Source organism: Chiloscyllium plagiosum, unplaced genomic scaffold (assembly GCF_037043375.1).
Source record: "Chiloscyllium plagiosum isolate Xiang-an unplaced genomic scaffold, Cpla_swu_hap1 HiC_scaffold_26, whole genome shotgun sequence".
NCBI lineage: Eukaryota > Metazoa > Chordata > Chondrichthyes > Orectolobiformes > Hemiscylliidae > Chiloscyllium > Chiloscyllium plagiosum.
This window is the reverse complement of record NW_028270164.1, coordinates 55549967-55671633: the sequence shown is the minus strand read 5'-3', so window position 1 is coordinate 55671633 and position 121667 is coordinate 55549967. Positions and strand designations below refer to the sequence as shown.

Sequence of the window (121667 nt, the reverse complement as noted above, 5' to 3'; positions counted from 1 at the left end):
ATTCCTTGACAGAAAACACATGTTAAAGCACTGTGGTGCTTGAGATATACTGGAGGTGTTCAGTTGGTTGAACTCAAGGAGGTAAGAAAGTTACTCCATCTGATCTCCAAGAACAACTGCTGCATAGCCGAAAAGAAAAGACATTAGCAGAACCAGCCTTAGCTGCGCAGGTGACTGGCCAAACAACCTTCCAAAACTCAGACTAAACTCACAGGTGAAACACAGTCACACGCACAAATTGCACTTGTGCAGAAGTCACAGGAAACGGGGAGGTGGGGAGGTGGGGAGGTGGGGGGGGGGGGCAAATAAGAAGAAAATTAAACAGACCAAAGAAATGAGAAAAATAACTAAAGAAACAAAGTATCCTGAAACAAAGTTTTCTGGTTTTTCTCAAGCTATCACACTAACCTGAAAAATAACAGAAACTCTAATGCCCTGCAAATATTTTGTTGAGTTTCATATAAATGATGTTTTCAGTCACAATACATTAATAGTTGCTAAGGGAAAGTGACAGAGTCAAGAAGTCAAAAATTGGCAGTGACAGAATACCATTGCTTAAAGTGTGAGACAGAAAACCTCAGCCATGACCCTCATCTCCACACAGATTCAAACACAGGGGAAAGTACTTGCAGCTGATTAGAGATATGTGAGTGTTACGGCCCTTTGAGTGGATCACCTGACTCATTAAAAGTATTTATTTCTGAAAAACACAAACACAGTTTTGAAACATGTTGGAAAATATAATAGTAGAGGAGGATCACTAAGAAATCTCATTATTTTGGCAAAAAGGTCTATTGTAAAGATCTATGGTAAAGATCTATTATAAAGGTCTATTACAAAGGTCTTTATAAAGGTCTAGTATAAAGGTTTATTGTAAAGGTCTATTATAAAGGTATATTGTAAAGGTCTATTATAAAGGTATATTGTAAAGGTCTATTATAAAGGTCTAGTATAAAGGTCTATTGTAAAGGTCTATTATGAAGGTATATTGTAAAGGTCTACTGTAAAGGTCCTTTGTAAAGGTGTATTATAAGGGTCTATTGTAAAGGTCTATTGTAAAGGTCTATTATAAAGAACGCATTACGGAATTGGAGCTGGAGTTGGATGAACTGAGGATTATTCGAGAGGCTGAGAGGGTGATTGATAGAAGCTACAGGGACATAGTTACGCCAGAGAACAGAGGTAGCTGGGTAACAGTTAGAGGTGGGAAGGGGAGGAAGCAGGCAGTGCAGGGACCCCTGTGGTCATTCCCCTAAACAATAAGTATACCGCTTTGGATACTGTTGGGGGGGACGGCCTAGCAGGGGTAAGCTGCAGTGACCGGGTCTGTGGCGCGAGGTCTGGCTCTGAGACTCAGAAGGGAAAGGGGGAGAGGAGGAGAGCGCTAATTATAGGATACTCTCTAGTTAGAGGGACGGCAGGCGGTTCTGTGGACCTGGGCGAGACTCTCGGATGGTTTGTTGCCTCCCGGGTGCCAGGGTCCGAGAAGTCTCGGACCGTGTCTTCAGAATCCTTAAGGGGGAGGGTGTGCAGCCAGAAGTCGTGGTGCACGTTGGCACCAACAACATAGGTAGGAAGAGGGGTGGGGAGGTCACTCAGGAGCTCAGGGAGTTAGGCTGGAAGCTAAAAGCTAGGACGGACAGAGTCGTCATCTCTGGGATGTTGCCGGTGCCACGTGACAGTGAGGCAAGGAATAGGGAGAGAGTGCAGTTGAACACGTGGCTGCAAGGATGGTGTAGGAGGGAGGGCTTCAGATATTTGGACAATTGGACTGCATTCTGGGGAAGGTGGGACCTGTACAAGCAGGATGGGTTGCACCTGAACCAGAGGGGCACCAATATCCTGGGGGGTAGGTTTGCTAGCACTCTTCGGGGGGGTTTTAACTAATTTGGCAGGGGGATGGGATCCGGACGTGTAGTCCAGCAAGTAGGCTAGCTGTTTGTCAGGATGTCCAAGAATGTAGGGAGGCTGTAGAGAAGGTAGCACTGACAGGGAATACTTGTGGACACAGAGATGGGTTCAAGTTCGTATACTTCAACGCAAGGAGTATCAGAAATAAGGTGGGTGAACTTAAGGCGTAGATCGGTACTTGGGACTACGATGTTGTGGCCATCACGGAAACGTGGATAGAAGAGGGACAGGAATAGTTGTTGGAGGTTTTTGGTTACAGATGTTTCAGTAAGATTAGGGAGGGTGGTAAAAAAGGAGGGGGGGGAGGTTGCTAATTAAAAATGGTATAACGGCTGCAGAAAGGCAGTTTGAGGGGGATCTGCCTTTGGAGGTAGTATGGGCTGAAGTCAGAAATAGGAAAGGTGCAGTCACCTTGTTGGGTGTTTACTATAGGCCCCCCAATAGCAGCAGAGATGTGGAGAAACAGATTGGGAAACAGATTTTGGAAAGGTGCAGAAGCCACAGGGTAGTAGTCATGGGCGATTTCAACTTCCCAAATATTGATTGGAAGCTCTTTAGATCAAGTAGATTGGATGGGGCGGTGTTTGTGCAGTGTGTCCAGGAAGCTTTTCTAACTCAGTATGTAGATTGTCCGACCAGAGGGGAGGTCATATTGGATTTGGTACTCGGTAACGAATCAGGACAAGTGATGGGCTTGTTAGTGGGTGAACATTTTGGTGATGGTGACCACAATTCTGTGACTTTCACCTTGGTTATGGAGATAGATAGGTGCGTGCTACAGGGTAGGTTTTACAATTGGGGGAAGGGTAATTACCATGCTGTAAGACAGGATCTGAGGAGCATAAATTGGGAGCATAGGCTGCCAGGGAAGGATGTCGTGGAAATGTGGAACTTTTTCAAGGAACAGATCCGACGTGTCCTTGATATGAATGTACCTGTCAGGCAGGAAAGAGATGGTCGTGTGAGGGAACCTTGGTTGACGAGGGAGGTTGAATGTCTTGTAAAGAGGAAGAAGGAGGCTTACATAAGATTGAGGAAACAAGGTTCAGACAGAGCATTGGAGGGATACAGGATAGCCAGGAGGGAGCTGAAGAAAGGGATAAGGAGAGCTAAGAGAGGGCATGAAAAATCTTTGGCGGATAGGATCAAGGATAACCTCAAGGCATTTTATGCATATGTGAGAAACATGAGAATGACGAGAACGAGGGTAGGTCCGATCAAGGACAGTAGTGGGAGACTGTGTATTGAGTCGGAAGAGATAGGAGAGGTCTTGAATGAGTACTTTTCTTCAGTATTTACAAATGAGAGGGACCGTATTGTTGAAGAGGAGAGTGTGAAATGGACTGGTAAGCTAGAGGAGATACTTGTTAGGAAGGAAGATGTGTTGGGCATTTTGAACAACTTGAGGATAGACAAGTCCCCCGGGCCTGACGGGATATATCCTAGGATTATGTGGGAAGCAAGAGAGGAAATTGCAGAGCCATTGGCAATGATCTTTTCGTCTTCACTGTCAACGGGGGTGGTACCAGGGGACTGGAGAGTGGCAAATGTTGTGCCCCTGTTCAAAAAAGGGAATAGGGATAATCCCGGGAATTACAGGCCAGTTAGTCTTACTTCGGTGGTAGGCAAAGTAATGGAAAGGGTACTGAGGGATAGGATTTATGAGTATCTGGAAAGACACTGCTTGATTAGGGACAGCCAGCATGGATTTGTGAAGGGTAGGTCTTGCCTTACAAGTCTTATTGAATTCTTTGAGGAGGTGACCAAGCATGTGGATGAGGGTAGAGCAGTGGATGTAGTGTACATGGATTTTAGTAAGGCATTTGATAAGGTTCCCCATGGTAGGCTTATGCGGAAAGTCAGGAGTCATGGGATAGAGGGAAATTTGGCCAGTTGGATAGAGAACTGGCTAACCGGTCGAAGTCAGAGAGTGGTGGTAGATGGTAAATATTCAGCCTGGAGCCCAGTTACAAGTGGAGTTCCGCAGGGATCAGTTCTGGGTCCTCTGCTGTTTGTAATTTTTATTAATGACTTGGAAGAGGGAGTCGAAGGGTGGGTCAGTAAATTTGCAGATGATACGAAGATTGCTGGAGTTGTGGATAGTGAGGAGGGCTGTTGTCGGCTGCAAAGAGACTTAGATATGATGCAGAGCTGGGCTGAGGAGTGGCAGATGGAGTTCAACCCTGTCAAGTGTGAGGTTATCCATTTTGGAAAGACAAATAAGAATGCGGAATACAGGGTTAACGGTAGGGTTCTTAGTAAGGTTGAGGAGCAGAGGGATCTTGGGGTCTATGTTCATAGATCTTTGAAAGTTGCCATTCAAGTGGATAGAGCTTGTAAGAAGGCCTATGGTGTATTAGCGTTCATTAGCAGAGGGATTGAATTCAAGAGTCGTGAAGTGATGTTGCAGCTGTACAGGACCTTGGTTAGGCCACATTTGGAGTACTGTGTGCAGTTCTGGTCGCCTCACTTTAGGAAAGATGTGGAAGCTTTGGAGAGGGTGCAGAGAAGATTTACCAGGATGTTGCCTGGAATGGAGAATAGGTCGTACGAGGATAGGTTGAGAGTGCTAGGCCTTTTCTCATTGGAACGGCGAAGGATAAGGGGTGACTTGATAGAGGTTTATAAGAATATCAGAGGAATAGATAGAGTAGACAGTCAGAAACTTTTTCCCCGGGTACAACAGAGTGTTACAAGGGGACATAAATTTAAGGTGAAGGGTGGAAGGTATAGGGGGGATATCAGGGGTAGGTTCTTTACCCAGAGAGTGGTGGGGACATGGAATGCGCTGCCTGTGGGAGTGACAGAGTCAGAATCATTGGTGACCTTTAAGCGGCAATTAGATAGGTACATGGATGGGTGCGTAAGCTAGGAGCTGAAAATGTGTTGCTGGAAAAGCGCAGCAGGTCAGGCAGCATCCAAGGAACAGGAGAATCGACGTTTCGGGCATAAGCCCTTCTTCAGGAATGAGGAAAGTGTGTCCAGCAGGCTAAGATAAAAGGTAGGGAGGAGGAACTTGGGGGAGGGGTGTTGGAAATGCAATAGGTGGAAGGAGGTCAAGGTGAGGGTGATAGGCCAGAGTGGGGTGGGGCGGAGAGGTCAGGAAGAAGATTGCAGGTTAGGAAGGCGGTGCTGAGTTCGAGGGATTTGACTGAGACAAGGTGGGGGGAGGTGAAATGAGGAAACTGGAGAAATCTGAGTTCATCCCTTGTGGTTGAAGGGTTCCTAGGCGGAAGATGAGGCGCTCTTCCTCCAATCGTTGTGTTGCCATGGTCTGGCGATGGAGGAGTCCAAGGACCTGCATGTCCTTGGTGGAGTGGGAGGGGGAGTTGAAGTGTTGAGCCACGGGGTGGTTGGGTTGGTTGGTCCGGGTGTCCCAGAGGTGTTCTCTGAACCGTTCCGCAAGAAGGCGGCCTGTCTCCCCAATATAGAGGAGGACACATCGGGTGCAGCGGATGCAATAGATGATGTGTGTGGAGGTGCAGGTGAATTTGTGGCGGATATGGAAGTATCCTTATCCACCACAAATTCACCTGCACCTCCACACACATCAGGAGACCCAGGTTCAATTCCCGCTTCAGGCGACTGACTGTGTGGAGTTTGCACATTCTCCCCGTTTCTGCGTGGGTTTCCTCCGGGTGCTCCGGTTTCCTCCCACAGTCCAAAGATGTGCGGGTCAGGTGAATTGGCCATGCTAAATTACCCGTAGTGTTAGGTAAGGGGTACATGTAGGGGTATGGGTGGGTTGCGCTTCGGCGGGTCGGTGTGGACTTGTTAGGCCGAAGGGCCTGTTTCCACACTGTAAGTAATCTAATCTAATCTAAAAAGGTCTATTATAACGATGTATTGTAAAGGTCTATTATGAAGGTATATTGTCAAGGTCTATTATAAAGGTCTACTGTAAAGGGATGTTATATATGCCCATTATAAAGGTCTGCTGTAAAGGTATATTGTAGAGGTCTGTTATAAAGATCTATTGTAAAGGTCTATTATAAAGGTCTATTATAAAGATGTATTGTAAAGGTCCACTGTAAAGGTATATTATAAAGGTGCATTGTAAAGGTCTATTTTAAAGGTGCATTGTAAAGGCATACTGTAAAGGTATATTGTAGAGGTCTGTTATAAAGGTCTATTATAAACATTTATTGTAAAGGTCTATTGTAAAGGCATACTGTAAAGGAATATTGTAAAGGTATATTGTAGAGGTCTGTTATAAAGGTCTGTTATAAAGATCTATTGTAAAGGTATATTGTAAAGGTATATTGTAAAGGTCTATTATCAAGGTCAATTGTAAAGGTATGTTATAACAGTCTATTATAAAGATGTATTGTAAAGGTCTATTATAAGGGTCTATTATAAAGGTGTATTGTAAAGGCCTATTGTAAAGGTCTATTGGAGAGGTCTATTATAATGGTTTACTGTAAAGGTCAATTGTAAAGGCTGATTGTGAAGGTCTGTTTTAAAGGTCTACTATAAAGGTCTATTGTATAGGCATATTGTAAATGTCTATTGTAAAGGTGCATTGTAAAGACCTATTGTAAAGGTCTATTATAAAGATGTATTGTAAAGGTATATTGTAAATGTCTATTGTAAAGGTCTACTCGAAACGTATATTGTAAAGGTATACTATAAAGTCTATTGTAAAGGTCTATTTTAAAGGCCTATTGTAAAGGACTGTTATACTGGTCTATTATAATGGTATATTTTAAAGTCTATTATAAAGGTCTATTGTAAAGGTGCATTGTAAAGGCCTATTGTAAAGATCTATTGTGAAGGCCTATTATAAAGATGTATTGTAAAAGTGTATTGTAAAGGTCTATTATAAAGGTATATTGTAAAGGTGCTGAAAATGTGTTGCTGGAAAAGCGCAGCAGGTCAGGCAGCATCCAGGGAACAGGAGAATCGATGTTTCGGGCATAAGCCCTTCTTCAGGAATAGGTCTGTTATAAAGATCTATTGTAAAGGTCTATTATAAAGGTCTATTTAAAGGTCTATTGTAAAGGTGCATTGTAAAGGCCTATTTCGGGCTTATGCCCAAAACGTCGATTCTCCTGTTCCCTGGATGCTGCCTGACCTGCTGCGCTTTTCCAGCAACACATTTTCAGCTCTGATCTCCAGCATCTGCAGACCTCACTTTCTCCCCTATATTGTAAAGGTCTATTGTAAAGGTCTATTGTAAAGGTGCATTGTAAAGGCCTATTGTAAAGGTCAATTGCAAAGATATATTGTAAAGGTCTATTATATAGGTCGATTGTAAATGTCTATTATAAAGGTATATTGTAAAGGTCCTTTGTAAAGGTCTGTTATAAAAGTCTCTGGTAAAGGTCAATTGTAAAGGTGCATTGTTAAGACCTATTGTAAAAGTATGTTGTAAAGGTCAACTATAAAGGTCTACTGTCACGGTATATTGTCAAGGTATATTGTAAATGCCAATATAAAGGTTTATTGTAAAGGTATATTGTGAAGGATTGTTATACAGGTCTATTGTAAAGGTCTATTGTAAAGGCCTATTGTAAAGGTCTATTATAAAGGTCTATTTTAAAGGTCTATTGTAAAGATCTATTGTAAAAGTGCAGTGTAAAGGCCTTTTGTAAATGTCTATTATAAAGATGTACTGTAAAGGTATATGTTAAAGGTCTATTATAAAGGTCTACTGTAAATGTATATTGTAAAAGTGTATTATAAAGATGTATTATAAATGTCTATTGTAAAGGTCCATTGTAAAGGTCTATCATCAAGGTCTGTTGTAAGGTCTGCTATAAAGGTCTACAGTAAAGGTCTATTATAAAGGTATATTGTAAAGGTCTATTTTAAACATCTATTATAAAGGTGTATTATAAAGGTCTATTGTAAAGATCTATTATAAAAGTCTATTATAAAAGTATATTATAAAGGTTTATTGTAAAGGTCTATTATAAGGGTCTATTGCAAAGGTCTATTGTAAAGGTCTATTTTCAACATGTATTATGAAGCTTTATTGTAAAGGTCTATTTTAAACATCTATTGTAAAGATGTCTTATAAAGATCTATTGTAAAGATCTATTATAAAGATCTATTATGAAGGTATATTGTAAGGGTCCTTCGTAAAGGTCTATTGTAAACGTCTATTGTAAACGTCTATTGTAAAGGTCTATTGTAAAGGTTTATTATAAATGTCTATTATAAAGGCCCATTGTAAAGGTCTATTGTAAATGTGTATTATAAAGGTGTATTACAAAGATTTATTATGAAGTATTTAATGTTTCATCAATTATGAAACTGAAGTCAATGACACTGCAAGATATAGACAGTGGTATTCCAGATGTTGTCTTTGACAAAATGATGAACCATTCAGAGTATTAACAAACATTAGGAAAGAAGTATACAAGTAGAACATGATCTGTCAGGATTTTAAGAGTGACAATAAGGATGTAGAGAATATAAATCATATAAAATAATAAATATTATTAAATTAGAGTCAAGCTATAGTGGTGCCTCGGACTCTGACTTCAATTCGTTCCAGGAGGCTGTTCTGATTGCAAAAAGTTCGGATTCCGAAACTATTTTCCCCGTAAGAAATAATGGAAAGTGAATTCATCTGTTTCTGGACCCAAAAAAAAAATTTTCAAGACACTTTTAACTGCAAATCTCACGGACTTCCTCTTCCTCTTATTTGCTTCACCGCTCTTCTTGGGTGCCATGGTGAATGCACAAGGGTGATCATTTAAAAAAAACAGCACAAATCAAGGTGAAAACACGAGGTAAGCTAGTGATGGACACACGAGAGATGCTTTCACGGGACGAACTGAACCATCAGTGTGCTACCTGAATGATTTGTGGTGTTTGGATTATGAAAATGTGTTCGGATTTTAGGGAAAAAATTTCTCAAAATAATTGGTCGGCTTCCAATTTATTCGAACAATAGGTCATTTGGATTCCAGGGTCAGCACTGTAAGTAAAGTGAGCTGGAGAAGTATCGGAGATATTAGCCCCATAAAGCAGAGACCACACAAAGCAGATCGGGTGAATTTGACAAGCTGTTTATTACACGCAATATCGCTGGAAGAGAAATTGACGAGACTGTCACAGAACTGACAGTCTGCACAGGTAGACCATGGGTTCTCTTCTTGGAGCTGAGGATGAAGCCAGGTTTTATAGGAATCTTGTACAATGAGATTAATTAAAATGGGGAAAGATACAACATGTTTGGAAATTGAGTTACAATGATGATAATTGAAAAACAGTTATCGGAGGAATGTCCTGATTCTCGGTACAGTGCAACATCCCAACAGAATCAATGAGTTTTAATGGGATCAGGAGATTCCAGTTCTCTTTGCAGGTAGATGAGAATGCCTGTTTTGTAACAGTAAGGTGTTTCCATTGTTCCTGTCCTGGGAGCAAGGTCCTTGGTGGTGCCTCTCCGTCTGACCTGTTCTTTGTGTGGCTTTGGTATTGCTGTGTTATGAGACTGCCCCTGGGGCTTTGGGACAGTTGTGTTGACTGGGTATTGTTAGTGTGTTTTGGGAAATGTATTCCCTTGTCTGCGGGTGCTGTCTGGTTTCACTTGTTCAGCCTGTTTGGTCACTGCTGAAGCATTCTGGGTGTTTCTGGTATAGTTTGGCCAAGTTTGCTTTTCTATGTTCTGTGTGGGTCTACTACAGGGTAGCAGATCTTTTCCCACAAGAAGCAATTTTTTTTGTCAACATTTCCAATGGCCTGAAAAATGTAAATCTGTGTCTCTTCTCAGAGATGCTGCATCCTGCTGAACATTTCCAGCATTTTCTATTTGTATTTCAGGTTTTTCAGCTTCTCCAGTGTTTTGCTCCAGTTTGCGGCAAACAATTACTCTCTGTATTAGCGCTCTATGATCCAGCACCAACACAATACTTCAACAGGCCTTACTTTATTTTATTGAGTCACAGAGTTTTATAATATGAGAAAAGATCCTTTGGCCTACTGTGTCATGCTGATCATCAAGCATCTGTCATTTACTCTAATCCCATTTTCCATCAGATTTCCCGTGGCCTTTAATGCTATGGCTTTTCAAGAGGCCACCTAAGTACTTCTTCAATGCCATGGGGCATTCTGCATCCATCACCTTTTCAGACAGTACATGCCAGATACCAACACTCTCTTGGTTGACAAAATCTCCTTGAATTCATTCTAAAGCCCTTACTTGAAATGTATGCCCCTGGCTATTGATCCTTCTATCAATGACGCTCAACATTTTGTACACCTCAATCAGATCCCCTTCAGGCTTCTGCACTCAAAGGAAAACATTCCCAGCCTATCTCATCTTTCTTCAGAGCTGAATCACACTGGCCAAGGGTACATTCTGGTGAATCTCCTCTTCAACCTCTCCAGTACAATCACATCCTTCCTATAGTGGGACAACCAGAACTGCACAACTACTCTAATGTTAGATACAGCTCCATGTACTCTCTGCACTCTTGTATTCAATGCCTTGACAAATATCTCCTATGCCTTCATAACCATCCTATCCGCTTGACCTGCTGACTTCAAGGGCCTATCGACGTGCACACTAAGGTCCGTCTGAAACACTGTGCTTCCTAGGGTCCCACCAGTAAACCTGTACTCCCTTTCCTGTTAGTCCTCACAAATGCATCATTCATAATCCACCTGCAAGAACACACAAGTCCCTCTGAAGAGAAACATTTGCCAGCCTTGCAACATGCCCCATGGGCTGTAACCTCAGAGAAGGCAGCCCACCATCACCTCCTCAAGGCCAATTAGTCAAAGGAAGTAAGTTCCAGACTAGTCAGCAACACCCACATCCAGAGAATGAAACAATATTCTCCTTAATTTTTCCCACTAAAATGGTCACCACCATATTGTAGTCTATCCATCTGGTTCTGGGCTCCTCACCTAACCTCACAGAACCATAAAGCTGTACAGCCTCTTTGTATGCTCCCCATCTATTTTCCCACCTGACTCTCCATCCTCAAGAAACATGTTCAATTTCATTAAGCCTCGTCATAACGTCAGTTGTAAATAGCTGAGACTTAAGTTCCCATTTTTTGTGACATCGCTATAGTAACTTGAAAATGAGCTGTTTGCTCCTATTCTTTATTTTCTGTCCATTAACCAATCCTCAATCGATGTCACCAAATTCCCTGTAATCCCATCTGCCCCAATGTCATTTGCCCAGAGAAGATAATGCAATTTTTCCACATAACCTCTTGTGTGGCACCTTATCAAATATCTTTTTGAAAATGCAAATACTCTACATCCACAGGATCCCTCTTATCCATTCTGTTAGTTACATCCTCAAAAAAACTGTAACAAATGAATCAAACATTATTTCTAATTTGCAAATTTATATTGACTCTGTTTCAATTTTGTAGTGATTGTAACAAGGCAGGCAGACTTTAAAAATTATGAGTTCCTTGATTGGGGCTGATAATCCGGTCCAATCAGGAAGCCCTGGCTGACAGATATAAACAGGAGTGTCAGACATCCCTTCCACTCTGAGAGGTGGCTCTGAGGGAGCTGATTCAGTGTCGAAGACTCTCCATGTGTAAATAGGGTGACATGGTGACGGGATACTGGCCTCTGGAGTTATCTCAGTTGGCAGTAAGCAAAACCAGTACGCTCCTGAAGAAATTCACTCACAACAGTCATCTTTGAGTTGAAGTAAACATTTCTGTCATCATGCCGTTATTTGGGAAACTTGACTCAATCAATTCTGCCATCAAATTCTGGGCCCAGCATGTGGGAAGAATGTGGGTTTTTTTCTGGGCAAAGGACACTGGGGCAGATGAAAAGCAATGAGTAATTCTCCTGACAGCTTGTGGATCTGTAGCTTGTTTGGTTATTGGAAGCCTAACTTTCCCTGAGACACTAGACACTAAAAACCTTTGAACAATTGATGGATTTAGGTCAGGAATATTAAGGCCCCAAGCCTCCTCTAATTCTGAGACACTGTTGGTTTTCTTCAGCGATTCGAGAACCTGGGGATTCCATCTTGGGATTTTTGACTCGGTTAAGATGACTGCCTGTGGCATGTCACTTTGGTTTATCCCTGAGTGAGATTCTGAGAGACTGTTTGGGTTTAATGATGTCAGCATGCCTATTAGCTGAAGCCCAACTAGGCACTACGGCTGGCTTTATCATTAGAAAATGCAGCAAGTGGAACATATGAGTTGCGGGATATTCTGATAGAATGGACACCCTCGCTCAGCTGACTGAGCGGGGGGGGGGGATACCACTTGAGTAAAGGCAATTCCATCGCCTCACTCAGGACATATCCTGAACTGAGGGACTCTAGGTCAGCCCACAACGAATCCCCAAAACAAACCCAAGCCGTGGCCAAACGGTTAAATTTTTCTTCAGGATCCAGGCTGCCATTGTTTTGCTGTGGGCTGACCTAGAGTCCCTCAGTTCAGGATATGTCCTGAGTGAGGCGATGGAATTACTTTCACTCAAGTGCTATCCCCCAAGGTCAGTCAGCTTGGCAAGGGTGTCCACTTCTGTCAGAATATCCCGCAATCCATATGCTCCACTTGCTGAACTTTTAAATGATAAAGCCAGCTGCAATGCCTGCTTGAAGCCTAGTTGGGCTTCAGCTAATAGGCATGTTTACATCATTAATCCCACATACCAAACAGTCTCTCAGAATCTCATCAAGGGTTAAACCAAACTCATGTGCCACTGGCAGTCTGTTGCTGAGAGCTCAAGAGAGCAAATGAGTCCCATTAGACCTAAGTGGAATAAGAGAAAGCCTAGGCCAGTATCCAGGAGAGTGCACACCCTGGAAAGACCACTATTAACTGGTTTGGGACAGCTACATTGCTTAGCAACATCCAAATCAAAAGCAATCAAGATAAATGTCTGGTTAAATGATCACCCGGTTCTAATTATGGTCAATACTAGTTTGGCCGTTTCAGTGATCACAGAACTAGTTTTTACCAAAATTTGTTCTGGGCTACAAGCCTTGAGATCACACAAGACGTTGGCTGCTTTGAGAACTATGCCAGGGAATCTTTACAGATTAAGGGTATGACTTCAGTTCTGGGATTATATAAGAAGCAGTTGGTTCAGTTACCACTGACTGTAGTAAAAGACGGGGGCCCAAGCTGGATGGGGTGAAATTGGTTGAGAAAAATTCACCAAGACTGGCTCAATAGTTTTTGATTTGAAAATGGCTGCCTTAGTGAAGTCCTAACTCAATACCCGGAGGCTTTTCATGAAGGTCGAGGGATTATCGCAGGAGGCACGGCTACCTTAAATGTTAACCAGGAAGCAATTCCATGATTCTGAAAGGGCCACCCAATACCACTTGCCTTATGGGCAAAAATAGAGGCAGAAATCAGGAATTTAAATATCCCTTATTGTCACTTTCATTCATTACAGCGGAAAGGGTGTACCGTCACATGCACATAAGAGCCATTCATAAAATAAAAAATGATAACTTAAAGAGAGTCCAACCTTTCTGTCACAACTGCTGCACCATACTGCCACCAGAGTCTCATTCTGTGCTGTCCAGCCCATGCCATGCTGCTATCAGAGACACCTTCCAGGCTTTCCAGTCCAAGTTATGCCACCACAGAGAGTGTCCTGCTCTGTGCTCTGCAGCCCATGCCATGCCACCAAGAGACTGACCACTTCAGGCTACACCAGCCCACACCATCCCCCAGAGAGAGTGTCCCACTCCGGGCTACACCAGCCCATACTATCCCCCAGAGAGAGTGTCCCACTCCGGGCTACACCAGCCCATACTATCCCCCAGAGAGAGTGTCCCACTCCGGGCTACACCAGCCCATACTATCCCCCAGAGAGAGTGTCCCACTCCGGGCTACACCAGCTGTGCAGCCACACTGCGTCTGCGAACCCTGCTGCTGCTGCTCTGGGAGCCATCAAAATTGTCTCCTGCTGAAGAGCTCTCTCTTTCAGGTACGTTTTAGAGAAAAGAATCAAGGGGTCGATGGAGAAATAAAACATGCAAAATGCAGACGAGGAGGGGAACTAGGGTTAAAATCAAATAGGTAAAAACAAGATGCGCTTGACCTGCTGTGCTTTTCCAGCACCACTCTAATCTAGATTCTGGTTTCCAGCATCTGCAGTCCTTGTTTTTACCTATTTGATTTTAACCCTACTGCGAATCCTCTTGCAAGGATGTCTGCCTTGAAGTTTTCCTCCTCTCTCTACAAGAATCTCAGTGAGTCTCTCTCTCACTGCAATCCCCAGGTCGTCATCTCTCCTCTGTAGCTCTTCAACCTTGTCCTGTCCTACCTGCATATCTTCCTTTCCACCTATCCACTCCACCCTCCTCTCTGACCTATCACCTCCATCCCCACCCCCACTCACCTATTGTACTCTATGCTACTTTCTCCCCACCCCCCTCTCATTTATCTCTCCACCCTGCAGGTATCCTGCCTCTATTCCTGATAAAGAGCTTTTGCCCGAAACGTCAATTTTTCTGCTCCTCGGATGCTCATAGAATATGGGCCGGGTGCTGACAAGTGGGACTAGATTGGGTTGGGATATCTGGTCGGCATGGACAAGTTGGACCGAAGGGTCTGCTTCCGTGCTGTACATCTGTATGTCTCTATGACTCTTATATGAGTTCCCTGATTGGGCCTGCTAATCTGGTTCAATCAGGGAGCCTTGGCTGACAGATATAAATAGGAGTGTCAGGGGTCCTGCTCACTCTGTGAGGTGGCTCTGAGGGAGCTGGATCAGAGTCAAGGCTTCTCGCTGGGTAAATAGAGGATGACTTGGTGACAGGATACCAGCCTCTGTGGTGTTATTTCAATTATGTTATTACTTTCCAAAGTGCTCTATTGTCATGCCCCTCGTATAGATTCTAGTATTTTGCTGGACATGGATCTCAAGCTAATTGCTTTTATTCTTTCCTCTCTTCCTCTTTTCTTAAATCATGGTATATATCTATGCAATTGTTCTAGAGTGTCAGGTATTCTTGAAGCTGAAAACCAATGTATCCACTGTTTCTGCGACTTTCTCTTTTCAAATCCTCAATGGGGGTTGTCAGATCGCCAGAGATTTTGTTGTCACTTAGTACTGGAGAAATTAATAGGATTTAATCCGTCACTAGGAATAATTTTCTAAAATTCCTCATTTTTGTTTGACTGTTCATTCCCCATTATTTATGCCAATAGCTACAATAATCCCCACAATTTCTGCTTGCCCTGATTTGTGCCTGATGGTCCATTTCCCATGATTTTCTCCATTTATCTATTGCCACTACTGCTTCCAACAGTGAGTCGGAGGTAGGTTTGGACGTATAACGGGACTCACATAAAACAGACAATTTATATGGCAAAAAAAAGTTTATTTACTTAGAATGAAGGGCCTATTGTTTAAAGAGTATATCCAACAAACGGTCTACACAGTTTATTTGAAAATAATCTCCAGTGCAGAAACGTGTGACGGACAATCCAGGAAATACTCTTTTTAAAAGCATAGTGATACCTCCAATGAATTGCAATGGATAAAGAATAGTTACAAAATATCAATTACAAGCATAAAAGTTTACAGCACTGATTGATGAGCAAATGATCAAGTCATTTCCATTCTGGTCAGGAATAGTGGCGTGTCCATTGGCAGCATCTAAGACGTCTGTACAGAATACATTGGATAGAGAAACAAAGACCAAAGAAAAAGTTGTTTCAGGACTGGATTGATCATTGATCTCCAAACGTTTGAGCTCCTATCTGTAACACTTTCTGCCTTACTTGTATTAATAATTGAAGACAGTTATTTAAATTTGTGATTATCATTGTATTGTCTTCTCAAATTGATCTAACATGTCAATGAGGTGGCTCAAACTTATTCTGAAACCATATTTCAATACTAAAGCCCTATTGGGACATTAAAATGTGCACACACAGTCTTTGGAAGCATAGCATTAACATTTTTAATATTAATGGGATGTAACCGGCTTTGTGGTCACATTATGTCAGCAATCAATTACACACTCCCAAGGCAATATGGAATCACGGCTCAACTCTTCTTAATAATCTGCAGTATTATAGTTATGGTAGATCTTAAAGCCTCGATTTACTTGGCATAATTTACACTTACAAAGCAAGCACAGTCAAAGATGAGAAAAGGTCATTCAGCCCCTTAAAATAAATCCTTCTAGTGCTGAGCATCAATTACATTATGACATTGGAAACATGTAGTTGCCTGGGAAGTAACATCCTGGCCCTTCCCATTCTATTGACTCTCAGTTATTTAATTTTCACTGCTGCAGGACATACCATAGTTGGAGCTGTATGCTTCAGTACCTCCTAGTGGTGACTAAATGTGTCACTTTCCCTCTTCTTATATTGCACTATGAGATATTCAGCCAATGAGAATTATTTTCAACATGTCACTATTAATGACTGAGTTGAATTGAGTCTGAAGGATCAGCAAATGTGAACCCAATATTTGTATAAGTAAGTGCAAGGCAGTCCAGAGGGAAGTGGCAGATTCTTACACTTTCAAGGTGTCTAGAAGAGAGTTGCCAACTCTGGTGAGCTGTATTTCTGACCCTCCACTGGTTCCAAATTCCTAGAATTCCCTAAGGATATTATGGGTCTACCTGGACTGCAGCGGTTCAAGAAGGCAGCTCACCCCCACCTTCTAGGGACAGGCAATAAACGCTGGCTCACCCATGTCCATTCACGTCCCCTGAAATTCCAATTGCACATCTCATCAACCAGCCCTTTCTCCACCTCCAAGATTTTAGTAACTCTTTATGTGAAACATTCAGAGACATTAAATGGTTGTGTGATTTGTCTCCTGGGATTCAAGGAGATCAATCTTTCAGTCCAGGAATGCTAGGAGAGTCCTTCATGTTTTTTCATGCAGTCTACAGCTGGTCCAGTTTGAGCCAGTGTCCTGCACAGGCTATGAAGAAGACACTGCCAGGGCATGTGTGCACAAGTGGATATGTACAAAGAGCTTGCACACATCCCAAATACAATGCCATTGGTACGAAAGCAATCAGTGACAACTGACCTCCCGATTGAAGGACAGCAGAAATTCATCTTAAGATTCTCACCTCCACAGGTACTCCCAGAGCACCCACAGCCAATGAGCTCCTTCAGAAGGTGATGTAACCATTGGCAAATGTAGTAGCCAGTTGGTGATACCATTCATTCTCTTTGTTCATTGTCTGTTTTGCCCAAAATAATAATTTTCATTTTCAAGACGGTCATGTGGTGATTCGTGTGTGGTCCAGAGCCAAGAGTGGGCCCAGAAAAGTCCAAATGATAATGAGTACATCACTCCAATATCAGGGGTACAAACCACCAGGTAGGGTTGGTAAATTTCAATTCAACATCAAGGAGCAAGAGATCATCCATTTTGATAAGAACCTTATGATCTAACGATAATAAACATTTAAATAAGGGAGGGACTACAAAAATCATTAAAAGTAGTGAGACAAGTTAATAAATATGCAAATCAAACACAGAGATCCAGTACTGGCAGATTGGAAAACAAATTACATTAAGCTTGTATAAAACTGTAGTTGGATCACATTCCGTGTGATGAGAACAGTTCAGGTCTCCACATGATCCAAAGGATGAGATTATTTGGAGAAGGTGGAATAAAAAATTGCATCAATGATATCAGAACTGAGAGGTTCTGATCAGGAAGTATTGATTAGGCTGGGGTTCTATTCTTTAGAAAAGAAAGATTGAGGGATGGGCGACTACAGTGGTTAAGGTGATGGAAGGATTTAGGAGGACAGGCATAGAGAAAATGTTTCCGCTTGTGGGTAAGACTGGACGAGGAGTTATAGTCAACTATAAATTCAAAACAGAACTTGGGCAAAACACCTTCACTGGCATGAATGCTTAGAATTTGGAACTTGCTCCCTCAAGTTGTGGGTGAAGAGCATGAATGGATTATAAGAAATATGTCATGACATAAGTGCAAAAGGAATAGCGTTAGATTTAGGGGAGAGGGAGGAGGCTTACATGGGACATAAATACTGACCTGCTGGTCTGCTCAGTTCTAATGGCTTGTTACCATAAGGAATATCCTGTGTAATTCTGCATACTGTTATGCTTTTGGATTGATAGACATAAGAGCCAAGACAGAGAGACTCTGCCCATTACCCTGAGAGAGAGTGAGATGCAGGATGATTAAACCCCAAAGTTTCCCAACAAACAGAATGATAAGGCAAAGGTTGACACTTTGCAGAGGTGCCACTGAAGTCCAAAAGGAGAGCCATGAGAGGAACTGTAGATGTACCAGGGGTGAGGCGTTGGCAACTTAGATTGATCCAGTTTATACAGTTAAAACTCATACCATCTAGTAATAGACAGCAACAAGAAATTAGCAAAGTCCCAGTCTTCAGAAGAACAGAACCTACGATTGCAGATACATTTATAATTCCACAGGATGGGTTTTCCTCTTCCAGATCTATGGAATCAGGTCAATTTTCATAGGACTTGTAGTTGTTACAGATCTGGCAATATATGGTCATGGCAAATGACATTCCGAGTACCTGGAGGCAGTAAAAGCTAAATGTCAGTATTTTCCATTCCCTGGTCACAGAAAGCACACCTCAGACACTAACCTTCATCAGAGGTCACCACCCTTTCAATTGCCAGATTTTGTCCTGTTCACTTTCACTTTCCGTCCCACACCACCCCCCTATCTTAAAGGTATAGTCCTCATTGGGAATCAGTCCTTAAGATTGTCCTACTATGCAGTTAGTTCACAACTGATCTGTGCAACTGATCTGTGCACCTGTACCTATCTGCCATTCTCTAGGTACTTACTGAACCTACCAGCTGATAGATTGTGATTCACGTACAGGGACACCCACCTTTGTCTGTCCGTCTGCATTCTGCAGTCTCTCTCTCTTTCTCTTTCTATTTGAATAATATTTTGATATTCTATGCTTCCTGCTAAAATGGAGAAACTCACATATTCCCACAATGTACTCCATCTGCCAAATTTTGGCCTACTCACCTAACTTATTGATATATTTCTTTGCACCATCCTAGCAACTTATTTTCCCACCTACATTTGTATCGTCAGAAAATTTGGCTACAATACTGTAATTTCAGGTCATTAACATAGATTATAAACTGATGAGGTGCCAGCATTGATCTCTGTGACATACCATTATTGACAGTTTGCCAAGTTTAAACTGACACATTTGGCCTAACTCTGTGCTTTCTGTTTGCCAGCTAGACCTCTATCCACCTCCCGAAAAACATATGTTCTTATCTTGAATTTTTTTTTAATGTGGAACCTTTTTGACATGCTTTTGGAGATCAAGATGCACCACATCTATCGGTTCCACTTTGTCTACCCTGCTAGATATAATCTCAAAAGAATTATAATTATTTTGTCAAACATCATTTCCCTTTCACAAAACCATGCTGATTGTCCAATGATGTTTGAAAATTGAAATTTCCCAATGACAGACATGAGGATGAGCAGCACAGTGGCTTGGTGGTTAGCACTGCTGCCTCACTGTGTCAGGGACCCAGTTTCGATTCCAGCCTCAAGCAAATGACTGTGTGGAGCTTGCACTTTCTCCCCGTGTCTGTGTGGGTTTCCTCCGGGTGCTCCAGTTTCCTCCCACAATCCAAAGATTTGCAGGTCAGGTGAATTGGCCATGCTAAAATGCCTATAGTGTGTAGGTTAGCTGCATTGGTCAGAGTAAATGTAGGGGAATAGGTTTGGGTGGGATGCTCTTCGGAGGGTTGGGATGGACTTGTTGGACCGAAGGGCCGGGATGGACTTGTTGGGCCGAAGGGCCTGTTTCCATGATGTAGGGATTCTAGGATAACCAACTGTTAGTTTCCAGCTTTCAGTCTTCCTCCTTTCTTGAATAATTTCACATTTTTCCAATTCACTGGGACTTTTCATAAATATAGGGCATTTGGAAGCCACTGTTTCTGTAGCTAATTCCTTTAAGACTTTAGGATTAAGACCATCAAGTCCAGGGGCCTTTTCACTGTTTACTCCCATTAGCTGGCCAAGTACTTCTCCCTTGATGGAGACTTTTTAATTTCCTTTCTCCCTTTTACCACCTCTCTTGAGATGTTTTCTGTGTCTCCCAGGGTGAGATAAGTCACAAAATATTTGTTCTGGCTTTTAACCTGTTCACCCAGTCCACTTAGCCAACTTGCTTCATACCCCTGTGATTGTGTCGGGGCATAAGGCACTAGTTATGGACCTACACCTCTCATTGTGAAGCTGAATGTTTGATCACCCTTCCCAGAAGAATCCTTTAATGTGAAGTCTTTAATTAATTCTGTCTCATTATGCATTACAGGGTTTAAAATAACCTGCTTCTTGGTGCATCAAAGGATCTATTAGTCGAATAAACGGTCCCAAATAGCCACAAAATCATCCTCCAAGCAAATTTGATTTGTTTAAACAATGTAAAGGTTAAGTCACTCTGCAATGTTTCAGCAAGCCACCAATATCTCTCAATGTACAGCTTGTCCCACTGGGTGGCACCTATAATCCATTTCCACCAATGACTTCTTTCCTCTGCTAGTTCTCATCTCTACCCAAGTGGATTCCACAACCAGACCTACAAAATCAAGATCACCATTGTACTGATCGAAACCATTGGAAATCCCGCCTGCTTTTCCTTTCCTGCTACCCTTCCAAAATATCAAATACCCTTGAATCTTCAGGTCCCACCCCTGGTCACCTTGCAGCCCTGACTCTGTATTTACTTTCATACCATACTCAAATGTTAAAATCACTGCTATCAATTCATTTATCTTGTAGATATCATAGAACCCCTACAGTGTGGAAACAGGCCATTTGGCCCAACAAGTCCACACTGACCCTCTGATGTATATCTCACCCAGACCCATTCCCCTACCCTATTACTCTACATTTCACCTGACTAATGCACCTAGCCTACATCTCCCTGAACACTATGGGCAATTATCTTGGCCAATTCATCTAGCCTGCAAATCTTTGGACCGTGGGAGGAAACCGGAGCACCCAGCGGAAACTCATGCAGAATCCACACAGACAGTCACTCGAGATTGGAATCGAATGTGATTCTTGGTGCTGGGAGGCAGCAGTGCTAACCACTGAGCCACCATGCTGCCCTAAATGAAGGCGCCCAACGTGGATCACCATCGTATTATGCATGGCAAGAGCATTTGGATAAAAGCCTTTAATCCTGTCTTTTTTTTTAACCCATTTCCCTATCTGATCTAATTTACTGGTGCGCTGCTCATTGTGTCCCTTCCTAACATATTCTAGCTACCAGTGCCTGTATCACTATCCTGCCCTATTACCTTGTACATTCTCCTTAACTTTACACATCGCCCCTCACATGAACCTTCTCTCCACCCCACACAATTTTGTTGAAAGCCGTCACTCTAGCAATAGTTACATTACTGAAGGATAGGAAGGGTTCGGAGAAATTAATTTTAACACAGAGAGGCATTCGGAACTCAAATGTTCAACTTAGAATCCTTGAGAGGATTCTTTAAAAAGGAAAGTAGCATACGAAAGTTATCTGTGGCATTCCTTCAGAATGGTCTCAGAGTGATGCTTTCACTGTTGGAATGTTAGAATGCAACAATGTCTGATGAATTTATGCAAAGTACTGACCTGGATAATTGAAACACAGATGGTGGCAATTCCAATAAATAAAAAGTTATTATCAAACCATTTTCGGACCAAGCTGTAGCAACCCTGGAAAGCATACACACACAAATTTCAGAAGCTGTTTCTCAGTAAAGCAAGTGAAAACCCTGCAGAATGCATGGGATTCTGCAATAAGCACATCGAGACACACATACCAACTGACAGACACCAACAGACAGACACCAACAGACAGACACCAACAGACAGACACCAACAGACAGACACCAACAGACAGGCACCAACAGACAGGCACCAACAGACAGACACCAACAGACAGACACCAACAGACAGACACCAACAGACAGATACCAACAGACAGATACCAACAGACAGACACCAACACACAGATACCAACACACAGATACCAACAGACAGACATAAACAGACAGACACCAACAGACAGATACCAACAGACAGATACCAACAGACAGGCACCAACAGACAGGCACCAACAGACAGATACCAACAGACAGATACCAACAGACAGACATCAATAGACAGATACCAACAGACAGATACAAACAGACAGACATCAACAGACAGACACCAACAGACAGACACCAACAGACAGATACCAAAAGATTGACACCAACAGACAGATACCAACAGATAGACATCAACAGACACAGACATCAACAGACATCAATAGACATCAACAGACAAACACCAACAGACAGACACCAACAGACTGATACCAACAGACAGACATCAACAGACAGACACCAACAGACAGACATCAACAGACAGACATCAACAGACAGATACCAACAGACAGATACCAACAGACAGATACTAACACACAGACACCAACAGACAAGCACCAACAGACAGAAATCAACATACAGACATCAACAGACAGACACCAACAGACAGACATCAACAGACAGACATCAACAGACAGATACCAACAGACAGATACCAACAGACACATACCAACAGACAGACATCAACTGACAGGCACCAACAGACAGACACCAACAGACTGATATCAACAAACAGACATCAACAGACAGATACCAAAAGACTGATAGCAACAGACAGACATCAACAGACAGACATCAATAGACAGACACTAACAGACTGATACAAACAGACAGATATCAACAGACAGACACCAACAGACAGGCACCAACAGACAGACACCAACTGACAGACACGAACAGACAGGCACCAACAGACAGACACCAACAGACAGACATCAACAGACACAGACATCAACAGACATCAATAGACATCAAAAGACAGACACCAACAGACAGACACCAACAGACTGATACCAACAGACAGACATCAACAGGCAGACACCAACAGACAGACATCAACAGGCAGACACCAACAGACACATACCAACAGACAGACACCAACAGACAGACACCAACGGACAGATACCAACAGACAGATACCAACAGACAGACACCAACAGACAGACATCAACAGACAAATACCAACAGACAGACATCAACAGACAGACACCAACAGACAGACACCAACAGACAGATACCAACAGACAGCTACCAACAGACAGACACCAACAGACAGACACCAACAGACAGGCACCAACAGACAGGCACCAACAGACAGGCACCAACAGACAGGCACCAACAGACAGATACCAACAGACAGATACCAACAGACAGATACCAACAGACAGACATCAATAGACAGATACCAACAGACAGATACCAACAGACAGACATCAACAGACAGACACCAACAGACAGACACCAACAGACAGACACCAACAGACAGATACCAAAAGATTGACACCAACAGACAGATACCAACAGATAGACATCAACAGACACAGACATCAACAGACATCAATAGACATCAACAGACAAACACCAACAGACAGACACCAACAGACTGATACCAACAGACAGACATCAACAGACAGATACCAACAGACTGATAGCAACAGACAGACATCAACAGACAGACATCAACAGACAGACATCAATAGACAGACACTAACAGACTGATACAAACAGACAGATATCAACAGACAGACACAAACAGACAGGCACCAACAGACAGACACCAACTGACAGGCACGAACAGACAGGCACCAACAGACAGACACCAACAGACAGACATCAACAGACACAGACATCAACAGACATCAATAGACATCAAAAGACAGACACCAACAGACAGACACCAACAGACAGACACCAACAGGCAGACACCAACAGACAGACACCAACAGACAGACACCAACAGACAGACACCAACAGACAAATACCAACAGACAAATACCAACAGACAAATACCAACAGACAGACATCAACAGACAGACACCAACAGACAGACACCAACAGACAGACACCAACAGAGAGACACCAACAGACAAATAGCAACAGACAGACACCAACAGACAGACACCAACAGACAGACACCAACAGACAGACACCAACAGACAGATACCAACAGATAGACACTAACAGACAGACACCAACAGACAGACACCAACAGACAGACACCAACAGACAGACACCAACAGACAGATACCAAAAGATTGACACCAACAGACAGATACCAACAGATAGACATCAACAGACACAGACATCAACAGACATCAATAGACATCAACAGACAGACACCAACAGTCAGACACCAACAGACTGATACCAACAGACAGACATCAACAGACAGACACCAACAGACAGACATCAACAGACAGACATCAACAGACAGACACCAACAGACAAGCACCAACAGACAAGCACCAACAGACAGACACCAACAGACAGACACCAACAGACAGACACCAACAGACAAATACCAACAGACAGACATCAACAGACAGACACCAACAGACAGACACCAACAGACAGACACCAACAGACAGACACCAACAGACAAATAGCAACAGACAGACACCAACAGACAGACACCAACAGACAGACACCAACAGACAGATACCAACAGATAGACACTAACAGACAGACACCAACAGACAGACACCAACAGACAGACACCAACAGACAGACACCAACAGACAGACACCAACAGACAGACACCAACAGACAGATACCAAAAGATTGACACCAACAGACAGATACCAACAGATAGACATCAACAGACACAGACATCAACAGACATCAATAGACATCAACAGACAGACACCAACAGTCAGACACCAACAGACTGATACCAACAGACAGACATCAACAGACAGACACCAACAGACAGACATCAACAGACAGACATCAATAGACAGACATCAACAGACAGACACCAACAGACAGACACCAACAGACAGAAATCAACAGACAGAAATCAACAGACAGACACCAACAGACAAATACCAACAGACAGATATCAACAGACAGATACCAACAGACAGATACCAACAGACAGATACCTACAGACAGACACCTACAGACAGACACCAACAGACAGATACCAACAGACAGATACCAACAGACAGGCACCAACAGACAGGCACCAACAGACAGATACCAACAGACAGATACCAACAGACAGACATCAATAGACAGATACCAACAGACAGATACCAACAGACAGACATCAACAGACAGACACCAACAGACAGACACCAACAGACAGACACCAAAAGACAGATACCAAAAGATTGACACCAACAGACAGATACCAACGGATAGACATCAACAGACACAGACATCAACAGACATCAATAGACATCAACAAACAGACACCAACAGACAGACACCAACAGACTGATACCAACAGACAGACATCAACAGACAGACACCAACAGACAGACATCAACAGACAGACATCAACAGACAGATACCAACAGACAGATACCAACAGACAGATACCAACAGACACCAACAGACAGACATCAACTGACAGGCACCAACAGACAGACATCAACAGACAGACATCAACAGACAGACATCAACAGACAGACATCAACAGACAGACATCAACAGACAGACACCAACAGACAGACATCAACAGACAGACACCAACAGACAAGCTCCAACAGACAGAAATCAACAGACAGACACCAACAGACAGACACCAACAGACAAATACCAACAGACAGATACCAACAGACAGATACCAACACACAGACACCAACACACAGATACCAACAGACAGATACCAACAGACAGACATCAACAGACAGACATCAACAGACAGACACCAACAGACAGACACCAACAGACTGATATCAACAGACAGACACCAACAGACAGATACCAACAGACTGATAGCAACAGACAGACATCAACAGACAGACATCAACAGACAGACATCAACAGACAGACTCCAACAGACACATACCAATAGACAGACATCAACAGACAGACACCCACAGACAGACAGATACCAACACACAGACACCAACAGACAGACACCAACAGACAGACACCAACAGACAAATACCAACAGACAGCACACCAACAGACAGCACACCAACAGACAGCACACCAACAGACAGCACACCAACAGACAGCACACCAACAGACAGACACCAACAGACAGACACCAACAGACAGGCACCAACAGACAGGCACCAACAGACAGATACCAACAGACAGACACCAACAGACAGGCACCAACAGACAGATACCAACAGACAGATACCAACAGACAGATACCAACAGACAGACATCAACAGACAGACATCAACAGACAGACATCAATAGACAGACACCAACAGACTGATAGAAACAGACAGACACCAACAGACAGGCACCAACAGACAGACATCAACAGACAGACACCAACAGGCAGACATCAACAGACAAACACCAACGGACACATACCAACAGACAGATACCAACAGACAGACACCAACAGACAGACACCAACAGACTGATACCAACAGACAGACATCAACAGACAGACATCAACAGACAGACATCAACAGACAGACATCAACAGACAGACATCAATAGACAGACATCAATAGACAGACACCAACAGACTGATACAAACAGACAGATATCAACAGACAGACACCAACAGACAGGCACCAACAGACAGACATCAACAGACAGATACCAACAGACAGACATCAACAGACAGACATCAACAGACAGACACCAACAGACACATACCAACAGACAGACACCAACTGACAGACACCAACAGACTGATACCAACAGACTGATACCAACAGACAGATATCAACAGACAGACATAAACAGACGGACACCAACAGACAGACATCAACAGACAGACACCAACAGACAGACACCAACAGACAGACACCAACAGACAGACACCAACAGACAGACATCAACAGACAGACACCAACAGACAGACACCAACAGACAGACACCAACAGACAGACACCAACAGACAGACACCAACAGACAGACATCAACAGTCACATACCAACAGACAGACACCAACAGACACCAACAGACAGACACCAACAGACAGACACCAACAGACAGACATCAACAGACAGACATCAACAGACAGACATCAACAGACAGACACCAACACTCAGACACCAACAGACAGATACCAACAGACAGATACCAACAGAGAGAAATCAACAGACAGATACCAACAGACAGACACCAACAGACAGATACCAACAGACAGATACCAACAGACAGATACCAACAGACAGACATAAACAGACAGACACCAACAGACAGACACCAACAGACAGACATCAACAGACACATACCAACAGACAGACACCAACAGACAGACACCAACAGACACATACCAACAGACAGACATCAACAGACAGACACCTACAGACAGACATCAACAGACCGACACCAACAGACAGATACCAACAGACAAATACTAACAGACTGATACCAACAGACAGACATCAACAGACAGACACCAACAGACGGACACCAACAGACACATACCAACAGACAATTACCAACAGACAGACATCAACAGACAGATACCAACAGACAGATACCCATAGACAGACACGAACAGACAGACATCAACAGACACATACCAACAGACTGATACCAACAGACAGACATCAACAGACAGATACCAACAGACAGATACCAACAGACAGACACCAACAGACAGACACCAACAGACAGACACCAACAGACAGACACCAACAGACAGATACCAACAGACTGATACCAGCAGACAGACATCAACAGACAGATACCAACAGACTGATACCAACAGACAGACATCAACAGACAAATACCAACAGACAAATATCAACAGACAGATACCAACAGACAGATACCAACAGACAGATACCAACAGACAGACATCGACAGACAGACACCAACAGACAGACATCAACAGAGAGACACCAACAGACAGACACCAACAGACAGACATCAACAGACAGACACCAATAGACAGACAGATATAAACACAAGAAAAGACATACAAACACATCAACCCACATACATAAACACACCAATAGGCAGACACTCACATGCACAACAAACAGACACACTAACAGACAGACAGAACACAAATACAATGACCGATAGGACAACGAATACACCAACAGACAGACACAGACACAGAAATACATCAAGACAAACACACAAATAGACACACACAAACACGCCGACATGCAGACAGTGATTGCTGGGCCTCTTGCTGAGATATTTGTATCGTCGATATTCACAGATGAGGTACCGGAAGAATGGAGGTTGGCTAATGTCGTGCCACTGTTTAAGAAGGGCGGTAAAGACAAGCCAGGGAACTGTGGACCAGTGAGTCTGACCTGAGTGGTGGGCAAGTTGATGGAGGGAATCCTGAGGGACAGGATGTACATGTATTTGGAAAGGCAAGGACTGATTGGGGATAGTCAACATGGCTTTGTGCGTGGGAAATCATGTCTCACAAACTTGATTCAGTTTTTTGATGAAGTAACAAAGAGGATTGATGAGGGCAGAGCTGTAGATGTGATCTATATGGACTTCAGTAAGGCGTTCAACAAGGTTCCCCATGGGAGACTGGTTAGCAAGGTTAGATCTCATGGAATACAGGGAGATCTAGCCATTTGGATACAGAACTGGCTCAAAGGTAGAAGGGGGTAGTGGAGGGTTGTTTTTCAGACTGGAGGCCTGTGACCAGTGGAGTGCCACAAGGATCGGTGCTGGGCCCTCTACTTTTTGTCATTTACATAAATGATTTGGATGTGAGCATAAGAGGTACAGTTAGTAAGTTTGCAGATGACACCAAAATTGGAGGTGTAGTGGACAGCGAAGAGGGTTACCTCAGATTATAACAGTATCTTGACCAGATGGGCCAATGGGCTGAGAAGTGGCAGATGGAGTTTGATTCAGATAAATGCGAGGTGCTGCATTTTGGGAAAGTAAATCTTAGCAGGACTTATACACTTAATGGTAAGGTCCTAGGGAGTGTTGATGAACAAAGAGACCTTGGAGTGCAGGTTCATAGCTCCTTGAAAGTGGAGTTGCAGGTAGATAGGATAGTGAAGAAGGCGTTTGGTATGCTTTCCTTTATTGGTCAGAGTATTGAGTACAGGAGTTGGGAGGTCATGTTGTGGCTGTACAGGACATTGGTTAGGCCACTGTTGGAATATTGCATGCAATTCTGATCTCCTTCCTATCGGAAAGATGTTGTGAAACTTGAAAGGGTTCAGAAAAGATTTACAAGGATGTTGCCAGGGTTGGAAGATTTGAGCTATAGGGAGAGGTGAACAGGTTGGGGCTGTTTTCCCTGGAGCATCGGAGGCTGAGGGGTGACCTTATAGAGGTTTACAAAATTGTGAGGGGCATGGATAGGGTAAATAGACAAAGTCTTTTCCCTAGTGTAGGGAAGTCCAGAACTAGAGGGTATAGGTTTAGGGTGAGAGGGGAAAGATATAAAAGAGACCTACAGGGCAGAGGGTGGTACGTGTATGGAATGAGCTGCTGGAGGAAGTGGTGGAGGCTGATACAATTGCAACATTAAAGAGGCATTTGGATGGGTATATGAATAGGAAGGGTTTGGAGGGATATGGGCCGGATGCTAGCAGGTGGGACTAGATTGGGTTGGGATATCTGGTCGGCATGGACGGGTTGGACTGAGGGGTCTGTTTCCATGCTGTACATCTCTATGACTCTATACAAACACACCAACACAAAGGCGCACACACACACACAAACATACATCAGGTAGATAGACACACACACAAACACACCAACACAAAGATGCATGCACAGATACGTTTACAAACACATGTACACACAAATACAGATACATATACTCAGACATATATCCACATATAGTTATGTAGACAGATACATACGTATACAGTAAACACAGATATGCACACACAGATACACCTGCACACAGACACATACACACGCATACAGATACATGTGCGCACACATGTACAGTTACACACAGATAACCCAAATGCAGACAATTTTGTGCATTTGTTCTCCTCACCTTTAAGAAATAGTCTTGAGACTTGCAATGATTCAATTTCTCACAGCATGAATCAGGGACAGAGTTTCCCCAGTCGGTATAGTTAGCAACACCACAGCAATGCAACTAAAATGAAACAAAGAAAGAACAATGTTACCACATTACAATGAGCATCAAGTTTCTCAGAATAGGAGAACCAGTTACCATTCCAGGTCAATAACTCTCTTTCTTTCCCCACAGATGCTGCCAGACCTGCTGAGCTTTTCCAGTAATTTCTGTTTTTGCTTCTGATTTCCAGCATTCATAGTTCTTTTGGTTTTGACAATGATTGACATAGTGACTGCCTTCCCATGACCAATTGGAGGAAAACCAGGGTTTCATTATTGATTAGATGATGTGTGACTGTCTACTCGAATATCCTTCTTATTTCAACTCTAGTTTTTTTTAAAAATAACAGACATTTCCCAAACAAAAATGAATAAATCATACTAGGAGCTTTTAGCACTTGGAAAATTTTGTTCTGGATCACTCGTAGCAGTGAAGGAAGTAAGGACTGCAGATGCTGGAGATCAGAGTCGGAGCAGTATCTGGTGAGATTTCACTCTTGTTTCTGAAAAGCCCTGGACCAGTCTGGAAGGTTCCCCTGAGAAGGCATTGATTTGATTTTTAAAAAAATATATTTGATTTATTATTGTCACATGTACCTAGGTAGAGTGAAACGTTTTGTTTTGCTTGCAGTACAGGCAGACCATACTTTACAAAGTGCACTAGAGAAAGAGAACAGAGCGACGGATACAATCTTAGGGCTGCAGAGAAGGTGCACAAACGGCGAGGTCAACATTAAATTTAAAATTTGCGGAGCCCTTTCAGAAGTTTAATAACAGTGAGGAAGAAGCTGTCCTTGTATCTGTTGGTCTGTGTGTTTAAGATTTTGTATCTTCAGCCCAATAGAAAAGCTTGAAAGAGACTATAACCAGGTTGGGAGGGGTCTTTGATGATGTTGGCTGCCTTCCTGAAGTGTAGATGCAGTCAGTGGATGGAAGATGGGCTTGCGTAATGGCCTGGGCTGTGTTCACAACTCTCTGTAGTTTCTTATGGCCCTGGGCTGAGCAGTTGCCAAACCAAGCTGTGATGCATCCAGAGAGATTGGTTCAATGATGACTTCGGTGAAAATGATGGGCTGGGATTGGCCACATCAAGAATGAATGATGTTTGTGAGTGGATGTTGTGAAACATGAAAGGGTTCAGAAAAGATTTACAATGGTGTTGCCAGGGTTGGAAGATTTGACCTACAGGGAGAGGCTGAATAGGCTGGGGCTGTTTTCCCTGGAGTGCTGAGGGGTGACCTTATAGAGGTTTTAAAATTATGAGGGTAAATAGATACGGTCTTTTCCCTGGGGTGGGGGGAGTCCAGAACTGGAGGGCATAGGTTTAGGATGAGAGGGAAAAGTTTAAAAGGGACCCAAGGGGCAACTTCTTCACACAGAGGGTGGTACGTGTATGGAATGAGCTGCCAGAGGAAGTGGTGGAGGCTGGTACAATTACAACATTTAAGAGGCATCTAGATGGGTATATGGATAGAAAGGGGTTGAGAGGGATATGGGCCAAATGCTGGCAAATCAGACTAGATTAATTCAGGATATCTGGTCTACATGGACACATTAGATCGAAGGTTCTGTTTCTGTGCTGTACATTTCTATGACTCTATGACTCTTGTTACCTCAATGTATGTGAAGAGTGTCCTGGTGAGTAAGAAATGAAGGGCTTATGCCTGAAACATCGACTCTCCTGCTCCTGGAATGCTGTCTAACCTGCTGTACTTTCCCAGCACCACACTTTTCAACTCTGACTCTCCAGGATCTGCAGTCCTCACTCGCCCCCTGTCAAATTACAATGCTTTTTTTCTTGCTACGCGAAGACTGTCCAGAACTGCTCTTGTACCTGTGATTGTAAATAAAGATTTTTTTTATGTGGAGAAGGTATATTTTCGCAATTTGAAAAAATAAAGATGTTTTCAAGGAACTGGAGTCCCAAACAGGCCTGGAAGGTGATGGCAGATTTCCTTCACTAATGGCCGAAGTCAGAGACCATCTGAAGGTTTTGTGGTGACTACACAACATTCCTAACAATAGCACTGCATACTTTGAGTCACCACCTTTGCCATGTTTCCCCAAAATAGTAGAAGCAGTCACATTGATGGCAGCAAAGAACAAGGAACATCACAGCACAAGAGTAGGCCTTTTGGCCCACCCAGCCTATGGCAAACCTCAAGGATGAACATCTTCCCGGATTCCCCAAGGTTTTCTGCTCTGACTTGAGAGAAAACCCTAAATCGACTCTTCTGCTAAATAACTGCACAGAGAAAAGTATCCCATCACCACGTCACCCTTTATTCACATGTGCACAACACATGGGCTCTGCCCGGCCAGCTCAGAGCCAGTCCTTAGAATCAGGAGACTGTCTGAATCTTCTGTTTTTCTCGGTCAGACAGGTCTCCCTGATTGACCCAGGTTAACAACCACAATCAAGGATCCCACAGTCAATAAGATCCATCTGACCCTGGTTCCGATCACTACACCTGCCCCCCTTCATTGTGTGTTTGGAGTTGACTAGGGCAGCTACTGAGCACCGCAGTGCTTTCCTGCTCAACTGCCAACTGCTACCCTTTAGTGAGTAATTGGTGTTCAGTTCAATGGGCCTCACCCAGATGTTGTCACACCTAGAGCTTGACAAGAAACCTGTGAGAAGGCCAGTTGCTGTCAGTGGACAGGGTCCCTCATCAGATGTCAGTGCCTGACTGAGGACCACAGCTTGGGGTAAGAGGGGAACAGCTGTGAGCCACACCCACACTGTTGTGGCTGACACCTCCCAATATCTCTCACCGCCTCAAACCCATCCACTCTGCAGAAACACTCCCATCATGGCTGGCCAGGCTTTGGGCCTCCAGTGGCTGTCATTCCAGCAGCAGCCACTGCCCTCCCAGTTGTGCTGCTGAGTAAACAATCCATAGGCCTCAGTTCTCAGTGAAGACTCACCCTCCTGGGGGAAAGCCTGCCATTGGCCTCCCAACTGCATGAATGGCCCTTGATTCAGTCGGCCGTCCGCAAAGACCTCCAATGCTTAATCTTGTGCTGTGTGAGGCAAGGAACTGGCAGCCATTTTCTTCAATTCCAAATCACTGAATCTCTACAGTGTGGAAGCAGGCCAATCAGCCCATAGAATCCACATTGACCCTCAGAAGAGCATCCCACCTAGACTCACTCCATCTCTATAGCCTTGCATTTCCCATGGCAAATGCACACATCCCTGGACACCATGGGCGAATTAGTTTGGCAATTAATCCACCTGACCTGCACATCTTTGGATTGTGGGAGGAAATCCACACAGACATAGGGAGAATGTGCAAACTCTGCACAGACAGTCACCTGAGGGTGGAATTGAACCCTGGTGCCTGGCGCTGTGAGGCAGCAGTTAACCACTGAGCCACTATGCCACCACAGCAACATGTTCAGAGCAGTCACCGGTGTTTCCAAGAATATAAAGGGCAGATTCATGGCACCTAGAAGTTACCTTTTTCTGGATTTGATTCCAAGCTTCCACAATCCCAGTGTTATTTTCTTTCTTCAGGGCCTCTTTCATGTCATTTTCGATGTAAGTGTTTATCTGCAAGTCAAACACAGAAACACAGTGAAGAGGCTGGGGCTTTCCCTCTCTCTATGATCATGTCTGGGTTAATTGGTCTGGACCGGGAATGGTTACCTGTCGCCAGGCAGATCTCCTGAAAAATATATCACTAATAACTCCCCTGAGACTTGATCCTTTGTATTTTTTTCACCGATTAACCAGCCCCACCTATTAATCACCTGTGATCTCCAACTGATTAATTTGCATACAGAACCCATTAAGGTCAATACAGACCCATACATCCCCACAAAAGGAGTGTGGGGGAGGCAGAGGGAGAGGGAGAGAGAAGGAGAGGGGGAGGAGAGGGGTAGGGAGAGGTGAACATAGAAAGGGAGGGGGAAGGAGAAGGGGAGGGAAAGGGTGAGGGAGGGTGAGGAGGTAGAGGGAGAGGGGAGAGAAAGAGGAAGACTATATCTTTCAAAGAACTCCTGAAAATCACTCTTGTTGCTCCACATCTGCCTCCAAATAGTTAACATCACTTCACACTGACCACAGCCACTCAATGCAAGGTTACACTCTTCCCAAATTTCTGTTCTTTCCTCTTGGCTCTTCCCTAATACCCTTCATTAAAAAGCTATTACCATCTTCATTATTTTTCGTTAGCACCCAATGTAATGTATGTTTTTGCTTGGTCCATTTGTGTGTGCTGTTTGGCTTTCACTGGTAATTTGAGCCAATCGTTTTCCATTTGCTCTCTTCACATCTTTTCATTTTGCCCTCCCTCTCAGATCCCTCTCTCCGATCTTTATGCCTCAGTCAGTTCTCCACTCCTGCCAGTACTCTCTCTCCTGCCACTGGCCCGGGCTGGATTTTCCTATCCGATCAGCTCACAGCTTCCCTCTGTGCCCTCCCCTCGTCCTGCCTTTCAGACAGGGAAATATTGGGCCTTGGTACTGCTCCTGGGCTAAGTGCTCAGTCTCATCCCTTCCCTGACCCAGAGCATGTGCAGCCCTGTCAACCCAACACCAAATCCCAAACCCAATGGGGCTGTGTCCAAGGCCTGAATTATTGTGGACTGATGTACTCTGTGTGTCAGACCAAGGTGGTGGTCGGGCGGAGGGGGAAACAGCACTTGGGGAGAGTCATTACTGACCAGAAACATGGTTAAGACTCCAACACCCAATATATAAGGCCATTCGATGGAGGACAGAAATTAGGCCATTCAGCCCATCAAGTCTGCTCCACCATTCAATCATGGTTGACAAGTTTCTCAACCCCATTCTCCCACTTTCTCCTAATAACACTTGATCCGCTTGACAATCAAGAACCTATCGATGTCAGTCTTAAATATACTCGATGACCTGGCCTCTACAGCCTTCTGTGGCAGTGAATTCCACAGATTCCCCACTCTCTGGCTGTAGACGTTTCTCCTTATTTCCGTTCTGAAAGGTCTTTCCTTTACTTAAAGGTTGTGCCCTTGGGTCATAGTCTCTCCTGCCAATGGAAACACTTTAGCGAGTTTTGAGAAGATTTGTAGCTCAGGTTGAGGTTTGCTCCATGAGCTGGAAGGTTCATTTTCAGACATTTCGGCACCATCCTAGGTAACATCTTCAGTGAGCCTCAGGTGAAGCGCTGCTGAAATTTTGCCTTCCTAACTACCGACCCAACCTGAAAGTTTACCTGAAAAGAATCCAGGACTAGAACTCCCTTCATACCAAAGTGCATGACCTCACACTTTCCCACGTTGTACTCCATCTGCCACTTCTTTGCCCACTCTCCTAACCTGCCCAAATCCTTCTGTAGCCTCCCTGCTTTCTCAATACTACCTATCTTTGTACCATTTACAAACTTATCCAGAATACCCTCAGTTCCTACATCTAGGTCAGTAATGTATAAACTGAAAAGCTGTGGTCCCAACACTGACCCTTGTGGAACACCACTTGTCACCAGCTGTCACCCTGAAAAGGACCCTTCATCCCCACTCTCTGCTTTCTGTCAGACAGCCAAGCTTCTATACATTATAGCACCTTGCCTCTGATACCATCGGCCCTTATTTTACTCAGTGCCTCCTGTGTGGCAACTTGTCAAAGACCATCTTGAAGTCCAGGTAGATAGCATCTATTGGCTGTCCTTAGTCTAACCTGCTCATTACTTCCTCAAAGAACTCTCGCAGATTTGCTAAGCACGGCCACCCCTTGGTGAAACCATGCTGACGTTGCCCTATTTTACCATACACTTCTAAGTATTTCGAAATCTCATCCTTCTTGATGAATTCCAGGATCTTACCTACGACTGAGGTTAGGCTAATTGATCCATAATTTTCTGTCTTCTGCTTTAGTCCCTTTTTAAACAGGCGTGTCACGTTAGTGATTTTCCAGTTCTCTGGGACCCTCTCTGGTTCTACTGATACCTGAAAGATTATCACTAACACCTCCACGGTCTCCTCAAGACCTGATGAAGGGTTACACCTGAAACGTTGATTTCTCCACCTCCTAATGCTGTGTTCCTCCAGCCTCCTCCTTGTCTACCCTGGATTCCAGCATCTGCAGATTTTTTGTCTCCATAATCTCCTCAGCTATCTCCCTTAGAACTCTGGGATGTAGCCCATCTGGTCCAGGTGATTTATCAACATTCAGGCCATTCAGTTTTCCTCACTCATTCTCCTTGGTGATGGCCACCATTATCAGCTCTACCCTCTCACTCTCTTGAATTTTTGGGATACTACTCGTGTCTTCCACTGTGAAGTCTGAGACAAAGCAATTATTCAGTTCCTCAGCCATTTCTCGCATCTTTGTCAAGTGACCCAAAGTCCACTTCTGTCTCTCTTCTGCCCTTTATATATCTAAAGAAACTCTTACAGTCTTCCTTTATACTACTGGCTAGCTTACCCTCATGTGTAATCTTCTCTCTCCTTATTTCTTTTCTTGTTGCTCTCTGTTGGTCTTTGTAAGCTTCCCAATCCTCACATTTCCCACTGCCCTTTGCCACATTATGTGCTTTCTCTTTTGCTTTTTGCTGTCCCTGTCCTCCTGAATCAGCCATGGCTGCCTCACCCTCCCAGTACCAGGGTTCATTTCCCTCGGGATGAAGCTCTGCTGTGTCTCCTGCCATTGCTGGTCCACTGTCTTTCCTGTTAGGCTGCTCTCCCAGTCAATTCTACCCAGCACCTCCCTCATGCCTCTGTAGTTACTTTCATTCAGCTGTAATACCGTTATCTCTGATCCTACCTTCTTCCTCTCAAATTGATTATATTGAGGAAATTCGATCATATTATGATCCCTGCTTCCTAAGGGTTCCTTCACCTTAAGCTCCCTTATCAAGTCTGCCCCATTGTACAACACTAAATCCAGTACCACCTGCTCCCTAGTGGGCTCCACCACAAGCTGCTCCAAAAAGCCATCTCATAGACTCTCCAAAAATTCCTTTTCTTACAAACTACTACGTATCTGACTTTCCCAGTCCCCCTGGATATGGAAATCCCCCATGATCACCGTAACTTTGCCTTTCCTACACAACTTTTCTATCTCCTGGTGTATTTTGTGCCCCATATCCACCCCCATTTGGAGGCCTACACATAACACCAGCTATGGTTTTATTACCTTTGTGGCTCCTCATCCTACCCACACAGATTCTACACCATCTGACCCTACTGGGCTTCTTACAATTAATGTAATTTCATTTCTTACTATTAAGGCGACCCCACCCCCTCTGCCCACCTGCCTATGTTTTCGATCGGACGTATATCCTTGGATATCCAGCTCCCAATCCTGATCCCCTTGCAGCCACATCTCCGTGATGTCCATCATGTCACACCTGCCAATTTCAATCTGTGCCATAAGCTGATTGACCTTATTCCTTTACTGCGTGCATTCAGATACAACACCTTCAGCTCTCCATCTCTCTTCTCATTGTCATTCATTTGTCCAGTGTGTTTGTAGTTTGATTGCTAACCCTTTCCGTACACTCTGTCCTACTTGTGTCTGTTCTGGAGATTTTAATAACCTCTTACCTTCTCCTTTAATTCAGATTTTCTAATTTCCCCTCGAAGTGACCCCTTCCACTTGCCCCCCCATCCCCCATTTAGTTTACAGCCCTGTCTACAGCACTCGTTATGTGATGGGCCAGGACTCTGGTCCAAGTACGGTTCAGATGAAGACCATCCCATCAGAACAGGTCCCTTCTTCCCCAGTACTGGTGTCAATGTCCCACTAATTCAAACCCATTTCTCCCACACCAATCTTTGAGATCCACATTTATCTGCTCAATCTTATTGACCCTGTGCCAATTAGGGGAGAAAGTGAGGTCTGCAGATGCTGGAGATCAGAGATGGAAATGTGTTGCTGGAAAAGCGCAGCAGGTCAGGCAGCATCTAGGGAACAGGAGAATCGACGTTTCGGGCACCTTCCTGCAGAAGGGCTAATGCCCGAAACGTCGATTCTCCTGTTCCCTAGATGCTGCCTGACCTGCTGCGCTTTTCCAGCAACACATTTCCATCCCTGTGCCAATTAGCTCATGGCTCAGGTCGTAATCTAGACATTATTACCTTTGTAGTTCTGATTTTTAATTTAGCTCCTAGCTGTTCATATTCCCTTGGTCAACAGGCAGGAGGCTGGAAGAACACAGCAAGGCAGGCAGCATCAGGAGGTGGAGAGATCGATGTTTTGGGTGTGTCTCTTCTTCGGGACTGGGGGTGGGTGTTAAGGGGGGAAGCTGCAGATAAAGGGGGAGGTGGGGCTAGGGTGGTGAAGTGGGAATAGGTGAAGACAGGGAGAGGGAATGACCTGGTTGTTTAAAGGGAGGAATGAATCTGGTTGGTGTCTGGGAGCAGTGGAAGGGAGGGGGAGAGGATGGGGAGGGAGGTTATTTGAAATTGGAGAACTCAATTTTGAGTCTTCCAGGCTGTAGGCTGCCCAGGCGGAAGCTGAGGTCATTGTTCCTCCAATTTTTGGTTGGATTTGTTGTGGCATTGGAAGAGGCCAAGGATGGGTCATGTTGGAAAGGGAGCGGGAAGGGGAATTGAAATGGGTGGTGACTGGATGGTCCAGTCGGTCCCTGTGGCTCCAGCTGAGATGCTCAGCGAAACATTTGCTAACTTTACGTTTGGTCTCCCCGTTGTAGCGAAGACCACATCGGGAGCACCAGACACAGTAAACTAGGTTGGAGGAGAAGCAGGTGAACCTCTGTCTCACCTGGAAGGACCTTGGGGCCTTGGATGGAGATGAGGGAGGGTTTGCTGGCAGGTCCAGCATCTGCAGTTTCTTTGTCTCTAACTAGGTTCATGCTCCCTTAGCTGAACCTCTGCCCTAGTTTTATCGGTGTCATTGGTACCTTCATGGACCATGACCACGGGATCTTTCCCCTCCCACTCCACGTTCCTCTGCAGCCCTGAGGAGATATCCCGAACCCGAGCACCAGGCGGACAACCCAGCCTTCGGGACTCTCGATCCTGGTCACAGAGAACAGTGTCGATGCCCTTAACTAGACTATCTCCAATTGCAACAACATTTCTCCTCTCTTCCCCCACTTGGCTGGCTCCCTGCACCACAGTGCTGTGGTCACTCCCCATTCCCATCCACACAGGGAACCTGTTGGACAAGGACAGGGGCTGAGGCTCTTGCAACTCTCCTTCCCAGATCCCTCTACCTGTCTCTGTCACAGCCACCTCTTCCTGTTCCTGATCCCTGGCCGAATTCGAGTTGGTTAGTCTCGGGGGGGGGTGACTGTCTCCAGGTAACTCTCCCCCTCCCTGATGTATCACAATGTTTGAAGCTCAGACTCCAGCTCATTGACTCTGAGCCAGAGTTCTGGCAGCTACCAACATTTACCACAGACATGGTCACTGGGAACCACAATGGGATCCACCAGCCCCCACACCATGCAGAAATAACAAATCACCTGACCCTCCATCCTTATTTTACTTGTAATGTACCAAGTTCCAAAGTAAGATGAGGATCCAACTTAGCGAGAGGAGTTTAACTGCAGTGGTGATTAAAAAAGACACTGAGGTGAAGAGTCTGTTGTACCACAGGAGCCTGTACAGAACCTGTTGGATCCCAATCTAACCCAAGCAGTCACTGGACCCGAAATGTTCACTCCAATTTCTCTCCACAGGTGCTGCCAGACCTACTGAGCTTTTCCAGCCTCTTTTTAGTGTTTCTGATTTCGAGCATCTGTCTTTCTTTTGGTTTTTAGTTGTCCGACCTACCTGCTGTTCGTAGAAAAAGACAATGATGGCAACTACGACTTCAATCAGAAGAATCAGGAGGAGCAAGATGAAGAACTAGAGAGAGGAAAGAGAAACAAGCCCATGAGTGGCAGGAAATACTCCTCTCACACCAGTAGGAGCCACTAAATTTAGGAACAAGGTGAGCAGTCAGTTTGAAGCTAAAATTAAATTGATGCAAATGATTCCTGTGAGGTGGGCAAAATTATTCATTGCAGTGTGGAAACAGGCCATGTGGCCCAACACGTCCAGACCAACCCTCTGAAGAGTAACCCACTCACACCCTTTCCCCTACCACTCTACATTTACCCCTGACTAATGCACCTAACCGACACATCCCTGAACACTACGGGCAATTTAGCACGGCCCATTCACCCTGACCCTGCACATCTTTGGACTGTGGGAGGAAACCGGAGCACCCGGAGGAAACCCACGCAGACCCGGGGAGAATGTGCAAACTCCACACAGGCAGTCGCCCGAGGCTGGAATCAAACCTGGCTTCCTGGCGCTGTGAGGTAGCAGTGTTAACCACTGAGCCACCGTGCTGTCCCAAATTGTCCAGACAGTAACAGATCAAAATGAACTGGAGGAACTGAACAGCTAAATATCCTCGAGTTCCCACCTTGATCAATTTTCAAGACAATTATGTTCATGTAGAGAACTTTGTACCAGGAGATGAAATGTGTGGTTAAAGTCCATTATATGATATAGTGTTCATGTTGTGTAGGAGGAAGGGTTGCGAGAAACTGGATATTCTTGTTGTTTAAGGCTCTAACACCATGATGTCCTCTGACTGTGGTGCTTGGACATTTGGGAACCAGCAGCAGCTAGACACAGAGGCTATCCAAATTAACCTGTCACTGGATGTCCAGCTATGAGCCAGTTCCAGCTGTGACAGTGACTGTCCAGAATCTGATACCGAGAATAGCCATTTGGGTAAGGTGCCAGTGGACTGAAGGTACCAAGAGGATTGCCACCCACCAACTGTTTGGATCTCAAGAGGACAATGCCTGAAAGAAAGAATAAAACTGTCCCTTTCAATCAGTAGAAAGAAAAAAATAACCTTTGTCTCTACCATAGCTTTCCTGACCTCAGGGGCACTCCGGTGATTTTACAGTGAATACGGGATTTCCTTGATGAGCAACACTTCCATCATACTTTCACGGGATCTGGCCATCGCTGGCCAATCAGACATTTACTACCCATCCCTGATGAAGAATCAGTGACATTGCTGTGGGCCTGGAGTCACGTGTAGGTCAGACCAGGTAAGGATGGCAGATCTCCTTTCTTGAAGGACTTTTGTGAACCAGATGGGTTTTTAACAAAAATCAATGATAGTTTTGAGGTCACCATCGCTGAGAGCAGCTTTTAATTCCAAGTGCTTGAATTGAACAGAACTTTTATCGGTTGTCACATTGATTTGAATCGTTGTCCCCGGAGCATTAGCCCAGTGACACTGTCACCATGCTACCATTTCCAAGCTGTTGCCAGAAATTGCCGTGGGCAGAAATTGCCGTGTTGCCAGAAATTGCCAGTTGTTGCCGTGGGCGGCACGGTGGCACAGTGGTTAGCACTGCTGCCTCACAGCGCCAGAGACCCGGGTTCGATTCCAGCCTCAGGCGACTGACTGTGTGGAGTTTGCACATTCTCCCCGTGTCTGCGTGGGTTTCCTCCGGGTGCTCCGGTTTCCTCCCACCATCCAAAGATGTGCAGGGTCAGGTGAATTGGCCATACTAAATTGCCCGTAGTGTTAGGTAAGGGGTAAATGTAGGGGTATGGGTGGGTTGCGCTTTGGCGGGTCTGTGTGGACTTGTTGGGCCGAAGGGCCTGTTTCCACACTGTAATGTAATGTAACCTAAAAAATGTCGCAGCAATTTGCAAGCAGTGAGGTGCCCAAACCTCATTGTGGTAAACAGTCAGTTAGGCACTGCAGATGCTGGAAATCAGAGTCCAGATCAGAGTGGTGCTGGAAAAGCACAGCAGGTCAGGCAGCATCCGAGGAGCAGGAAAATCGACGATTCGGGCATGTTCCTGAGGAAGGGCTCCTGCCCGAAACGGCGATTTCCCAGCTCCTTGGATGCTGCCTGACCTGCTGTGCTTTCCCGTAAACAGTCAGGTACAGAGTAGCAGGGAGACCTCCCCTGCTGTGTCTCTGAACACGGCGAAGTCTCTGCCTGCCACCTGAGAGGGCAGCCAATGAGGAGCATCATTTAGGCACCTCTGACAGTCCATTCTTCCCTCAAGTGAAATGTCAGCCCCGATTGTGGACCATCTTTAACCCTCAATCAAAATGATTCAATATCTGGTTGTTCAATTAGTCTTGCTGTCTGTGGGAGCTTGTTATTGACAAAGTGATGGCTGCACTCCCTATGCTAGTACAGTGACTGCAACTTCATAAGGTTCTCATTGGCTTTAAAGCACTTGTGAAAAATGCAAGGATTTATTTACATTTTCTCTGTTTGAAGTGTTTCTGCTTGTTGTTGATCTGATTTTCCCTTTCTACTCTGTGCTTTGTCATTGTTCCTTAATGCTTGCTGCTGGTACAAAACACAGACTTCAAAGTAAAACAAAAAGAGCGTTATTAAATCATGAACACGTCTCTCTGTCTCTGTGTGAGCCTGCTACTGGCAACGCTATCCCATCCGCCACCACCCCTTCCCCATTCCCCCTGCTTCCAAACCCCACCCCATCCCCCACCCCATCCCCCACCACCACACCCTAACCCCCCACTCCTATTCCCCATCCCCACCCCCACATCCCCCTCCCCGTCCCCTTTTCCCTATCCTCCACCCCTGGATACCCCTCCCCAACCCCACTCCCCAAACCCCAGTCCCCAGCCCTTAGCCTCAACCCCATTCCCCAACCCCCCTACGCCATCCCCCACCACCACACCCTAACTCCCACTCCTATTCCCCATCCCCACCGCCACATCCCCCTCTCCATCCCTTATTCCCCATCCCATGCTCCTGGATCCCCCTTCCCAATCTCCTGTCTCCATTCCCCAGCCTCAACCACGTTCCCCACTCCCACCACTATCTACCACCCCCAACCCAAACACCCACAACCAACCCTTTGCCCAGCTCCAGCCCCAGCCCCCACCCCAGCTTTTTAACTTAGCTGGGTTTGTAATAGTAGAGTGTGGGATGCAACTGCCTGCCACAGTTGTAGTCTCGCCAACTTTAAGAGCATTTAAATTGTCATTGGATCGGCATATGAACGAGAATGGAATAGTGTAGGTTAGATGGGCTTCAGATTGGTTTCACAGGTCAGTGCAACATTGAGGGCCGAAGGGCCTGTACTGTTCTGTAATGTTTTGTGTTCTGTGTTAATCTTTAGTGAGTCAATCAGACTGGAGATACAGGCAGAACTTACTGACAGTAGCAGGCATTTGTTTTCTTTGATAGCTCCCATGCAGCCCAGAAAAGCCACCACCATGGTGATGGTTCCCACGACGATCAGGGAGTTGGCGATGGAGAGGGACGGGAGGTTTGACAGCAAAGCTCCAAAGTTATTCAGGGTCAGCAGGTAGATGCCAAACCCCATGATACCACATCCACCGATCTGAAAGAGATGGGTGCCCACAATGTCATTTACACTAGGGCTTAGCTAACTCACCTCCTCAAACAGTTCCATCATCATTCACACCTTGGCCCATCCAATTGACCTTTTGATCCATGTCAATATGCTAATGCAGCTTCTTCAATTGGGCATTTACCCAGCTTCTGGAAACCCCTGAACATGTCCCCAACTCTGAGATGGAGTCAGAAACTCCAAAGGGTTCAGGCTTACATAATATAATGACTAGCCAGAAAGAGTTAGAGAAATTAAAACCTGTTCTAATTCCTAGCCAGCTACAAAACTGGCCCCTGCCCCCAACCCATCACAAATGAACTCGCATAATATACACTCCAACATCTCCCCCCTTTCCCATCAAATCCCCTCCAACTACAATTTTCTGTCTCTTCCAACCCAATTCTCCTGATGTGCGCCCTGTAGATGAAAAACAGTTGCTTGGGGTCAGAGGGTGAATTCTCACGGCTGTATTCCCAGCCTCAGAGCTGCTCCTGTTGTGGTCAGTCCGGCTGAGTTTCTGGTCAATGGCAACTTCTCGAATATCGATAATGGGGATTTCAATGATGGTAACACCATTCAATGTTATAGGGCAACCATTAAATTCTCTGTTGTTGCAGATGAACATTTGTGGTGTACAAATATTACTTTCCATTTTTCAAATCGAAGCTGCATTCTGTGGAATGACAAATGGTGCTGAATACTATGTGATTATTAAAAAGAATTGAGAGGTGATCTCATTGAAACATAAAGGATTCTTAAAGGGCTTAACAGGGTCAATGCTGAGAGGATGTTTCCCCTCGTGGGGGAGTCTAGGACCAGAGAGCACTGTTTGAATCACGGTTACACCAATCTTAGACTGAGATGAGGAGGAATTTCTTCTCTCAGAAGGTTGTGAGTGTTTGGATTTCCTTGCCATGGAGAGCTCACGGGGAAGAGAGCCCTTATGTATGTTTAAGGCTGAGATAGAGAGATTCTTGGTCAGTCAGCGAGTCAAGGGAAAGGGCAGGAAAGTGAATGTAAATGAGTGTTGAGTCAGCTGTGATCTTGTTGAATGATGGAGCAAGCTTTAGGGACCCAATGATCTGTTACTGTTCCTGTTTCTTATAATCTATGGAACATTCACTCTTCTGAACTTATGGGTCATTGATGAAGCAGCTGAAGATGGTTGGATTTAAGACACTACCCTGAAGAACTCGTACAGAGATGACTGATCTCCAACAACTACAACTATTCTCTGATGCGCGAGGTATGACTCCAACCAGCAGAGAGTTTGCCCACTCATTTGACAAGGTCGGCAGAGGGAAGTTGTTTCCCTTGACTGGGGAATCGAGAACACAGTTTCATGATGACGGACTGAGATGAGCAGAAATTTGATTATTGGTTGTGAATCTTTGAAATTTTCTGCCCAAACATTAGATACATTCAGGTCTGGAGCAGGGAATCAGGGGTGTGGTGAGCAGGAGAATGGCTTCAGGAAGATCAGCCTGACCATGTCAAAACTGGATGACCGCCTGCTCCTTTTCAAGTGCTCTTTAACATTGATACTGGGTTCATGGTGGATTCATACTTTGTCCTATCAACAGTTCCCATAGAAACCTGCACTTACCCAAAATAATAAGTTGAACGCGAACATCATATATTTCAGAGACTTCAGACATGCTTCAGCCATTCTGAGGTTTCCACTGCAATTGAAAGGACAGTGTTATTCCTTAATCAAATAAAAAATCAAATAAACACAGCCGGGAAACATAAACACAACCCAGTGCTGTGCATACTCGCTGATCCAACAAAATAGTCTCATCACATAAACGCAGCCCGGTGTCTGAAACACTGTATGATGCCATACACACAGCCCAGTGTCGGAAACACCGTCTGATGACCTAAACACAGCCCAGTGTCTGAAACACCGTCTGATAACCTAAACACAGCCCAGTGTCTGAAACACCGTCTGATCCCATATACACAGCCCAGTGTCTGCAACACCAACTGATCCCATAAACATTGCCCAGTGTCTGAAACAACATCTGAATGCATAAACACAGCCCAGTGTCTGAAACACTGTCTCATTCCATAAACACAGCCCAGGGTCTGAAACACTGTCTGATCCCATAAAGGGCAGCCCAGAGTCTGAAACATCATCCCATTCCAAAAACACACTTCAGTGTGTGAATCACCATCTGAGCCCATAAACACAGCCCTGTGTCTGAAACACCGTCTGAACGCATAAACACAGCCCACTGTCTGAAACACCGTCTGATCCCAAAAACGCAGCCCACTGTCTGACACAATGTCTGATCCCATAAACACAGCCCAGTGTCTGAAACACCGTCTGATCCCATAAACACAGCCCAGTGTCTGAAACACCGTCTGAACGCATAAACACAGCCCACTGTCTGAAACACCGTCTGATCCCAAAAACGCAGCCCACTGTCTGACACAATGTCTGATCCCATAAACACAGCCCAGTGTCTGAAACACCGTCTGATCCCATAAACACAGCCCAGTGTCTGCAACACCATCTGATGCCAGAAACACAGCCCAGTGTCTGAAACACTGACTGATCCCGCAAACACAGTCCAGTGTCTGAAATATTGGCTGATTCCAGAAACACAGCCCAGTGTCTGAAACACCATCTGACCCCATAACCACAGCCCAGTGTCTGAAACACCGCCTAATCCCATAAACACAGCCCAGTGTCTGAAACATCATCTCATTCCAAAAACACGGCCCGCTGTCTGAAACACCGTCTGATCCCATAAACACAGCCCAGTGTCTGAAACATCGTCTAATCCCATAAACACAGCCCAGTGTCTGAAACACCGCCTAATCCCATAAACACAGCCCAGTGTCTGAAACAGCATCTCAGTCCAAAAGCACAGCCGGTTGTCTGAAACACCATCTGATCCCATAAACACAGCCCAGTGTCTGAAACACCGACTGATCCCACAAACACAGCCCAGTGTCTGCAACACCATCTGATCCCAGAAACACAGCCCAGTGTCTGAAACACCGTCTGATAACCTAAACACAGGCCAGTGTCTGAAACACCATCTGATCCCATATACACAGCCCAGTGTCTGCAACACCCAATTGATCCCATAAACATTGCCCAGTGTCTGAAACAACATCTGAATGCATAAACACAGCCCAGTGTCTGAAACACTGTCTCATTCCATACACACAGCCCAGTGTCTGAAACACAGTCTGATCCCATAAAGGGCAGCCCAGAGTCTGAAACATCATCCCATTCCAAAAACACACTTCAGTGTGTGAATCACCATCTGAGCCCATAAACACAGCCCTGTGTCTGAAACACCATCTGAACGTATAAACACAGCCCAGTGTCTGAAACACCGTCTGATCCCAAAAACACAGACCACTGTCTGACACAATGTCTGATCCCATAAACACAGCCCAGTGTCTGAAACACCGTCTGATCCCATAAACACAGCCCAGTGTCTGCAACACCATCTGATCCCAGAAACACAGCCCAGTGTCTGAAACACTGACTGATCCCACAAACACAGTCCAGTGTCTGAAATACTGGCTGATTCCAGAAACACAGCCCAGTGTCTGAAACACCATCTGACCCCATAACCACAGCCCATTGTCTGAAACACCGCCTAATCCCATAAACACAGCCCAGTGTCTGAAACATCATCTCATTCCAAAAACACGGCCCACTGTCTGAAACACCGTCTGATCCCATAAACACAGCCCAGTGTCTGAAACATCGTCTAATCCCATAAACACAGCCCAGTGTCTGAAAAACCGCCTAATTCCATAAACACAGCTCAGTGTCTGAAACATCATCTCATTCCAAAAACACAGCCGGTTGTCTGAAACACCTTCGGATCCCATAAACACAGCTGAGTGTCTGAAACACCTCCTGATCCCACAAACACAGCCCAGTGTCTGCAACACCATCTGATCCCAGAAACACAGCCCTGTGTCTGAAACACCATCTGATCCCATAAACACAGCCCAGTGTCTGAAACACTGTCTGATCCCAAAAACACAGCCCAGTGTCTGACACAGTGTCTGATCCCATAATCACAGCCCAGTGTCTGAAACACCATCTGATCCCATAAACACAGCCCAGTGTCTGAAACACTGTCTGATCCCAAAAACACAGCCCAGTGTCTGACACAATGTCTGATCCCATAATCACAGCCCAGTGTCTGAAACAACGTCTGATCCGATAAACACAGCCCAGTGTCTGAAAAACCGCCTAATTCCATAAACACAGTTCAGTGTCTGAAACATCATCTCATTCCAAAAACACAGCCGGTTGTCTGAAACACCGTCTGATCCCATAAACACAGCCGAGTGTCTGAAACACCGTCTGATCCCACAAACACAGCCGAGTGTCTGAAACACCGACTGATCCCACAAACACAGCCCAGTGTCTGCAACACCATCTGATCCCAGAAACACAGCCCAGTGTCTGAAACACCGTCTGATCCCATAAACACAGCCCAGTGTCTGAAACACTGTCTGATCCCAAAAACACAGCCCAGTGTCTGACACAATGTCTGATCCCATAATCACAGCCCAGTGTCTGAAACACCGTCTGATCCCATAAACACAGCCCAGTGTCTGAAACAACGTCTGATCCGATAAACACAGCCCAGTGTCTGATACAATGTCTCATTCCATAAACACAGCCCAGTGTCTGAAACACAGTCTGATCCCATAAAGGGCAGCCCAGAGTCTGAAACATCATCCCATTCCAAAAACACACTTCAGTGTGTGAATCACCATCTGAGCCCATAAACACAGCCCTATGTCTGAAACACCGTCTGAACGCATAAACACAGCCCAGTGTCTGAAACACCATCTGATCCCAAAAACACAGACCACTGTCTGACACAATGTCTGATCCCATAAACACAGCCCAGTGTCTGAAACACCGTCTGATCCCATAAACACAGCCCAGTGTCTGCAACACCATCTGATCCCAGAAACACAGCCCAGTGTCTGAAACACTGACTGATCCCACAAACACAGTCCAGTGTCTGAAATACTGGCTGATTCCAGAAACACAGCCCAGTGTCTGAAACACCGCCTAATCCCATAAACACAGCCCAGTGTCTGAAACATCATCTCATTCCAAAAACACGGCCCGCTGTCTGAAACACCGCCTGATCCCATAAACACAGCCCAGTGTCTGAAACATTGTCTAATCCCATAAACACAGCCCAGTGTCTGAAAAACCGCCTAATCCCATAAACACAGCTCAGTGTCTGAACCATCATCTCATTCCAAAAACACAGCCGGTTGTCTGAAACACCGTCTGATCCCATAAACACAGCCGAGTGTCTGAAACACCGACTGATCCCACAAACACAGCCCAGTGTCTGCAACACCATCTGGTCCCAAAAACACAGCACAGAGTCTGACACAATGTCTGATCCCATAAACACAGCCCAGTGTGTGTAACACCGTCTGATCCCATAAACACAGCCCAGTGTCTGCAACACCGACTGATCCCACAAACACAGTCCAGTGTCTGAAATACTGGTTGATCCCAGAAACACAGCCCAGTGTCTGAAATACCGTCTGACCCCATAACCACAGCCCAGTGTCTGAAACACCGCCTAATCCCACAAACACAGTCCAGTGTCTGAAATACTGGCTGATCCCAGAAACACAGCCCAGTGTCTGACACAATGTCTGATCCCATAAACACAGTCCAGTGTGTGTAACACCATCTGATCCCATAAACACAGCCCAGTGTCTGCAACACCGACTGATCCCACCAACACAGTCCAGTGTCTGAAATACTGGCTGATCCCAGAAACACAGCCCAGTGTCTGACACAATGTCTGATCCCATAAACACAGTCCAGTGTGTGTAACACCGTCTGATCCCATAAACACAGCCCAGTGTCTGCAACACCGACTGATCCCAGAAACACAGCCCAGTGTCTGACACAATCATCTCATTCCAAAAACACGGCCCTGTGTCTGAAACACCGTCTGATCCCATAAACACAGCCGAGTGTCTGAAACAGCGTCTGATCCCAAAAACACAGCCCAGTGTCTGACACAATGTCTGATCCCATAAACACAGCCCAGTGTCTGAAACACCGTCTGATCCCAAAAACACAGCCCAGTGATTGCAACACCATCTGATCCCAGAAACACAGCCCAGTGTCTGAAACACCGACTGATCCCACAAACACAGTCCAGTGTCTAAAATACTGGCTGATCCCAGAAACACAGCCCAGTGTCTGAAACACCATCTGACCGCATAAACACAGCCCAGTGTCTGAAACATCATCTCATTCCAAAAACACGGCCCAGTGTCTGAAACACCGTCTGATCCCATAAACACAGCCCAGTGTCTGAATCACTGTCTGATCCCAAAAACACAGCACAGTGTCTGAAACACTGTGTGATCCAATAAATATAGCCCAGTTTCTGAAATACGGTCTGATCCAACAAACACAGCCCAGTGTCTGATCACCTTATGATCCCACAAAAACAGCCCAGTATCTGCAACACCATCTGATCCCATAAACACAGCCCAGTGTCTGAAACACCGTGTGATCCCATAAACACAGCCCAGTGTCTGAAACACCGTCGGATCCCATAAACACAGCCCAATGTCTGAAACACCGTCTGATCCCATAAACACAGCCCAGTGTCTGAAACACTGACTGATCCCATAAATACAGTCCAGTGTCGGAAACACCATCTGATGTCTTAAACACAGCCCACTGTCAGAAACACCATCTGATCCCAGAACCACAGCCCAGTGTCTGAAACGCCGCCTGATCCCAGAAAAACAGCCCAGTGTCTGAAACACCGTCTACTCCCAGAAATACAGCTCAGTGTCTGAAATACCATCTAATCCCAGAAGCACAGCACAGTGTCTGAATCACTGTGTGATCCCATAAACACAGCACAGTGTCTGAATCACCGTCTGATCCCATAAACACAGCCCAGTGTCTGAAACACTGTCTGATCCCATAAACACAGCCCAGTGTCTAAAACAGCATCTGATCCCATTAAAACAGCCCAGTGTCTGAAACACTGTCTGATCCCATAAACACAGCCCAGTGTCTGAAACACCATCTAATCCCAGAAGCACAGCACAGTGTCTGATAACCGTATGATCCCACAAACACAGCCCAGTATCTGCAACACCGTCTGATCCCAGAAACACACCCCAGTGTCTGAAAACCCGTCTGATCCCAGAAACACAGCCCAGTGTCTGAAACACCGTCTGATCTCATAAACACAGCCCAGTGTCTGAAACACCGTCAAATCCCAGAAACACAGCCCAGTGTCTGAAACAACGTCTGATCCCAAAAACACAGCACAGTGTCTGAAACACTGTGTGATCCAATAAACACAACACAGTGTCTGAAACACTGTTTGATTCCATAAACACAGCCAAGTTTCTGAAATACCATCTGATCCCACAAACATAGCACAGTATCAGCAACACCGTCTGATCCCAGAAACACAGCCCAGTGTCTGAGACACCGTGTGTTCCCAGAAACACAACCCAGTGTCTGAAACACCGTCTGATCTCATAAACACAGCCCAGTGTCTGAAACACTGTCTGATCCCACAAACACAGCCCAGTGTCTGAAACACCGTCTGATCCAACAAACACAGCCCAGTGTCTGAAACACCGTCTGATCCCAGAAACATAGCCCAGTGTCTGAAACACCATCTGATCCCGTATACACAGCCCAGTGTCTGCAATACCTTCTGATTCCAGAAAAACATTCCAGTTCTGAAACACCATCTGATCCCATAAACACAGCCCAGTGTCTGCAACACTGTTTGATCCCAAAAACACAGCCCAGTGTCTGAAACACCGTCTGATCTCATAAACACAGCCCAGTGTCTGAAACACTGTCTAACCCCATAAACACAGCCCAGTGTCAGAAACACCGTCAAATCCCAGAAACACAGCCCTGTGTCTGAAACAACGTCTGATCCCAAAAACACAGCCCAGTGTCTGAAACACCGTCTGATCCCAAAAACACAACACAGTGTCTGAAACACTGTCTGATCTCATAAACACAGCCAAGTTTCTGAAATACCATCTGATCCCACAAACACAGCCCAGTGTCTGAAACACCGTCTGATCCTACAAACACAGCCCAGTGTCTGAAACACCGTCTGATCCCAGAAACATAGCCCAGTGTCTGAAACACCATCTGATTCCGTATACACAGCCCAGTGTCTGCAATACCTTCTGAGTCCAGAAAAACATTCCAGTTCTGAAACACCATCTGATCCCATAAACACAGCCCAGTGTCTGCAACACTGTTTGATCCCAAAAACACAGCCCAGTGTCTGAAACACCGTCTGATCACATAAACACAGCCCAGTTTCTGAAACACTGTCTAACCCAATAAACACAGCCCAGTGTCAGAAACACCGTCAAATCCCAGAAACACAGCCCTGTGTCTGAAACAACGTCTGATCCCAAAAACACAGCCCAGTGTCTGAAACACCGTCTGATCCCAAAAACACAACACAGTGTCTGAAACACTGTCTGATTCCATAAACACAGCCAAGTTTCTGAAATACCATCTGATCCCACAAACACAGCAGAGTGTCTGATCACCGTATGATCCCACAAACACAGCACAGTATCTGCAACACCGTCTGATCCCATAAACACAGCCCAGTGTCTGAGACACCGTGTGATCCCAGAAACACAACCCAGTGTCTGAAACACCCTCTGATCTCATAAACACTGCCCAGTGTCTGAAACACTGTCTGATCCCACAAACACAGCCCAGTGTCTGAAACACCGTCTGATCCTACAAACACAGCCCAGTGTCTGAAACACCGTCTGATCCCAGAAACATAGCCCAGTGTCTGAAACACCATCTGATCCCGTATACACAGCCCAGTGTCTGCAATACCTTCTGAGTCCAGAAAAACATTCCAGTTCTGAAACACCATCTGATCCCATAAACACAGCCCAGTGTCTGCAACACTGTTTGATCCCATAAACACAGCCCAGTGTCTGAAACACCGTTTGATCTCATAAACACAGCCCAGTGTCTGAAACACCGTTTGATCTCATAAACACAGCCCAGTGTCTGAAAAAGCATTGACCCCAGAAACAGAGTCCAGTGTCTGAAACACCGTTTGATCCCATAAACAAAGCCCAATGTCTGAAACACCGTCTGATCCCAGAAAAACAGCCCAGTGTCTGAAACACCATCTACTCCCAGAAATACAGCCCAGTGTCGGAAACACCGTCTGATGACTTAAACACAGCCCAGTGTCTGAAACACCGTCTGATCCCAAAAACACAGCACAGTGTCTGAAACACCATCTACTCCCAGAAATACAGCCCAGTGTCGGAAACACCGTCTGATGACTTAAACACAGCCCAGTTTCTGAAATACCATCTGATCCCATAAACACAGCCCAGTGTCTGATCACTGTGTGATCCCACAAACACAGCCCAGTATCTGCAACACCGTCTGGTCCCAGAAACACAGCCCAGTGTCTGAGACACCGTGTGATCCCAGAAACACAGCCCAGTGTCTGAAACACCGTCTGATCCCATAAACACAGCCCAGTGTCTGAAACAATGTCTAATCCCATAAACACAGCCCAGTGTCTGAAACACCGTCAAATCCCAGAAACACAGCCCTGTGTCTGAAACAACGTCTGATCCAAGAAATACAGCCCTGTCTGAAACACCATCGGATCCCATGAACACAACCCAGTGTCTGAAAAACCGTCTATTCCATAAACACAGCCCAGTGTCTGAAACACCATCTGATTCCATAAACACAGCCCAGTGTCTGAAAAACCAACTGATCCCATAAACACACAGCCCATTGTCTGAAACACCGTCTGATCCCAAAAACACAGCCCAGTGTCTGACACAATCATCTCATTCCAAAAACACGGCCCTGTGTCTGAAACACCGTCTGATCCCATAAACACAGCCGAGTGTCTGAAACAGCGTCTTGATCCCAAAAACACAGCCCAGTGTCTGACACAATGTCTGATCCCATAAACACAGCCCAGTGTCTGAAACACCGTCTGATCCCAAAAACACAGCCCAGTGTCTGCAACACCATCTGATCCCAGAAACACAGCCCAGTGTCTGAAACACCGACTGATCCCACAAACACAGTCCAGTGTCTAAAATACTGGCTGATCCCAGAAACACAGCCCAGTGTCTGAAACACCATCTGACCGCATAAACACAGCCCAGTGTCTGAAACATCATCTCATTCCAAAAACACGGCCCAGTGTCTGAAACACCGTCTGATCCCATAAACACAGCCCAGTGTCTGAATCACTGTCTGATCCCAAAAACACAGCACAGTGTCTGAAACACTGTGTGATCCAATAAATATAGCCCAGTTTCTGAAATACGGTCTGATCCAACAAACACAGCCCAGTGTCTGATCACCTTATGATCCCACAAAAACAGCCCAGTATCTGCAACACCATCTGATCCCATAAACACAGCCCAGTGTCTGAAACACCGTGTGATCCCATAAACACAGCCCAGTGTCTGAAACACCGTCGGATCCCATAAACACAGCCCAATGTCTGAAACACCGTCTGATCCCATAAACACAGCCCAGTGTCTGAAACACTGACTGATCCCATAAATACAGTCCAGTGTCGGAAACACCATCTGATGTCTTAAACACAGCCCACTGTCAGAAACACCATCTGATCCCAGAACCACAGCCCAGTGTCTGAAACGCCGCCTGATCCCAGAAAAACAGCCCAGTGTCTGAAACACCGTCTACTCCCAGAAATACAGCTCAGTGTCTGAAATACCATCTAATCCCAGAAGCACAGCACAGTGTCTGAATCACTGTGTGATCCCATAAACACAGCCCAGTGTCTGAATCACCGTCTGATCCCATAAACACAGCCCAGTGTCTGAAACACTGTCTGATCCCATAAACACAGCCCAGTGTCTAAAACAGCATCTGATCCCATAAAAACAGCCCAGTGTCTGAAACACTGTCTGATCCCATAAACACAGCCCAGTGTCTGAAACACCATCTAATCCCAGAAGCACAGCACAGTGTCTGATAACCGTATGATCCCACAAACACAGCCCAGTATCTGCAACACCGTCTGATCCCAGAAACACACCCCAGTGTCTGAAAACCCGTCTGATCCCAGAAACACAGCCCAGTGTCTGAAACACCGTCTGATCTCATAAACACAGCCCAGTGTCTGAAACACCGTCAAATCCCAGAAACACAGCCCAGTGTCTGAAACAACGTCTGATCCCAAAAACACAGCACAGTGTCTGAAACACTGTGTGATCCAATAAACACAACACAGTGTCTGAAACACTGTTTGATTCCATAAACACAGCCAAGTTTCTGAAATACCATCTGATCCCACAAACATAGCACAGTATCAGCAACACCGTCTGATCCCAGAAACACAGCCCAGTGTCTGAGACACCGTGTGTTCCCAGAAACACAACCCAGTGTCTGAAACACCGTCTGATCTCATAAACACAGCCCAGTGTCTGAAACACTGTCTGATCCCACAAACACAGCCCAGTGTCTGAAACACCGTCTGATCCAACAAACACAGCCCAGTGTCTGAAACACCGTCTGATCCCAGAAACATAGCCCAGTGTCTGAAACACCATCTGATCCCGTATACACAGCCCAGTGTCTGCAATACCTTCTGATTCCAGAAAAACATTCCAGTTCTGAAACACCATCTGATCCCATAAACACAGCCCAGTGTCTGCAACACTGTTTGATCCCAAAAACACAGCCCAGTGTCTGAAACACCGTCTGATCTCATAAACACAGCCCAGTGTCTGAAACACTGTCTAACCCCATAAACACAGCCCAGTGTCAGAAACACCGTCAAATCCCAGAAACACAGCCCTGTGTCTGAAACAACGTCTGATCCCAAAAACACAGCCCAGTGTCTGAAACACCGTCTGATCCCAAAAACACAACACAGTGTCTGAAACACTGTCTGATCTCATAAACACAGCCAAGTTTCTGAAATACCATCTGATCCCACAAACACAGCCCAGTGTCTGAAACACCGTCTGATCCTACAAACACAGCCCAGTGTCTGAAACACCGTCTGATCCCAGAAACATAGCCCAGTGTCTGAAACACCATCTGATTCCGTATACACAGCCCAGTGTCTGCAATACCTTCTGAGTCCAGAAAAACATTCCAGTTCTGAAACACCATCTGATCCCATAAACACAGCCCAGTGTCTGCAACACTGTTTGATCCCAAAAACACAGCCCAGTGTCTGAAACACCGTCTGATCACATAAACACAGCCCAGTTTCTGAAACACTGTCTAACCCCATAAACACAGCCCAGTGTCAGAAACACCGTCAAATCCCAGAAACACAGCCCTGTGTCTGAAACAACGTCTGATCCCAAAAACACAGCCCAGTGTCTGAAACACCGTCTGATCCCAAAAACACAACACAGTGTCTGAAACACTGTCTGATTCCATAAACACAGCCAAGTTTCTGAAATACCATCTGATCCCACAAACACAGCAGAGTGTCTGATCACCGTATGATCCCACAAACACAGCACAGTATCTGCAACACCGTCTGATCCCATAAACACAGCCCAGTGTCTGAGACACCGTGTGATCCCAGAAACACAACCCAGTGTCTGAAACACCCTCTGATCTCATAAACACAGCCCAGTGTCTGAAACACTGTCTGATCCCACAAACACAGCCCAGTGTCTGAAACACCGTCTGATCCTACAAACACAGCCCAGTGTCTGAAACACCGTCTGATCCCAGAAACATAGCCCAGTGTCTGAAACACCATCTGATCCCGTATACACAGCCCAGTGTCTGCAATACCTTCTGAGTCCAGAAAAACATTCCAGTTCTGAAACACCATCTGATCCCATAAACACAGCCCAGTGTCTGCAACACTGTTTGATCCCATAAACACAGCCCAGTGTCTGAAACACCGTTTGATCTCATAAACACAGCCCAGTGTCTGAAACACCGTTTGGTCTCATAAACACAGCCCAGTGTCTGAAAAAGCATTGACCCCAGAAACAGAGTCCAGTGTCTGAAACACCGTTTGATCCCATAAACAAAGCCCAATGTCTGAAACACCGTCTGATCCCAGAAAAACAGCCCAGTGTCTGAAACACCATCTACTCCCAGAAATACAGCCCAGTGTCGGAAACACCGTCTGATGACTTAAACACAGCCCAGTGTCTGAAACACCGTCTGATCCCAAAAACACAGCACAGTGTCTGAAACACTGTGTGATCCAATAAACACAACACAGTGTCTGAAACACTGTCTGATTCCATAAACACAGCCCAGTTTCTGAAATACCATCTGATCCCATAAACACAGCCCAGTGTCTGATCACTGTGTGATCCCACAAACACAGCCCAGTATCTGCAACACCGTCTGATCCCAGAAACACAGCCCAGTGTCTGAGACACCGTGTGATCCCAGAAACACAGCCCAGTGTCTGAAACACCGTCTGATCCCATAAACACAGCCCAGTGTCTGAAACAATGTCTAATCCCATAAACACAGCCCAGTGTCTGAAACACCGTCAAATCCCAGAAACACAGCCCTGTGTCTGAAACAACGTCTGATCCAAGAAACACAGCCCTGTCTGAAACACCATCGGATCCCATGAACACAGCCCAGTGTCTGAAAAACCGTCTATTCCATAAACACAGCCCGGTGTCTGAAACACCATCTGGTCCAAGAAACACAGCCCAGTGTCTGAAACACCATCTGATTCCATAAACACAGCCCAGTGTCTGAAAAACCAACTGATCCCATAAACACACAGCCCATTGTCTGAAACACCGTCTGATCCCATAAACACAGCCCAGTGTCTGAAACACCGTCTGATCCTACAAACACTGCCCAGTGTCTGAAACACCGTCTGATCCCAGAAACATAGCCCAGTGTCTGAAACACCATCTGATCCCGTATACACAGCCCAGTGTCTGCAATACCTTCTGAGTCCAGAAAAACATTCCAGTTCTGAAACACCATCTGATCCCATAAACACAGCCCAGTGTCTGCAACACTGTTTGATCCCATAAACACAGCCCAGTGTCTGAAACACCGTTTGATCTCATAAACACAGCCTAGTGTCTGAAAAAGCATTGACCCCAGAAACACAGTCCAGTGTCTGAAACAACGTCTGATCCCAAAAACACAGCCTAGTGTCTGAAACACCGTCTGATCTCATAAACACAGTCCAGTGTCTGAAAAAGCATTGACCCCAGAAACACAGTCCAGTGTCTGAAACAACGTCTGATCCCAAAAACACAGCCCAGTGTCTGAAACACCGTTTGATCTCATAAACACAGCCTAGTGTCTGAAAAAGCATTGACCCCAGAAACACAGTCCAGTGTCTGAAACAACGTCTGATCCCAAAAACACAGCCCAGTGTCTGAAACACCGTTTGATCTCATAAACACAGCCTAGTGTCTGAAAAAGCATTGACCCCAGAAACACAGTCCAGTGTCTGAAACAACGTCTGATCCCAGAAACACAGTCCAGTGTCTGAAACAACGTCTGATCCCAAAAACACAGCCCAGTGTCTGAAACACCGTCTGATCCCATAAACACAGCTCAGTGTCTGAAACACTGACTGATCCCATAAATACAGCCCAGTGTCGGAAACACCGTCTGATGACTTAAACACAGCCCAGTGTCAGAAACACCATCTGATCCCAGAACCACAGCCCAGTGTCTGAAACACCGTCTGATCCCAGAAAAACAGCCCAGTGTCTGAAACACCATCTACTCCCAGAAATACAGCCCAGTGTCGGAAACACCGTCTGATGACTTAAACACAGCCCAGTGTCAGAAATACCATCTTATATTCCAAGAAGCACAGCACAGTGTCTGAATCACCGTCTGATCCCAAAAACACAGCACAGTGTCTGAAACACTGTGTGATCCAATAAACACAACACAGAGTCTGAAAAACCGTCTGATTCAATAAACACAGCCCAGTGTCTAAAACAGCGTCTGATCCCATAAAAACAGCCCAGTATCTGAAACACCATCTGATCCCATAAACACAGCCCAGGGTCTGAATCACCGTCTGATCCCAAAAACATAGCACAGTGTCTGAAACACTGTGTGATCCAATAAACACAACACAATGTCTGAAACACTGTCTGATTCCATAAACACAGCCCAGTATCTGAAATACCATCTGATCCCACAAACACAGCCCAGTGTCTGATCACTGTGTGATCCCACAAACACAGCCCAGTATCTGCAACACCGTCTGATCCCAGAAACACAGCCCAGTGTCTGAAACACCGTGTGATCCCAGAAACACAGCCCAGTGTCTGAAACACCGTCTGATCCCATAAACACAGACCAGTGTCTGAAACAATGTCTAATCCCATAAACACAGCCCAGTGTCTGAAACACCGTCAAATCCCAGAAACACAGCCCTGTGTCTGAAACAACGTCTGATCCCATAAACACAGCCCAGTGTCTGAAACAATGTCTAATCCCATAAACACAGCCCAGTGTCTGAAACACCGTCAAATCCCAGAAACACAGCCCTGTGTCTGAAACAACGTCTGATCCCAAAAACACAGCCCAGTGTCTGAAACACCGTCTGATCCCAAAAACACAGCCCAGTTTCTGAAACACCGTATGATCCCAAAAACACAGCCCAGTGTCTGAATCACTGTCTGATCCCACAAACACAGCCCTGTGTCTGAAACACTGTCTGATGCCATATACACAGCCCACTGTCTGAAACACCGTCGGATTCCATGAACACAACCCAGTGTCTGAAACACCATCTATTCCATAAACACAGCTCAGTGTCTGAAACACTGTCACATTCCATAAACACAGCCCTGTGTCTGAAACACTGTCACATTCCATAAACACAGCCCTGTGTCTGAAACACTGTCTGATGCCATATACACAGCCCAGATTGTGAAACACCATCTGATCCAAGAAACACAGCCCAGTGTCCGAAACACCGTCAGATCCCATGAACACAACCCAGTGTCTGAAAAACCGTCTATTCCATAAAAACAGCCCGGTGTCTGAAACACCATCTGGTCCAAGAAACACAGCCCAGTGTCTGAAACACCATCTGATTCCATAAACACAGCCCAGAGTCTGAAAAACCAACTGATTCCATAAACACACAGCCCAGTGTCTGAAACACCGTCTGATCCCATAAACACAGCCCAGTGTCTGAAAAATCATTGACCCCAAAAAACAGCCCAGTGTCTGAAACAACATCTGATCCCATGAACACAGCCCAGTGTCTGAATTACCATCTGATCCCATAAACACAGCCCAATTTCTGAAACACCGTCTGATCCCATAAACACAGCCCAGTGTCTGAAACACTGACTGATCCCATAAACACAGCCCAGTGTCTGAAACACCGTCTGCTCCCAGAAACACAGCCCAGTGTCTGGAACACCGACTGATCCCATCAACACAGCCCAGTGTCTGAAACACCGTCTGCTCCCAGAAACACAGCCCAGTGTCTGGAACACCGACTGATCCCATCAACACAGTCCAGTGTCTGAAATACCGTCTGATCCCATAAGCACAGCACAGTGTCTGAAAGACCGTCTGATCCCATAAACACAGCCCAGTTTCTGAAATACTATCTGATCCCACAAACACAGCCCAGTGTCTAATCACCGTAATCCCACAAACACAGCCCAGTGTCTGAAATACCGTCTGATCCCAGAAACACAGCCCAGTGTCTGAAACACTGTCTGATGTCATAAACACAGCCCAGTGTCTGAAAAACCGTCTGATCCCAAAAACACAGCCCAGCGACTGAAACACCGTCTGATCCCATCAACACAGCCCAGTTTCTCAAACACCATCTGATCACATAAATACAGCCTAGTGTCTGAAACACCGTCTGTTCCCAAAAACACAGCCCGGTGTCTGAAACGCCATCTGATCCCATAAACACAGCCCAGTGTCTGAAACACTGTCTGATCCCATAAACACAGCCCAATGTCTGAAACACCGTCTGATCCCAGAAACAAAGCCCAGTGTCTGAAATACCGTCTGATCCCAGAAACAAAGCCCAGTGTCTGAAACACCGTCTGATCCCATAAACACAGCCCAAAGTCTGAAACACCGTCTGATCCCCTAAACACAGCACAGTGTCTGAAACACGGACTGATTCCATAAACACAGCCCAATGTCTGAAACACCGTCTGATCCCAGAAACACAGCCCAGTGTCTGAAGCACCATCATATTCCATAAACACAGCCCAGTGTCTGAAACACCGTCTGATCCCATAAACTCAACCCAGTGTCTGAAACACTGTCTGATCCCATTAACTCAGCCCAGTGTCTGAAACACCGTCTGATGACCTAAACACAGCCAAGTGTCTGAAACACCATTTGACCCCAGAAACACAGCCCAGTGTCTGAAACACCGTCTGATCCCATAAGCACAGCACAGTGTCTGAAACACCATCTGATCCCATAAACACAGCCCAATGTCTGAAACACCGTCTGATCCCAGAAACACAGCCCAGTGTCTGAAAGACTGACTGATCCCACAATCACAGCCCAATGTCTGAAATACTGACTGATCCCATAAACACAGCCCAGTGTCTGGAACACCGTCTGATGACCTAAACACAGCACCGTGTCTGAAACACTCTCTGATCCCAAAAACACAGCCCAGTGCCGAAAACAACGTCTGATCCCATAAACACAGCCCAGTGTCTGAATCACCATCTTATCCCAAAAACACAGCACAGTGTCTGAAAAACTGTGTGATCCAATAAACACAACACAGTGTCTGAAATACTGTCTGATCCCAGAAACACAGCCCAGCGTCTGAAACACTGTCTAATCCCATAAAAACAGCCCTGTGTATGCAACACGGTCCGATTCCACAAACACAGCCCTGTGTCTGAAACACTGTCTGATGACCTAAACACAGCCCAGTGTCAGAAACACCATCTGATCCCATCAACACAGCCCAGTGTCTGAAACACCGACTGACCCCATAAACACAGCCCAGTGTCTGAAACACCAGCTGATGACCTAAACACAGCCCAGTGTCAGAAACACCATCTGATCCCAGAAACCCAGCACAGTGTCTGAAACACTACATGATCCCATAAACACAGTCCAGTGTCTGAAACACCGTTCGATCCCAGAAACACAGCTCAGTGTCTGAAATACCGTCTGATCCCATAAACACAGCCCAGTGAACTGAAACACTGTCTGATCCCATAAACACAGCCCAATGTCTGAAACACCGTCTGATCCCAGAAAAACAACCCAGTGTCTGAAACACCGACTGATCCCACAAACACAGCCCAATGTCTGAAATACTGTCTGATCCCAGAAACACAGCCCAGTGTCAGAAACACCATCTCACCCCAGAAACACAGCCCAGTGTCTAAAACACCATCTGATCCCAGAAAAACAGCCCAGTGTCTGAAACACCGTTTGATCCCATAAACACAGCACAGTGTCTGAAACACCGTCGGATCCCATAAACACAGCCCAGTGTCTGAAACACCGAATGATCCCAAAAACATAGCCCAGTGTCTGAAACACTGTCTGATCCCATAAACAAAGCCCAATGTCTGAAACACTGTCTGATCCCATAAACACAGCCCAATGTCTGAAACACCGTCTGATCCCAGAAAAACAGCCCAGTGTCTGAAACACCGTTTGATCCCATAAACACAGCACAGTGTCTGAAACACCGTCGGATCCCATAAACACAGCCCAGTGTCTGAAACACCGAATGATCCCAAAAACATAGCCCAGTGTCTGAAACACTGTCTGATCCCATAAACACAGCCCAATGTCTGAAACACCGTCTGATCCCATAAACACAGCCCAGTGTCTGAAACACCGTCTGATCCCATAAACACAGCCCAGTGTCTGAAACACCGTCTACTCCCAGAAACACAACCCAGTGACTGAAACACTGTCTGATCCCATCAACACAGCCCAGTGTCTGAAACACCGACTGATCAAATAAATACAGCCCAGTGTCTGAAACACCGTCTGATCCCATACACACAGCTCAGTGTCAGAAACCCAGTCTGGTCACAAAAACACAGCTCAGTGTCTGAAACACCATCTGATCCCATAAACACAGCCCAGTGTCTGAAACACTGTCTGATCCCATAAACACAGACCAGTGTCTGAAACACCATCTGATCCCATAAACACAGCCCTATGTCTGAAGCACCGTCTGATCCCAGAAAAACAGCCCAGTGTCTGAAACACCATCTGATCCCATAAACACAGCCCAATGTCTGAAACACCGTCTGATCCCAGAAAAACAGCCCAGTGTCTGAAACACCGTCTGATCCCATAAACACAGCCCAATGTCTGAAACACTTTCGGATCCCAGAAACAAAGCCCAGTGTCTGAAACACCGTCTGATCCCAGAAACAAAGCCAGGTGTCTGAAACACCGACTGATCCCATAAACACAGCCCAATGTCTGAAACACCGTCTGATCCCAGAAACACAGCCCAAAGTCTGAAACACCGTCTGATCCCCTAAACACAGCACAGTGTCTGAAACACGGACTGATTCCATAAACACAGCCCAGGGTCTGAAACACCGTCTGATGACCGAAACACAGCCCAGTGTCTGAAGCACCATCATATTCCATAAACACAGCCCAGTGTCTGAAACACCGTCTGATCCCATAAACACAGCACAGTGTCTGAAACACCATCTGATCCCATAAACACAGCCCAATGTCTGAAACACCGTCTGATCCCAGAAACACAGCCCAGTGTCTGAAAGACCGACTGATCCCACAAACACAGCCCAATGTCTGAAATACTGACTGATCCCATAAACACAGCACAGTGTCTGGAACACCGTCTGATGACCTAAACACAGCACCGTGTCTGAAACACTCTCTGATCCCAAAAACACAGCCCAGTGCCGAAAACAGCGTCTGATCCCATAAACACAGCCCAGTGTGTGAAACGCCATCTGATCCCACAAACACAGCTCAGTATCTGAAACACCGACTGATCCCAAAAACACAGCCCAACATCTGAAATACTGTCTGATCCCATAAACACAGCCCAGTTTCTGAAACACCATCTCAACCAAAAACACAGCCCAGTGACTGAAATACTGTCTGATCCCATAAACAGAGCCCAATGTCTAAAACAGCGTCTGATCCCATAAAAACAGCCCAGTGTCCGAAACACCATCTGATCCCACAAACACAGTCCGGTGTCTGAAACACCATCTGATCCCAGAAACACAGCACAGTGTCTGAAACACCGTCTGATCCCATAAACACAGCCCAGTGTCTGAAACACCGTCTACTCCCAGAAACACAACCCAGTGACTGAAACACTGTCTGATCCCATCAACACAGCCCAGTGTCTGAAACACCGACTGATCACATAAATACAGCCCAGTGTCTGAAACACCGTCTGATCCCATAAACACAGCTCAGTGTCTGAAACACAGTCTGATCACAAAAACACAGCTCAGTGTCTGAAACACCATCTGATCCCATAAACACAGCCCAGTGTCTGAAACACTGTCTGATCCCATAAACACAGACCAGCGTCTGAAACACCATCTGATCCCATAAACACAGCCCAGTTTCTGAAACACCGTCTGATCCCATAAGCACAGCACAGTGTCTGAAACACCATCTGATCCCATAAACACAGCCCAATGTCTGAAACACCGTCTGATCCCAGAAACACAGCCCAGTGTCTGAAAGACTGACTGATCCCACAAACACAGCCCAATGTCTGAAATACTGACTGATCCCATAAACACAGCCCAGTGTCTGGAACACCGTCTGATGACCTAAACACAGGACCATGTCTGAAACACTCTCTGATCCCAAAAACACAGCCCAGTCCCGAAAACAGCGTCTGATCCCATAAACACAGCCCAGTGTGTGAAACGCCATCAGATCCCACAAACACATCTCAGTATCTGAAACACCGACTGATCCCAAAAACACAGCCCAATGTCTGAAATACCGACTGATCCCATAAACACAGCCCAGTTTCTGAAACACCATCTCACCCAAAAACACAGCCCAGTGACTGAAACACTGTCTGATTCCATAAACGGAGCCCAATGTCTAAAACAGCGTCTGATCCCATAAAAACAGCCCAGTGTCCGAAACACCATCTGATCCCACAGACACAGCCCGGTGTCTGAAACACCATCTGATCCCAGAAACACAGCCCAGTGTCTGAAACACCGTCTGATCCCATAAACACAGCCCAGTGACTGAAACACCGACTGATCACATAAATACAGCCAAGTGTCTGAAACACCGTATGATCCCATAAACACAGCTCAGTGTCTGAAACACAGTCTGATCACAAAAACACAGCTCAGTGTCTGAAACACCATCTGATCCCATAAACACAGCCCAGTGTCTGAAACACTGTCTGATCCCATAAACACAGCCCAGTGTCTGAAACACCATCTGATCCCATAAACACAGCCCAATGTCTGAAACACCGTCTGATCCCATAAACACAGCCCAATGTCTGAAACACCGTCTGATCCCATAAACACATGCCAGTGTACTGAAACACCGTCTGATCCCATAAACACAGCCCAATGTCTGAAACACCGTCTGATCCCATAAACACAGCCCAGTGTCTGAAACACCGACTGATCCCACAAACACAGCCCAATGTCTGAAATACTGTCTGATCCCAGAAACACAGCCCAGTGTCAGAAACACCATCTGACCCCGAAAACACAACCCAGTGTCTGAAACACCATCTGATCCCAGAAACACAGCCCAGTGTCTAAAACACCGTCTGATCCCAGAAGCACAGCACAGTGTCTGAAACACCGTTTGATCCCATAAACACAGCACCGTGTCTGAAACACCGTCTGATCCCAAAAACATAGCCCAGTGTCTGAAACACTGTCTGATCCCATAAACACAGCCCAGTGTCTGAATCACCATCTTATCCCAAAAACACAGCACAGTGTCTGAAAAACTGTGTGATCCAATAAACACAACACAGTGTCTGAAACACTGTCTGATCCCAGAAACATAGCGCAGTGTCTGAAACACCATCTGATCCCATAAACACAGCCGAGTGTCTGAAACACCATCTGATCCCATAAACACAGCCCAATGTCTGAAACACCGTCTGATCCCATAAACACAGCCCAATGTCTGAAACACCGTCTCATCCCATAAACACAGGCCAGTGTACTGAAACACCGTCTGATCCCATAAACACAGCCCATTGTCTGAAACACCGACTGATCCCAGAAACACAGCCCAGTGTCTGAAACACCGACTGATCCCACAAACACAGCCCAATGTCGGAAATACTGTCTGATCCCAGAAACACAGCCCAGTGTCAGAAACCCAACTGACCCCAGAAACACAACCCAGTGTCTGAAACACCATCTGATCCCAGAAACACAGCCCAGTGTCTAAAACACCGTCTGATCCCAGAAGCACAGCACAGTGTCTGAAATACCGATTGATCCCATAAACACAGCACCGTGTCTGAAACACCGTCTGATCCCAAAAACATAGCCCAGTGTCTGAAACACTGTCTGATCCCATAAACACAGCCCAGTGTCTGAATCACCATCTTATCCCAAAAACACAGCACAGTGTCTGAAAAACTGTGTGATCCAATAAACACAACACAGTGTCTGAAACACTGTCTGATTCCATAAACACAGCCCAGTTTCTGAAATACCATCTGATCCCACAAACACAGCCCAGTGTCTGATCACCGTATGATCCCACAAACAAAGCCCAGTGTCTGAAACACCATCACATTCCATAAACACAGCCCAGTGTCTGAAACACCATCTGATCCCATAAACACGGCCCAGTGCCTGAAACACTGTCTGATCCCATAAACACTGCCCAGTGTCTGAAACACTGTCTGATCCCAGAAACACAGCCATGTTTCTGAAACAACGTCTGATGACCTAAACACAGCCCAGTGTCTGAAACACCGTCTGATCCCAGAAACACAGCCCAGTGTCTGAAACACTGTCTGACCCACAAACACAGCCCAGTGTCTGAAACACCGTCTGATCGCAGAAATACAGCCCAATGTGTGAAACACCGTCTGATCCCAGAGACACAACCCAGTGTCTGAAACACCGACTGATCCCACAAACACAGCCCAATGTCTGAAATACTGTCTGATCCCAGAAACACAGCACAATGTCTGAAACACTATCTGACCCCAGAAACACAGCACAGTGTCTGAAACACCATCTGATCCCAGAAACACAGCCCAGTGTCTGAAACACCGTCTGATCCCATAAACACAGACCAGTGTCTGAAACACCATCTGATCCCATAAACACAGCCCAGTGTCTGAAACACTGTCTACTCCCAGAAACACAACCCAGTGACTGAAACACTGACTGATCCCATCAACACAGCCCAGTGTCTGAAACACCGACTGATCACATAAATACAGCCCAGTGTCTGAAACACCGTCTGATCCCATAAACACAGCTCAGTGTCTGAAACACAGTCTGATCACAAAAACACAGCTCAGTGTCTGAAACACCATCTGATCCCATAAACACAGCCCAGTGTCTGAAACACTGTCTGATCCCATAAACACAGACCAGTGTCTGAAACACCATCTGATCCCATAAACACAGCCCAATGTCTGAAACACCGTCTGATTCCAGAAACACAGCCCAGTGTCTGAAACACCACCTGATCCCAGAAACACAGCCCAGTGTCTGAAACACCGTCTGATCCCATAAGCACAGCACAGTGTCTGAAACACCATCTGATCCCATAAACACAGCCCAATGTCTGAAAGACTGACTGATCCCACAAACACAGCCCAATGTCTGAAATACTGACTGATCCCATAAACACAGCCCAGTGTCTGGAACACCGTCTGATCCCATAAACACAGCTCAGTGTCTGAAACACAGTCTGATCACAAAAACACAGCTCAGTGTCTGAAACACCATCTGATCCCATAAACACAGCCCAGTGTCTGAAACACTGTCTGATCCCATAAACACAGACCAGTGTCTGAAACACCATCTGATCCCATAAACACAGCCCAATGTCTGAAACACCGTCTGATTCCAGAAACACAGCCCAGTGTCTGAAACACAGTCTGATCCCAGAAACACAGCCCAGTGTCTGAAACACCGTCTGATCCCATAAGCACAGCACAGAGTCTGAAACACCATCTGATCCCATAAACACAGCCCAATGTCTGAAACACCGTCTGATCCCAGAAACACAGCCCAGTGTCTGAAAGACTGACTGATCCCACAAACACAGCCCAATGTCTGAAATACTGACTGATCCCATAAACACAGCCCAGTGTCTGGAACACCGTCTGATCCCATAAGCACAGCACAGAGTCTGAAACACCATCTGATCCCATAAACACAGCCCAATGTCTGAAACACCGTCTGATCCCAGAAAAACAGCCCAGTGTCTGAAACACCATCTGATCCCATAAACACAGCCCAATGTCTGAAACACCGTCTGATCCCATAAACACAGCCCAGTGTACTGAAACACCGTCTGATCCCATAAACACAGCCCAATGCCTGAAACACTGTCTGATCCCATAAACACAGCCCAGTGTCTGAATCACCGTCTGATCCCAAAAACACAGCACAGTGTCTGAAACACTGTGTGATCCAATAAACACAACACAGGTCTGAAACACTGTCTGATTCCATAAACACTGCCCAGTTTCTGAAATACCATCTGATTCAACAAACACAGCCCAGTGTCTGATCACCGTATGATCCCACAAACAAAGCCCAGTGTCTGAATCACCGTCACATTCCATAAACACAGCCCAGTGTCTGAAACACCGTCTGATCCCATAAACATAGCCCAGTGTCTGAAACACCATCTGATCCCATAAACACAGCCCAGTGCCTGAAACACTGTCTGATCACATAAACACTGCCCAGTGTCTGAAACACTGTCTGATCTCATAAACACAGCCTAGTGTCTGAAAAACCGTCTGATCCCAGAAACACAGCCCAGTTTCTGAAACAACGTCTGATGACCTAAACACAGCACAGTGTCTGAAACACTGTCTAATCCCAGAAACACAGCCCGGTGTCTGAAACACCATCTGATCCCATAAACACAGCCCAGTGCCTGAAACACTGTCTGATCTCATAAACACTGCCCAGTGTCTGAAACACTGTCTGATCTCATAAACATAGCCTAGTGTCTGAAACACCGTCGGATCCCATAAACACAGCCCAGTGTCTGAAACACCATCTCAGCCCAAAAACATAGCCCAGTGTCTGAAACACTTTCTGATCCCATAAACACAGCCCAGTGTCTGAAACATCATCTGATCCCATAAACACAGCCCAGTGCCTGAAACACTGTCTGATCCCATAAACACTGCCCAGTGTCTGAAAAACCGTCTGATCCCAAAAACACAGCCCAGTGACTGAAACACCGTCTGATCCCATCAACACAGCCGAGTTTCTGAAACACCATCTGATCAAATAAATACAGCCCAGTGTCTGAAACACCGTCTGATCCCATCAACACAGCCCAGTGTACTGAAACACCGTCTGATCCCATAAAAACAGCCCAATGTGTGAAACACCGACTGATCCAACAAACACAGTCCAATGTCTGAAATACTGTCTGATCCCAGAAACACAGCACTGTGTCTGAAACACCATCTGACTCCAGAAACACAGCCCAGTGTCTGAAACACCATCTGATCCCATAAGCACAGCACAGTGTCTGAAACACCGTCGGATCCCATAAACACATCCCAGTGTCTGAAACACCATCTCATCCCAAAAACATAGCCCAGTGTCTGAAAGACTTTCTGATCCCATAAACACAGCCCGGTGTCTGAAACATCATCTGATCCCATAAACACAGCCCAGTGCCTGAAACACTGTCTGATCCCATAAACACTGCCCAGTGTCTGAAACACTGTCTGATCTCATAAACACAGCCCAGTGTCTGAAAAACCGTCTGATCCCAAAAACACAGCCCAGTGACTGAAACACCGTCTGATCCCGTCAACACAGCCCAGTTTCTGAAACACCATCTGATCACATAAATACAGCCCAATGTCTGAAATACTGTCTGATCCCAGAAACACAGCCCAGTGTCTGAAACACTATCTGACCCCAGAAACACAGCACAGTGTCTGAAACACCATCTGATCCCAGAAACACAGCCCAGTGTCTGAAACACCGTCTGATCCCATAAGCACAGCACAGTGTCTGAAATACTGTTTGATCCCATAAACACAGCCCAGTGTCTGAAACACAGTCTGATCCCATAAACACAGCTCAGTGTCTGAAACACCATCTGATCCCATAAACACAGCCCAGTGTCTGAAACACTGTCTGATCCCATAAACACAGACCAGTGTCTGAAACACCATCTGATACCATAAACACAGCCCAATGTCTGAAACACCGTCTGATCCCAGAAAAACAGCCCAGTGTCAGAAACACCATCTGATCCCATAAACACAGCCCAATGTCTGAACCACTGTCTGATCCCATAAACACAGCCCAGTGTACTGAAACACCGTCTGATCCCATAAACACAGCCTAATGTGTGAAACACCGACTGATCCAACAAACACAGCCCAATGTCTGAAATACTGTCTGATCCCAGAAACACAGCCTTGTGTCTGAAACACCATCTGATCCCAGAAACACAGCCCAGTGTCTGAAACACCGTCTGATCCCATAAGCACAGCACAGTGTCTGAAACACCGTTTGATCCCATAAACACAGCCCAGTGTCTGAAACACCATCTCATCCCAAAAACATACCCAGTGTCTGAAACACTTTCTGATCCCAAAAACACAGCCCAGTGTCTGAATCACCGTCTTATCCCAAAAACACAGCACAGTATCTGAAACACTGTGTGATCCAATAAACACAACACAGTGTCTGAAACACTGTCTGATTCCATAAACACCGCCCAGTTTCTGAAATACCACCTGATTCAACAAACACAGCCCAGTGTCTGATCACCGTATGATCCCAGAAACAAAGCCCAGTGTCTGAATCACCGTCACATTCCATAAACACAGCCCAGTGTCTGAAACACCGTCTGATCCCAGAAACATAGCCCAGTGTCTGAAACACAATCTGATTCCATATACACAGCCCAGTGTCTGAAATACCATCTGATTCCAGAAAAATAGCCCAGTTCTGAAACACCATCTGATCCCATAAACACAGCCCAGTGCCTGAAACACTGTCTGATCACATAAACACAGCCCAGTGTCTGAATCACCGTCTTATCCCAAAAACACAGCACAGTATCTGAAACACTGTGTGATCCAATAAACACAACACAGTGTCTGAAACACTGTCTGATTACATGAACACTGCCCAGTTTCTGAAATACCATCTGATTCAACAAACACAGCCCAGTGTCTGATCACCGTATGATCCCACAAACAAAGCCCAGTGTCTGAATCACCGTCACATTCCATAAACACAGCCCAGTGTCTGAAACACCGTCTGATCCCAGAAACATAGCCCAGTGTCTGAAACACAATCTGATTCCATATACACAGCCCAGTGTCTGAAATACCATCTGATTCCAGAAATATAGCCCAGTTCTGAAACACCATCTGATCCCATAAACACATCCCAGTGCCTGAAACACTGTCTGATCACACAAACACTGCCCAGTGTCTGAAACACTGTCTGATCTCATAAACACACCCCTGTGTCTGAAACACCATCTGATCCCATAAACACAGCCCAGTGCCTGAAACACTGTCTGATCTCATAAACACTGCCCAGTGTCTGAAACACTGTCTGATCTCATAAACATAGCCTAGTGTCTGAAAAACCGTCTGATCCCAGAAACACAGCCCAGTTTCTGAAACAACGTCTGATGACCTAAACACAGCCCAGTGTCTGAAACACTGTCTAATCCCAGAAATACAGCCCGGTGTCTGAAACATCATCTGATCCCATAAACACAGCCCAGTGCCTGAAATACTGTCTGATCCCACAAACACTGCCCAGTGTCTGAAACACTGTCTGATCTCATAAACACAGCCCAGTGTCTGAAAAACCGTCTGACCCCAAAAACACAGCCCAGTGACTGAAACACCGTCTGATCCCATCAACACAGTCCAGTTTCTGAAACACCATCTGATCACATAAATACAGCCCAGTGTCTGAAACACCGTCTGTTCCCAAAAACACAGCCCAGTGTCTGAAACACCGTCTGATCCCATAAACACAGCTCAGTGTCTGAAACACAGTCTGATCCCATAAACACAGCTCAGTGTCTGAAACACTGTCTGATCTCATAAACACAGCCCAGTGTCTGAAAAACCGTCTGATCCCAAAAACACAGCCCAGTGACTGAAACACCGTCTGATCCCATCAACACAGCCCAGTTTCTGAAACACCATCTGATCACATAAATACAGCCCAATGTCTGAAATACTGTCTGATCCCAGAAACACAGCCCAGTGTCTGAAACACTATCTGACCCCAGAAACACAGCACAGTGTCTGAAACACCATCTGATCCCAGAAACACAGCCCAGTGTCTGAAACACTGTCTGATCCCATAAGCACAGCACAGTGTCTGAAATACTGTTTGATCCCATAAACACAGCCCAGTGTCTGAAACACAGTCTGATCCCATAAACACAGCTCAGTGTCTGAAACACCATCTGATCCCATAAACACAGCCCAGTGTCTGAAACACTGTCTGATCCCATAAACACAGACCAGTGTCTGAAACACCATCTGATACCATAAACACAGCCCAATGTCTGAAACACCGTCTGATCCCAGAAAAACAGCCCAGTGTCAGAAACACCATCTGATCCCATAAACACAGCCCAATGTCTGAACCACTGTCTGATCCCATAAACACAGCCCAGTGTACTGAAACACCGTCTGATCCCATAAACACAGCCTAATGTGTGAAACACCGACTGATCCAACAAACACAGCCCAATGTCTGAAATACTGTCTGATCCCAGAAACACAGCCTTGTGTCTGAAACACCATCTGATCCCAGAAACTCAGCCCAGTGTCTGAAACACCGTCTGATCCCATAAGCACAGCACAGTGTCTGAAACACCGTTTGATCCCATAAACACAGCCCAGTGTCTGAAACACCGTTGGATCCCATAAACACAGCCCAGTGTCTGAAACACCATCTCATCCCAAAAACATACCCAGTGTCTGAAACACTTTCTGATCCCATAAACACAGCCCAGTGTCTGAATCACCGTCTTATCCCAAAAACACAGCACAGTATCTGAAACACTGTGTGATCCAATAAACACAACACAGTGTCTGAAACACTGTCTGATTACATGAACACTGCCCAGTTTCTGAAATACCACCTGATTCAACAAACACAGCCCAGTGTCTGATCACCGTATGATCCCAGAAACAAAGCCCAGTGTCTGAATCACCGTCACATTCCATAAACACAGCCCAGTGTCTGAAACACCGTCTGATCCCAGAAACATAGCCCAGTGTCTGAAACACAATCTGATTCCATATACACAGCCCAGTGTCTGAAATACCATCTGATTCCAGAAAAATAGCCCAGTTCTGAAACACCATCTGATCCCATAAACACAGCCCAGTGCCTGAAACACTGTCTGATCACATAAACACAGCCCAGTGTCTGAATCACCGTCTTATCCCAAAAACACAGCACAGTATCTGAAACACTGTGTGATCCAATAAACACAACACAGTGTCTGAAACACTGTCTGATTACATGAACACTGCCCAGTTTCTGAAATACCATCTGATTCAACAAACACAGCCCAGTGTCTGATCACCGTATGATCCCACAAACAAAGCCCAGTGTCTGAATCACCGTCACATTCCATAAACACAGCCCAGTGTCTGAAACACCGTCTGATCCCAGAAACATAGCCCAGTGTCTGAAACACAATCTGATTCCATATACACAGCCCAGTGTCTGAAATACCATCTGATTCCAGAAAAATAGCCCAGTTCTGAAACACCATCTGATCCCATAAACACATCCCAGTGCCTGAAACACTGTCTGATCACACAAACACTGCCCAGTGTCTGAAACACTGTCTGATCTCATAAACACACCCCTGTGTCTGAAACACCATCTGATCCCATAAACACAGCCCAGTGCCTGAAACACTGTCTGATCTCATAAACACTGCCCAGTGTCTGAAACACTGTCTGATCTCATAAACATAGCCTAGTGTCTGAAAAACTGTCTGATCCCAGAAACACAGCCCAGTTTCTGAAACAACGTCTGATGACCTAAACACAGCCCAGTGTCTGAAACACTGTCTAATCCCAGAAATACAGCCCGGTGTCTGAAACATCATCTGATCCCATAAACACAGCCCAGTGCCTGAAACACTGTCTGATCCCACAAACACTGCCCAGTGTCTGAAACACTGTCTGATCTCATAAACACAGCCCAGTGTCTGAAAAACCGTCTGACCCCAAAAACACAGCCCAGTGACTGAAACACCGTCTGATCCCATCAACACAGTCCAGTTTCTGAAACACCATCTGATCACATAAATACAGCCCAGTGTCTGAAACACCGTCTGTTCCCAAAAACACAGCCCAGTGTCTGAAACACCGTCTGATCCCATAAACACAGCTCAGTGTCTGAAACACAGTCTGATCCCATAAACACAGCTCAGTGTCTGAAACACTGTCTGATCCCATAAACACAGCCCAGTATCTGAAACACTGTCTGATCCCATAAACACAGACCAGTGTCTGAAACACTGTCTGATACCATCAACACAGCCCAGTGTCTGAAACACCAACTGATCCCAGAAACACAGCCCAGTGTCTGAAACTTCATCTGCTCCCATAAACACAGCCCAATGTATGAAACACCGTCTGATCCCATAAACACAGCCCAGTGTCTGAAACACTATCTGACCCCAGAAACACAGCACAGTGTCTGAAACACCATCTGATCCCAGAAACACAGCCCAATGTGTGAAACACCGTCTGATCCCATAAGCACAGTACAGTGTCTGAAATACCGTCGGATCCCATAAACACAGCCCAGTGTTTGAAACACAGTCTGATCCCATAAACACAGCTCAGTGTCTGAAACACCATCTGATCCCATAAACACAGCCCAGTGTCTGAAACACCGACTGATCCCATAAACACAGACCAGTGTCTGAAACACCATCTGTTACCATAAACACAGCCCAATGTCTGAAACACCGTCTGATCCCATAAACACAGACCAGTGTCTGAAACACCATCTGATCCCAGAAACACAGCCCAGTGTCTGAAACACCGTCTGATCCCATAAACACAGCACAGTGTCTGAAAGACCGTTTGATCCCATAAACACGGCCCAGTGTCTGAAACACAGTCTGATCCCATAAACACAGCTCAGTGTCTGAAACACCATCTGATCCCATAAACACAGCCCAGTGTCTGAAACACTGTCTGATCCCATAAACACAGACCAGTGTCTGAAACACCATCTGATACCATAAACACAGCCCAATGTCTGAAACACCGTCTGATCCCAGAAAAACAGCCCAGTGTCTGAAACACCATCTGATCCCATAAACACAGCCCAATGTCTGAAACACCGTCTGATCCCAGAAACACCGCCCAGTGTACTGAAACACCATCTGATCCCATAAACACAGCCCAATGTGTGAAACACCGACTGATCCCACAAACACAGCCCAATGTCTGAAATACTGTCTGATCCCATAAACACAGCCCAGTGTGAGAAACACCATCTGACACCAGAAACACAGCCCAGTGTCTGAAACACCATCTGATCCCAGAAACACAGCCCAGTGTCGGAAACACCGTTTGATCCCATAAACACAGCAGTGTCTGAAACTCCGTTTGATACCATAAACACAGCCCAATGTCTGAAACACCGTCTGATCCCATAAACACAGCCCAGTGTCAGAAACACCATCTGACCCCAGAAACACAGTACAGTGTCTGAAACACCATCTGATCCCAGAAACACAGCCCAGTGTCTGAAACACCGTCTGATCCCATAAACACAGCACAGTGTCTGAAAGACCGTTTGATCCCATAAACACGGCCCAGTGTCTGAAACACAGTCTGATTCCATAAACACAGCTCAGTGTCTGAAACACCATCTGGTCCCATAAACACAGCCCAGTGTCTGAAACACTGTCTGATCCCATAAACACAGACCAGTGTCTGAAACACCATCTGATACCATAAACACAGCGCAATGTCTGAAACACCATCTGATCACAGAAAAACAGCCCAGTGTCTGAAACACCATCTGATCCCATAAACACAGCCCAATGTCTGAAACACCGTCTGATCCCAGAAACACCGCCCAGTGTACTGAAACACCATCTGATCCCATAAACACAGCACAATGTGTGAAACACCGACTGATCCCACAAACACAGCCCAATGTCTGAAATACTGTCTGATCCCAGAAACACAGCCCAGTGTGAGAAACACCATCTGACTCCAGAAACACAGCCCAGTGTCTGAAACACCATCTGATCCCAGAAACACAGCCCAGTGTCGGAAACACGGTTTGATCCCATAAACACAGCACAGTGTCTGAAATACCGTTTGATCCCATAAACACAGCCCAGTTTCTGAAACACCGTCAGATCCCATAAACACAGCACAGTGTCTGAAACACCATCTGATCCCATAAACACAGCCCAGTGCCTGAAACACTGTCTGATCACATAAACACAGCCCAGTGTCTGAATCACCGTCTTATCCCAAAAACACAGCACAGTATCTGAAACACTGTGTGATCCAATAAACACAACACAGTGTCTGAAACACTGTCTGATTACATAAACACTGCCCAGTTTCTGAAATACCATCTGATTCAACAAACACAGCCCAGTGTCTGATCACCGTATGATCCCACAAACAAAGCCCAGTGTCTGAATCACCGTCACATTCCATAAACACTGCCCAGTGTCTGAAACCCCGTCTGATCCCAGAAACATAGCCCAGTGTCTGAAACACCATCTGATCCCATATACACAGCCCAGTGTCTGAAATACCATCTGATTCCAGAAAAATAGCCCAGTTCTGAAACACCATCTGATCCCATAACCACAGCCCAGTGCCTGAAACACTGTCTGATCCCATAATCACAGCCTAGTGTCTGAAAAACCGTCTGATCCCAGAAACACAGCCCAGTTTCTGAAACAACGTCTGATGACCTAAACACAGCCCAGTGTCTGAAACACCGTCTGATCCCAGAAACATAGCCCAGTGTCTGAAACACCATCTGATCCCATATACACAGCCCAGTGTCTGAAATACCATCTGATTCCAGAAAAATAGCCCAGTTCTGAAACACCATCTGATCCCATAACCACAGCCCAGTGCCTGAAACACTGTCTGATCCCATAAACACAGCTCAGTGTCTGAAAAACCGTCTGATCCCAGAAACACAGCCCAGTTTCTGAAACAACGTCTGATGACCTAAACACAGCCCAGTGTCTGAAACACTGTCTAATCCCAGAAACACAGCCCGGTGTCTGAAACACCATCTGATCCCATAAACACAGCCCAGTGCCTGAAACACTGTCTGATCCCATAAACACTGCCCAGTGTCTGAAACACTGTCTGATCCCATAAACACAGCCCAGTGTCTGAAAAACCGTCTAATCCCAGAAACACAGCTTAGTGTCTGAAACACCACCTGATCCCATAAACACTGCCCAGTGTCTGAAACACTGTCTGGTCCCATAAACACAGCTCAGTGTCTGAAACACAGTCTGATCCCATAAACACAGCTCAGTGTCTGAAACACCATCTGATCCCATAAACGCAGACCAGTGTCTGAAACATTGTCTGATCCCATAAACACAGACCAGTGTCTGAAACACCATCTGATACCGTAAACACAGCCCAATGTCGGAAACACCGTCTGATCCCAGAAAAACAGCCCAGTGTCAGAAACACCATCTGATCCCATAAACACAGCCCAATGTCTGAAACACCGTCTGATCCCATAAACACAGCCCAGTGTACTGAAACACCGTCTGATCCCATAAACACAGCCCAATGTGTGAAACACCAACTGATCCAACAAACACAGCCCAATGTCTGAAATACTGTCTGATCCCAGAAACACAGCCCTGTGTCTGAAACACCATCTGATCCCAGAAACACAGCCCAGTGTATGAAACACTGTCTGATCCCATAAGCACAGCACAGTGTCTGAAACACCGTTTGATCCCATAAACACAGCCCAGTGTCTGAAACACCGTTGGATCCCATAAACACAGCCCAGTGTCTGAAACACCATCTCATCCCAAAAACACAGCCCAGTGTCTGAAACACCGTTGGATCCCATAAACACAGCCCAGTGTCTGAATCACCGTCTTATCCCAAAAACACAGCACAGTGTCTGAAACACTGTGTGATCCAATAAACACAACACAGTGTCTGAAACACTGTCTGATTCCATAAACACAGCCCAGTGTCTGAAACACCATCTCATCCCAGAAACACAGCACAGTGTCTGAATCACCGCCTGATCCCATATATACTGCACTGTGACTGAAAAACCATCTGTTCCCATAAACACAGCCCAGTCTCTGAACACCGTCTGATCCCAGAAAAACAGCCCATTTCTGAAACACCATCTGATCCAATAGACACAGCCCAGTGTCTGAAACACTGTGTGATCCAATAAAGACAACACACTGTCTGAAACACTGTCTGATTCCATAAACACAGCCCAGTTTCTGAAACACCGTCTGATCCCATAAGCACAGCACAGTGTCTGAAACACCGTTCGATCCCAGAAACACAGCTCAGTGTCTGAAACACCGTCTGATCCCATAAACACAGCCCAGTTTCTGAAATACCATCTGATCCAACAAACACAGCCCAGTGGCTAATCTCCGTAATCCCACAAACACAGTCCAGTGTCTGAAACACCGTCTGATCCCATAAACACAGCCCAGTGTCTGAAGCACCGTCTGATCCCATAAACACAGCCCAGTGTCTGAAACACTGACTGATCCCATAAACACAGTCCAGTGTCTGAAACACCATCTGATCCCATAAACACAGCCCAATGTCTGAATCACCGTCTGATACCACAAACACAGCCCAGTGTCTGAAACACCGTCTGGTCCCAGAAACATAGCCTATGTCTGAAACACCGACTGATCCCACAAACACAGCCCAATGTCTGAAATACTGTCTGATCCCAGAAACACAGCCCAGTATCTGAAACAGCATCTGATCCCATAAACACAGCCCAGTGTCTGAAACACTGTCTAATCCCATAAACACAGCCCTGTGTCTGCAACACAGTCTGATCCCACAAACACAGCAGAGTGTCTGAAACACTGTCTGATGACCTAAACACAGCCCAGTGTCAGAAAAACCGACTGATCCCATAAATACAGCCCAGTGTGTGAAACACCATCTGATCCCATCAACACAGCGCAGTGTCTGAAACACGTCTGATCCCAGAAACATACCCCAGTGTCTGAAACACCGTCTGATCCCACATACACAGCACAGTGAGTGAAAAACAGTCTGTTCCCATAAACACTGCCCAGTGTCTGAAACACTGTCTAATCCCATAAACACAGCCCTGTGTCTGCAACACAGTCTGATCCCACAAACACAGCAGAGTGTCTGAAACACTGTCTGATGACCTAAACACAGCCCAGTGTCAGAAAAACCGACTGATCCCATAAATACAGCCCAGTGTGTGAAACACCATCTGATCCCATCAACACAGCCCAGTGTCTGAAACACCGACTGATCCCATAAACACAGCCCAGTGTCTGAAACACCGTCTGATGACCTAAACACAGCCCAGTGTCAGAAACACCATCTGATCCCAGAAACCCAGTACAGTGTCTGAAACACCGTCTGATCCCATAAACACAGTCCAGTGTCTGAAACACCGTCTGGTCCCATAAGCACAGCACAGTGTCTGAAACACTGTCTGATCCCAGAAACATACCCCAGTGTCTGAAACACCGTCTGATCCCACATACACAGCACAGTGAGTGAAAAACAGTCTGTTCCCATAAACACTGCCCTGTTCCCATAAACACCATCTGTTCCCACAAACACAGCTCAGTATCTGAAACACCGTCTGATCCCATAAACACAGCTCAGTTTCTGAAACACCATCTCACCCAAAAACACAGCCCAGTGACTGAAACACTGTCTAATCCCATAAACACAGCCCTGTGTCTGCAACACAGTCTGATCCCACAAACACAGCAGAGTGTCTGAAACACTGTCTGATGACCTAAACACAGCCCAGTGTCAGAAAAACCGACTGATCCCATAAATACAGCCCAGTGTGTGAAACACCATCTGATCCCATCAACACAGCCCAGTGTCTGAAACACCGACTGATCCCATAAACACAGCCCAGTGTCTGAAACACCGTCTGATGACCTAAACACAGCCCAGTGTCAGAAACACCATCTGATCCCAGAAACCCAGTACAGTGTCTGAAACACCGTCTGATCCCATAAACACAGTCCAGTGTCTGAAACACCGTCTGGTCCCATAAGCACAGCACAGTGTCTGAAACACTGTCTGATCCCAAAAACACAGCCCAGTTTCTAAAACAGCGTCTGATCCCATAAACACAGCCCAGTGTGTGAAACACCATCTGATCCCACAAACACAGCTCAGTATCTGAAACACCGTCTGATCCCATAAACACAGCCCTGTGTCTGCAACACAGTCTGATCCCACAAACACAGCAGAGTGTCTGAAACACTGTCTGATGACCTAAACACAGCCCAGTGTCAGAAAAACTGACTGATCCCATAAATACAGCCCAGTGTGTGAAACACCATCTGATCCCACAAACACAGCGCAGTGTCTGAAACACGTCTGATCCCAGAAACATACCCCAGTGTCTGAAACACCGTCTGATCCCACATGCACAGCACAGTGAGTGAAAAACAGTCTGTTCCCATAAACACTGCCCAGTGTCTGAAACACTGTCTAATCCCATAAACACAGCCCTGTGTCTGCAACACAGTCTGATCCCACAAACACAGCAGAGTGTCTGAAACACTGTCTGATGACCTAAACACAGCCCAGTGTCAGAAACACCGACTGATCCCATAAATACAGCCCAGTGTGTGAAACACCATCTGATCCCATCAACACAGCCCAGTGTCAGAAACACCGACTGATCCCATAAACACAGCCCAGTGTCTGAAACACCGTCTGATGACCTAAACACAGCCCAGTGTCAGAAACACCATCTGATCCCAGAAACCCAGTACAGTGTCTGAAACACCGTCTGATCCCATAAACACAGTCCAGTGTCTGAAACACCGTCTGGTCCCATAAGCACAGCACAGTGTCTGAAACACTGTCTGATCCCAAAAACACAGCCCAGTTTCTAAAACAGCGTCTGATCCCATAAACACAGCCCAGTGTGTGAAACACCATCTGATCCCACAAACACAGCTCAGTATCTGAAACACCGTCTGATCCCATAAACACAGCTCAGTTTCTGAAACACCATCTCACCCAAAAACACAGCCCAGTGACTGAAACACTGTCTGATCCCATAAACACAGCAAATTGTCCGAAACACCATCTGATCCCACAAACACAGCGCAGTGTCTGAAACACGTCTGATCCCAGAAACATACCCCAGTGTCTGAAACACCGTCTGATCCCACATACACTGCACTGTGACTGAAAACCATCTGTTCCCATAAACACAGCCCAGTCTCTGAACACCGTCTGATCCCAGAAAAACAGCCCATATCTGAAAAACCATCTGATCCAATAGACACAGCCCAGTGTCTGAAACACTGTGTGATCCAATAAAGACAACACACTGTCTGAAACACCGTCTGATCCCATAAGCACAGCCCAGTATCTGAAACACCGTTCGATCCCAGAAACACAGCTCAGAGCCTGGAACACCGTCTGATCCCATAAACACAGCCCAGTTTCTGAAATACCATCTGATCCCACAAACACAGCCCAGTGGCTAATCACCGTAATCCCACAAACATAGCCCAGTGTCTGAAACACCGTGTGATCCCATAAACACAGCCCAGTGTCTGAAACACCGTCTGATCCAATAAACACAACACAGTGTCTGAAACACTGTCTGATTCCATAAACACTGCCCAGTTTCTGAAATACCATCTGATCCCACAAACACAGCCCAGTGTCTGATCACCGTATGATCCCACAAACACAGCCCAGTGTCTGAAACACCGTCTGGTCCCAGAAACATAGCCCATGTCTGAAACACCATCTGATCCCATATACACAGCCCAGTGTCCGAAACACCGTCTGATCCCATAAACACAGCTCAGTGTCTGAAACACCATCTGATCCCATAAACACAGCCCAGTGTCTGAAACACTGTCTGATCCCATGAACACAGCCCAGTGTCTGAAACACCGACTGATCCCACAATCACAGCCCAATGTCTGAAATACTGTCTGATCCCAGAAACACAGCCCAGTGTCAGAAACACCATCTGACCCCAGAAACACAGCCCCGTGTCTGAAACACCATCTGATCCCAGAAACACAGCCCAGTGTCTGAAACACCGTCTGATCCCATAAGCACAGCACAGTGTCTGAAACACCGTTTGATCCCATAAACACAGCCCAGTGTCTGAAACACTGTCGGATCCCATAAACACAGCCCAGTATCTGAAACACTGTCTGATCCAATAAACACAACACAGTGTCTGAAACACTGTCTGATTCCATAAACACTGCCCAGTTTCTGAAATACCATCTGATCCCACAAACACAGCCCAGTGTCTGATCACCGTATGATCCCACAAACACAGCCCAGTGTCTGAAACACCATCTGATCCCATATACACAGCCCAATGTCTGAAACACCGTCCGATCCCATAAACACAGCCCAGTGTCTGAAACACCGTCTGATCCCAAAAACACAGCCCAATGTGTGAAACACCGTCTGATCCCAGAAACACAGCCCAGTGTCTGAAACACCGTCTGATCCTATAAGCACAGCACAGTGTCTGAAACACCGTCTGATCCCATAAACACAGCTCAGTGTCTGAAACACCGTCTGATCCCATAAACACAGCCCAGTGTCTGAAACACTGCCTGATCGCATAAACACAGCCCAGTGAATGATCAGAAATCAGTAAAGATTGCAGGATAGGTTGAGAAAATGTCTATGAATGCAAATGGAACCTTGGTTTGTCTATGTTAGGCACAGTGCAAATGTTACTGTATAAAACCCTAGCTGAGCCTCAACTGCAGACTTTGTCATTTGCTGGCTACTAGCTTTCAGAAGTGGTGCTGTGACAGTGTCCCTGTCTCTGAGCTCGAAGGCCTAGGCTCAATTCCCATCTGCTCCAGATGTGTACAATAACATTTCTGATTAGAAAATATATCCATCTTTTTGAAAGAATTGGAAGCTGTGCCTGAATAGTAAACAGATTGATGTGAATGCTTTCTGAATGAGGGACATCACCGTTCGTTTGCAGATATTGGAGGTGGTCTCCTTATCATAGAGTCATCGAGTTATCAGCACAACAAGTCCACACCAACCCTGCGAAGAGTAACCCACCCAGACCCATTCCCCAGCCCTATTGAAGAAATTTCAAAACCTCTTCAGATTTATGACTGTATTACACAACTTTGGTTGGCACCCGACTCTGACCTGATGCGTCTTAAACTTTTGTGTAAAATTGATGTGAACTGTGCATCAGATCACATAACAGCCAAAAAAAACATTAATTTCCACATCGTAACGCTTATGTACAGGACAATATCTTGACTGACAGAGGGGTGAACTGTTGACTGTGAAGAACTATGGCCAACGTTTGCACAAGCTAGATGGAAAATTCCAGATTGTTTGGCCAAAAATAGGAGGTCAACTTTTACTTGAGTAGAGACAGTATACTCTTTCGGCTGCTCTGTTTTCACTAGGCCGCCAGTCCTAAAACTCATCCTTATCCTAGTGTAGGCTCACCCACGTTCTTCAGTGCTGTAACAGTTTATTTGCACTTGTATACATGTTATTGAATACAGCTACCTGTATGGTGCTTAGCTTTTGCTTTCTAAGCAGCCTCATTATCTTCTCTGTCTTGCTGCTGTCAAAGTAGTGTTGTCACTTATGTGACATTTTACTCCCTTTTCCTCCGAGGTTTATCTCCTACTTGGTTTTCATAATTCCGCCAACTTGTTCTTTAATTCGTACATGGTCATTATTCTCACTGCTGTCATCAGCATCATCTCATTTTCCATTGCTCTGCAGAGTCCTAATCTCAGAGGCAAAGATGTTGTGGAACTCTGACTGGTCACCCCCCCCCAATCTGGGTTGCTTGATTTCCATTACAAAGATGATGATTCTCTTGCATTCCTGGGACTCTTATATCGATCTGAATAGGAAATCGATACAGTACACATCCTGCCCTTGATTCACTCCCGGGGATGTTGCTCTTTTTCCTTATAATGACAATATCTTTCTGATGTCACTATGTCAAAAGCTTCTTGTGTTAAGTTGGTCTTTGTTCCTGGAGCCACCACACTATATCCCACTTCCCTCTCAATCTAATCCCAATCTTCCTTCGAGCACTGTGCTATCCTCTCGATGTAGTGTGCACCTCATATGCAATAAAGTGCCCTGCTGCTCAGGCGCAGTCTGAACTGTCATCAGTCCTTTAGCCTGCAGCCCCACTGTTTTCTGATGTAACTACCTTGACCTTGCTTAGTCAATCCTCATCTACTGTTATCTCTCCAAATTAGACCAAGTATCTACTGTGCTTCTCCAGAACAGTACAGGAACCTTAGCGTAACAATCCAGAGAGAGTGATTACAGGTCTCAATTTGCCAGTTTGAGAAAGTGCTTTTAGCCAAAGTAAAATCTAGGCATAAATAGTTGTTACTGCTGAGCATCAGATTGTCAATAAAAACTCTTCTGTTTCACTAGAAAGGAAATCTGCCATCCTCACCCAGTCTGGCCTACATGTGACTCCACGCTACTGCGATGGATTCTTAACTGCACTATGGAAGACTCCTAACTGCTCTCTGAAAACTCTGCTCCGTTCTTGTTTCAAAATCATTACAAGATCCATCTGCGTCCTTTCTGTGTAAACATGAAGACACAATAAATATCAGCCTATCCATTAGTCTCGCTGCCAAGGGAGTAAATGAAAGGAAGTTACTGTTTCACCTCTCATTACAACATTTATCTCCACAGCCATGCCCATGGATCTTGACAACATCTCCAACTTTCTATAGCTCAGCGCTGACAGGTCTTCAGCTCATTTCAAAATCTCCAATTTCAACGCCAAAGATTGGTAACTGTAGGCCCCTGAATTTCAAATCCTACAGCTCATCCCCCGGACAGTCAGGCCTCAGTAATACTTCCCCATTTCCAGACCCCCCTCATACCTTCCCCCTGCAATGACTCTGAAACCTTTGTTCACGGCTTTGTCAGCTCTAGATTCAAAGACTCCAGAGTTCTGCCCTCTGTGAACACCAAGCTGTCTATTAAAATCTGTGCTGACCTGCAGCCATTACCATTAGTTAATCCATAACCTTCTGCACAGACTCCTCTGAGTCCTTATTCCCTCTGTCTTTCACCCCCTCTGTTGTCCAACTGACAGCAGCTCCCACTAGGGCCACCAGTGACTGATCTTTCACTTACTAAGTCTGGGTCCCTAGAATTACTACACTACAATATATTACCTAGCTACCACTCTATTTGGCTCTGTAATAATCTGCCTATGGGTCAAACATTATCATTATGTGATGGGAAATGTCAAGGCCATGCTACTATCTTCACTGAGCCTGTAAACTCCTCGGTATCTTGCTTGTCCTACTGTAAGAAGTTACCCTGGATGTCCTCAGCTGTACCTGTTCCTCAGGGTAGCTAATGATAACACGTGAAAGGTTGAAATTGCAGAATGACTTCTCCTGCTGGGAGCTGAAGCTTGAGAATAACTTGCCATGAGATGCCACTGACTGACGTTGATGCTCTTCACCAGCACCCGCAAGAAATTAGCAGGTTCGGCTGACTTTAACTCAGTATCCAACAACGCTCACCACAAAGAGCTTGTACTTTTCATAGAATCCTGACAGTGTGGAAACAGGCCCTTCAGCCCACCAAGCCCACACCAATCCCCCGAAGAGCAACCCACCCAGACCCACTCCCCTACCCTACCCTATTATCCTGTATTTACCCCTGACTAATGCACCTAACCTACACATCCCTGAACACTACGGGTAATTTAGCATGGCCAATTCACCCTGACCTGCACATCTTTGGAGTGTGGGAGGAAACCGGAGCACCCGGAGGAAACCCACGCAGACACGGGGAGTACGTGCAAACTCCACACAGATTTGCCTGAGGTTGGAACCGAACTCAGGTCCCTGGCGTTGTGAGGCAGCAGTGCTAAATACTGGACCTTTTGTACGATAGTCTCCTAAATCCGGCCGCCTACTGCTGCCTATTTGGCTGATGAAGTGAAGGGTAACTAACTTCCAATCTATCTTTGAACAATGGCTTTGAGGGTCAGCCATGACTCAGTGGGAAATTTCTCAACTCTGAATCAGCCAGTCTGAAAACCAACCTGCAAAAGTGTTCACATCAGTTCGGCTCACATGCTGGGATAGAGTGCAGCTCTGTAGGAGGTGCCAACTCTCAGGATGAGCTGTTAAACCAAGGTTCTGTATGGTGGTCAGTTAAACAAGACATAACACTGTTTGAAGGACAGTAAAGAAGTTCTCCCTGGTGTCCTGAATCGCATTTATTCCTTGTGCAGCATCACATGGCCATCTCTCTCATTGGTGACCGCGGGGCATACATTGGCTGCCACTTTTACGTTACATCTGCAATTACATCCCAAAACAAGAAGCTATGAATGACAGTGGAACAACCTGAGGGTGTGAAAAGCTTCAAGTCCCACCTGAATCAAGAAAAGTGCAGAGGAGGCTAAGTGTATCAGTAGGTGATGGGAGGCTCCAGCCTAGAGGTTTCTGCTCAAACTGTCCCACCCAAACAGCAGCGAGCACTGCATCAGTGCAAGCAACCATCTCTGCTGTAAGTGAGAGGCCACTTCCTGCTTCTACTTCCTGCCTGAAAAATGCATTCCCTGATCTGCACTGAGTTCAACACATGAAAGAGCAAAAGGCCCAGTGAGGGGGTTGTGCACAAAGCAGCAAAATGCCTTCTCTCTAAACCCGAGCTCAACCTCCACCACAGACCCAATGATGTCTTGAGAAGCCAGTTCAAGAGAAGCCTGGTGTTTGAGGATGGGATTAACGCTTGGTTCCTGTAATACTTTACGTTCCTTCATGGACTCAGACATCAGAGGGTGGGCTGTGTTGTGTGGCTAATGAGTTACCGAGACAGTCAGGTTACGGTAAGGTCAAGTTTGTTGAGAGAGACCTGCAGTGGATCCTCAAGATGAGGAAAGAGAGAGTGGCTGGTATTGTTTGTTGTGTTATTAGAATCTAGCTTTTATTTCCAGCTACCATCTATAGGTGTATAGATATATAAGAGCTGAAAATGTGTTGCTGTAAAAGCGCAGCAGGTCAGGCAGCATCCAAGGAGCAGGAGAATCGACGTTTCGGGCATGAGTCCTTCTCCAGCATCTGCAGTCCTCACTTTCTCCTTATAGATATATAAGGCTATGATAGTAACTGTACAGTTAGTATACAGATATTTATATACGACCCTCTATAGACACACCTGCCAACCTTACCATCAGTGTTGCTTGACGTTAAGACTCACCCTGCAGCTGGAGGTTAAGTCTCACAGCCAGAATAACAACATGAGCTGTCTAGATCCTGCTGATGGAATTTACCATTGACTCATGACTTTGGAATGTCTCTGACATTTGACTCAGATGTGAGAGGGACTTTTTTGATAAACACAGTTAGCTCAGAGCCAACTGAACGTAATTTCTTAGAAGTAAAGGAAGTGGTTGAGGGTGGGGAGAGGGGAGGGGAGGGATTTCAGAGTGGAAGTTATCCAAATTTGGGACCTGGGCGGAAAATTGGCTTGGAGGTGGAGCCCCCGCTGTACCATTAGTGTGAAGCAGAAAGTGTGTCTCACTCTGTAACCGATCTGTGCCACAACTGAGCGGGTAAGTGTCCCATCCCAGCATGATAACTCCTCTCACTTTATTCAACTGCTCAGATAGCTTTGGGGAAACAGACTGTGGTAACCTTCATGTAAAAGTTCAGAATGTCAGTGCAACACTTATCTTGATTTGTAAAGTGTGATGTGAGCTCAGCTGGCAAGAAGAATATTCCGATAAGTCACTGTTTAAAATCACACAAATCAAATGTCATTCTAAATTAATGAACGTTAGTTGAAGGCTTGAAATTGCCTGTCTGTTGTGTTTGAACAATGATTGGATTAAGAAGTGGGAGACAAAGAGACCAGAAACAAGGAAGGTGAGATAACTTGAAGCTGGATTGAGAGAAGAACAGTTGCGAACTGACAAAGCTGTCTCATCATAACAAAGCCATTACCTCTACCCCGAACCATCATCAAGGCATATCCCTAACCTAAACAGTGTTCCTAATCTGAACTAGAATCAAAATACTATCCTAACACTAGCCTCTCCTATCCAAAAGGGCAGCACGGTGGCTCAGCATTTAACACTGCTGCCTCAGAGCACCAGGGACCCAGGTTCGATTCCCACCTCAGGCGACTGACTGTGTGGAGTTTGCACATTCTCCCCATGTCTGCGTGGGTTTCCTCCGGGTGCTCCGGTTTCCTCCCACAGTCCAAAAGATGTGCAGGTCAGGTGAATTGGCCATGCTAAATTGCCCCGAGTCAGGGGGAATGGGTCTGGGTAAGTTACTCTTTGGAGGGTCGGTGTGGGCTTGTTGGGCCGAAGGGCCTGTTTCCACACTGTAGGGAATCTAATCTAATCAAAACTTAAACCTGACCATAGACTAAAACTTAAGAACTAATTTAATCCTTAAGGTCCTGAACTTCATCCAAACTGCAAACATAGCCCTAATCTTAGTGTAAATCCTGATCCTTAAATCCTGATCCTAACCCTAATCTTAGTGTAAATCCTGATCCTAACCCTAATCTTAGTGTAAATCCTGATCCTAATCATAATCTTAGCGTAAATCCTGATCCTAACCCTAATCTCAGTGTAAATCCTGATCCTAATCCTGGAATTGAACCCAGCCATGGCCATTTGAAATTACTCATTCACATCATTTGAAAGGAGGGTACAGGGGGTGGGATGGGGGGACAGGAGCGACACCAGGCATACCTGAAAATGAGGTGTCAACCTGGTGAAGCTACCAAACAGCATAAAGCAGCAAGTGATAGACAGAGCTAAACAATCCTCCAGTTAATGAGTCAGAGTAACACTCTACAGTCCTGCCATACAAGGACAGGCAATAAATGCTGACCCAGCCAGCAATCCCCATGTCCAATGAGTGAATTTTTTTAAAATCCAGCCATGAACAGTGGTAGATAATTCATCATCTACAAAGAGATGGAATATCTCATTGATAGTGCTATCTCGTGAGCTGTGCTATCCTGCTCAGTGACGCTCAGTTTGGGTTCCACAGCCCCTGACCTCATTACAGCCTTAGTTCAAACCTGGTCAAAAGAGCTGAATGCCAGAGGGGAGGGGAGAGGGACAGCCCTTGACATCGAGGCTGGATTCAATCATGGAGCCTAGGAAAACTAGAATCAGTGGGTATCAGGTGGCAGACACTCTCTGGTTGGAGTCATACCTGGCACATAGGAAGATGGTCGTGGTTGTTGGAGGTCAGTCATCTCAACTTCAGGACATCTCTACTGGAGTTCCTCAGGGGAGTGTCCTAGACCCAACCATCTTCAGCTGCTCCATCAATGATCTTCCCTCCATCAGGAGCTCAGAAGTGGGAAAGGTCACTGATGTTTACACAATGTTCAGCATCATTCACAACCCCTCAAAAGCAGTCCATGTCCAAATACAGGAAGGCCCGATAGTACCCAGGGTTGTGCTGTCAAATGAAAAATAACATTTGTGCCACACATATACCAGGGAATGATCATCTCCCACAAGGCAAAATTTGACCATTTCTTTGGCAATTCAGTGACAGTACTGAACCACTATCAACATCCTGGGGCTTACCATGACCATTACCTACCTTTCCAGCATTCACAAGGCTCAAGTTAGTGACTGAATACTCTCTGCTTCCCTGGAAGGGTGCAGCTCCAACAAGATTCAAGAACTATCCAGGTGAAAGCAGTCCACTTGACTGGCACCCTATTCACCATCTTAAACATTTAGTTCCTCCAGCACCAACGCTCAATAGCAGCAATGTGAATTATCAATAAGATACTGTTGCAGAACTTCACCAGGGCTTCCAAACCCTTAACCATGACAGTCTAGAAGGACAACAGCAGCAGATACATGGGAACACCACGACCTGCACGTTCCGCTCCAAGCCAATCACTTCCTGATTTGGAAATATATCGCCATTGCCTCAGCGTCACTGGGTAAAGGTTCTGAAAGTCCCTTCATCACATTGTGGATGAACACCCAGAACACAGCCCCGGAACACAGCCCCGGAACACAGCCCCGGAACACAGCCCCGGAACACAGCCGCGAAACACAGCCCCGGAACACAGCCCCGGAACACAGCCCCGGAACACAGCCCCGGAACACAGCCCCGGAACACAGCCCCGAAACACAGCTGCGGAACACAGCCCCGGAACACAGCCCCGGAACACAGCCCCGGAACACAGCCGCGGAACACAGCCGCGGAACACAGCCCCGGAACACAGCCGCGGAACAAACCCCAGGAACACAGCCCCGGAACACAGCCCCGGAACACAGCCCCGGAACACAGCTGCGGAACACAGCCGCGGAACACAGCCGCGGAACACTGCCGCAGAACACAGCCTCGGAACACATCCCCGGAACACAGCCGCAGAACACAGCCGCAGAACACAGCCGCAGAACACAGCCCCGGAACACAGCCCCGGAACACAGCCCCGGAACACAGCCGCAGAACACAGCCCCGTAACACAGCCGCAGAATACAGCCACAGAACACAGCCGCAGAACACAGCCCCGGAACACAGCCGCAGAACACAGCCCCGGAACACAGCCGCAGAACACAGCCCCGGAACACAGCCACGGAACACAGCCCCGGAACACAGCCCCGGAACACAGCCCCAGAACACAGCCCCGGAACACAGCCGCGGAACACAGCCGCGGAACACAGCCCCGGAACACAGCCGCGGAACAAACCCCAGGAACACAGCCCCGGAACACAGCCCCGGAACACAGCCCCGGAACACAGCTGCGGAACACAGCCGCGGAACACAGCCGCGGAACACTGCCGCAGAACACAGCCTCGGAACACATCCCCGGAACACAGCCGCAGAACACAGCCGCAGAACACAGCCGCAGAACACAGCCCCGGAACACAGCCCCGGAACACAGCCGCAGAACACAGCCCCGTAACACAGCCGCAGAATACAGCCACAGAACACAGCCGCAGAACACAGCCCCGGAACACAGCCGCAGAACACAGCCCCGGAACACAGCCGCAGAACACAGCCCCGGAACACAGCCACGGAACACAGCCCCGGAACACAGCCCCGGAACACAGCCCCAGAACACAGCCCCGGAACACAGCCGCGGAACACAGCCGCAGAACACAGCCCCGGAACACAGCCGCGGAACACAGCCCCGGAACACAGCCGCGGAACACAGCCGCGGAACACAGCCGCAGAACACAGCCCCTGAACACAGCCGCGGAACACAGCCCCGGAACACAGCCGCGGAACACAGCCGCGGAACACAGCCGCGGAACACAGCCTCGGAACACATCCCCGAAACACAGCCGCAGAACACAGCCCCGTAACACAGCCGCAGAATACAGCCGCAGAACACAGCCGCAGAACACAGCCCCGGATCACAGCCGCGGAACACAGACCCGGAACACAGCCCCGGAACACAGCCCCGGAACACAGCCCTGGAACACAGCCGCGGAACACAGCCGCGGAACACAGCCGCGGAACACAGCCCCGGAACACAGCCCCGGAACACAGCCCCGGAACACAGCCCCGAAACACAGCCGCGGAACACAGCCCCGGAACACAGCCCCGGAACACAGCCCCGGAACACAGCCGCGGAACACAGCCGCGGAACACAGCCCCGGAACACAGCCGCGGAACAAACCCCAGGAACACAGCCCCGGAACACAGCCGCGGAACACAGCCCCGGAACACAGCTGCGGAACACAGCCGCGGAACACAGCCGCGGAACACTGCCGCAGAACACAGCCTCGGAACACATCCCCGGAACACAGCCGCAGAACACAGCCGCAGAACAGCCGCAGAACACAGCCCCGGAACACAGCCCCGGAACACAGCCGCAGAACACAGCCCCGTAACACAGCCGCAGAATACAGCCACAGAACACAGCCGCAGAACACAGCCCCGGAACACAGCCGCAGAACACAGCCCCGGAACACAGCCGCAGAACACAGCCCCGGAACACAGCCACGGAACACAGCCCCGGAACACAGCCCCGGAACACAGCCCCGGAACACAGCCCCGGAACACAGCCCCAGAACACAGCCCCGGAACACAGCCGCGGAACACAGCCGCAGAACACAGCCCCGGAACACAGCCGCGGAACACAGCCCCGGAACACAGCCGCGGAACACAGCCGCGGATCACAGCCGCAGAACACAGCCCCTGAACACAGCCGCGGAACACAGACCCGGAACACAGCCGCGGAACACAGCCGCGGAACACAGCCGCGGAACACAGCCTCGGAACACATCCCCGAAACACAGCCGCAGAACACAGCCCCGTAACACAGCCGCAGAATACAGCCGCAGAACACAGCCGCAGAACACAGCCCCGGATCACAGCCGCGGAACACAGGCCCGGAACACAGCCCCGGAACACAGCCCCGGAACACAGCCCCGGAACACAGCCCCGGAACACAGCCGCGGAACACAGCCCCGGAACACAGCCCCGGAACACAGCCCCGGAACACAGCCCCGGAACACAGCCCCGGAACACAGCCGCGGAACACAGCCCCGGAACACAGCCGCGGAACACAGCCCCGGAACACAGCCCCGGAACACAGCTCCGGAACACAGCCGCGGAACACAGCCCCGGAACACAGCCCCGGAACACAGCCCCGGAACACAGCCCCGGAACACAGCTGCGGAACACAGCCCCGGAACACAGCCGTGGAACACAGCCCCGGAACACAGCCACGGAACACAGCCGCGGAACACAGCCCCGGAACACAGCCCCGGAACACAGCCGCGGAACACAGCCCTGGAACACAGCCCCGGAACACAGCCCCGGAACACAGCCGCGGAACACAGCCGTGGAACACAGCCCCGGAACACAGCCCCGGAACACAGCCCCGGAACACAGCCGCGGAACACAGCCGTGGAACACAGCCCCGGAACACAGCCGCGGAACACAGCCGCGGAACACAGCCGCGGAACACAGCCGCGGAACACAGCCCCGGAACACAGCCCCGGAACACAGCCGCGGAACACAGCCCCGGAACACAGCCGCGGAACACAGCCCCGGAACACAGCCGCGGAACACAGCCCCGGAACACAGCCGCGGAACACAGCCGCGGAACACAGCCCCGGAACACAGCCGCGGAACACAGCCCCGGAACACAGCCCCGGAACACAGCCCCGGAACACAGCCCCGGAACACAGCCCCGGAACACAGCTGCGGAACACAGCCCCGGAACACAGCCGCGGAACACTGCCGCGGAACACAGCCCCGGAACACAGCCCCGGAACACAGCCCCGGAACACAGCCGCGGAACACAGCCGCGGAACACAGCCGCGGAACACAGCCCCGGAACACAGCCCCGGAACACAGCCCCGGAACACAGCCGCGGAACACAGCCCCGGAACACAGCCGCGGAACACAGCCCCGGAACACAGCCGCGGAACACAGCCCCGGAACACAGCCCCGGAACACAGCCCCGGAACACAGCCCCGGAACACAGCCCCGGAACACAGCCCCGGAACACAGCCGCGGAACACAGCCCCGGAACACAGCCCCGGAACACAGCCGCGGAACACAGCCCCGGAACACAGCCCCGGAACACAGCCGCGGAACACAGCCCCGGAACACAGCCCCGGAACACAGCCCCGGAACACAGCCCCGGAACACAGCCCCGGAACACAGCTGCGGAACACAGCCCCGGAACACAGCCGTGGAACACAGCCCCGGAACACAGCCACGGAACACAGCCGCGGAACACAGCCCCGGAACACAGCCCCGGAACACAGCCCCGGAACACAGCCCCGGAACACAGCCCCGGAACACAGCTGCGGAACACAGCCGCGGAACACAGCCGCGGAACACAGCCGCAGAACACAGCCCCGGAACACAGCCCTGGAACACAGGCCCGGAACACAGCCCTGGAACACAGCCCCGGAACACAGCCCTGGAACACAGCCCCGGAACACAGCCCCGGAACACAGCCGCGGAACACAGCCCCGGAACACAGCCCCGGAACACAGCCCCGGAACACAGCCCCGGAACACAGCCCCGGAACACAGCCGCGGAACACAGCCCCGGAACACAGCCGCGGAACACAGCCCCGGAACACAGCCCCGGAACACAGCTCCGGAACACAGCCGCGGAACACAGCGCCGGAACACAGCCCCGGAACACAGCCCCGGAACACAGCCCCGGAACACAGCTGCGGAACACAGCCCCGGAACACAGCCGTGGAACACAGCTCCGGAACACAGCCACGGAACACAGCCGCGGAACACAGCCCCGGAACACAGCCCCGGAACACAGCCCTGGAACACAGCCGTGGAACACAGCCCCGGAACACTGCCGCGGAACACAGCCGTGGAACACAGCCCCGGAACACAGCCCCGGAACACAGCCGCGGAACACAGCCGTGGAACACAGCCCCGGAACACAGCCGCGGAACACAGCCGCGGAACACAGCCGCGGAACACAGCCCCGGAACACAGCCCCGGAACACAGCCGCGGAACACAGCCCCGGAACACAGCCGCGGAACACAGCCCCGGAACACAGCCCCGGAACACAGCCCCGGAACACAGCCCCGGAACACAGCCCCGGAACACAGCCGCGGAACAAACCCCAGGAACACAGCCCCGGAACACAGCCCCGGAACACAGCCCCGGAACACAGCTGCGGAACACAGCCCCGGAACACAGCCGCGGAACACTGCCGCGGAACACAGCCCCGGAACACAGCCCCGGAACACAGCCCCGGAACACAGCCGCGGAACACAGCTGCGGAACACAGCCGCGGAACACAGCCCCGGAACACAGCCCCGGAACACAGCCCCGGAACACAGCCGCGGAACACAGCCCCGGAACACAGCCGCGGAACACAGCCGCGGAACACAGCCGCGGAACACAGCCGCGGAACACAGCCCCGGAACACAGCCCCGGAACACAGCCCCGGAACACAGCCGCGGAACACAGCCCCGGAACACAGCCCCGGAACACAGCCGCGGAACACAGCCCCGGAACACAGCCGCGGAACACAGCCCCAGGACACAGCCCCGGAACACAGCCCCGGAACACAGCCCCGGAACACAGCCCCGGAACACAGCCGCGGAACACAGCCCCGGAACACAGCCGTGGAACACAGCCCCGGAACACAGCCACGGAACACAGCCGCGGAACACAGCCCCGGAACACAGCCCCGGAACACAGCCCCGGAACACAGCCCCGGAACACAGCCCCGGAACACAGCTGCGGAACACAGCTGCGGAACACAGCCGCGGAACACAGCCGCAGAACACAGCCCCGGAACACAGCCCCGGAACACAGCCGCAGAACACAGCCCCGTAACACAGCCGCAGAATACAGCCACAGAACACAGCTGCAGAACACAGCCCCGGAACACAGCCGCAGAACACAGCCCCGGAACACAGCCGCAGAACACAGCCCCGGAACACAGCCGCGGAACACAGCCCCGGAACACAGCCCCGGAACACAGCCCCGGAACACAGCCCCAGAACTCAGCCGCGGAACACAGCCGCAGAACACAGCCGCAGAACACAGCCGCGGAACACAGCCCCGGAACACAGCCCCGGAACACAGCCCCGGAACACAGCCGCGGAACACAGCCCCGGAACACAGCCCCGGAACACAGCCCCGGAACACAGCCCCAGAACTCAGCCGCGGAACACAGCCGCAGAACACAGCCGCGGAACACAGCCCCGGAACACAGCCCCGGAACACAGCCGCGGAACACAGCCGCGGAACACAGTTCAAAAAAGGCAGCTCACCACGAAAAGCTAGCAAAACAAGTTCAGTGTGTGAGATGGAAGGCAAATTGAATGCTGGCTTTTTTTTTCAAAGAGAATAGAGTATAAAAATAGAAAGGAATTACTAAATCTACACAGGGCACTAGTTGGAATACTGTAAATAGTGTTAGTCCCTGTCCTTTTGGAGCTGCTAAATTTCCTTCCAATGGTGAAATGCAGCAACGATGGTCACCATATCATTTTGAATGTCAGCCCCTGTCCTTACAATGCGATAAAGTGGATCAATGAATCCGTGTCTGCGTGGGTTTCCTCCGGGTGCTCCGGTTTCCTCCCACAGTCCAAAGATGAGCAGGTCAGGTGAATTGGCCATGCTAAATTGCCCGTAGTGTTAGGGGCAGGGGTAAATGTAGGGGAATGGGTCTGGGTGGGTTGCTCTTCGGAGGGTCGGTGTGAACTAGTTGGGCCGAAGGGCCTGTTTTCACACCGTAGGGAATCTAATCAAATCATAATCGCTATTCGTGCTGGCAAGATTTTGTCAACCTGGAGATGGGTTTTATTACAGCGACTTGTAATCTTTTCACTGCACTCATGTGAGTACATGTGTCAATAAAACTAATTCTAATTCTAACAGAGAGGAAGAAAAGCACAGGGATTAGTTTGGGAGTGATTTTGGATGACAAGAGAAAATCTAGCAGTGGATTAGGTTTTGGAAGAGGACGGAGGATGGGAGATAGTGGAGCAATAGAATTAGTTTAATATTGATAGAGAGGGTTATAGAGAGGGCCCAGCCTTCGGGGTAGTGTCGGATTGATGCAGGGTTATGGGAAAAGAATAGAATGGTGAAAAGGGCTCTGACAGTACTGCTATCCTCAATCAGACTGGCAACAAACAGGCACACATTGTAAATGTAAATTGGAGGGGCCGGTGTTGGACTGGGCTGTACAAAGTCAAAAATCACACAACCCCAGGTTATAGTCCAACAGGTTTAATTGGAATTAGAATTAGTTTTATTGACACATGTACTCACATGAGTGCAGTGAAAAGATTACAAGTCGCTGTAATAAGACTCATCTCCAGGTTGACAAAATCTTGCCAGCACGAATAGCGATTATGATTTGATTAGATTCCCTACGGTGTGGAAACAGGCCTTTCGGCCCAACAAGTTCACACTGACCCTCTGAAGAGTAACCCACCCAGACCCATTCCCCTACATTTACCCCTGCCCCTAACACTACAGGCAATTTAGCATGGCCAATTCACCTAACCTGATGAAGGGGCAGCGCTCCGAAAGCTAGTGCTTCCAAATAAACCTGTCGGACTGTAAGCTGGTGTGTGACGTTTAACTTTGTAAATGTGGTCATTCATGTAGAAAGGTTATATGTAAATGCATGACGAGTCACCTGGCTACAGTTAGAGGTCTGTGCTAAACAGGAAGGAGCTTGAAAAGGTTGCAAACAGCAAACTGAAAACAAAGGAACAGCGACCAGGCCTTACACTGTATCTGCTAATCACAACCCAGAGCTGCTCATCTCTGATGTGATTTAAAGGGGCTGGTTATACCTCCTGGTTGTGCTAGAAGATGCAGGCTCCTTTGACCTAGATGGTATGAAGCTTACTGAGTGCTGCTGGAGCTGCCCCCATCCAGGCAAGTATGCAGAATCCACCACACTCCTGACTTGTGCCTTGTAGATGATGGATAGGATTTGGGGAGTTGAGTTAATCAATGCAATATTTCTAACCTTTGACCTGCTCTTGTAGCCATGGTATTACTGCGGTGAATCCAGTTGAGTTTCTGATCAGTGGTGACCACCAAGATGTTGATTGTAATCGTAACATCATTAAATGTCAAGGAGTATTGATTAGATTCTCTCATCTTGGAGATGGTCATTGTCTGGCAGCTATGTGGCATGAATGTTGCTTACCAGGTGTCAGCTGAAGCCTGGATATTGTCCACATCTTGCTGCATTTGAACATGGACTGCTTTAGCATCTGAGGAGTCATGAATGGTGCTGAAAACTGTGAATCCTCAGCGAACCTCTGACTTTAATGATGGAGGAAAGGTCATAGATGAAGCAGCTGAAGATGGTTGGGCCTAGGATACTACCCTGAGGGACTCCTGCAGAGATGGTCCTGGAGCTGAGATGACTGACCCTCCAGCAACCACATCCATAGAATATAGAGTCACGCAGCACGGAAACAGACCCTTCAGCCCAACCAGTCCATGCCGAACAACTCACACCAGGCCCAGAGGCTTGAATGTAATAATGTTTCAAGTGTTGATCCATGAACCTTTTAAAGACTGTGACATTCCCTGCCTCTATCCCTCCCACCACCCTCTGACTAAGAACAAAATGTCTTCCCATCCCCTGTAAACCTCCTTCCCATTCACCTTCAAACTATGGCCCTCATTATTAACCCTTCAACTAAGGGGAACAGCTACTTCCTAGCCACTCTGTCCAGGCACGTGATAATCTCATGCACCATTCTCACCATCCACAACTTCTTAGATACTGAAGCAATCCATGTTCAAATGCAACAAGATCTGGACAATGTCCAGGCTTGGGCTGACAAGTGGCAAGTAACATTCATGCCACACAAATGCCAGGCAATGACTATCTCCAATAAGAGCAACTTTAACTAACATTACCACCACTGAATCCCCAACTATCTTCATCTTTGGGTTTACCATTGACAAGACATTGAATTAGCCTTGCCACATAAATACAGTGGCTACAAGAGAAGGTAAGAGGCTGGGAATACTGAGTACAGCACCTCCTGACTCCCCAAAGCCTATCCATCATCTACAAAGCACAAGTCAAAAGTGTGATGGAATACACCCTGCTTGCCTGGGTGGGTGCACCAGAATCAAAACTCAAGAAGCTCAACACCATCCAGTACAAAGCAGCCCGCTGGATTGACACCACATCCACAAGCAACCACTCCCTCCACCACCAATGCTCAGTAGCAGCAGTGTGTACTATCTACAGAAAGCACTGCAGAAGCTCACCAAAGATCCTCAGGCAGCACCTTCCAAACCCACAACCACTTCCATCCTGAAGGGCAACGGCAGCAGATACATGGGGGCACCAGCCCCTGCAAGACCATGCCAAGCCACTCATGGCCTGACGTGGGAATATATCGCTGTTCCTGCAGTGTCACTGGGTCAAAATTCTGGAGCTGCCTCCACAAGGACATGTGGGTCAACCTACAGCAGGTGAACTGCAGTGGTTCAAGAAGGCATTTCACCCTCACCACCTCCAGGGACGGACATAATGTGCTGGCCCAGCCAAAGAAGCCTGTGCCCCATTGTGAATGAAATAAAACCTCAATCAGGCCCACTCCGTCCTGCTAAAATATAATTTGCTTTGTTCCTTTTCCTTTCTCCATCCATCTCCATGAATCCCCAGTTAGATTTGAGAGAATAGACATACTTCAGCCACCACTTTAGGTTAGGTTAGCATATCTGGGCAACATGGACGAGTTGGACCGAAGGGTCTGTTTCCATGCTGTACATCTCTGTGACTCCATAATCCTGAACTGTCTTCCTATCTGCCAGTATGACCTCAGCCAGTGGACAGTTTGCCTCCTGACACCATTGATTCCAGATTTACTAGGGCCACACTCAGTTGAATGCAGGCTTGACATTAAGGGTTGTCCCTCTCCCCTCCCCTCTGGCATTCAGCTGTTTTGTCCATGTTTGACACAAGGCTGTAATGAGGTCAGGAGCTGAGTGACCCTGGGGGGGAACCCAAACTGGGCGTCACTGAGCAGGTTATTGCTGAGCAGGTGCTGCTTGCTAGCCCTGTTACTGACACCTTCCATCACTTTACTGATGACCGAGAGGAGACTAATGGGGCGGTAACTGGCCGGGTTGGATTTGTCCTGCTTTTTATAGACAACACATACCTGAGCAACTTTCCACGTTGTATGGTGGCTTTCAAGGTTGAACCTGGACTGGAACAGCTTGGCTAGGGGAGCAGCCTTATCCGAGACCACGTTAGATATTGTGTTCCAGAGATGATTCCGGGAGCTGGAACACCGCACCTTCTAACTGTTCCCCCCTTACTTTCGAAGACCCCAAACATTCCTTTTGAACGTAACATGATTTATTTGAATTCTTTCAATTTAGCTCACCGCATCCTCTGCTCAAAATGTGATCTTCTCTACACGAGGGAGACGAAATACAATTTCAGACCATGAGCCCTACCCTCCATTTTGAGTCTGCCCTTGCACGTCTTGCCTTCATGAATATACTTCGATTAACGCCCACTGAGGATCATTACCATCACTCACTTTGCCTCGTGTTCTGTGACATCTGCAATGTCTACTTTCCCCCACTCTCTGACATTTCCCCAGACCTTCCCTCCTAACCCAGTTGCTCATTACAGATTTTTTCAAATTGAAACCTACCACTCCCCCACTTCTCTTCAATTTTGAAGCCAAATCCCAGTGTGAACTCTGTTCCCCTCTACAGTTTCTCCAGCACTTTTTTTGTATCAACTCTAGAGATAATTGAACTAATGACATAATACGTAACCAACATCAGCTAAGGCAGCCTGAACTCAAATCATAGTTCCACAGATCAGGGATCAGAACAGAAAGGGGCCTAGTCCAATTTGGTACCAATAAGAGTCACCTCAATGTGCACAAGACCATAAGACATGGGAGCGGAAGTAAGGCCATTCGGCCCATCGAGTCCACTCCGCCATTCAATCATGGCTGATGGGCATTTCAACTCCACTTACCCGCATTCTCCCCGTAGCCCTTAATTCCTTGTGACATCAAGAATGTTGATGTATGTTGAGTCAAGAGAGTGGTGCTGGAAAAGCGCAGCAGGTCAGACAGCACCCGAGGAGCAGGAGAATCAACATTTTGGTCAAAGGCCCTTCACCAGGAATGGCTTTTGCCTGAAACGTTGATTTTCCTGCTCCTCGGGTGCTGCCTGACCTGCTGTGCTTTTCCAACACCACACTCTTGACTCTCACCTCCAGCATCTGCCGTCCTCACTTTTGCCCAATGTAAGTTGAGTGTCAGTTGAAGTTTGGCAGTTAATACAATCCAACAAACCACATAAACCAACCTCGTTACAAACACATCGCTCAAGTTCAAGTCAAACGCTTCCTGTTTTTTATCTTTGAAAAGTATTCTTTTCATTCTTTTCAAAATAACTGAGATCAACAATACTAAAAATGACGTGACACTGGTACTTCAGTCACAGGGAGTGCTCAATGGCAAAACTTAGCATCTGAGGAGAGAGAAACCGAGTTAATGTTCCAGTGCGACTGTGTCAAAACTCAGTTTCTCTGGCTGTGATGGTGCTGCCAGACCTGCCGAGTTTTTCCAGTAATCTCTGTCTTTATTTCAGATTTCCAGCATCAGCAGTATTTTGTTTTTATATTAGTGATAAATTAGAGAAAAATCAGACTATCTACACGGTGCAAACCAGATTTAGTTTCCCACTCAGAGAGGTGTCACTGGAATATTCTGAGGCTATCTACATGTCAGAAAGAGGGCACTCAGTGATTGGGATTGGTGCCAGCTCTTGGAGGGAGCGGTTTACTTTGCTGAAATCCCCCTAGTATTTCTCCGCAGCCTGGGCCACCTTCCTCATCCGAGTTTTTATTTCACAGAAGGGGTTTGTTGCATGTCTAATAACTGCCTTGTGTCGAAAAAAACCTGAACAAAGACAGCAATTTCCCTTAAAATTTCCAGATGATATAAAGAGTGCGATTACCCTGGCAACAAGTCATTCTTCATGCACTGGCTCCTGAGACGTTAAGTATGAGCAGAGAGGAGAAGCAGCTTCCCAAAGCCAGCGATAACATCCTATACAGGAGCTCCCTCAATCCTTCACAGGGGTTAGACATATCCAAATTCCCACAGGTCCCTCCGGACAACTCCAGGAAGAGGATGAGCAGATGCGAGGTAACAGTGTGAGGTCATAGGGTCATAGAGACGTACAGCATGGAAACAGACCCTTCGGTCCAACCCGTCCATGCCGACCAGATATCCCAACCCAATCTAGGCCCACCTGCCAGCACCCGGCCCATATCCCTCCAAACCCTTCCTACCCATGTACCCATCCAAATGCCTCTTAAATGTTGCAATTGTACCAGCCTCCACCACATCCTCTGGCAGCTCATTCCATACATGTACCACCCTCTGGGTGTTGGGAGGCCACTCTGAGGCAAGGCCACTGTTAAAATCATTTGAGATAAACCTGATCTCTCAGAGGGAACAGAGGAGACTTCCCAGAGAGAAAGACCATTAAGTGAAAGTAATAGGTGGAAGTGAAGGTACTGGTTACACTGGAGCATGATTTTAATCGGAGCAGATAGGCCATTGGCTACTTTTACCGTCCTTCCTTTCTGGGATGTCTACGTGATCTATGTCTGCCTAAGACATGGCATCAGCTGTATGACACTTTGACCTTTTACTTGTAAATCCTGTGACCTATGTATCCTGTCCCACTAGCTACCTGATGAAGAAGCAGCGCTCCAAAAGCTTGTATTTTCAAATAAACCTGTTGGACTATAACCTGGTGGTGTGTGAGATTTCTAACTTTGTCTACCCCAGTCCAACACCGGCGCTACCACATGATAAGGGCCATTGACGAGAGAATAGAGTTTAAAAGACATTGAAGGAAATTTGATAGAGGCTTTCAAAAATATGAAAAGTTCTGCTGGAGGCAGTCAGCAAAACAGCTGAGGCCGAGTAAACCGATTTTAGATATTTGCAAAACGGGACAGTGAGGAGATGGAGAGACATTTGTTCGTGCAATAGGTCAGGAGGATCTGGAATGTACTGCCTGAAAGGTCAGTGGGAACTGTAATGGTTTTCTTATGGAGAGACCCATACATTACATTACCAAGTGTGCCCTCTGCAGTGGATTTATCACCTTCAGATGGACTTTGCGGATTTGCCGTTGCTAAATAAATAACTAACTTTCAGAAAGGAGTAGATCAATACCCCTTGGGTAAAATGTATAGGGCTATGGGTAAAAGCAGAGGAGTAGGATCACCTTCAATGACAGGCTACCAGTGACCAACTGCTGGGGAGAGACCCTCACCTTGCCGAATCGAAACCTAATGTGAGCAGGGTCATTGAGATCAGTGTTTGTAACACCAATCTGGAGTCCATCCACAAACACATCGACCTGGACCCAATATACCGGCCACTACAGCGGACAGCTGAAACTGACAACCGGAAGCGGCAGGGACAGGCCACTATAAATGCCGGAGGAAACACCACAGAAGCGCTTCGCAGGAGGCTCCCAAGCACTGAGGATGTCACCGAGACAGGGGACGAAACGTTTGCAACAAAAACTTCCAGCTCGGCGAACAGAACCACAGCAACGAGCACCCGAGCTACAAATCTTCTCACAAACTTTGGACTTGCATTTATACTGTTTTGTTCACACACTCACTACAGTTCAAAGTGTAGCCTCTGGTCATGATGTAGGAAGTGACTTTATGCCTAGCCAGCTCCTGAAAACAGTAAAGAGACGATGACCTGTGCCTACGCTGTCATTTGAGGAATAAACCTTGGCCAGATGAAAATGGGGGAACATGTTGGCACGTCTTCCACACAGTGCAGAGGAATTTATTTATATGAGCAGCTCAGATGGCAGGTAGGCTCCAGGTATAACACCTCCCCGCCAAATACAGCACGGTCCTGCTATGGACTTTGGTATCAAAAATCTCACATGTCCCTGGAGTGAGCCCAGACCCTGTGACTCTCAACAAGAGCATTACCCCGGACCAAGTCTGAGCTTGTTCCTGTACAAACAGCAGATCAGTTGACAATCTCTCGCGGTTTTGAGCAAATGCTAAAACATAGAAAAGACTCTGCTGTTTGGCCCATCAAGCCATTCAATATGATAACGCTAATCATCCAACTCAGTCCCCTGTACCTGCTTTCTCCCCATACCCTTTGATCGTTTAACCCCATGAACTATATCTAACTCCCCCTTAATTATCCAAAGCTTTGATCTCAACTACTTTCTGAGCTAGTGAACTGCATATGCTCATCACTCTCTGGGTAAAGAAATGTCTCTCCCTCTCAGGCCTACCCTGTATCCCCTGGTCATCGGGAACATTCTTCCTAATTTTTACCCTGCCTAGTCCGGTTAGAACTTCATAACTGTACCGTCTCAGCGGAGTCCTGGACTCTCCCTGGGATCAGGAGCAATGTAACATGACCGGTACCTTGTGTCCTTGGAACTGTCCCGCTAACTTCACTGTCTCGAAGCCTGGATCGTTCGCTGATCGTTCAGTTGTTGGACCCTGAAGCAAGGTTTTACTAACTGTTTCTCGCTTTCAGTCTTTTGACAGTTAGTTTCCTTTCCTGTAAAAGCCTGAGTTGGAGTGGGTGGAAGGTTATGATCACCAATGCCACGTGTCACAGCGGAGTGAAGGGCTGGTGTGTGAATATATTTATAGCTCAAGGAAATGGAAGTGAAGCAGCAGTTACACTTCCCTTATTACTGTGACTGTTCTAATGCAACGTTCGGTAAATCTTGTCCAGTTTCATGTGCATTGGTAAACTGGTTTCACTTAAGCAGGTTAAATTCAGCAACACATACAGGAAGACATTTTCTGCCAAGAGGTTCGGAATAAAACGAGAACTGCTGGAAATCTAAACTAGACACAGAGCATGCTGGAGAAACTCAGCAGCATCCTGTGGAGAGGAAACAGAGTCAGGTATGACACTTCTTCAGAACTGTACTGAGAGAGGGGGACTAGACTCAACCGTTGCAGAGATTCTGAATGTTTGCTTCACTGAAGATGGAACAATTAGTGAACGACCCTATGTTAGCTGAGCAATCCATGAATATCTCAATTAAATGATGGATGGCTATGTCGATTCAATTGGTTTATTGTTAAAGTCTTTTTCAAGGAATACGATAAACCTTTGAACACTGTCATGATCTCGCAGTGCTATTTCAAATAGACTTTACCTTTGAACTCATTCCAACATTAAGATATATAAAACATAGAACATTACAGTGCAGAACAGGCCCTTCGGCCCTCGATGTTGTGCCGACCTGTGGAACCAAACTGAAGCCCATCTAACCTACACTATTCCATTCTCATCCATATGTCGATCCAATGCCCATTTAAATGCCCTTCAAGTTGGCGAGTCTACTACTGTTGCAGGCAAGCCGTTCCACGCCCTTACTACTCTCTGAGTAAAGAAACTACCGCTGACATCTGTCCTATATCTATCACCCCTCAATTTACAGCTATGTTGCCTCGTGCTAGCCATCACCATTTGAGGAAAAAGCCTCTCCCTGTCCACCCTGTCTAACCCCATGATTATCTTATTTGTCTCAATTAAGTCACCTCTCGACTTTCTTCTCTCTAATGAAAACAGCCTCAAGTCCCTCAGCCTTTCCTCACAAGCCCTTCCCTCCATACCAGGCAACATCCGAGTAAATCTCCTCTGAACCGTTTCCAAAACTTCCACACCCTTCCTATAAGGCAGTGACCAGAACTGTACGCAATACTCCAAGTGCTGCCGGACCAGAGTTTTGTACAGCTGCAGCATGACCTTGTGGTTCTGAAACTCCCTCCCTCTACCAATAAAAGCTAACACACTGTATGCCTTCTTAACAACCATATCTACCTGGGTGGCAACTTTCAAGGATCTATGTACCTGGACATCGAGATCTCTCTGCTCATCTACACTAACAAGAATCTCACCATTCTCCCAGTAGTCTTTATTCCTGTTGCTCCTTCCAAAGTGAATCACCTCACATGTTTCCACATTAAACTCCATTTGCCACCTCTCAGCCCAGCTCTCCAGATTATCTATGTTCCTCTGTAACCTGCAACATCCTTCAGCATGATCCACAACTCTACCGATCTTATTGTCCTCATCCAGGTCATTTATAAAAATGACAACCAGTGGCCCCAAAACAGATCCTTGTGGTACACAACTAGTAACTAAATTCAGGGATGAACATTTCTCATCAACCAGCATCCTCTGTCTTCTTTCAGCTAGCCAATTTCTGGTCCAAATTGCTAAATCACTCTCAATCCCAAGCCTCCATATTTGTGCCTACCATGGGGAAGCTTATCAAACTACTTACAGTAATCCATATACACCATATCAACTACTTTACCTTTATCCATATGTTTAGTCACCTTCTCCAAGAACTCAGTAGGTTTGTGAGACATGACCTACACTGCACAAAATTGTGTTGACTATCCCGAATCAACTTATCCCTCTCTGGATGATTATAAATCCTATCTCTTATAACCTTTTCCAGCACTTTACCCACACCGATATCAGGCTCACTGGTCTATAATTACCAGGGTTGTCTCCACTCCCCTTCTTGAACAAGGAGACAACATTTGCTAACCTCCAGTCTTCTGGCATTATTCCTGTAGACAATGACGACATAAAGATCAATGCCAAAGGCTCTGTAATCTCCTCCCTGGCTTCCCAGAGGATCCTAGGATAAATCCCATCCGGCCCTGGGAACTTATCTATTTTCACACTTTCCAGAATTGCTAACAGCTCCTCCTTGTGTACCTCAATCCCATCTACTCTAGTAGCCTGTATCACAGTATTCTCCTCAACAACATTGTCTTTTTCCTGTGTGAATATTGACGAGAAATATTCATTTAGCACTTCCCCTATCTCCTCTGACTCCTCGCACAACCTCCCACTACTATCCTTGATTGGCCCTAATCTTACTCTCGTCATTCTTTTATTCCTGATATACCTATAGAAAGCCTGAGGGTTTTCCTTGATCCTATCCCCCATCGACTTCTCATGTCCCCTCCTGGCTCTTCTTAGCTAGCTCTCTCTTTAGGTCTTTTTTATCTAACTTATAACTCTCAAGCGCCCTGAGCCTTCATGTCTCAACCTAACGTAAACTTTCTTTTTCCTCTTGACAAGAGATTCAACTACTTTAGTAAACCAAGGCTCCTGCGCTCGACAACTTCCTCCCTGCCTGACAGGTACATACACATCAAGGATGTATAGTAGCTGTTCTTTGAATAAGCTCCACATTTCAACTCTGCCCATCCCCTGCAGTTTCCTTCCCCATCTTATGCGTCCTAAATCTTGCCAAATCGCTTCATAATTGCCTTTCCCCCAGCTATAACTCTTGCCCTGCAGTATTTGTCTGTCTCTTTCCATCACTAAAGTAAACATAACCGCATTGTGGTCATTATCACCAAAGTGCTCACCTACCTCCAAATCTAACCCCTGACCTGGTTCATTACTCAGTACCAAACCTAATTAATGTGCTTCGCCCCCTGTTGGCCTGTCTACATACTGTGTCAGGAAACCCTCCTGCACACACTGGACAAAAACTGACCCACCTAAAGTATTTGAACTGTTGTATTCCCAACCAATATTTGGAAAGTTAAAGGCCCCCGTAACAACTATCCTGTCACTCGCACTCCTACTGAGGATCATCTTTGCTATCCTATCCACTACATCTCTGGAACTATTCAGAGGCTCAACAGGGCAACCTCTCCTTTCCTGTTTCTAATCTTAGCCCATACTACCTCGTAGACGAGTCCTCAAACATCCTTTTTGCAACCATAATACTGTCCTTGACTAACAGTGCCACACCTCCCCCTCTTTTACTATCTTCTCTGTTCTTACTGAAACATCGTAACCCCGGAACCTGCAACAGCCATTCCAGTTTCTGCTCTATCCATGTCTCCGAAATAGCCACAACATCGAAATCCCAGGTACCGATCCATGCTGCAAGTCCACCCACCTTACTCCAGATGCTCCTGGCGTTGAAGTAGGCACATTTCAAACCAACGCCTTTGTTGCCGGTGCCACCTTGTGATCTTGAAATCTTCGTTCTGACCTCACTACTCTCAACCTCCGTCTAGTCGAACTACAATTTTGGTTCCCATCCGCCTGCTGAATTAGATTAAACCCAACAAGAAATAAAACAAACAAATACACCAAAGTGCTTAACAGGGGTGTTACTGGTCTGCATTTTGAGATATTAGGGACAGTTGGTATGTTGTTAGAATATCCTAAAGGAGGGAATGGCAGCTTCAGAGAGAGTGAGGGATTAAAGGAGGGAATGGCAGGTACAGAGAGAGTGAGGGATTAAAGGAGGGAATGCCAGGTACAGAGAGAGTGAGGGATTAAAGGAGGGAATGCCAGGTACAGAGAGAGTGAGGGATTAAAGGAGGGAATGGCAGCTTCAGAGAGAGTGAGGGATTAAAGGAGGGACTGCCAGGGTACTAAAGGCACCCCTGTCATTGTCAGTTCACATCAGGAGTGTACTCAAAGCTTGAGTGGAGAGAGTGCAGATATTGTGAAGGCAAATGGGGACAGAGGAGAAAATAGAGATCAGGAGAGGCCAGAGCAACAGAGGGATTTGAAAATAAATAGAGTTTTTAAACAAGAATGAAAGATTTCGAATGGAGAAAATTGAATGGTTGTGAGAAGATGATATTTGATAGAGAAATGTACCAAGGAATGGAAGGGTGAGCACACACTCAATCAACAGGATTTAAACATCTATCAGTCAGTATCTCTACCTGTAATGTTATAAAGACAGGTTTTTGTCTGTCTTTCAGCTTTTGGCTATGCCTCACATCTGGAAGGAATGCGTGCTCTCATGCAGCTTTTGCTGCCATGCATCAACACATGTTTCTCCAGGTCCTGCCACATCCAGTCATGAATGGTGGTGGACAGCACACTGGGGGAGGAAGCTCCACAAATATCCCCATCTTCAACGACGGAGGAGCCCAGCACATCAGCACAAAAGATAAAGCAGAAGCTTCCGCAGCAATCTTCAGGCAGCAGTGCTGAGTGGATGATCCATCGCGGTCTCCTCCATTGGTCCCCAGCATTACAGATATCCAGCCAATTGGATTCACTCCATGTGATATCAAGAAACAGTTGGAGGAATTGGTTACTGCAAAGGCTATGGGCCCTGACAATATCCCGGCAATAGCACTGAGGACTTGTGCCCCAGAAATTGCCACTCCCCTCACCAAGCCGTTCCAGTATTGTTACAACACTTCTGCACACTGTGGAAAATTGCCCAGGTATGTCCCGTATACAAAAAGCCAATAATCCAACCCAGCCAATTATCACCCCATCAGTCTCCTCTCCATCATCAGTAACGTGATGGAAGGGGTCAGTAACAGGGCTAGCAAGCAGCACCTGCTCAGCAATAACCTGCTCAGTGACGCCCAGTTTGGGTTCCCCCCCCGGGTCACTCAGCTCCTGACCTCATTACAGCCTTGGGTCAAACATGGACAAAAGGGCTCAGTTCCAGAGGGGAGGGGAGAGGGACAGCCCTTGACATCAAGGCTGTATTCAACCGAGGGAGCCCAATCAAAATATCAATGGATATCAGGGGGAAAAGTCTCTGCTGTTAGAGTCATAACCGGAACATAGGAAGATGGTTGTAGTTATTGGAGGTCAGTCATCTCAGCTCCAGGACAGCTCTGCAGGAGTCCCTCAGGGGAGTGTCCCAGCCGCTTCATCACTGACCTTCCCTTCATCATAAGGTCAGAAGTGGGGATGTTCGCTGATGATTGCAAAATGTTCAGCACCATTGGTGACTCCTCAGATACTGAAGCAGTCTAATGTTTTGGGCTATGGTTCCTGCTTTCAGCCATGCTAACTGGCCGAATGGAATATTGACCTCAGCGCTGACATCAAGTTTAATTTTGACATGATATTTTTACGAAGTCGAAAGCATGTATGGTCACTTTAAGATAGAAAGTGCTTTTCTGAATTTAAAGTGCACCACAGCTGCCAGCTAAAGGTCAGGCTGTTCCAAACATAGCAATTGGCTATTAAACGGATACCTGAGTTTTGGTGGCTGTTTTGACAACAATTTAAGTTTAACCAATTAGTTTAAATTATGCCCAGGATGCCAGAAGCCAATGACATTTGAATTTTATTGTATTGACACCTGGAAAGCCATCAAATTATAAGAATTTAATGTGGCATGGGGGTGTATAAACATGGTATTTTGAAAATTAAAGAGACAGTAACTGCCATTGATTAGCTGAGCAACTGCTATAGAGTCAGAGAGCTAAGAAATTAGAAAACACTCTCTATCAAAGGTACCTTTGCAGTAAAAAAAATAAAGAAGATGATGACCCAGGGAGATCATCAGCTGGAACTTGAAGGCAGCAGAAAAGACAGAGACTGTGTGGTCTTGAGATTAAGTTAATGTAGTGTTTAATAAGGGTGTTATTGGCTCAACATATTTTTACAGAGTTGGGGTTGGAGAGTGAGCAGTTAAGAAAAGAGGAGCTCGGATTTGTGAATAGTTGTTGTTTAGTGTTCACTATTAGAGTTAAGAAAATAAAGTGTTATTTTTCTTTGAATGGTGGAATCTAGGAGTTCTCTGTCACTCATATTTTAACAGATTACAAGGCGAAGTGAGCTTTTCTGGGTGTTTGGTTTAATTAACAGAGGGGTTCGATTTCCATGCTGTAACAGTCTGGGATTTGGACAGGTTTGGGAACCAGTCTGGGATTTGGCAAAGTTTGGGATCCAGTCTGGGATTTGGACAGATTTGGGATCCAGTCTGAGATTTGAACAGGTTTGGACAGATCCTACCTGGGATTTGGTCAGATTTGGACAAATCCCGTGTAGGATTTGGTCAGACTTGGACAGATTTCGGGTACGAACTGTCCCAGCAGGTTTAAACACTTGATGATCAGTGTCCTCGATCTTTAACTTAATCTTAAGTGAGAAAATGTGTTTAGTTTCTGTTACTTGTGGTTAGTTAAATTAAAAGTGAGGGTAATGGATCTTAACATGGATAAACAGGTTCTGGGGTTTGAAAATGCTTCCCAAATTTGCCAATAAAGTTTAGAAAGACAGAGGAGGGACATACTTTTAGAATCAGCAAATTGGTTGGAATTGGGTTTAACCAGGGACAAAAGGAAAGCTGAGTTTGTAATGGAGGTGGTCAACCACCGAGGTGTATCAGGGAAACAGACAAGTGCAGTGGAGTTAGAAAAACTCAAATTGCAATTGAGCCAAATGGAGTTAGAAGATAAAGAAAGGGAGAGAAGGTCCTTGACTGGGCAAAAAGAGAGAGAGAATTTGAACTTCAGAAGTTGCAAATTAGTCCGGACAGTCAAGTGAAGGGAGAAGGTTGCGATGTGTACAAATATGTTAAAACTTTGCCACATTTTGATGAGAAAGATGTCGAGACCTTCTTTATTTCATTTGAAAAACTGGCTAGGCAGATGGACTGGTCAGAGAACTTTGTGGTTAATGCTAGTTCAGACTAAGCTGGTCGGCAGAGTTAGTGAGGTATTTGCAGCGCTGTCTGATGAGGGATCAAGAGATTATGAAGCTGCTATACAGGCTATTTTGAGAGCTTATGAATTGGTACCAGAAGCATATAGACAACAGTTCAGAAACATAAAGAAGGAATAGGTCAGATTTATACTGAGTTCAAAAGAATTAAACATTTTGATAAAAGGGTGCAGGTCTTACAAATAGATAGGCTCTAAGAGAGATTATTCTGCTGGAGGAGTTTAAAAACTCACTTCTAGAGATGATAAGAATTCATGTGGAGGGACAGAAAGTTCAAGAAATGAGAAGAGCAGCAGAGATGGAGATGAATATGCATTGGTGCATCAGGCAAAGTTTAGCTTCCGGCAAGAATTTCATCCTGTGAGGGATAGAAGTTGGGAGAAGGGGAGATCCTACACTACAAAACAAAGATTAGAGCACACTGATAATAGTTTACCACAGATTAAAAAAGAAGCCCAAGGCAGTGAAAAGCCTCAGTGTTTCCACTGTGGTAAGGTGGGACACAGAAAATCACAGTACCCACTTTTGTCCATATAAAATCACAGCGCTGATCATTAAAGAAATGTGCTGTGGGAAGAGACGTGGTAAAAGAGGCTAAGCCGGGGGATTAAATGAAAGTAGTAAAGGAAACCCCAGAAAGGTTGAGGAGCTGCAGGAGGGTGCACAGCCTCGGCAGGGGCTGGGTATGGAGTTAGTGCCTGATCTCTATAAGGAATTCACCTCTGTGGGTGAAGATTACTCAGGAAGGACAGGGGGAGATGGGAAAGAAGTTCCAATGTTGAGAAATATGGGTGCTCATCAGACTCTAATACTAAGACTCCAATACTCTCATCAGACTCTAATACTAAGACTCCAATACTCTCATCAGACTCTAATACTCTCTCTGACCTGTTACCCGAGAGAGTGGTAATTTTTGAGATAGATTGACAAAAATGTAGCATTCCACTGTATAAGATCAGGTTGGAGTACCACATCAAGACTGGGAAAGTAACAGTGGGAGTGATTGACAGAGTGTCAATTCCAGGAATACAGTTATGGGAATGATTTAGCAGGATCCAAGGTGGGAGTGACACCCCTTGTAGTGGAGGAGCCAAAGAAAGACCAAGGGACTGAGGAGTTAAAAGAAAAATATAGGATTTTTCCAGACTGGGTAGTAAAAAGATCCTACTGTCATAAGTTACAGCAGGTAGGAAAAGCTAAAGAGAAAGTCAAAAGAGTTGAGGTTCAGTTAGCGGACACCATGTTTGACGTAATGGTACTGAAAAGACAGGAACAGGCAGAGGGCCAGGCAGAAGTGTTTAGTCCTGAAAGGCTAATGGACTTACAACAGAGAGATGAGACAATAAAAGACATGTATTAATGCATACTCAGAACAGGAATCAAAACATATTCCCAAGGTTTAGTACCTTCAGGCTAGAATCCTAAGATGAAAATGGAGACCACAGCAGCTTAATGCAGAGGAGAAATGGACGGAGGTGCACCACATTGTGTTCCCAGTAGCATGCAGGATTATGGGTAGCACATGAATTACCAGTGGGAGGTCATCTAAGTTTGAGGAAGAGGTGAAAGTGAGGACTGCAGATGCTGCAGATCAGAGTCGAAAAGTGTGGTGCTGGAAAAGCGCAGCAGCTCAGGCAGATCTGAGGAGCAGGAGAATCGATGTTTCAAGCATAAGCCCTTCATCAGGAATTCCTGCTTGTGCTCAAAATGTCAATTCTCCTGCTCCACTGGCTGTGCTTTTCCAGCACCACACTTTTTGAGTAGATTTGAGGAAGACTCGGTCTAAGGTACAAAAGCATTTCTATTGACCTGGACTGTACACGAATATGGTTCAATTTTGCTGTACAAGTCATATGTGCCAAATGCTCAGCTATCTGTAAGAATAATAGGATGGTTATGGAAGGGGATTTTAACTTTCCAAACATAGACTGGGACTGCCATAGTACTAAGGGTTCAGATGGAGAGGAATTTGTTAAGTACACGAAATGTTTTTGATTCAGTATGTGGATGTACCTACTAGAGAAGGTGCAAAACATGACCTACTCTTGGGAAATAAGGCAGGGCAGGTGACTGAGGTGTCAGTGGGGGAGCACTTTGGGGCCAGCGACTATAATTCTATTAGATTTAAAATAGTGATGGAAAAGGATAGACCAGATCTAAAAGCTGAAGTTCTAAATTGGAGAAAGGCCAATTTTGATGGTATTAGGCAAAAACTTTTGAAAGCTGATTGGGGGCAGATGTTCGCAGGTAAAGGGATGGCTGGAAAATGGGAAGCCTTCAGAAATGAGATAACAAGAATCCAGAGAAAGTATATTCCTGTCAGGGTGAAAGGGAAGGCTGGTAGGTATAGGGAATGCTGGATGACTAAAGAAATTGAGGGTTTGGTTAAGAAAAAGAAGGAAGCATATGTAAGGTATAGATAGGATAGATCGAGTGAATCCTTAGAAGAGTATAAAGGAAGTAGGAATATACTTAAGAGGGAAATCAGGAGGGCAAAAAGTGGACATGAGATAGCTTTGGCAAGTATAATTTATATAAGGAGAATCCAAAGAGTTTTTACAAATACATTAAGGACAAAAGGGTAACTAGGGAGAGAATAGGACCCCTCAAAGATCAGCAAGGCGGCCTTTGTGTGGAGCCACAGAAAATGGGGGAGATACTAAATGAATATTTTGCATCAGTATTTACTGTGGAAAAGGATATGGAAGATATAGACTGTAGGGAAATAGATGGTGACATCTTGCAAAATGTCCAGATTACAGAGGAGGAAGTGCTGGATGTCTTGAAACGGGTAAAGGTGGGTAAATCCCCAGGACCTGATCAGGTGTACCCTAGAACTCTGTGAGAAGCTAGAGAAGTGATTGCTGGGCCTCTTGCTGAGATATTTGTATCATCGATAGTCACAGGTGAGGTACCGGAAGACTGGAGGTTGGCTAACGTGATGCCACTATCTAAGAAAGGTGGTAAGGACAAGCCAGGGAACTATAGACCAGTGAGCCTGACCTCGGTGGTGGGCAAGTTGTTGGAGGGAATCCTGAGGGACAGGATGTACATGTATTTGGAAAGGCAAGGACTCATTAGGGATAGTCAACATGGCTTTGTGGGTGGGAAATCATGTCTCACAAACTTGATTGAGTTTTTTGAAGAAGTAACAAAGAGGATTGATGAGGGCAGAGCAGTAGATGTGATCTATATGGACTTCAGTAAGGCGTTCGACAAGGTTCCCCATGGGAGACTGGTTAGCAAGGTTAGATCTCACGGAATACAGGGAGAACTAGCCATTTGGATACAGAACGAGCCAAAGGTAGAAGACAGAGGGTGGTGGTTGAGGGATGTTTTTCAGACTGGAGGCCTGTGACCAGTGGAGTGCCACAAGGATCGGTGCTGAGCCCTCTACTTTTTGTAATTTTCATAAATGATTTGGATGCGAGCATAAGAGGTAACTTACTACAAACAATTAGTAAGTTTGCAGATGACACCAAAATTGGAGGTGTAGTGGACAGTGAAGAGGGTTACCTCAGATTACAACAGGATCTGGACCAGATGGGCCAATGGGCTGAGAAATGGCAGATGGAGTTTAATTCAGATAAATGTGAGGTACTGCATTTTGGAAAAGCAAATCTTAGCAGGACTTATACACTTAATGTAAAGGTCCTGGGGAGCGTTGCTGAACAAAGAGACCTTGGAGTGCAGGTTCATAGCTCCTTGAAAGTGGAGTCGCAGGTAGATAGGATAGTAAAGAAGGCATTTGGTATGCTTTCCTTTATTGGTTAGAGTATTGAGTACAGGAGTTGGGAGGTCATGTTGCAGCTGTACGGGACATTGGTTAGGCCACTGTTGGAATATTGCGAGAACAGAAGTGAGTCAAACAGTCAGGGCAGGCAGAGATCAAGGTAGGACTGATAAATTAAACTGTATTTATTTCAATGCAAGGGGCCTAACAGGGAAGGTAGATCAACTCAGGGGATGGTTAAGAACATGGGACTGGGATAGCAATTACAGAAACATGGCTCAGGGATGGGCAGGACTGGCAGCTTAATGTTCCAGGATACAAATGCTACAGGAAGGATAGAAAGGGAGGGCAAGAGAGGAGGGGGAGTGGTGTTTTTGATAAGGGATAGCCTTACAACCGTATGGAGGGAAGTTATTTGGATTAAACTGAGAAATAAGAAAGGGATGATAACCTTATTGGGATTGTATTACAGACCCCCCCAATAGTCAGAGGGAAATTGAGAAACAAATTTGTAAGGAGATCACAGCTATCTGTAAGAAAAATATGGTGGTTATGGTAGGGGATTTGGAAAGGCTGGTAGGTATAGGGAATGCTGGATGACTAAAGAAATTGAGGGTTTGGTTCAGAAAAAGAAGGAAGCATATGTCAGGTATAGACAGGGTAGTTGAAACTTTATTGCTGGAACAGCACAGCAGGTCAGGCAGCATCCAGGGAACAGGAGATTCGACGTTTCGGGCACAGGCCCTTCTTCAGGAATCCATTCCTGAAGAAGGGCCTGTGCCCGAAACGTCGAATCTCCTGTTCCCTGGATGCTGCCTGACCTGCTGTGCTGTTCCAGCAATAAAGTTTCAACTTTGATCTCCAGCATCTGCAGACCTCACTTTCTCCTATAGACAGGGTAGATCAAGTGAATCCTTAGAAGAGTATAAAGGCAGTAGGAGTATACTTTAGAGGGAAATCAGGAGGGCAAAAAGGGGACATGAGATAGTTTTGGCAAATAGGATTAAGGAGAATCCAAAGAGTTTTTACAAATACATTAAGGACAAAAGGGTAACTAGGGAGAGAATAGGGCCCCTCAAAGATCAGCAAGGTGGCATTGTGTGGAGCCGCAGGAGATGGGAAAGATACTTAAAAGAGTATTTTGCATCAGTATTTACTGTGGAAAAGGATATGGAAGGTATAGACTGTAGGGAAATAGATGGTGACATTTGCGGAGTCAGTGTGCCTACGATGGGCTGAATGGCCTCACTCTATGCCATGACACTTGTATGACTTTGAGAGAATATAACGATCACCCCCTGGCCTTCAGGGTGTTACCCCTAAGCTGAATCCCTCTATGTCAACGTTGGGGCTGATACCTTGCCACATTCTCAAGGGCAGTAAGGGATTTGTAACAAATTCGGATTTTGCCAACATTACTCAGATGGAAGAACTTTTCTCAATGTCCCCCCAACCATTCTTTGCTCTTAATGCTCTCAAAGTTTCTTCTGAGTAATAATCACTATGGTGACGTGCTGATCAGCTTATCTGGGATTGTATGTGGTAATTAGGGAGAGGATTCCTTGTCCATGATTGGCCAGATGCTATGAGACTCCTTAGTGATCCAATGTTGAGGACTCTCAGGACAACACCTTTCTACTGTGCCCCACCTGTGCTGGGGCTGTCTAGCAATGGGACAGGACACATCTAGGGATGGTGATGGTGCTGCCTGGGACACAGAATCATTCCTTATAAACAGTCTATAAGACAATGTCAGGCTGTTGGTTGTCTCGTTTGTGAGACAGCTCTTCCAATTTTGCCACAAGTTTCCAGAGGTGTAAAGGTGACTGGGCAGACTGTGCTTTTGTTGCACCTGGGTGTATGTTGAAGGTGAGTTTTATTCTCACCAGAACAATTTCCTTGTTCTCCCCGTGTCTGTGTGGGTTTCTGTTGGATGCTGTTGGTGACTCCTTCCACAGTCTAAAGATATGCATGTTTGGTGGATTGGCTGTGTACATTGCCCTGGAGTGTCCGGGGATATATAGGCTTGGTAAATGTGAGGTCACGGGGTTAGAGTGGAGGTGTGAGCCCATGTGGGAAGCTCTTCAGAGGATTGGTGCAGACCTGATGAGCTGAATGGCTTCTTTCCATATTGGAGGGATTCTATGATTCTCTGATATGATAACCTATCATTCCAGTTTTGATCCAACTGAGTTGCTTGTCAGGGCTTATTTAAGGTACAGTTAGTCTACCATATTGCTATGGGTCTGGAGTCACGTGTAGACCAGACCAGGTAAGGATGGCAGATCAATGAAGGAACTGGCTCTTCGCAATTTCCCGGACACCATTCCAGATGTATTTAATAGATTAAATTTAAACTCCCCAGCTGTTGAGGTAGGATCTGAATTTCTCTCCCCAGGGTATTAATTTAGATTTATGATCTGGCAATTATATCCAGTATGCTACCATTCCCTACAACGATAGTGCAAGGATCTAATGACTGATTGATGGTGACTCAGTTACAGGTCTGAATGACGGAGTCACTAAGGAAACAATCCAGTCCGTTGACCTGTTGCACAACTGCTGGTTAATGCAGCTGAGAAACGGCCTACCTTCAGCTGTGTGTGGGAAGTAGTCATGAGGACAGAATTGAAAGTTAGTTCCTAGTTCAGTTCCACCCCAATCAGTTTCCTCTTTCACTGCTGTATGCTTGGGGGAGAAAGTGATATTGTGACCGTTTGACTGGGCTGGCAACCTTGAGGCCTAATGAATCTGGGATCTAATCCCATGATTGGAGCTAATTGAATTTAAAATCAAATAGTGTATCTGGAGTTGGAAGCTTTAATCAGTAAAAGGGACCATCACAGTTATCACTGCCTCTCATAGACAGATTGGATTCTCGAAGCCTCCTTAATGAGGCAAATTTGCCATCCTTTCTTCGTCTGGCCTACAGTGCTGTGGTTGACCTGTGAAATGGCTCATCAAACAATTCAATTCAAGGGCAATTAGGAATGGGCAAATCACCGCTGACCTTGCCAGTGACACACATGTCATACAAAGGAAGGAAAAGATCACGGTTTACCCAGAAGCAGCATTTGCTCCATCCATCAGTGTTTAATCAGCGAGCGCCATATTGTTGTAGGCTTGGACCTTGACGGAAGGCCGGGTCAACGTGACAAGAAGCTGAGTGACTGTCAGTAAAAAAACCTCAATGACCACGCCATGTGTCCCGAAATGTTGAAGGCCAGTATCCTCTTCCCTAACCTCAGTCCATGCTGGAAACTGGAACCTGCCTGGGTTCAGTAGATGAGTTGCTATAAACCTCTAAACCAGCCATCGACCTTCACTCCGATCCACAGTCTACTATTAGCTTCATAAAAGGTCAGTGTGAACCCACCAGACCTTGTTTGCTCCAGATTTTACAGGAACTGAACTGAGTTATTTCTGTGAGTAGGGTATTTTTCACTCTTTATTTTTGGGTTCTTTCTCTTAAACTTCTGCTTTCTTATTTAATTGCTTGGTATGTTGATGGAAACTTGGCCCTTGATGCCATCGAATCTGATAGCCCCACTCTGCCTCTGCTGGCCTCTTGAAGAACTACACAACCCTTCCCCCATTTTCTCTCTGTGCCATAGCCTCACAAATATTACACCTAAAAATGACTCAGGAAGAGGGGTCCTCTCTGCCCCTCCAGCCTAGTTTACTACTCAGTAAGATCACAGCTGCTCTGAGGACTCCATGTTCCCACTTTCGCCTTAAAAACTTGCAAAGATTCTGCATGAAAAGCATTCAAAGATTCAGCCTCTGTTGCCTTATGATGGAGAGAGCTCCTAAGACCCTCTGTCTTACCTGGGCAATCCTATACTTGGTAAACAGTGAGCCCCAGTTCTTCCATAAGAGGAAATATCCTTTTCACATGCACTCCAACAGCGTGGGTTCAATTCCCACACCAGCTGAGGTTACCCTGAAGGATTCCCCAACTCAACCTCTCCCCTCACCTGAGGTATGGTGGCCTCAGGTTAAACCATCATCGGTTGTCTCCATCTCAAATGTTTAGACTATGGCAACTTGTATAATTTGAAGCATATTCTCTTTCCTTTCCTATTGAGGCCCCCGTGTGATAAATGATCATACTTTCCTAATTATTTTCTGTACTCACCTTTTGTGATTCACCTTCCATCTTTATTCAACTCCTTTTTAAAAGTTACTTTTGAAACACTTCTCAATCACAGATGACACCTTATAGACTCACTGTTAAAAATAATTCACTTTCATTGTTCTGAGGAAGGGTCACTCGACCTGGAATGTTAAAGTCGGTTTTTCTCCACAGATGCTGAGCTTTCCCAGCAACCTGTCTCTTTGTTTCTGATTTCCAGCATCTGCAGTTCCTTCCATTTTCACTTCATTGTCTCTCTGATTCTTTTGCCAGACTGATTTTATTCGTTTATGTTGGTCACTGATCCACAAAGCATTGGGAACTATTCCTCTTTATTGACTCTTTCAAAATGTTTCTCTCTGCCCTGAACCATTTTGGGTGGAAGGAGAGGGTGAGCAAAAGGTAGGCACCTAAGGATTGAACTGAATAATGGAACAGAGCCCAAAGGACCCAATAATTGTTACTCCAGTGTAGAGAAATGCATTTTTAATGTATCTGTGCATCAAACTGAGGAAGCGAGTTTCAATGTAAAAGGAGCAGTTTCAGCCAATGGAGAGCTGATTTCATATTGGGTGAGTAAGCGGCTGTGGCTGGTAGTCCGTTATCAGCAGAGGCTGCACTCGGTTTCTGGTCATGCTCCAGTGCCGTGATCTCAATGTTTTGCTGATGCGGGTGGTGGATGTGGCCAGAACATGGCCCCTCCTGGTGGCATTGCCCCTGGCCCTGGCCAAGTTGGTCATTAGCCGGTTCGGGCGACAAACAGGCCTGACTGCCTGCACCTCATTGGTGTCCCCGGGCAGGGAACACAATGTCCAATGACCACAGTTTGAGAGGGCAATGTTGGAGTGCAATGTCAAAGCCAGGACTTATTTTTATTTACTCACAGAATGTGGGTGCCGTTGGCTGGGCTCATGTTTATTGCCCTTGAGAAGGTGATGGTGAGCTGCCTTCTTGAACCGCTGCTGTAGATACCCCCACCATGTCCTGAGGGAGGGAATTCCAGGACTTAACCCAGCAACACTGAAGGAACAGTGAGAGATTTCCAAGTCAGGATGTTTAGTGGCTTGGAGGGGAACTTGTAGATGGTGTTCCCATTGAGGGTTTGGAAGTTGCTGTCTGAGGACCTTTGGTGAATTTCTGAAGCACACCTTTGTAGATAGTACACACTGCTGCGACTGAGCATCGGTGGGAGGGAATGTTGAAGCTGGTGAATGTAATGGCAATTCAGTTTTTATTTGAATTTAGGTCATGACATTCCTTCGAACGTTTTTGATTTTATGACAAGTGGTCAGTGTACCCCTCTCAGACGGGACAGTTAGCTGCTTCCTCAAAAGAGGTATGACTGATTTCTGAGTTTTGAGGTAGGGTCACTGAACCGGAAATGTTAATTCTGATTTCTCTCCGCAGATGCTGCCAGGTGTGCTGAGTTTTTTCAGCAATCTCTATTTTTGTTTATAACTGAATTACGGTTGGCAAACTAGAATTTTTTTTTATTTTTACTTTTAGCTTTCTTTGAATTAGTATTAATAATAGAAGTATTTTTTTTAAAGGTACTTATTTTTATAATTGTTAAAAAAAAAGCCTTTGTAACACATTTTACCTCATCTCGCCCACGGCAGCTATGAGCTTTGAAAAAGATATTCTTCATCCTTTGAGGTCACCCTTCCAGCCACCATTGGGTCAGATCTGGGGATGTTCATCAATCGTTATATAATGTTCAGTGCCGTTCATAACTCCTCAGACATTGAGGCAGCCCATGTGAACATGTAACAAGATCTGGCGAATATCCAGCCTTTGGGCTGACATGTGGCAAGGTATGTCTGCGTCACACAAGTGCCATGTACAACAAGAAAGAATCCAAACATTGCACCTTTGACATTCAATGAACTTTGACTCACTGAATCCTTTCCACATCCTGGGCATTACCATTGACCAGAAATTGAACTGGACAAGTCATTAAAACACAGTGGCTACAAGAACCGGTCAGAGTGTAGGAATACTGAGGAGAGTAACTCACCTCCCGACTCCCCAAAGCCTGTCCACCATCCACAAGGCACAAATCAAGAGTACAATGGAATACTCCCCACGTATCTGCACGTTTAGCTCCAATAACACTCCAAGAAACGTGACACCATCCATACAAACATTCACTCCCTCCATTCCAACTCTCAGTAACTGTGGTGTGTACACTTTATAAGATCTACTGCAGAAATTCACCAAGGGTCTTCAGACAGCACCTTCCAAACCCATCATCATTTCCATGTAGAAGGACAAGGGCAGCAGCTACATGGGAACACCATCTCCCGCACACCTCCAATCCTGACTTGGAAATATATCACCATCCCTTCACTGACACTCAGATAAAGTCCTAGAATTCCCTCCCTGAGGTCATTATGGATCTATCGACAGCAGGTGGACTGCAGTGGTTCAAGAAGGCAGCTCACCATCACCATCTCAAAGGGGGTAACTAGGGACAGGCAGTAAATCAACAAAGTAAAACAATGACTGCAGATGCTCCTCGGATGCTGCCTGAACTGCTGTGCTCTTCCAGCACCACTGATCCAGAAACAGGCCGTAAACGTTGGGCCCAGCCAGTGATCCAAATTGCCTGAGTGAACTTTGAAAAGATTAAGCGACCATTTAGCAGTTTGATGTGATGGGTGAAGAGTTAGATGATTTCCTTGAACTCAGGGAGGATTTCGTTTTGAAACAGTGAATCGGGTTTGCTATGTCGTGCCCAAATTTGGTCAGTCATGCAGGGAAACGCTGGGGGTCCCTCTGTCATGGTCGGGTGGATCGGCCCCAAGATGGCGTTGTCACGCTCCCTAATGCCCAGAAAAACATCAGTCAGCAGAATTAACATCATCAGGCCGGTTAAACTGTACAGAACCTGGCTCCATGTCCAGCAGTGGGAGCTCAACCTGCTGAGCACTGTGTCCAGTTCTGGTCACCCTGTTAGAGAAAAGATATTACTAACCTGGAGAGGGCTCATGAGAGATTTA

The 121667-nt window shown here is 46.4% G+C and overlaps 1 protein-coding gene across 1 annotated transcript; it reads right to left on the bottom strand.

Annotated features, from left to right (window-relative positions):
- Nucleotides 1-15181: 15181 nt before the first annotated feature.
- Nucleotides 15182-103930, bottom strand: LOC122563328 (leukocyte surface antigen CD53-like). Its single transcript, XM_087973758.1, has 8 exons — nt 103720-103930; nt 44877-44952; nt 43070-43258; nt 39680-39754; nt 33421-33513; nt 29872-29976; nt 21475-21558; nt 15182-18376 (listed from the first exon to the last, which is right to left on the bottom strand). Exons 2-8 carry the CDS (start codon nt 44937-44939, stop codon nt 18305-18307), a joined length of 681 nt encoding a protein of 226 aa, XP_087829884.1. The 5' UTR covers nt 44940-44952; nt 103720-103930; the 3' UTR covers nt 15182-18304.
- Nucleotides 103931-121667: the final 17737 nt, after the last annotated feature.

What these genes read in the sequence shown, in the direction of transcription:
- LOC122563328 (XM_087973758.1), bottom strand. Translation starts at nt 44,939, where the DNA reads ATGGCTGAAGCATGTCTGAAGTCTCTGAAATATATGATGTTCGCGTTC. An exon ending in ACAAATGCCTGCTACTGTCA is followed by an intron (nt 39,755 to 43,069) that starts GTAAGTTCTGCC and finishes TCCTCTCTCTAG; the next exon opens with TTCTTCATCTTGCTCCTCCT. An exon ending in TCTGTGTTTCAATTATCCAG is followed by an intron (nt 18,377 to 21,474) that starts GTCAGTACTTTG and finishes TACTGCCTCCAG; the next exon opens with GTACTCGGAATGTCATTTGC.